Below are 144,179 nucleotides of genomic sequence, written 5' to 3' on the forward strand. Positions count from 1 at the left end.
TGAGCACCTTATCAAAGAACATTCAAAAGATGTGCTACCATTTTGGAAAACTAGATTGTGTCAAGGAAGTATAGAACTTTTTCAATTCCAAGATCAATCAATATCAGACTTCCTTAAAAAACTTCTATGTCCTCCAAGACATCATCGACGAAAGAAAGTATTTTTGGAAACTTGCCAGCAATTCGCGTTAATAGATAAATCTCTTGTCACAAATTTCTATCTATTCCTCATTGATTTATTTAGTGATTTATATATGGAAACTTTCCTTTTACAAAAAATTGCTAAAAGCTTGACTCTTACGCATAATGGATTACAGGCCATTAAAACTAAAAAATCATATTCGCAACCTAGCTTGTCATCTTTCCTATTACATGATCACCAATCCATAACAGAAATTCATCCCGATTTTTACAATCCAATAGGTATCCAATTGGATAGAAGATTTCATAAGAAAGAAATTTCAGACAGAATTTCGACTGAAGTTACACTTTATAATTTCACATCCAATGTTCACAATCCAAGAGAAGCTTTGTTCTCAACACTGATGTTTAAAAGGTACATACGTGTAGGAATAAAAATGAAAAGATGGTTCCACTGGAAATATCATTTTACCTAGTTAATTTTTCTGTGTATAATTAGAATAGGAGTAGGAGTAATTTAGCTAGGTTATTAGGTGGATAATTTGGTTTTTAAATATTGGTAGGCAAAATAAGAGAAGAGATTATCCCTATTATGTACATAATCCTAGGGAATTTCAACCTCTCATTTCTTTAAATGTTTTTGTTTCCTAATAAAATTTGCTGTGGTTAACAGCATTTGACATTTACTAAAGACACCATTTCTCTATCAGATTTTGAACTTTTGCTTGTATAAATAGCAATTTTTTTTTTAGAAACTTGATCTTTATTATTAATAGATATAATTAAAAACTTTAAACCAGATATGATACTAGTTTCAACTTGCAAAAAACTTGACGAAAGCAATCTTAGTGAAGAAATTGTTTTATATCAGTACAATGAAAGGTATCAATAACAAAATAAGGATTCCCTGTAGAAAAAACCATTTCCAAAAAACTCTATTATTGTCGTCCAGAACTTTCTTAAGGAAAGCGATGATATCCTCCCTGTTAGAGAAAATCGCAGCATTCAGAGAGACAATCCAAGAAACACTATATCTCAAAGAATAAGAGGTCTCATCACGAGCCGGCTTATCATAATCACATATATTATAAACTTTGCTGACTTTGCCATTACTGTCCACCAAAACAGGGCAATGACTTAAGATTATTGAAATCACAAGACAAGGGGTCTCATCACGAGCCAGCTTGTTCAGCAAAAGTGTAAATCTAGTGAATGACTGTGTCATAATTTGGCTACCAAACCAAGACATTGTTCTTTAAGAATAAAAAAGGAAAAAGTGTCAATCTGGATTTTTCTTTGAAAGTTGTAGATCACCTTAAATAGGATAAAGGATCATTACTGGGTAATAGGTAACCCTGTCGAGGCTATGGACGCCTGCTGGCAGCAGAGGCTCTACCTGCAACAAAGGAGCATATTTAAAAAGCTGCTACACAGGGAAGACTTTATTTTATCTTTACAATACCAAGTAATGGTTGGTGTAAATGCAAGGACAAGCTGAGGAAACAAACAATTAAAAAAGAAAGAAGTTGAAACAAAATATCATTGACAGTTTGGAGTATAATATGCTTTATCTTTTTATAATAAAGTTTAATTTTCTGAATTTTTTTTTTGTTGTTTCGGAAGTTTAAAAAATTCAATAGAAAATGCAGAGATAACTGGTTCTCCCAAGTGAATCACCAATTGTTGTGGCTAGCATCAACCCCCCCCCCCCCCCCCCCCCCCCCCTTTTTCATTTAAGTGTTGTCCAAAATACTAAATGAATGGGGACCCTTAGTTAAAGTTTAGGAAAAGCAAGAGTTTCCTTTCTTCAAAATAAGGTTACCATCGTAAACTTAGGAAGATCTTTTGAATATTTTAAAACCTAAGTCTATGATAAGGGAAAAATCTTTAAAGCCGCGTTGCAAAAAAGGATAGGAAGTGCCTCCATTTTGCTATAATATCGGTATGTACAAGACCCTCATGCTAAGCAATATATCGCATCGCAATAAAATAACACTCGTAACGGAAAAACTTCAAGATTTACCGATCTGCAATAACACCGATCGCAAGATCGCATATCGTAGAAAATGAGCTGACAAGATTTGGCAAGCATAAAACTTCTGTGACCTGCGATGTTGCGATCGCTGCGATGTTATATTCGTGTGTTTGCGCGATCTGCAATGGTGCGATCTGCGATGTTACGTAGGCAAATCGTAAAATCACTTCATTACGAATCCTTCGGGCACGCTATTCAAGGAAAGCCACTTACCATAATCTGACTCAAGATCATGCGCTTTTAATGATAGTAAAGGGATTAGTTGTCAGCTATTAAATGAAATGTAGACGCGTGCTTTTGTAAAGAATTACTTCACGTAAGGTGGCATATTTGATATATCTGCTGCATTTAAAACTCTCCCATCACCTTTCTTGATCAGTCATTTCCATTTCACTTGTGAGCTGCAGGAACGGAGAGCGAAAGACGATAAACAGCCATACGCAGGAAGAAATGGGAAAGAAAAATAGAGCTCAGGGCTTTGAGGCGAAGGAACAGATGAAATGGCGCCTTTGTATATAGACACAGCCTGTAACAAAGACGCAGGGATATCGACGTGGGAAAGCATGTACAGACTGCTTGAAGAGGAGAATCCCAGAATAATGAAGGTTACTGCTGTTGCGGGCTCACAATGCTCTTCTGAAGCATCCTTAGAAGAGCTAGCATGCTCATTTCTTCATCGGATAGCAGCAAGGCCCAAAATTCTACCATATACAGATATGATCAAGTGGATACTTGACAATGCAGACATGAACGACAGACAATTCAAGATTCAAGGACAAGGGCTCATCGGATCATTCACTGCACAAGATTTAAAGCTTATGTATCATCTTCTTGAACCACAGGCGACTTACAATGCACAATTCATTAAGAAATTTGTGGTGGAGAACCCAGACCTATCAGAGACCACCAAATATTGGTCCAGAAAAGAGGAACCGCTCAAGAAAGACAAAAACGGTATGTACAACACTGGTTCCCTCACCTCTCCGTATTGTTTTGCTGCGGCCATGCTTTGTAGATTATTTGGGATGCCAGATATCAATAAGTTTTCGTCTGAATGGTTACCATTAATAGATGCTGCCACAAATGCCGATATTATGGATTGGGCCAAGATCTTTTCTGATAATCTATACACGACTATTATCAATTACCGGTCTAAGAGATCCTTGTCTCAAAGGATCTATCCTCCTTTTTATCTATCCGCATATATTATGGATTCTATTTGTTATGTGTCTAAATTTCCCATTATGGTTTGGAAATGGACTACCCAGGACCCATTACCTATCCATGTTTATCATAAGATACTGTGGGATTCTCAGTTCATCCCACATTTCTACCAGATTTGTCACGGGCTTATCTTACCCTTGTATAGAATGATGTATGATGAAGACCCCCCGAGGTGCTCACCCGAGGCACAGATAGATATCATCCCCATCGCAAGATGGTTCGGGGAAGAATGGTTCACCTATATTAGAGTATTTGGGAGCACCGTCTGTCCTCATGTCCTGCCCTTGTATATTCCTGACAAACTGCTGGCTCGAGAAATTGCTTACCAAACCTGTTCAGAAGGCGGCCTAACTAAGGACCTAAAAGACAAAAAGAAGGCCATATGGCCTCAGTTTCCTATAGCTTGTGGGGCCTTTTCATTGTTCGATGTAGGTCATGCATTCACCGAAGTGGAGAATGTGACGTGTCTACAATTATTTAAATTCCCAGCAAGGCCATTTGACCCTAATGAAGTTGCTCAAGATTTCACAACGAATGTCAAAATAAAGGTATTCGTTGGAAAGAAGGATTTATTTGATGATTTATTTCAGAATAAACGCTCACTCCAGGAAATTTTGTTGGAAGCTTAGTCAAAAGTGTCTCCAGATGACCTCCAAAAATTCATGGTATACAGGGAAAGAAGACTGGCCAGTGTTCCTTTAGAAAAGCTGCGACTGCCTGCCAGAGAACCGACTCCAAGCGTTAGCCTCAGTGGGAACTCAAGCACTTCCAGATCTAAATCTAACATTGCGCAAGGAGTACCTGAACATTCTAAAGGGTCTAGAAGCGACCAAGGCAAGAACAAAGAAACAACTAAGGACATGGCTCAGTCAAGTACAATGTCACAACAACATGTTATCGCCTCTTTGCCAAGAGATGTCCCTCCTCTCGTCATTAAAATGCCACCTGTCATGACAGAGTTAGACAAAGAATGGGAAACATTCAACGAGCTGATAAATCTTGAAGGGCAAGCCCCAAGAACGCCTGTGAACAATGCACAGGTAGCACAAGAAGTGGTTTCGACCATAGTCAGCAGTGTCACAGAAACGGAGCACATTCCTATCGATCCACCTTCTGAGCTTCTACTTAATGTAGAAGAAATTCCTCCATTGGACGTATTCTATAGTCCCCAACATAAAGCAGTTGTAAGAAGACAGAGAAAGAAAAGAAAACTAGAAAATACACTGTCACAAGATGCTGAACAATTGGACGTCTTATGGAAAGACCCCAACAATAACCCATCTAAAAATCTCACTAAGTTGTCTCAGATCGCAGGAGCATATGCTTCTACAACTATTGACAAGGCATCGGAAGTTCAGCAACTATTGAAAGAACAAGAAGATCAAATACAGCTACTACAACGACAATTGCAACAAGCCAATGCTAATATTGAAGCTAACAAACAGCTCGAGAAGTTGCAGAAAGACTTTCAGCAGATGCAGATAGGCTATCAAAGAAGTCTAGACGAGAAAGGAAAACAATTACAAATTTTCCAAGAAATGCATAAAGATGAGCCTAAGCTTACAGAATTTATTTCAGAGTCTATTGGCTTAAATTAACAACTACAGCAGCAACAGGAAGAGTTGGGACGTAAGATATCACAGTGGAGTCATTATTGCGAACTGAGCGATAAAATCACCAATCAAGTGGTAGACTTGCGGAGTGACTATGATCAGAGTGACAAACGAGTGACGGAGTACTTGGCTTGGTAGGATGAAGATGAAGGGAAAAGAGCAAGTGCACCCAGAATAAACGAGAATCATAAAAAATTTCTCTTTGATAAATGGGACGATCAAATCAGGCAGGCGGAACAAGCAGCGGAGACAGCGGCCACGCAAGCAAGCATTCTTATCGACCGTGTAAATGAAAATTTGCACAGAGCAAATTTAATCGAAGAGACCACCCTGGGGTATCTACCAAATAAACTATGACTGGAGTAGAATGGAAGCAGAAGGCGTGGGAGAAGGGAAAAGCAATCCAAGCATTAAACAGATTAAATTGGGAGTGTTACTGGGTATACTTGGTCAAGCCGCATAGTCAATGGATGACTCTAAAATGCATCATAAACGCGGCCGAAAAAGTAGTGCCAGCTCTCATAGATTTCGTTTTCGCAGCCCAGCTCAGAGCAGAAATCAGCCAGCCGACTCTCCTCAAGCCCATGATGAACACTTGCAGCTTTAAAGATCAGATTCAGAAATAGCCTTATTTAGAATGTTGTTTTTTCTTTTAGAATTAGATTAGAAAAAGGATGGTCATTTGAAAACCGCATCCTAAATTTTGTAAATAAACTATTATTAGAATTAGGAAGTAGTATTTTAACCCTTCTCATTGCATTTGGAGGAGGGTCCAGAAATTTGTCAAAAACTTGTCCTCAGAACATGCACTTCTGCACCCTCAGAGGAGGTTTTGATGAATGGATGGATCGAGGTTTATTAATGTTTGCATTTGATGTCTGCTACTGATGTTGCACTTTTGTACACTTAGTAGATGTTAGAACAAGTAGAGATAAATCATTTTTTCTTGAAGCTTATGAGTAGGATCAGTCATAAATGGTACTTTTATCTCTTGGCCATTTCTGCTTATATTCTTAAAGTGATATACAGTTTTAGTTGTTTATATGTTATTGCATGAATGTGTGAGTTACCATTTGGCACTTTTGTACGGTGGAGCCATTTATTTATGTCTGATATATGAATAACTTATTATGCGATATGCTATTCACAATTGTTTTGCCTAACTTTTTATGCAAAGTAGTTCATCTTAATTGATTTTTATTCTTATGATAGCTGAATGATCTTTATTACCAATTATTGTTTGAAATCTTTTTAGATCGCATAATAGAAGAAACACACCCCGGGTTAGCATAGATTAGATGTGATGTTTTTCATTAGATTACAATAGCATAGATTTAGTTTAAAAGTTTGAATTAGATTAGCTTTAAGTATTCTTAGATTAGCAACATCCAACTCTGCACACACACACACCCTTAAATTGGGAAACTGGTCCCATTATCCCCAGTCGGACCCGCTATACCAAACGGATAAGGAGCTGCCAACCAAGGTCCGGACCGGGTGGGTATCCCCCTTGTTGTCGACCCGATTTTCGGGGCTTCAACAAGTTCCAACCCCCAGATTCAGATGTCTGGGGGGGTCACCAATATTCACATTCCAGTAGGGAATGTGACAGTTCCCTGTCCGTTCTCAGGTATGCCTGGACAGTTGCTAATTGACATGAGTGTTCCCTCTGTCAATCAAAGCCAAATGGTTAGTTCTGTGTCAGTTGGAAATCCACAAGGGGTTCCCAATCAATCCATGGGGGCACCCTACTCACAGACTTAGATGAGTCAAGGGGGCACCACTTATACTGGGGAAATTTCATACCCCAGTATCAAAATCCTCATGGAAATCCACTCTACAACACCATACTGCAAAGCAACTGCTACACCATGTAACCCATGTACACTATGGGGAACCAAATGATGGGAGGAGCACAGAGCTCCTCAGGTCATCCGTCATCACCATGGTTTGAGTCGGGGGTAGCTAACTCTCTGCCCTTTTTGGCAACATTGGATATTCCTGACTTATACAAGCTGACAAATGACCCCATCTGTCACAACTTACAATGGTCACCGATCCCGCATAAAATACCAATGGAAATTCCCAAGTTCGATGGCAAGCAAGGGGAGGATCCGGGCACCCATATCACCACCTACCATCTTTGGAGTGTTTCTAACTCCATGGTGGATGATAGTTTCTAGTTATGTCTTTTCCCCCACCCTTACTGGAAATGCAGCAAAGTGGTATATTGAGTTACCATGCGCATTAGTAAATACCTTCGATAAATTAGCGATGGAATTCCTGAAGCACTTCCAACTACCTATCCGCTATGAGATTGGGACAGAGCTCCTCACTTCATTTCGTCAGGATACCGCCACCCACATCTCTGATCATATTCATGAATGGAGATGTAGGCGGAGATTAGTCAAAGCTCCCCTCCCAGACTTTTTGTTAACAGACTGGTTCTGTAGGTCGTTACTTCCACAAATCACTAGAGATGTCGTTCTAGGTGGTGCAATCACAGAAGACCAATCCATACGTTGTTCCCAACACTTAGATTTGATATATTCATAGTCTGGCACTCTTTACAACATAATACCCAATGCCCCTGGCAACCCCAATGCTTCCGCTACCACCAAATCGACTGCTCTTGCTACCACTACGATAAACTCTATGCAGTCTACACAGAAATCCGGTGGGAAGAACAAGAAGAAAAAGAAAAAGACCGCTCCTTCTGAAGAGCAGTCAACAAAGCAACCCAACCCAAAATGGAAGGCTACTGCACCTACTGCTGATGAAAAGGATACACCTGTCAGATTTCCTTGCAAAATCTTTGCTGAAGACCACACAACCTGGCATTGTCCATGACTTCAGGAATGCACAAATTACCTTGGCAAAAGGGATACTGGTAAGACCCCTGCTGTCCCTAGGAATCCTTTTCCCACTCAACAACAACAAAATCTTATTGCAAACCAATAGAAACCCACCCAAGGGGGCAAAGATGGTTCGCAACATCCTTCAGTGGGTGAAGGATCTTCTACCATTTTCACATTTGAAATGGTAGAACTCGCCACAAGAGCCAAATCTTATGGAGCTCCTATCGCTCTTGTAGCAGAACCATCCTCAGGTCAAAACCCATCGCCGCCCACTGATTTTCATATCGAAAGGTCGGTTGAGGACTTTGTAATTCAACCCCCAAAAGGGGCACTTCAACGCACAACGCACAATACATCTGCATGTGCCGCCCAACACTACAACATCGTAGAGGATTTGGCATAAGCACCGTCGGCTATGTTAGTGATTGAAGTATTACAAACATGCCCCACCCAACGGAAAGCTTTGCTTTCGGCTCTCGGAGGTATTGACCCTATGGATTCCATGCTTTCTATTTTCGACATGGACAAGTGTAAACCTCCCCTTTCCCACCAGCTTGCATTTCAGGTGCATATAACTTTGAAAGGTAAAGGTATACACAGAACTGTCATTGACGAAGGTGCTTCAACCTGCGTCATGTCGGCTTCATGTTGCCTTGCCCTGGGTTCACCAACCCTATCCCCACCATCGAACTCCCTTAAAGCTTTCGATGGCCACACCTTTATCCCAAAAGGATACCTAGCCAGATTTCCCATCACTTTGGCTGGGAAAATAGTAATGGTGGACGTAGAAGTTGTGGACAAGAAACTCGACTATACTCTCTTGCTGGGTCGCAGTTGGACATATGCCATCACAACCATCGTATCTACTGTCTTCGCATCATCCAATTTCCATTGGATGGAAAGGTTATTATAGTAGATCAGTTGTCTTTCTACACCCCTGATCATTCACCATTACCAAGTGGCCTCATACCCCTAGTAGGATGTGGAACTGACAGTTACGTCAGTGTAGGTACCAGTCTACTGAAGGCTTCTTCCCTCATGGGTTGCTTCCCTCTTCAGCTATCACAGGTTTCACACATGGTCAATATGATTTCATATATTCCTCATAAAAAGACCAATCCATGGATCCTACTGGCTCCTTTAGACATTGACACATACGGAGAGAAAATGCTGCTGTCACTAGCTGAGTTGGCCTACCAAGCCATTCAATTTGCATTTGAATCTCCAGTCACTTTGGTTTCAGCCAATGGTACCACTACCCCTCCCATAACCGATCTTTCTTTAGATCCACTCCATCAAGTCCTACCAATGGATGAAGCTATTAGAGAGATCACGAGGTTAGAAGAGTGACCTTGGGAGGATTCGCACCATCATGTTTCGATATCTGATTCGGACATGATGCCTCTTCAAATCTTGTCACCTGACGCACATGAAATCATTTCCTCACCATATACGACTATCCAACTTTTGGACTCGGAAGGAAACAGGGGCAATATTTCACAAACATTGCTCCCCAATATTTTTGTCATGACAGGCATCGTGGAAAACATACAGAGTGGAGCCAATCACAATCCTGAGGAAATTGTGAGCTTCACCTACCTGTTTAGGGACTTCTGTAATGTTTTTCCTTGGTATTATGAGGAAATGCACGACATATACCCTTCTAATGTCAAGCATGAGATCAAGAAAGATCGAGCATTCTTTTTATGGTATTTTTCTTGCTCGTTAATCCAAAAAATCCTTGAGTCTCCTTCTTCAGGCTCGCTAAACTACCATGAAGAAGATCGAGCGTGGTTTTTATGGTATTTTTCTTGCTCGTTAATTCTAAAAACCTCGAGTCTCCTTCTTTGGGCTCGTTAAACTACTACAATGAAGAAATAGAGCACTTTTAGGGATATTTTATTGCTCTTTAAAAAATATAAACATCTATGAGTTTTCATCGTTGTGCTCATTTAATCTGTACGATGATGGTTAGAGCACTTTTAGAGATATTTTATTTCTCTTTAAAAAATATAAACATCTCTGAGTTTTTATCATTGAGCTCGTTAAATATATGCAATGATAGTTAGAGCACTTTTTGAGATATTTTATTGCTCTTTAAAAAATATAAACGTCTCCGAGTTTTCATCATTACGCTCGTTAAATACATGCAACGATGCTCTGAGCAACTCTTTTTTTATATTTTTCCAGCTCATAAACTGAAAAAGACCAAAGGAGCATTCTTTTTAGGCACTTTTTTCTCTTTCTTTAAACTGAAAAAATCCCAAGCTATGTCTTTCATCTCGTTAAACTCGATAAATATAACCCGAGCATTCTTTTAGGTAGTTTTCTTGCTCGTTAGAACTGTAAAATCCCGAGTTTTTGTTACTAGGCTCGTTAAAAATAGACGGCAACAGCAAGAACACTTTATTTTTTGGGATCGTTCTCGCTCTTAAATTGAAAAATCCCCGACTTTCCCCCTCCTTCGAGCTCATAAAACTATGAAGAAGGGATGAGCCATTCTTTTCCTTCTTTTTCTCGCTCACTAAATTGAAAAAGATACCCTGAGTTTTCTTCATTTGACTCATTAAAAATTTTGATGAAGGTATTGAGTGTCGTCACGTGACTCATTAAAAATTCATGACGAAAAACAAGTTTAGTCCATCGCCTCATACTCGTAACAAAATGAGGTCGACATCTATAGAAAATAGGTTTCTCTTTATCCGGGTTCAATAGATTAAAAGATGGAAAAGTAACTGATCCGGGTATACTATTAACCTTTTGTCGCACCCGATTAAAAACTATGACAAAGGGACCACCATGGGTTCTCTCTTTACGATCTTTTTAGACTCTCTAAATATGAAAAGATGACTGAGTTGTCTAGTCTGGACTCTTTAAATTACACAGAAAAGATATAGAGTCGTTCTTTTTACGATACTTTTCAGACTCTTAAAAAATGAAAAAATCGACGAGTTTTCCTGTCTGGACTTATTAAACTAATCAGATAGGGAAAAGAGTCGTTGTTTTGCGATCCTTTTCAGACTCTTTAAAAATTAAAAGATCGATGAGTTTACCCGTCTGTACTCATTAAAAAATCCGATGGGGAAAGAAGGTAACACAACTGTATTCTGTATTTGAAAGTGTGGTTTGGCAGCAATCGTTCCCCTGAACAGGACACTCCCTCAGATAAACCTTCATTTTGATGGCCTCTCAATATGAACCCTACCAACCTATGAGTTTTAGCCTATATACCTTGATGTAATTGCATCTTCGTATCCTAACACTTTGTAGTGTTCATGAGTTTAGTGCTATTTGGTTAAAACTATTGTTGTGCCTTCTATTATTCAAGGGTTCCCATTTGTTTCCTCTCTCAACCGATCATACATATCCTTTCATCATGCCCTCTTTTGCTTAGACACAAATGCTCAAAATATTCCTCAAAAAACAAAATCATTCTTGTTCGGCTTCGTGTCGATTGATGTAGGACACGTCATTGCCTACCTTTTGAAAGGTTTCTTCCTATCGACTTCAACACTCTATCTAGGAAGATAACCCATAAACACATTCAATGCCTTGGTACTTGCAGACATTAGTGGCAGGTTACCTTGTGTTTGACCACAGGTTTTCATTATTGGCTCCTAGTTAAGCAATTCTATGAGTGTTCGACGACAAAGAAATCTTTCACACTCGCTAGTTTACACTGTGAACCTTGGAGACCATCACCATTATCAGTGGCCTCCTTGCATCTATTAACGGTCTCCATTATTGACTGGTAATCAAATGATTTTCATGCACGTTCGACGTCAACACATCTTATCACATGTACTGATCTATGCTGTTCGGTGAAGCGGAAATCAACACCTTGGGTAGAGGCTTGCATCATTAAGCCTTGTTTCCTCTCCCAAGCTGCAGATATTGTTCTTTGGAGACAACTATTTCAGGATGATCTATTATGACACTGGATCCACTCTCTGCTTATCGGCGGCCAACATTGTTATATCTTAGAAGAGAAAATTACTCTGACATAGCTATTGAGCATGGGAATGCCCGACTCAAGACATGATTTTAGCAATTTATATATATGTATGTTGTTGTATCAAGTTTTCCCTTGCCACCCAAAGCTTCTCTCTCTAAACATTTTGACAGAAAATTATAGTTTTAGTAAAGTATTTTGGCCATCATCTCTGCGTCTGATCTCCCACTTTAAGGGGCATTTGTTATAGGAAAAAATGACCTCCTCATCAACTCAGAGGTGAAAGACAGCATGACTGAAGCAAAGACCACGATTGCAGGCCTTGAATCCACACAAACACTAGTTTTGCATTGCTAACCTGCTTTATAAAGCTTGTTACCAAGCATAGAGGAGCGTTAGTCACCCTGCTAACTCAAGTTGTTAGACCAAGGGGAGTGTTAGTGAAACTAAGAGATGTTTAGTGGGTCAAGTCAATGAATCTGCTCACAAATATCTAGATATTTATCCCTAAATTTTCTCAATAAAATCAGGGAAAGTCTCAAAAATCGAATTATTTGGGGAAATTCCAATCTGAGAATGAAGGCAAATGGGAAAAAGCTTGAAACAGGGCAGGTTCATGGCTTTTTCCCTAATGAACTCTAGGAGGAGCTTGGAAGCCCTAACTTGATTGCTACATAAGCACTGAGAGGGCCATCGTGAAAGGGGTCAGAGCATTTGAAAGGATAGCCCATTAAGCTGTTGTGAACTGTCATACACTTGAAGAAGTGAGCTGAAAGAGAGAGAGAGAGAGAGAGGAAGAAGGGGCAAGGGAAGGCTGATACAATGGATGGTTGTAATCACTCTTCCATTATAAATACAGAACTGCATTTGTGTTCCCTACTCCATAGTGTTGGTAACATTGTTCATTGAGTTGTTCATTTCAATACTTGTCGAGTTGAGTAGTTTAAGTTGTATACAAATATATATTCATTGTGCATTCTTATATTAGTTTTCTAGATTGTATGTTGTGATTGTGTTTGCCTTTCCTTTGTGCAGGAATTGTCTTGGAGCCAGCTTTGGAGGAGTTATTCTTGGTATCATTGAGATCTCCAAACAAATCTAGAAGGAGATTTGAGGTAAACACTCTCTCCATACTTGGTTAACTGATATTTGATAGATGAACATGTGTATAACTTGGTAGCTTCTGCAAATAATCTTACAGTATGTCAAAGGTCCCGGGAAGGCCTTTGAGGGTAGTTTTCATTCTCCATACACTGTGCATTTTACCCCATAGCAGTGAATATTTGGTATTCACAATCTTCAAAGGGAAAGAATTAAATGCAGGTTTAGGATCTTGTCTCAAATACAGTATACTTTGCAATGCCTTCTTGACATTCTCGGGAAAAGAGAAAAAATAATTTATAACAAAGAACATAATGTCTTGGATGAAATTCCAACTTGAATACCTGATCTTTCCATATTTTCCTTTCATGTTTTTGCTAGTTGGGTTCATCCTCCAGTGGAGTCCTTGGATCTGATCTCGAAACTGATTTAGAGTCGCCAGGTGAATGATTTCAGCCTTCCAATGTCTGATCATTGTCCACCATCAACAATCAGATCTAAACTTGATACATTTCACTGAGGAACATAAAACTACATTCCCCAGTATGGTTGGCATTATGTTAGGGCCTAGATCGACCTCAGGCAGAAAGGTGGCAATTCTTGGGTAACTACAAACCATGCTTAACCTAGTACTAGCCCTACCAGGTCAGGAGAGGGCTCTCTCCTTGTCAATCTCAGTTAGGATGGTTGCAATTATGACTTGAGATGATTGAATTGAATGTAGATTTTAGGCTAGGTATAGTAACTCAAAGGATTTTGGGTTGATTTTTAAGGTTTTGTTGCTGGATCGTGGAGCAGGCAGGTTGGGTCCGGGAAATCAAATCAGGGATACATACATGTTTTGTAGGGCGAGGTAGACAAAGGATTTATGTACTTGAAAATGATTGAGATGGTATATTTATACTGCTGAGGGGTTGAGGAGGGCATGAAGACATGAATCCTCTTCAAACTGTTGAAAACATAGAAATCCAAATGCATTCCCTAGACAAAGCACTGTAAATTAGTGTATTTTGTGTATTCACCTTGATTCATTTAGTTTAGAAGAGAGAGAGTGATGTGGATACATATAAAACATCAGATAAACTCATTACAAAGAAGAAACAATACATAAACTCAATATCACAAGAATCCCACAAAAATAGTTGTAAAACCTAGTTTTATTCCTTGCCAATCTGCTGATACAAGTATATAATGAGTGCACCACTTCCAAAAGAGTCCAACCCTTGCAAATGACTGAAAAAATACATCATATAGACCTCAAAACCATCTAAGCTATCCATCAGGGGTCGAATCCATGAGAAAAGGGGTGGTTTCAACCATATCTAAACTAGGAACACAAAAGTAGGCAGTGGAACAACTTGCCTCTAAAACCAAGGAAACCAATTCATTCAACTCAAAACCACCTTTGACTTGATGTATCTACCCTATCAAGTGTTTTACATCCATAATTACATCAATTTACATCATTTACCATGCTAATTTCACCAAGAGTGCAAGAAAAAGTCAATTGTAGAGAAAACTAGGTGAAATTTGGCTTTTCTAGCAAAAACTGGAAAATTCATTTAATGTGCAGTGCCAATTTAGAGGTCATTTTGAAGGTATTCCACTCATCCAAATTAGGCCCAAGATGGCTTGTTGCAAATCCCTTCTTTTCTAGTTTCTGGAACAATTTGAATTTCCTGATTTGGAGGTCATTTTCCCCTCCAAATGTTGATTCTCCCAAGACTACTTCCTGTGGGTCAAAAAAGTGGTAGAGAGGGCATTTTTTGGGCCTTTTTTTCCCGTTTGGTGGCCAATATCTTCACCAAATTTTCTCAAAATTTCTGGGTTTACTTGTTTTTTCATGCTGAATCCAAATGTGTAAGCCATTTCTCAAAATAGTGTCCCCATCAAAAGCGCAACGCCACACCTATTGGGTTTTCCTGTTTTTCTAATTTCAAAATTTCAAAATGACAATTTTTTTTCAAACTTGCCCCAAATTTGGTACAGAGAACCCTCAAGCACTACTAGGATGAGCTAAAAAGGTATCAACAAGAATTTATAATTTGTTCTTCTCCTTGTTCCATTTTTCACCTATGTTTGGGATTCCTGTAGCCTCTGAAATGATGGCAAGTGATAGATTGAAAGTGACACCAGCAAGTTACTTCATTATTGTCCAAGTTTGACACGAATAGCCTTGCTAATTCATGGTGATATTTGACCCTCTCCACCATTTCATAGAACTCATAACAAGACTGATGCTGGAAACATGTGATGGAAAAGGGATAAGCAAGTAATTCTCTGAGGCTGATGGGCTTCCTCCCTGTTTATCTTTCCTCCTTTGTGAGGTCTCCTCTGCTACAAGTTTAGTTCCCTAGAACTGTCACTGAGGGTCTCTTCCCCAATCTCATAATCACTATCCATTGTCTTATTTGACTGTATATGCTTGTGGGGAAAGAAAGATAATGTAGGTGAATGATGAGTATGAGGATATTTTCAAAAGAAAGGGAATGAGTGAGAGGAAATAGGGATATGAGTGAGATTTGATAGAGCATAGGGTTTGAGAGAATAGGGTATGAAGGGGATGACTATGGTTTTGAGAATTGAGGGCATAGGGTTAAGGTAAAGGGTTATGTATGTAAATAGGGTTGTAGGGATGGTATAGGGTTTGGGAAGTTTGTATGAAGGGATGAGATCTAGGGAAATTTATATGAGGGAATGAAGTTTATGGGGAGAGTGAGTGGGGCGTAATAGGATAGAGGGAATAGGGTTTTAGGGGGACAACGAATGGATGAGATATGACAACAATCTATAAATGAGATTTAAAGTTTTATGAGAGGCTTTGGTGAAAATTAGCGTTTGGTTTTGATAAACACAATTACCATAGACTGATGCAAAAAAAACCCTTTTTCAACAAGAATAATTGTGTTACTTATTTTTCAAGAGGAAAATTTGGAGAATTAAGGAAAATTGGAGTGATTTGGATAAGTTTTTGGGAGGGTTCAATAGGTGCGCAGTGCCATCCAACAGGTGTGTAGTGCAGTGCCAGTGTTATTTTGCACTGAGAGGAACCATCCAATGCGCAATGCCAGCTGATAGGTGCATAATTCCTTTTTGCAGATCACTTTTGGAGGCCTTCCCGGAGTCCACATTGGGCGTGAGATAGCGCGTTAGAAAGCTTATTGAGTCTACTTTCCAAAAAATCTTGAATTTTTCAAGTTGGAGTTCATTTACCCTGTCAAAAGTCAAATCTCCCAAGACTGATCAAAATGTGCAAAATAGGTTGCCTAAATGCAGAGTGTTGTTGCCGTCAACTTTTGAAGGTCTCCCTCAACTCCAAATTGAGCTCATGATAGCTCATTGGAAATATCATTGTGTGTAGTTATTATTTTACTCATCAAGCAAGTCATTTTGCCAACCAGGCTAGGAGAAATATTGATTTTACCAGGGTCACTCCAGGGTGCAGCAACCCTCGTGAGGCAAATGTATTTTTGACATTTCTCTAAAACCATGAAGTCTGTGTAAAAAGTGAAGGATGTTTTTCTTCCTTGGCCTATTGTGGATAAAAACCGCTCTCACGTTTTCCAAATTCATTTTGTCTTTCTCAGAAACAAAAACCCTAGGAGAGGGAAATGTGCCTTACCTAAGCACAACTGAAGCACAAACAAGGTGTAAAATGACACATTGGAACCTGAAATGATGATGAAAATTATTTGGATGATGGTACACTCAGCCGAATGGTGACATGAACTAACACTTGGAAAAATTTGAAAGGAGTGAAAACAAATCCTAAACCTTATACCTAATGACCAAATTTTACTTGAAGACTCACTGAAATGACAAAATTTTACTTTGACACCTTAAAATCACTTTGTAAGAGCATGTTTGATCACTGGAGGAAGGCTTCAAAGACTGACACTAACAGATAGTAGGCCTGAATAGTACCTCGATGAACTCACTTGTTTTAGCTCCCTATGCAAGAAACATTTCTATTATTTAACCCTTTATTTATTTATTTAATAATATTGTGATTAGAAACTTATTATTTTCAATAGGAAAAAGAGGGATCTTGACTTACTGAGAGCAGAGGAGCTTGCCCCTTCAGAGAAGTTTATTTATAACATCTGATATTGGTTTTCTCATTTTCGATTTTCCCATTATCCTTCTCTACTAGATTGGATAAGTGTATAACACACTAAGTAGATATGCACCATGTTGAGGAGTTTGGATACTAGAATACATGTAGATATGATAGGTTCCCTCAAGGTTTTCCTTTTGGATGTATTTTATTTTCTGTTCGGACCTAGCTCAACCTATGGCATTTTTTTGAACAAAGAAGGAGAACAAAAATACCCAAGCATTGTTGTTGTCACATTTTCTATTTTTCTCACCACAAAGTTATTTTTAAGACATGAACTTTTCACACAACGTCTTATTTATGTACAATGACCAAAATAGAAAACAACGCAAGACCCAAATTTACAAAACACACATAATCAACACAAATGAAAAATAAAGAAAAATAAAAGAAAAGGTTGTACAAGAAACACAACTTAGAGCTGCTATTGAAAAATTTCAACCATTTGTGGGAAGAGGACAAGTCCTCTTGTGTAAGGATTTCAACTTGAAGGTATTATGATTGAACTTTTCCTCAATGGTGAAAGGGCCAATCCACAGAGGTTTGAACTTCATTTTTTTTTTCATTTCTCTTTGTGGGCTTCATCCCACTTCAATACTAAGTCACCCACATTGAAACTCTTAGTCCCTATAGATTTTTTGTTGAACCAATGCTTGATACAGTTTTGATGGATGGAAAATATCTCTTTGGCTTTGAGCCTTTCTTCCTCAAGTTTAAGCAATGTGATTGCTTTGAACCAGATGGTGAGGTCGATTATCACTCAGAATTTTCTCAAGGTTAAAGAAAGAATTCTCCTAGGTAACCACAATCTAATATTTTAGACTCGGGTTCTAGCCAAGCTAAGTCCAGAGAGGGCCCTCTTTTTATAATTAAACTTTGTTTTTTATGGGATTTTAGGCTAGTTATTAATGTTCAGGGTTATTTGTTTTAATTGGGTGGTGGAATTAAGAAGACAGATGGGCATAGAAAATATTTAGGCCATTGGGCTATGGAGTCAATCAAGAAAGGCTTCATTGGATTTGATTTATCACTGAGGTAAGAATTCACAGGGCAGGCTAACATAGCAAGAATAAATATGCAAGTTTAAATGGATGAGAATCTGTTGAAGCCTCAAAAATCACTACAACAACATCGGGGATAACCACCTGGTCCGGACCTTAGTACAACTCCTTTTCCGTTTGGAATAGTGGCTCCGACTGGGGATAATGGGACCAGTTTCCCAAAAGTTGATAAACGAGATGAATGGATGATTTATAAAACTAAGCTAGCGATGGGTGAATAACTAAATCTATTGACAAGAATAAAAAGAAATATAACCTATCCCGGGAATCTATTGAGCTTTAGAGTGTAGCGTTTGATGGTCTATGTCTAAAGACAGGCATATAGATGACTCCATTTATCAGACATAGATGTTAACTTATTCAAGATTGCTGGGCATAAATAGTTAAACAGAGCGATTAAAGCGATATTATCACACTCATCATTTATATTATTGACATATACATGATTAAAAGGAAAGCATTTCATAAAACATCCAATAGTGGAATGAATACAGATTTGCTGTTACAGCGCATGCATATAATCAACAATAGCAAGGATAATCAAATAACAATTCACATAACAGGAATGAATTTAGACATAGATAGAAATACCATATGAGCTGCTTTGACACTCCTGATATCAATCGCTACTTGTAATTCTTTCTTCAACGCAGAAACATTCACAACAACGACAATAGTGCACAATTGCATAAAAAAGCTTCTTTGCTGAATTAAGAAAGACTGGTCCAGTTTCATAAAAGAATATTGACTGAAGCACAATAGTGCAAACTTCAGTCTTTAAGTCTGGTACAAAACTTTACGACCCTTTCCAAAACAATGAAAGGGTCTATAAATACTAAATTAATCTAAATATCTATTAAACTGAAATGCAACTAAATCGGTATCAATAAATTTTGATCCTATTTTCCTCAGCGATCTGGAAATCGGCGGCATGATTCATCAGGTAGGCTGATTGCCTTTAAATCTGAGCTGACTTATCGCAAGCATTGGCTCTACTTCAGGAGGTTTGTTGAGGCGCGAACTGAGCTGGGCGGCATAGGTGGCATCCTGAATATCGGGAATTATACACCCGATTGCATCTGTTAGGCACTTTAGGGCGGCTCTCTGTGTATGTGGCTTTACCAGGAAGAGCCAATATGCATCCATAGTTAAACTATTAATCCCAACGATTAATCTCCCTTTCTCCTCTAAATCAGGATAGCATGATTGTTCCAATGTATTTGTTGTTGTCATCTTTCCTGGTGTACATTGGGAAATCATATTTTCTAAGTAGAGAGTGTTGTTAACTAGATCAACCAGATTGTTGGAAGTTGATTTACATCTTGAAGCTGCCCTTTCTGCTTTCATCACCTGAGTGTGCCATTCTGTAAAAAGTATGTCTTTATATGTTTCTGAAATCTTGGGAAAATTTGCTTCTCTCCCTTGATCAGAATCTTGCCAGTCAAGATATCCAGTTATGATCTCTTCGGCCTAGTCTAACTCATTCTTGGCCTTCTCTACCTACTGATTTATGGATGTCGTTAGCTCACACAATGGCTCTGCCTAAGCGATTTGTTGACACAGGAGCCTAATTTGGGATATTAAGGCAGTGTTTATTTGCACTGCTTCTGCTCTGAATTCACCCACCTGTTGAGTGCCCTTTATCTTTTCGAGTTGCGATGACAATTGAGCGATTTGCTCATCTTTTGTTTTCATCATTTGCTCGTTTGTTGCCCTTAATTGTGCCACTGCCTCCGATAATTCCTTCTGTTTCTGGATTGCGTTTTGGTCGACCCTTTGCTTTTCTGCCTGCAATTTCTGATTTAATTGACTGTTCAATTGTTGTTGTGTCGACAACTGCTGCTCCGCCTGCTCTGCCTTCTGCTTTGATTTAGCCAACTCTGTCTGTAACGTGAAAATTTCTTGGTCCTTAGTCTTTAGTAAAAGACTTACCTCCGATGCCTTGTCGATTGTTGTTGCCTAATAGGCTCCTGCATACTGTGACAGTTTTGTTAGGTCATCGGAGGGGTCGAATTCCTCTTTCCACACCACGCTGCCCGTAACAGTTTGTTCTGGGAAAAGGGAAGGTTGATCAATCCTCCTTCTTTTCCTTTGTCGTTTTACCACTGCTTTATGTCTTGGGTTGTATAAAACATCCAGGGGAGGAATATCTTATACCTGAAGAATGATTTGGTCAGATGGGTCCTTTGGTATTACTTCAACATCTTTAGAAATGGGTGGGCCGCTGGTTCCGCTTAGAACCTGAGGTGAAGTGATGTCCTGTGTGTTGCTTGGCTTGGAAGTGCCTGTATCCTTGGAACATTCCAACCCATTGATGATGGAATCAAACTGTTTCCATTCCTGGATCAATATAGGGTCAATAGTAGTATCTATATTGACATCAGTGGTGGTTTGTTTTCCTTTTCAGCTTGGGACTCCTTCCGCACTTTTTCCTGCTCTCTTTTCTGCTGTTCCTCTTGTTCTTTCTTTTGCCTTTCCTCTTGCTCTTTCTCCTGTTGCTCTTCTTTCTCTTTCCTCTGTTTCTCTTCGTGTGCTCTCTTCTGCCTTTCTTCTTTTTCTTTTCTCTGTCTTTCCTCCTGTTCCTTTTTATGATCCTTTTTTACAACCGGGGGTTCCTTTGACTGTTGCCGAAAAGGCTCGCTTGATGATGTCGCCGGGGTTGTTGCTAGTAAATCTAGAGGCAGAGTTTGCAACCTCTGTTCTCTAAGCTTATTAAACTCAGTCAGCCCTTCATCATTATATTTCATTCAAACGAGTTCTTTAGCCTGACCTATTGTTTCGGCTACAACGAATAGGTCGTCAAACATATCTTCTTTGTGCTCGAATTTTGTCAATTTGGCCTGTTCTAGTGCATTGTAGGCAACTTTCTTTGGATCATATGGCTTGTTTGGGATAGTCGCCAGAGTTAAGGATTGAATCTTTGTAGCTTCCTTTTCTGCATGTTTGAGATCATGCAGAGTATAGACACCACACCTCAAGGGAAAAGAGGTCCAGCCCCTCTTCTTTTCTTTCTTGAGAGTCTGTGTAACACTCTCAGCCATAATTTGATAAGCGATTTCTCTTGCTAGCAGTTTATCTGGTATATACAAAGGGAGAACATGTGGGTTGGCTTGGCTGCCGAAAACTCTTATGTAGGTAAATCTCTCCTCTCCAAACCAACTTGCTACCACTGTTATATCAAACGAAGCTTGATAGGAAATCTTGGGAATGGGTTTATCAAAAATAGAATAATGAATAGGCACCATAAAGCCATTGCAGATTTGGTACAGATGGTGCTTGTAAGAGGACTTCCATAGTTTCTGATGGTATATGTGGATAGCCGTGGGATCTTGTGGCATCCACCTCCAGCCGAGCATGGGAAATTCAGAATTGAAACATAGTGTATCTAAGATATATGCACTGTAATAGAATGGGGGAATTTTCCTTTCAGTGACGACAGTCTGATGTCTAAAATCACGCACAGCTTGTGTAATTTTTCAGAAAGGATGGTGGCCCAATCCATAATTATACCGTTTACAGCTGCCTCCATTAGAGGAACCATCTCTATGGTAAAATTAGCAGAGTCATGCAATCCCCATAATCTACACATCATTATTCCCGCATAGCAATAAGGAGAAGCAAGAGAATCAACCGAGTACTTACCGGAAGATTCGTGTTTGTGTTTGGCTGGATTTTGTCTCCAATCCCGGATGGGTTTGGATTCAACTTCATTTTCGCTTGCAAACTTCTCTAGGAACGCTTTATTATATATCTTCTCCGGCTTGAGCAAATGATACATTTGCCTTAGATCATCCGGCCTGAACGATCCGAAGATTCTTCCATCTCTAGTGCTGAGAGTTCTATCCAAGATTGGGATTTCTTGAATTGCCCACCGCACTACGTCTGTGTATGGGAGAATTTGTTCCCTAGCCACTATTCTGTGAAGGAAAGAGTCGGCTAAATCTTTGAGAGTACAATCAGACTTGCGAGTAGGATCTGCAGTAGCTTCTGTTACTGTCTTTACTGGTTCTTCGGCTTTAATTAGGTTGTAAGTGCCTTGCCAAGTAACTCTGGTGAGACCCGTGCATGTAGTATCAGATATTAAGCCCTTCTTCTTGTCCACGAGAGCTTGTCCTGCAGCTGGTGTAGTGGAAGCGCCTGCGGTCTTCTTAGATTTCTTCCCCATCTTGTTTGAGCTTCCTTCTATGGATGAATTCTGCACAGCGGCGAGAATAAACGTAACACAGAGATATGCTAATGAAAATCCAATACGGGAAAGATATATCAATCGAAGCGTGCTGAGAGATTAACTCTTAAAAATGGCTGCGGATCCAATCCATGGGAAGATCTTACAGATACATTAAATGGCCGTTTAAGGCCTGCCATCCCTTAAATGCTCATTACACCATTATTCGGTTGAATGACTCGCTTAAGCGTGCTATGGATATTCTGACAGTTGAGTGCAGGTGATGGATCATTTAAGAGATCAAACTTTAAATACGAATGTATCATAATATCCCTCCATTTAACGACTTTTTCGAAATCCGCGCTATATCGCAATCGGGCATCGGAAACACTTTGAATCTTTATGTTGGCAATTTTGAAACGCCAATCACCGATAGCGATATCGCATCGCATCGGGAGAGTAGGTGTTATATAAACATACGGATAGCATACCCCCGACCGCCGATAGCGATATCGCATCGCATCGGGGGTAGAATCTAGGGGCCTTATTATTATACATGGGACATCGCCGATTGCCGATTTGCGAAATTGCATCGGAACGGGGTGAATGACTTAAGGTGCTTATCTTGTATATAAAGTATCGCCGATTGCCAATTGTGCATCGCATCGGGACTAATGGCATGGGGTGCTTTATGATGTGCATGGAGTTTTGCCGATAGCCGATAGCGATATCGCATCAGCGGGATCCCATATGTCACTTATTTGTGTCTTCTATGTCATTGCGATATGCGATCTTGCGATCGCTTTATCGCAATGATAAAAGATTGTTATATTTTATTCAATATGGGTTTTTCAAAAGGTTTTATATAATGCCTTCATTTGGTTTGCGGACCTTTTGCAAATAATGCAATATTGATACCAATTGACTTCTAAAGGGACCCATTTCACATAATAATTTTGTAAATAAAATGTTATGAAATGGGGGGTTGTTGTGGAGCACAACAATTGGTGATTCGCTGGAAGAAACAGTTATCTCTGAAAAGTATAGAAATACTTAAACTTTTTCAAAAATAGAATTCTAATCAAAGGGGAAAATTCTAATATAACTAGGTATATATGCATTCCAAGTGAAATGAATCTATTTTTGCTAATTTCCTCTCTTGTTTAAGAAAATAGATACATTCTAAGTTTTAAATGAGTCTCTATGGGTTTATAATGATAAAACAGAAAACTTCTCCAAATCAGCTTTTAAAGTGAACTCCTTTGTCATAGGTAGAGCCTCTGCTGCCAGCAAACATTTATAGTTTCGACAGGGATACCTTTTAGCCATGTTACTGTCCATTGTTCCATTCAATTAAGAGTGCGATTAACAGAATGAATTCAAAACATGTTTTCACATTTTGTATTTCATTTCCTTTTCTGTTGTTGATAAGATAAAAAGCCATTGTCCTGGTTTGGTGACCAGCTGTTGACAATGCCATTCACTGGTAGTAGTCTAACTGAACAAGCTGGCTCGTGATGAGACCCCTTGTCTTGTAATTTTCAAGCCATTACCCTGTTTTGGTATGCAGTATTGGTAATGTCAGTTAAACTTTTTCCCTATGAACATGGTAAGCAGACTTGCAATAAGACCTCTTATCTTTAATATCAGATATTTTAGAATTACACTCTGAGTAATCATAAACTTTAGTGAATGGGATGAACAATCTTCTCCTTAAGAGCTAATGGATGACAGGGTAAGAGTTTAAGATGCTGAAGTTGGATTGGCTTCTATCTTGATATTGATAACCTTTTGAGACAAATTTGAAAACAGAGAATGATTTACAATACTTTTAAACTTTGAAAGGAGTTCACAAAACTTGAACTGTAGTTTAAGAATACAATGACACCTAATTTCCTAGAAATTATCCCATTTGGTTAAGAGTTCTATTATTTTAAAAGCAAATATCGTTGTACTCCTATAGATCAAATTTTCAAACACAGCAAAGGTCAATAGTAGATACCTTACAACATTATTTTCTACGAATCCTACAAACTATAAAAATCTATCAAACTAGAAGGAGAAGGGGTTACCTCCTCAATTAAAGAATTTCTTTAAGATAAGGCCATGAACAGGGAGAGAATCTCTCAACCCTGATAAGTCTTGCAATATAAAGGTCGAATGGCCTATCTTTTCACAGATCTGAAACAGTCCAAGCCACATCTTCTGAAACTTGGTATGTTTACCTTTATCCTCATGGGCTTTGTCCCATTTTAGAACTAAATCACCGACTTGGAATTGTTTTGAACCGGATGAGACTGAATCAAAAGCTGCCTTAATGACTTGCTGATGTTTGGCATGAATAACCCTGGCTTTTTCTCTTTCCTCTTCTAATTTTAGAATTTGGTCATGTCTAAGCTGAATAAAAGAGGAAGGACTTTCCTCAATGAACTGTACTAGGGCTAAAGAAGGAAGAACAAGATTTGTGGGTAGTACTGCTTCTTTTCCATACACAAGATTGAACGGAGAAGATCCTATAGAAGCTTTCTGTGTTATCCTATCAGCCCATAATGCAAACACTAAAGATTTGTGCCAGTTTTTATGATTCTGTTCGATAGTTCGCTTAATGATTTTGATCAGATTTTTATTAGTAGACTCTGCTAAACCATTACCCTGGGGATAGTAATTAGCAGAATATTTTAATTTAAATCCTCTTTTAATAGCGAAATCAAACATAGCATTGCCTGAAAAGTAAGATGCATTATCAAAGACAAGAGCATTTGGGACACCAAACCTGGTAACGATGAATTGATCTATGAATTCAATGATTGCTTCAGAATTTGCTGTCTTTAAAGGGATTACCTCCACCCACTTAGTAAAATAATCGGTAGCGGTAAGGATATACTTATGCTGTTTGGAAGATGGTGGAGTAATCTCCCCAATGATGTCCAATCCCCATTGCTCAAATGGTTGTTCAATGTTGACTGGTTGCAGAGGGAAAGCTGATTTACGTTGTCTTCCACTAGCAGTTTGACAATTGAGACATTTCCTTACATACTCGTGGGCATCTTTAAACAGAGTAGGCCAATAGTAACCAGCATGAATAATTTTGTGAGCTGTTGTATCAGCTCCAAAATGTCCTCCCGCTGGTCCATCATGTAACTCCTGCAAAACCTTTTGGGCTTCAGGTTTCTCAAGGCATCTTAACAAGATAGAATCATAATTCTGCCTAAAACGCACGTCATCGATAATTGTAAAATTCTTTGCTTTCAACCTAATGGCCCTTTTGTTCTTGTAAGATAAGTTTGGAGGTGCATAACCATTCTTTAAATAAAAGATTAAATCTGCATATTGTGATTCAAATCAGTAACACTTATCTGATTGATTTCTTCAGTTTGCTTTGTATCGCTTGATTCTGGAATGTTGGATGCTCCTGCCAATATCCTACAAAAACCTTGGCCCCTAACAATCTTTGCTGGTCTAATTTCTAAGTCATACTCTTGAAGCGCTGTGACCCAATTTGCCCTTTTTTCACCTAGTTCTTTTTGGATTAATAGTTGCCTAACTGCTGGGAAAGGAACTATAATTTTTGTGTGAGTTTTCAAAAGGAAGGGTCTATAATGCTTGACTGCTTTAAATACAACAAAGGCTTGTTTTTCTACATCGGAGTAATTCAATTCGGCACCCTGAAGATTTGAGCTAAAAAACGAAATGGGTGCTTCCAAATTTTGATCATTTAGTTGCGTGAGTACTGCAGCATAAGACAAGTCGGATGCAATCATATACAATGTAAAATGATTAGAAAAATTTGGAGTATTCAAGGCTGGGGCATTGATTATTGATTGCTTGATTAGATCAAAAGCTTCCTTTTCTGCTGATCCCCACTTAAAGACTGCATTATTCTTAATCATTGTCTGAAGTGGCAAAATAATTTGAGAAAAATCTGGAACAAATCTTTTAACGAAATTGATCTGGCCTAAAAATGAATGCATCGACTTTTTATTGTGTGGGAAAGGGATTTCAGAGATTTCTTTGATCCGATTAGGATCGATATAGATGCCATCTTTGGACACAATAAAACCCAAGAGTTTTCCTTGATCAAGAGCAAAGAAAGACTTTTTAGGGTTAAGAGAAATACCATATCTTTTGCAACGCTGAAAGATTTGATTTAGGTCATGCAAATGATTATACCTCTCCTTAGAGAATACAGTAATATCGTCTAGATAGATGACTACTATTCTATTCATTAACCCTCTAAACGCTATATCCATAGCTCTTTGGAATGTCGCTCCTGCATTTATAAGTCCAAAAGGCATTTTCTGATATGCATACGTTCCCCATTGTGTTCTGAATGTGGTTTTAAGCTGGTCATCAGGATGAACCAGAACTTGGTTATATCCTGAAAAACCATCAAGAAAGGACATCAATTCAGAGCCTGCTACCGATTGGAGAATTTGCTCCATAGTAGGTAATGGGAAATTGTCCTTCAAGCTCGCTTTGTTCAAATTTCTGAAATCAATACAAATTCGAATGTCGCCATTTTTCTTTCTGACTGGCACCATATTAGAGACCCAGTTTGAGTGTCGGACAGGAAAAATAATCTTGGCCTTCAAGAGTTTGTTAAGTTCCGATTTAATCTGGCTCTCCAAATTTGGATGTATTTTTCTTAACTTTTGCTGAATCGGTTTCTGATCGGGAAGCATAGGAATGGTATGCTGGATAATGGATGTATCATAAGTCTTCAAATCATCATATTTCCAAGCAAAAACCTGTTTATTTTTTTTTAACAGTTTGATGAATTCCTCCTTCTCTTCTAAGGAAAGTCCTAATCCTAAATTAATATTTTGAGGGGCATGCTCAGTACCTAGATTTATCAATTCGAACCTAAGGGTAGAACTTTGGAGCTTTGCATTAATTACAGGTTTAAACCTGTCTTTGATATCATAAAGATCTTCCAGCTTTACCACAGGCTTAGGAATTGCATTTTCCTGAGGTGTCTCTCTCATTTGGGAGTCATGCTCATCTTCCTCAATGATTTGATTATCATAGGACTTTTCAGAAGTTAAGAATTGTAAAATATCCTCATCATGGTTGAATACTCTCCAATTAGTGACATTGTCGGGAATTGAAGGCCTAAAAAGCAATTCTACGGAAAATCTATCTAGGCTGTAGTCTTCAGAAGGTAGAAGCTTGGAAGCTACATTGGCTAGGAGATCGGCTGCCGAGTTTTGGGACCTGGGGATGGAGGAAATGTTGAACGTGGAAAAGTGCGAAGTAAGTTCTTGTACTAGCGATTGATAGTGCTTGAGGTGATTTGATAGACAATGAATTGCATTCCTCACCTGTTTAACAATAATTTCAGAATCGCCATATACTTTCAAGTATTGCACTTTAAGACCGATCGCTTTATACAATCCCTGGACTAAGGCTTCATATTCGGCTGTATTGTTAGTGCATTCAAATTCCAGCCTACAGGACAGCATTGTCTTTTCTCCTTGTGGACTAACCAAAATGCAACCTGCTCCTGAGCCCTCGCTGGACTTAGAGCCATCAAAATATAAAGACCAAAATAAAGAGGTATTAACAAAAGTATTTACAGTTTTCTCAGCATCATTGAAACATCTAGAATTATCAGTTTGTGAAAAATTTTCAATCTGAGATGTAAAATGATTGACTGAAAAAGGAGATGGTTGGGCAACAATGTTGCCAAAGAATGACTCTGACGAATAATTCCCCAAAATGTTGTTGTTGAACGCTACAGGTTGGTTTTCTTGCTCAAATTCAGTAACTGTATGGGTCATATGTTTCTCTCGATCGATCCTTATTTGATTTGGCTTACCCTTGTAGGGAAGCCACATATGTGACCAATCAGTGGAAATATACCCATGCAATTTTTCGGACCAATCCCTACTGAGAATTAAACTGTAAAATTCAGGTATATCGGCTATTAGGATGTCAATCCTTTGTACTACTCTAGGATCAGCAGACAACCTGATAGTTACGGAATTAATTTCTCCCACAACCTGCACTTTGGTCCTGTCCAACTGTACAATATGAATAGCAGACTTCTGGGGTTCAATGTTCAGTTTAGAGCAAACTGAAGCTGGCATTATGTTAGATGATGCCCCTGAGTCAATTAAACAGTTGTGCAGGTTTCTGTTATAAATCTCATATGTTAGCAGGAAGGGTGGAGTATGAGAATTTGATCTATCTCCAATTAGGACTGAATCAGTAGCTTCAACCATACCTGGAGGAGGTTGGCCTGAATCGTTAGCGGCTTTTGCACTGGGGAGTGGTGTAGAGGGAACAACATTCAATTCCTTAAGAAGTAATTTCTGCTGATGCTTTAATTTACTAAGCTCAAACATAGTGATGTTTGCTTTAGTTTTCTTCATGTCATCAACAATATTATACTCCATTGAATCGGATACGACTAATGTTTTGGATGTTGAAGGAGTATTAGAAGTTGAAGGCTGGTTTTGGGAAACTGCTGCAGGTGATTTCTTTGCAGGTGTTTTTTCTTTGGTTGTAGTGGCACCTGCACTCCTCTTCTTTGATGATACCTGAATAGGTTCAGAAGTATTTTTGCTCCTAGTAGTAACTAGGAACGCCTCTTCTTCATTATCAGTATCGGAGTTGGGGAGTATAAAATCCCACATTCCATGACATTCTACTACTTCTTCTTCATCATTAGTCGGTGCGATTGTTTCCTCTTCCTCTTTTTCTTCTTGTTCTGAGTCTGCGTTAGATATGACATTTGGGGGTTTTGACTCATTTCTCTTAAAAGTTCTAAAGGGTCTTTTGGTTGAGGTTTCGGCCACCTGCTTCTTTATTTCGACCATTTCATTTGATAACGTTTTTAAGACCTTTTGCAAACCTTCCATGTCGTATGGGTCTTTTGGGGTCTTCTTCTTTGAGTCATCTTTGAAAGAGACTTTTTTGGCTTTTTTGTCTTCCAGGGCAGCTTTCTTTTCCAAGGCATTGATGCGTTTTTCCATAGCAAGCGCTTCTTTCATATTTTCGGCTAAGGTAGGTTTCCCTGCTCTATCTACAAAGATGGCTATATTGGCAGGCAAAGCTGTTATATACCATTCGCTCCGAATTTGTTCGCTTGGTTTGGAGGCTGTAGGGATTTTATTTATGAGCTTATTGAAGCGTGCATTAAATTCCTTAATTGGTTCCCTATGTTCTATTCTCAGATTGGAGAGATCGTTTATTAAAGTAGCCAAAGACCTATCATCTCCATATTTGGTAAGAAACTGCTCTTGGCAAGTGTTCCAACTGGTAATGGAACCAGAGGGTAAAGAAAAATACCAGGATCCTGCTGATCCTTGCAAGGTGTAAGGGAAGAGTCTAACAACAACATCTTGTTCTGTTACTCCTTTCAAGTTGATTGCTAACATGAAATTATTGATGTGTTCCTCAGCTTGGGTTCCATCATCTGGATTAAACTTGGGTAGCCATTTTTCAGGATAATCTGGTAATGGATGCAATGGCGCAGGCATGTTGACTGCACCAGGTCTGGTCCATGGATCTGCCATTGTAAAAGCAACAGTGGTTGATACTACTGTTGGAATTCCAGATGTATGAGAAGGAAATAATATTGAGGAGTGGGCAGGTTGAGGTGTTGAAGCTTCTAATCCCTGGTGAACGACAATATGTAATGGGGGAGTGGATGGTTGACTTTGCAGAGGGGAAGATGCAATGGAGGATGTGGATGAAAGCTCTTCACTATCAGATCCTTCAGTATTTTTCTTCGCCTTTTTTCTTTTGGGTAAAGGGAACTCAGTGGGTTCAATACCGAGCTTTTCGCTCTGAAGTCTGGTGAGAGGATGAGGTAAATTGAACTGCGAAGTCGCACTGCTTTGTGATACCTCAGATTTCTGTGGTGAAATCGAGAAGCTCTGAAGTTTGTGGATAAGAGACTGGACTTCAGGTGATTCAAGACTTAATTGGTCTGGAGTATGATGGGTTTGAGCAGTGGTAGTTGATTCTCCTTCTTCTTGTTTGGATACCGGTGAACCAGTATGCAAATGGGAAGATCGAGGGGATTCAGAGGGAGGATTACTCTTAGAATGGCTTATGGGTTTTGGCTTATGTGCCATTCACAGTCATTGGCCCTCCTTCTAGCGCCAAAAATGTCGAAGCCTCGAAAATCGCTGCAACAACATCGGGGATAACCACCCGGTCCGGACCTTAGTACAGCTCCTTTTCTGTTTGGAATAGTGGCTCCGACTGGGGATAATGGGACCAGTTTCCCAAAAGTTGATAAACGGGATGAATGGATGATTTATAAAACTAAGCTAGCGATGGGTGAATAACTAAATCTATTGACAAGAATAAAAAGAACTATAACCTATCCCGGGAATCTATTGAACTTTAGAGTGTAGCGTTTGATGGTCTATGTCTAAAGACAGGCATATAGATGACTCCATTTATCAGACATAGATGTTAACTTATTCAAGATTGCTGTGCATAAATAGTTAAACAGGGCGATTAAAGCGATATTACCACACTCATCATTTATATTATTGACATATACATGATTAAAAGGAAAGCATTTCATAAAACATCCAATAGTGGAATGAATACAGATTTGCTGTTACAGCGCATGCATATAATCAACAATAGCAAGGATAATCAAATAACAATTCACATAACAGGAATGAATTTAGACATAGATAGAAATACCATATGAGCTGCTTTGACACTCCCGATATCAATCGCTACTTGTAATTCTTTCTTCAACGCAGAAACATTCACAACAACGACAATAGTGCACAATTGCATAAAAAAGCTTCTTTGCTGAATTAAGAAAGACTGGTCCAGTTTCATAAAAGAATATTGACTGAAGCACAATAGTGCAAACTTCAGTCTTTAAGTGGTACAAAAATTTACGACCCTTTCCAAAACAATGAAAGGGTCTATAAATACTAAATTAATCTAAATATCTATTAAACTGAAATGCAACTAAATCGGTATCAATAAATTTTGATCCTATTTTCCTCAGCGATCTGGCAATCAGCGGCATGATTCATCAGGTAGGCTGCTTGCCTTTAAATCTGAGCTGACTTATCGCAAGCATTGGCTCTACTTCAGGAGGTTTTTTGAGGCGCGAACTAAGCTGGGTGGCATAGGTGGCATCCTGAATATCGAGAATTATACACCTGATTGCATCTGTTAGGCACTTTAGGGCGGCTCTCTGTGTATGCAGCTTTACCAGGAAGAGCCAATATGCGTCCATAGTTAAACTATTAATCCCAACGATTAATCTCCCTTTCTCCTCTAAATCAGGATAGCATGATTGTTCCAATGTATTTGTTGTTGTCATCTTTCCTGGTGTACATTGGGAAATCATATTTGCTAAGTAGAGAGTGTTGTTAACTAGATCAACCAGATTGCTGGAAGTTGATTTACATCTTGAAGCTACCCTTTCTGCTTTCATCACCTGAGTGTGCCATTCTGTGAAAAGTATGTCTTTATATGTTTCTGAAATCTTGGGCAAATTTGCTTCTCTCCCTTGATCAGAATCTTGCCAGTCAAGATATCCAGTTATGATCTCTTCGGCCTGGTCTAACTCATTCCTGGCCTTCTCTACCTGCTGATTTATAGATGTCGTTAGCTCACACAATGGCTCTGCCTGAGCTATTTGTTGACACAGGAGCCTAATTTGGGATATTAAGGCAGTGTTTATTTGCACTGCTTCTGCTCTGAATTCACCCACCTGTTGAATGCCCTTTATCTTTTTGAGCTGCGATGACAATTGAGCGATTTTCTCATCTTTCGTTTTCATCATTTTCTCGTTTGCTGCCCTTAATTGTGCCACTGCCTCCGATAATTCCTTCTCCTTCTGGATTGCGTTTTGGTCGACCCTTTTCTTTTCTGCCTGCAATTTCTGATTTAATTGACTGTTCAATTGTTGTTGTGTCGACAACTGCTGCTCCGCCTGCTCTGCCTTCTGCTTTGATTCAGCCAACTCTGTCTGTAACGCGAAAATTTCTTGGTCCTTAGTCTTTAGTAAAAGACTTACCTCCGATGCCTTGTCAATTGTTGCTGCCGAATAGGCTCCTGCATACTGTGACAGTTTTGTTAGGTCATCGGAGGGGTCGAATTCCTCTTTCCAAACCACGCTGCCCGTAACAGTTTGTTCTGGGAAAAGGGAAGGTTGACCAATCCTCCTTCTTTTCCTTTGTCGTTTTACCACTGCTCTATGTCTTGGGCTATAGAAAACATCCAGGGGAGGAATATCTTCTACCTGAAGAATGATTTGGTCGGAGGGGTCCTTTGGTATTACTTCAACATCTTTAGAAATGGGTGGGCCGTTGGTTCTGCTTAGAACCTGAGGTGAAGTGATGTCCTGTGTGTCGCTTGGCTTGGAAGTGCCTGTATCCTTGTAACATTCCAACCCACTGATGATGGAATCAAACTGTTTCCATTCCTGGATCAATATAGGGTCAATAGTAGTATCTATATTGACATCAGTGGTGGTTTGTTTTTCCTTTTCAGCTTGGGACTCCTTCCGCACTTTTTCCTGCTCTCTTTTCTGCTGTTCCTCTTGTTCTTTCTTTTGCCTTTCCTCTTGCTCTTTCTCCTGTTGCTCTTCTTTCTCTTTCCTCTGTTTCTCTTCGTGTGCTCTCTTCTGCCTTTCTTCTTTTTCTTTTCTCTGTCATTCCTCTTGTTCCTTTTTATGATCCTTTGTTACAACCGGGGGTTCCTTTGACTGTTGCCGAAAAGGCTCGCTTGATGATGTCGCCGGGGTTGTTGCTAGTAAATCTAGAGGCAGAGTTTGCAACCTCTGTTCTCTAAGCTTATTAAACTCAGTCAGCCCTTCATCATTATATTTCATTCGAGCGAGTTCTTTAGCTTGACCTATTGTTTCAGCTGCAACGAATAGGTCGTCAAACATATCTTCTTTGTGCTCAAATTTTGTCAATTTGGCCTGTTCTAGTGCATTGTAGGCAACTTTCTTTGGATCATATGGCCTGTTTGGGATAGTCGCCAGAGTTAAGGATTGAATCTTTGTAGCTTCCTTTTCTGCATGTTTGAGATCATGCAGAGTATAGACACCACACCTCAAGGGAAAAGAGGGCCAACCCCTCTTCTTTTCTTTCTTGAGAGTCTGTGTAACACTCTCATCCATAATTTGATAAGCGATTTCTCTTGCTAGCAGTTTATCTGGTATATACAAAGGGAGAACATGTGGGTTGGCTTGGCTGCCGAAAACTCTTATGTAGGTAAATCTCTCCTCTCCAAACCAACTTGCTACCACTGTTATATCAAACGAAGCTTGATAGGAAATCTTGGGAATGGGTTTATCAAAAATAGAATAATGAATAGGCACCATAAAGCCATTGCAGATTTGGTACAGATGGTGCTTGTAAGAGGACTTCCATAGTTTCTGATGGTATATATGGATAGCCGTGGGATCTTGTGGCGTCCACCTCCAACTGAGCACGAGAAATTCAGAATTGAAACATAGTGTATCTAAGATATATGCACTGTAATAGAATGGGGGAATTTTCCTTTCAGTGACGACAGTCTGATGTCTAAAATCACGCACAGCTTGTGCTAATTTGTCAGAAAGGATGGTGGCCCAATCCATAATTATACCGTTTACAGCTGCCTCCATTAGAGGAACCATCTCTATGGTAAAATTAGCAGAGTCATGCAATCCCCATAATCTACACATCATTATTCCTGCATAGCAATAAGGAGAAGCAAGAGAATCAACCGAGTACTTACCGGAAGATTCATGTTCGTGTTTGGCTGGATTTTGTCTCCAATCCCAGATGGGTTCAGATTCAACTTCATTTTCGCTTGCAAACTTCTCCAGGAATTCTTTATTATATATCTTCTCTGGCTCGGGCAAATGATACATTTGCCTTAGATCATCCGGCCTGAACGATCCGAAGATTCTTCCATCTCTAGTGCTGAGAGTTCTATCCAAGATTGGGATTTCTTGAATCGCCCACCGCACTACGTCTGTGTATGGGAGAATTTGTTCCCTTGCCGCTATTCTGTGAAGGAAAGAGTCGGCTAAATCTTTGAGAGTACAATCAGACTTGCGAGTAGGATCCGCAGTAGCTTCTGTTACTGTCTTTACTGGTTCTTCAGCTTTAATTAGGTTGTAAGTGCCTTGCCAAGTAACTCTGGTGAGACCCGTGCATGTAGTATCAGATATTAAGCCCTTCTTCTTGTCCACGAGAGCTTGTCTTGCAGCTGGTGTAGTGGAAGCGCCTGTGGTCTTCTTAGATTTCTTCCCCATCTTGTTTGAGCTTCCTTCTATGGATGAATTCTGCACAGCGGCGAGAATAAACGTAACACAGAGATATGCTAATGAAAATCCAATACGGGAAAGATATATCAATCGAAGCGTGCTGAGAGATTAACTCTTAAAAATGGCTGCGGATCCAATCCATGGGAAGATCTTACAGATACATTAAATGGCCTTTTAAGGCCTTCCATCCCTTAAATGCTCATTACACCATTATTCGGCTGAATGACTCACTTAAGCGTGCTATGGATATTGTGACAGTTGAGTGTAGGTGATGGATCATTTAAGAGATCAAACTTTAAATACGAATGTATCATAATATCCCTTCATTTAAAGGCTTTTTCGAAATCCGCGCTATATCGCAATCGGGCATCGGAAACACTTTGAATCTTTATGTTGGCAATTTTGAAACGCCGATCACCGATAGCGATATCGCATCGCATCGGGAGAGTAGGTGTTATATAAACATACGGATAGCATACCCCCGACCGCCGATAGCGAAATCGCATCGCATCGGGGGTAGAATCTAGGGGCCTTATTATTATACATGGGACATCGCCGATTGCCGATTTGCGAAATTGCATCGGAACGGGGTGAATGACTTAAGGTGCTTATCTTGTATATAAAGTATCGCCGATTGCCGATTGCGCATCGCGTCGGGACTAATGGCATGGGGTGCTTTATGATGTGCATGGAGTTTTGCCGATAGCCGATAGCGATATCGCATCGGTGGGATCCCATATGTCACTTATTTGTGTCTTCTATGTCATTGCGATATGCGATCTTGCGATCGCTTTATCGCAATGATAAAAGATTGTTATATTTGATTCAATATGGGTTTTTCAAAAGGTTTTATATAATTCCTTCATTTGGTTTGCGGACCTTTTGCAAATAATGCAATATTGATACCAATTGACTTCTAAAGGGACCCATTTCACATAATAATTTTGTAAATAAAATGTTATGAAATGGGGGGTTGTTGTGGAGCACAACAGAATCCTAACCAGGGCTAAGGGAAATTAAGGATCCCTAATAGGGATTAATATGAGGAAGGAAAGGATGACCAGTAGCAAAGAGGCAATGAAGAATCCTATACCATGGGCCAAAGGGGGGTAAACGACGGAAGTAAGGAGGCAATTAAGAATCTCCAAACCAAGGCAATTTAGAAGAAAACATGAATAAAGCAAACAGTTAACATAGAGAGAACTTAAGCTAATTCTGATGATATCATTCCTCGCTTGCTTTTAAGATTTTATAAGAAACAGACATGAATATTTCATAGCATAAAGAGAATACAATATTCAAACATGAGAAAATGATACTTATTTGTTCCAGAAGTGAACAAGAATCGAGTGAAATGTCCTTAGCTTTATTTCATAATCTAGTAAACCAGTCCAGTCTTGAGTACAATAGCTCCTTAGCTTACAACAAAATGTATCCAAAAATGATTTTTAATCCACCCAAAAAACTTCAAATGAAGAAGTATCTATACAAATTCTAAATTGAAATATCTTGAAAAAATATCAAGATTGGTTTTACAAATATCTCAAACTATTTTACACTAATAGAACTTAAATAAAGGACATTCAAAACTAATGAATATACTTGGAACTATTTTTATGGATTTATGGTGACAAAGAAGAGAAAGTCGAATTTGATAGCAACTCTTAATTGATGATGAGGCATCCCAGTCACCAACTGCATCCTTTCTTTGTGCATTCTGCTCCGGAAATTCTGCAAACTTAGGGTCCAATGTTACGCTTTTATATCTCAATCCGACATAGATATGTAAACATTGAAAGAGGTTATTGTATATAAGAATTTTTTTGAGATAAACCTCTCTCATTTTCCTTAATTTCAGCTCGAGATGTTCACAATATTGTATGCAAAAAGATGTGAAAAATAGGACTTTGCACAAACTGAAAAATAGGTTGTGAAGACATGCAATTATCTCACTTTTGGTAATACCTGTGTAAAACATGAGATAGGTATTTGTAGATATATATTTTAGGAACAAAAACCTCCTCCCGTTTCTTAAAATAATTCTTGGATTGGCCACAATATTTTCTGCAAAACTATGACTTGAACAAGAAATTTTTGAAGAAGGTACTATTTCTACTCTGATTTCATCTTTTAAACTTAAACTTCTTTAACTCTTTTTCACTTTTACTTCGGATAAACTTCATTGTTGCTGGTGAAAGTGTTTTCATCTCTATTTAACCCTTCTACATCCAAGTTTACTTTTACTGTTTTACTTTTACCATTTTGTTTTTTCATCTGTCTTCACTTTGGCATGAATCTATATGCTATGCTTTGTAACTGTCTTCGCTACTGTTTATCTTCATGATAGCTGATTTACTTGACTTGGTCTTCAATCTGATACTCTTTAACCCTGATACACTTTGACTGTTCTTTACTGTGTCCTTTTACCTTCATTGTATATTTTAGGTTTTTATTTTCTATTTCAATAGTAGATCCTTTTGTTCTTGTGTATATCTGCATTAGGTAGTGGATATAGGTTAAGTCCATGCTTATTGTATTCATCTGCCTTGTAACTATATTCTCTATCTGGTTGCTCTGTTCTGACTGTCAATGCTCTGTGTAGTTGTCTTCTTTTCTGTTTCCTTGTACAATTGTGTTCATCCTCTGAGCACAAGTTCTGAATGAGGTTTTCTGTTGATTCTTGGAATAAACCAGTTCTGTGACTAGTATCAGAACTGCTTATCCAAGCTCTGATCTTAGTTTGATAACCTGAAAAATTCTATATTATTCAAGAGAATACAGGTTTTCATGAAGGGCGCTTGATGTCTCTCTGGCACAGGGATGACTGGGAAAGGGATCGCAATAGAGTTTTGGATGGAAAACAGATGGTGAAATTGTGCTGCAAAGGTTCAGGGAGGTGCTGGAGGGTTTCATAGGTTTACACAGTCAAACGGGCGAAAGCCATGAAAACACAAGTTTTCACGTTATAAGGTTTAACGGGCAGAATTTCGAAATATGGCGTGAAAATCAATTAAATGAATAGACAGGAGGTTTATCGAAATGGCGGGGAAGCAGTATTGAAGGGCCATCACACTGCTTATGAGGCATGGGCGGTCTTGAGGGAAGGTCACCTGATTCCATTCATCGGGTGCCACGAAGCAGTTGGGTGTAAAGCGAAACCACCCATATTGGGCCGGTAAAGGTCGGCCTTCGGAGACTGCCCAATATGATTGTTAACCGTCAGATCAAATGGGACTTGATCGTACGGTGGTCGGGGTGGATTTCAAAATGAGGTTTAATGGAGGGGCCTGATGGAGTTTAAACAACGACAAGATTAAGTTAATCAAAGATTATGGTGTGGTTAGGGCGTCGGGGGAAATTTCATTGGCAAAGGTTAACTTCTAATTAATCGCAGATCGATTAATTAAAGTCGATTGTGGGTGGTTTTATTTATAAAGTTTATATTACAAACTTTGGGGATGGGATATTATCATTAAAGGGATTTAATAAATACATAGGAGAAGGGGGTTTATTTTTGGGAATTAAATAAATATAATTAAAATTAGAAGTTAATATGAAAATGAAAGTGTAAAAATGGAGTTTGCGCTAAGTATAATGTATTTGATATATATATATATCTACACATCATAGCTTAGGGTAAATCTTTTTTTGTGGGTTTCTTTGGAAAAGGGGTTTGCTTGGGGGGTGATCACTTTTCTAAGGTTTTCTCCTTAGGAAAAGGGGTTTATTAGGGAAATGAGTGAATTATGGAGGGGGTGAATGCTTATGAGGTGAATTTTAGTACTTAAGACCTATAAGTTACTGGGCCGAGGGTTTGGTTCCTCCAGAAGTCAGAGAAATTCTCTAAGCCCCTTTAACTTAATATTTTAGATGCTTTAAGACTTTCCTTGGAAATTAGTTAAGTGAAAAATGTAATGATTGAGGAAGGTTAATCAATTGACTTTGTGAACTTTGATAAATGCTCAATTGTCATCCATACTTAGAAATTTGATGATGAAGGTGAATAATATGATCTTATATAATCAATCATCACAATTCTGCAACCATTCAACTACTTACCCACCTACTCATCCTACCATTTTTAGTTCTCTTTATTAGGGTGCACTTAAACTGGCAAACCCTTATCAACACCTTTTCTTTTCTTTTACAATGGTATTCTAACTAAGTCTAACCTTATTACATCCAAGGGATCAGATTAAATAGTTGAGCTCCTTTCATTCACTCTACCTAATCTAATTATTTTCCAAGGTTAAACAATTTGGTCAAATTTTTATTCTCTATCTATAAACATGAAATTCAAAATATGGAATAACCAAGATTAAACTGTTCGATTACCATGGATTGTGGCATGATCAAAAAGTTGCACACAATCATTATTATGCATAAAAGTAAATGGTAGTGGCATTTGGGCTTGCACACTTTCATGGTATTTTCTTTTTGGGGTTCATTTTCATCTTTTTTGACCTTTTTCCTTCTTTTTTCCCTTTGATTTTTCTTTTAGGGCATACCCTCTTTACTTTTTAATTTTTTTTTTGAATTTTTGAATATAGAAAACATTTGCAGAAAGAAAAGGTATGTACATATTACATAGATAAACTAAGTCAATCATAAATTATGACACCTATTAGTATAGGAACCTAACAGCGGCTTCACTTGGGGATGGCATTTCCTTGTGAAATGTCAAGAACACCGTCGACTAGTAGCTTGATCCATTGGGCCAATCCCACACATGTGTATGCTCTATTGTATAATCTTTGTGACTAAAAATTTTGAACTGAAAATACACCCTTTTCTGCAAATTGAAATCTGATCTAACATAAACTTGTTGTTGAAAACTGAATTTATTCAAACTGAAATTCTACCTACTTACTCTAATTAGCTTTCTGACTGTTGGTTAGGTAAAATGAAACAACCAATGCAACCACTCAAGCATCATATACATTGGTGACTTTTTTTTCTTGTGCTTATTGGTGGTTAAAATTGAGATCCCAAAATCAAATATAACTTTGTTAACCTTTGAGAAGATAAGGAAATTCCTGATTTCCTTTGTTGAATCTAGAAACTGTACAAAAGGATCTTGTAAAATATATACACTTTTCTTGAACTGATTCAAACAAATGTACATCTATTGTGTATGGCCTGCATGCCATGAAACTGAAATAATACCTTCATCTTTATTACCCTGCATGTTTTAAGATGAGCCTTATGATGATGTTTCTTCTGAAAATGGCAAGAAAACTAGTTGCCTAGACAAGTCTGTATCAATACCTTTTTCAAAGTCATAGTTAGCTAATGGAGAAGGACTTCGACTACACATGCCATCCAACACATCAGCCATTGGATCATGAAATACTTGAAGAGACTGTTTCCATCTATTTTCTATTGTTTCCAATGAAACTGCATGATTTTTTAAAAACTTCTCATCCTTTTTTACAAATAGATTATGCAAATTTCCTTTAAAAAACTAAACTGCTTCAGAACAGAATGTTAGGGAATTATCTTGGATCATTTGATCATATGTTCTAGCTTCCAAGTCTTCTTCTGTAACCTGACATTCAACGACATTTTGGGGATGCAAATCTAAATATGAGAATTCTTGAACAAGGATTTTATTTCCCTCTAGATGGTTAATATCAAAACTTGTTGACATTTGATTTCTAATTGCATGAAAGTTATCTCTGATAAACTAAAATGAAGAAAAACACAATGGTAAAGTTCCTTCACTGATTTCAAAATTTTTTGCACTTTCCTCCTCATTCTCATAGCTGAAATGAACAAGATGATCACTATTTTCAAGCTGCTGAACCTGAACTTCCTTATTCCCCAAACTAACTTCTGATTCCTCTGCAAGGTTAATTTGGATTTGAGGAACATAATCATTATTATAGTGATCAAGCTTAGGCACATCATCATAAGAAGTAATGTCACCAACTGTACATATTAGATCAACAAATTTCCTCTCCACATATGGTTCTATAACTCTATCTTCAGATTTATGGTAGTTGGAATTAACAGGAATTTGTTCATGGTTTTCATCCTCTTCTTTTTGTGAAACATATGTGTCATGGTGGTTTTGAACAAAATGTTCATCTTTCATGGTGATCTTCTGTATCCTCTCCACTATCTTCTTTACCAAAATGTCGAGTTTTACCTCTGCTTTTTCTTTCAACTTTTCTCTTCTAATTTGCATATTAACTTCTACATCTACTGCCATGTTCTGCATCTATTCCATTGTTGAGGGGTTTCTTTCTCTTAGTTGAAATTTTAGCTCTGGTTCAAATTCCCTTGGGTAATGCAAAAGAGCTGAACTAGCGAGAGGTCTTATATTTGATGGCATTGAATAATAGATTTGATTAAATCTGTCTGAAAATTGTTTTATTATTTCATCTGGATATCTCTTTACCTGATTATATTCTTATATGATTACAAGAATATTGAATTTGATTATCCATCTATCAAGGAAGAGTTTGAGAAACTGTTGGAGATTTGAGATGCTTGCCTCAGGCAGGGTTTTGAACCAACTCTTGACTTTGTCTTGCAAAGAAAGAGCAAAAAGCCTAATACTGACATCCTCTTCATCTACTTCAAATAAGTTAAGATAATCCTCAAAAGCTTGAATATGTTTTTGGGCAGTGATACCATTCTCTCCATCAAACTTAGGGAGATACTTGTGATAATCATTGGTCGTTAACTTGTCTTAGAGCAATGAATTCTATCCACTGAGAAAAATATTTTATTGATGTTAAAATATATCAGTGTTGCTTCGATGATGTAGAAATATTTCTCTGATAACATCTAGTCCCCACTGTTGGAAAGGTTCCTTGACTACTACTGGTAGTAGTGCGGCGGTTGACTTCTAATCTTGATGACAAATCTTTGACAAGATGGGAACTTTCAGACATAAGCATGAGCATCTTTGAATAAAGTTGGCTAATAATAAACAAACCTCATTACATTATGCACATTTGTGTCACCCACATATCAACCACCTAACAGTTCATCGTGTATATATTTTAATACCTTCTCCATGTCTTCTCGGTCAAGGCATCATAATAAGACACCGTTGTGGTGCTTTCTGAAAATCACTCCATGAATAAGTTGATAAGATAGATTTTAAGGTTTGATTTACCTCTTTTTTTTTTCGATAAATGTGTGGGTAAGGTGTCGTGCTCTAAGAATTGTCAGATATCGGAATACCATGACATTGTGGATGTGGTCTAGAGAACATGTTCACCATTGTACATTTCTATTTCCTATTCCCAACCTGAAAGATCTTGCTCTAGAGAATCTCTCACTTCAGCTGCAAGTTGATAGAGGCCATGACCCTTAATGGTAGGAACTGGTTAAACTCCAGATCATATTCTTGCATGCTGGTCATCCAATTTTCCCTCTTTTCACCTAGCTGATGTGGCACAAAAAGTGTTCTAACCGCTGGACGAGGCACAAAAATGCTCGTGTGAGATTTAAGGAGATAGGGCATGAAATATTTTATTGCCTTATACACAACATATGTCTGTTTAGCGATGGAAGGATAGTACAACTTTCACCCATATAATATAACACTTATGAAAGAAATAGGCCATTCATTTCCTTTAGCATCCTTATGAGTCAATACGGTTGCAATAAACGAATCTAAAGCAAAAGTGTAAAGCAAGAAATCTTTGCCATAATCAGGACTAAAAAGTGCAGGTGCATTAATAATAACTTGTTTTATTTGAGTGAAAGCATCTTTTCCCTTTTCCCATTTGTAAGTCACATATTTCTTAATCATCTCAGATAGAGGTTTAACTATCTGAGCATAATTAGATATGAAATTTCACAGAAAATTAATCTTCCTTAATAACGATTGCATAACTTTCTTATTGATCGAGAAATGGATTGTGTAATAGCTTTGACCCTTTTGGGGTCAAATTTTATTCCACTTTTTGGAATGATCTAGCCTAAGAGAGTGCATTTTGACAAAACAAAGATGATTTTCTTGGTATTGAGAGAAATTCCATATTTATGACACCACTCAAATATTTTTTCCAGATGACGTACATGATCTGATCTTCTTTTGGAAAACAGAGTTACATCATCCAAATAAGCAACTACACTTTGACCAATCAGGCCACGAAAAGTGATGTTTATCGCTCTTTGAAATGTAGCACCAACACTGATAAGCCTGAATGGAATTATATTAAAAGTGAATGTTCCCCATTTGGTCTTGAAGGTAGTTTTGAGACTATTCGGTTCTTCCACTAGCATTTTATTATAGCAAGAAAAACCATATAGTAGCAAGAACATCTCAGACCTAGATACTATTTAATGGATTTGTTCCATGGATGACATACAATAATTATCTTTATCTGATGCCTGGTTGAGGTTGTGGAAGCCTACACATAACCTTATCTCATGAGACTTCTTTCTAATTGGGACCAAATTCAAAACAAAAGTTGAATGTCTAACCTTAAAACTGATTTGAGAATCTAGTAGTTTTCTCAATTCTTTTTGAATCAGGGGCTACATCATTGGATAAACTTTCCTTAGTTGTTGCTGAAAAAATTTTACCCCTTATTTTATGGGAATGACATGCTAGATGATATGAGTATCATATGTCTTCAAATTGTTGTATGTCCATGCAAACACATCACAATATCGTTTGAATAGGTGAATAAATTCTTTTTGTTCTTTTGGAGAACAAAATGTACCAAGGTTTACATATTTCAGATATTCTTGAGTTCCCAAATTGACTTGTTCAGATGAAAGCTTCGATCTCTGGGTCTTAGTATTGATTGGTCCTCTAAACTATTTTTGAAAGTAATATAAATTTTCAAGGGACACTATAGTATTTCCTTTCATTGCATTAGATTATCTTGTAAAGCCTTGTATTGCTCATCCTTTTCTATGGAAACATCCTTTAATATGTCTGAATTATCCATAAAATGTAGTATATGTTGGTCATCATTGAAAACATGAAAATTAGTGACATTATCGGTGCAAAAGTTATATATATAATATGTATAGGAAAACTACTTCTCAATGGTGACATTCTAGCGACTGCATTAGCTAATGCATCTACTGCAACATTTCTAAGCCTAGGAACAAAATGATATTGAAAGCATTAAGATAATTAATTAATCGCCATACCTCCTGCTAGAAGTTTTTAAGATTTGGTGAAACACAATGGATAGTGTCCTGTACTTGTCGAGTAACCACTTATGAGTCACCAATTACCTCGAGTTGCTCTACCTTTAGGTCGATGGATTTCTTTAGTCTAAGCATGAGTTCTTCATATTCAACAATATTATTTTTACACTCGAACTCCAAATGACATGATAGGATATACTTCTTGTTGTGTGGGTCTATAAGTATGCAAACAGTTCTAGAGCCATCCTGCGTTCTAGAACCATCAAAGTATATAGTCCATATATTTTTAGCTTCTAAACTGGTTCCTATACTATTGTTAGTATTATGGACATCTATATTACAATATTTATTTGCACCAGTTGAAGAAAAAGGAAGGATATCAAACTATGTTTGGTAAGACGTGTTAGCACTCCATGATTTCCTTTTAGGCTGAAGGAAAATGATTATAGAGGTAACCACATGCCTCTTTTGGTTGATAGTCTGGTCTTCTTCAACTTGAGGGGGCTCCCTCACTTGTAAAATTCAGAGATAAGAAACTTTGAAGCACTAATTCTAGTAGAGACCAAATTTGAAAAGGGAATTTGAAATATTTGGTTGAAGTATGAATGACAGAAGAGGATGGAAATATGTGATCAATTTGACTTTCTACCCACTTTAGTTATGCCAGTAAAAACCAATATCATCCACAAAGGCTTGTCATGCATAAGCTTTGGACAAGATAAATGAGCTGTAGTATAGAGGAGAAAATAAAAAACACAAATTATTTCCTTGCACATAATAATATTGCATATACATAAGAAAGAAATTGAACAAAAGTAACAACATCCACAGGTAGGAAATATCTCATTTGCAACTGAAATACATACACAACTATTTTAGAGCAATTTAAACTGAATTCCAACCCAACTGAAATCAATATACCCATAAAAAAAGAAATATAGAGAATAACTAACTGAATAACTGATAAATAGACAAAAACAACTCCAAAGTGTCATAACATAAGTATCCTTGTAGACAATAATTGGTAAGCCCTCAAGTCATAAGCATTCCATTCATAAAAATTGATCACAATCACATAATCTCTGATAACCAGTTCACAATAAAGATGAACCAACAACAACCTATTTCATATGTATTTACCAGTTTAAATAAACCATAGACAAAACATAATAAGTGTCTAGATTCACTGCATCATTGATCCAAATAGTGGATCGATCCAAAACCAAAAAGAGGAAAGATGTTGTTTGATTCCTTTTCCTCAAAAAGAAAAAAGCATAAAAGTATCCTTGGATTTATATTAATACAAAAACTAAAACATTGTGAAATAAATCCTATCTTTGAAGAATATCTTCATGAAATGAAACAACAAAAATAAGAAAAGCTGACTGCTGACCGTGCAATGGTTATGTAGCAGCTACGCTGCAATTATGATGACACTTTTTGCTTCCAAAGATGGCACATGGTTGACAAATGATGGTATGAGCTGGCTTCCACATTTTCTCCATGTTCACGCCTTTAAACCCTGACAACTTGCTTCTTCCCAATACTCGTACAAGTGTGTAGGCAGGGCCTGTAAAACAACTATGTAGCGCATTTTCCAAAACTGCCACTTAAGTGCCTTCCAGTCTTTAAAAAACACCACCATGCTACTATAAGCCACTATAAAATCATTTCAATGTCCATAAATTCATCAAAAACACCTTATAACTACCAACATGCATCAAACCTTCCAAAAATTCGAATTCACAAATCGAATTTAAAAATATCTCATAATTTTGTTAGCAAGAAATTGTGGAGAATGGGTCTCCAAGCACCACCTTTAATTTCCAAACCATGATACCTGTGCATAGAATGAGATAAGTTTTTTTTATTTGGCCAATTATCGAGACAAAATTCCTTCATTTTTTGAAAAATCACTTCCATATGTTAGAAAAGGATGCCAAAACATAATTTTTGAAACAGGAGGAAAATGCAGAATTTTAGTTTTTGAAAAATATGCCTCCAACAAAGTTGAATATATCTAAAATAGTAACACCTGTATATAAATTGAAGGAGGCTTTTATTATTTATCCCTTCCTTGGAAAGCACCTCTTTCATTTTTTCTAATTTATTTTCCATTCGATTAGAAACTTCTTTTGAAAATGATGGCTAAAACAATAAGTTTTTGTGCGGCAAATTCCCACAATGAGTGTGACTTGGTTTCTTGCCAACTGCAAACTGGAGATTGACCTATGGTTGCCTGTGTGGTGTTGGAAATAATACTGAGAGGGGGGGGGGGGGTGAATCAGTATTAGCAAATCACTACATTTTTCATTTCCATAATCAGATTCATATACGCTATTTCGGTTAAGGGAACCCGCATGTACACACAACTGTGTTTAATGCAACTAGTGTATATCCAGTAAACTTATGATTCAGTTAATCCATTATATGTTGATATTCAATTAGTGCATCGAAACTTCATTAACCATATAAATAGTAAACAGGTGCTGTAAAACAGAACAAATCATCACACATAAGAAACACACATGAACACCATGATATAAGGTGGAAACCCAAAGCGAGACAAAAACCACCTGCTAGTGTCTTCTTTTAATGTAAGAAAAACCTGTTTACAATATTGTACTAGCACAGACTCATACCAGTATGCAGGCACCCACCTGCAGAAGGCTACAACCTTCTCTTGTTCTCCAGCTACTACTGGAAGGGAGCTACAACCCCCTATCTCTTGTACAAGCCGATATGTTTACTAGTACGTAGGCATCAGCCTACTGAAGGCACCAACCTTCACTTGTTTTCCACCTACTACTGGAAAGGAGCTCCAACCGCCTGGCTCTTGTACTAGCTGATATGTTTACCAATACGTAGGTTCCGGCCTACAGAAGGCTACAACCTTCTCTCTTCCTCCAGGGACCACGTTTCATAAATTTTCATACTGGATACTCCTGAAGCACAACACCATAATAAGAAGGCCACGTTTCATCCAATTTTCGTACTAGACCATCAAAAACATTGAGGAACAAAATTAATCACCACTATAATACAACTATTGCATCAGCCAATCATCAATTTCTGAATCATCGAATATTGAATCACTAAAACCCTGTCAACAAAACACAGTCACCAGAACATAGAGCAGATAATAGAACTCTGCAACAACAACCAGATCCAACTGCAACTTCAAATATCATATTTCATACTGTATACGCTACTCTGATGAGCTGAACATACGTGTATATGCGCTTTTACCAAACTGAACCCACGTACAGATATGCAAATATTTACTCATATCTTTGCAGCTATTCTAGACATCAGTCATACCCATATCATAATGTTTATACAATACAACATGCGTCAATAATTTAGTTCTAGTATATCCATGATCAAACTACATAATAATAATACATTCCAAGCCTTATGATCCTGATCCATCATCCATCATCAACCACATAGGTGCATCTTTGGTTCAGATCAAGCAAAGCAACACAAACCCATAACCAACATACTATATCTCACACTTCATCAGATATTCATCACTTTCACACTTGCACTTTGTCCTAATGATATTCTTCTCCTTATATAGGTTTAGGCCTCTCTCAATACCATGGTCCAAAACCACGTAGGATCGATACCTTGGACCGAATACCTGGGGTCAATACCTCAGATCAAATACCATGGACCAATACCAAAATACCATGGTCCAAATACCACGGACCAAAACTTAGTTTTCCAACATGTACACGCCTTTCCTTATGTGAAAGTGTGTGTGTATGTTATACGCACCTTTGTATATATTGCACCTGCGTGTATACTCAACTTGGCATATAGTGAACCTGCGTATACATTTTCATATACATGACTCTGTATACAGTGAACCTGTGTGTATATGCGACTTGGTCAGTTGTGAACCTGCGTATACCTTTATTTCTTCATTCTTGTTGTTTACCTGCTATACTGTGATCTTTCATCTAAGAGAGTTGCCATCAAGGACAACACTTGTGTCATACCTGTATCATAATGCCAACAATCTTCCCCTTTGGTCTTGATGGCAACAACCACACCAAGTCACTCTGTTGGGTCCCTATAATACTAGTGATTACCCCATTACTATTGTATTTATACCCCTTATTTATATTGTTGTGCCCCTATTACCCCCATATTGTTATTTCTGTGCCCCATAGAATCCCTCTATTGTTATTTTTGTGGCTTTATATTATTATTGTTAGGTCGGCTGGATTATATTGTGACTTCTTAGACTCCTATATACAGAAAGGAGGTTTTGTCATTTGTATCATCCAAGAATTGTTCATTCATGTAATGTAAAGGAGGTTTCCCCCTCGAAGAGGCTGAATTATAAGGCGTTGATCTATCTTTTCTATCTTTTCTTGAGCTGGTTTCATAACATTTGGTATCAGAGCTTTGGATTCTAGGGTTTCGCTGCTCCAAACAGGTCATCGTGGCATTTTCGCTATAACTTTTTTTCTGTGACGTTTCAGAAGTCTCAAAAAAACCCATTTGAGAAGAATTGGCGCTGAACCTTGGGTCCGAATTTTAGATATTTTCGCGCTATATTTTAGGAGATATGATCTGAGGAAGTTGTCCTTTTTGTAGACTCCTGAATTACATTCAAAACAGGTGACCTGGGGAAAATCGTCTTAACTCTCTCTCTGAGGATCGGATTGAAATTTCGTAAAAAGGTACAGAAAGAGGATGGAATTTAGTTTCTTGTGTGTGTGTTTCAGATTCAAAGGTTGAAACAGTCACTCGTGGCACGTCGTACAAGTTCGCTCTACTGAACCAGTCTAAAAGCAAGTCACTGTGGGAGATTTCACATAACTCTTCCTTGGAGAATCCAATTTGGCTCAGACTTGTGGCATTAGAAAGAGGACGCAGAAGGCTACTACAAGTAGCAAATTCAGAACTGGATGATCTGAAATTACAGAGATACCTCAGATTCAATATCAGGCTTCTATAAAGTGAAAAAAGGTGTGTAGTTTTTTTTTTAATTTTTGTGTAAGCTTGGTTTAACGGAATTCAAAGGGCATAGTAAAGCATTATTATCGGTAACTGATGCCCCGAGGAAAGAAAATGCAAACACCTAGTAAGGAACCTGAAAGCTCTAGCATGACTCATGAAGAAGAGGAAGAAATGCTACATGATATATCAAAATTAAAAGAACAAGTGCAACAAATGTCACGCTCACAAAAGCTAACAGAAGCTAAGATAAGTGGCGTGGAATCTAAGGTAAATGGCGTGGAATCTAAGATAAAGGGCATGGAAGATAAGATGGATGATTTGAAGATAGATTTGAAGACAGACATGGAAGAATTGAAGAAGTTGCTACAAGAAAGGGTCACTAATGGTGAAAAGGTAGTAAAGGAAACTCATGATGAGAACAAAAGAAATGTTAATCATGATTCCATAGACGCTAATGTGGAATCGAAGAATCACCATATTCCAAAAATTGATATGAGGAAGTTTGATGGCAAGGATCCTGCCACATGGATATTACAGATGGAGCAATTCTTCGATCTCAATAATGTGCAAAACGCACAAAAGGTACGTATGGCAACTGTATATTTAGAACCAAATCAGTTTGTATGGTATCAATGGCTTTTCTCTCGTAAACAATTTATCACTTGGGCAATTTTTACGGAAGAATTGATAGCACATTATGAAGATACAAAAAGCAACACTTTTTTTAGCCAATTGATAAGTCTCAAACAAAAGGGTTCAGTAATGGAGCACATTGAGGAGTTCCAAAAATTGAACATAAGGGTAAAAGATATTCCAGAGGAGCATAGGATTGATGTGTTCATAGGGTATTTAAAGGATAATATCCAACATGATGTTCGCCTTTGGGAACCTGATTCATTAGAGAAGGCATTCAGGTTAGCAAGAAAAATGGAAAGCAAAATTATGGCAACATGGAAGCATACCACTCACAACTATAAAGACGGAAGTGTTGTTGCCCCTAGTCTTCCACAACCTATAAGGTTGACACCACAACAATTGGAAGAAAAAAGAGCAAAAGGGCTTTGTTACAGTTGTGATAGCAAATACACTAAAGGTCATAAGTGTGCTGAGAAGAAATTATTCTACATAGATTGTGAAGAGGAAGAAGAAAAGGAGCAAGAAAGGTCAAAAGAAGAAGATATACTCCAGGAACAAAGCCTAGATGAAGAACAAATAAATCCAACCATATCTTGTAATGCATTGGCGGGAATTACCACTCCTCAAACCATCAAGATAGAAGGACAAATCAAGAAGAAAAAGGTAATAGTGTTGATTGATTCAGGAAGCACCCACAATTTTATTCATTGTAGGGTAGCAAAAGAATTGAATTGCTTCCTATATCCAGCACCAGAGTGTCAAGTGATGATTGCAAATGGAGGAACAATAAATTGCTCTGGAAAGTGCCATAATATCAAGCTATCCATGGGAGAATATGTATTGACTAGCCCAATGCTTTCCATTCCAATGGGAGGTGCTGATGTTGTACTAGGAGTCCAATGGCTACAATCCTTGGGTACAATAGCTTTTAATTTTCAAGAACTTTTCATCAAATTTTCTACGGAAGGAAAGGAAGTTGAATTAAGGGGTATTGCAGGGAAACCAGGAAAGATAATCAGCTCTAATAGCATGACAAAGCTTCTAAAAAAGGAGCAAAGAGGTGTAATTGCACAATTATGTTCGCTAGATGTTTCCACATTGGAATCATCTATTTCTCCAGATCTCCAAAAAGTCCTGGACAATCATTCCAAGGTATTTGAGACTCTAAAAGGTCTCCCACCTATGCGTAGTCATGATCATGCTATTCATCTGATTCCAGGAAGTGTTCCTCCAAACATCAGGCCGTACAGATATCCCTATGTCCAAAAAAGTGAAATTGAACGTATGGTTGCAGAAATGCTAGAGGCTGGTATAATTCAACCAAGTCAAAGTTCTTTCTCAGCTCCAGTAGTATTGGTGCACAAGAAGGATGGATCATGGCGCATGTGTCTGGATTATAGGGAGCTCAACAAGCTCACTATTAAAGATAAGTTCCCCATTCCTGTTATTGATGAATTATTGGATGAATTGCATGGATCAATTTACTTCACCAAGTTGGATCTTCGTTCGGGATATCATCAAATCAGAATGAAGATTGAAGACATTCTGAAAACGACATTTAGAACTCATGAGGGTCATTATGAATTTTTGGTCATGCCTTTTGGCCTTACCAATGCACCTTCAACATTTCAAGGTTTGATGAATTCAATTTTCAAACCATTCCTTAGAAAATTTGTGTTAGTATTTTTTGATGATATACTAATCTACAGCAAGTCTTGGAAGGATCATGTTGAACATGTTGACAGGGTGCTACAACTATTGGAGGAGAAACAATTATATGCAAAAAGATCCAAATGTTTCTTTGGAGTCCAGGAGGTGGAATATTTGGGTCATATTGTATCTCATGAAGGAGTTAAGGTAGACCCTAGCAAAATTAAAGCCATTAAGGAATGGAAAATCCCCACATCCATAAAGCATCTGCGAGGATTTCTTGGGTTGACAGGGTATTATCGCAAGTTTGTTAAGAATTATGGGAGAATAGCAGCACCTCTAACAACATTATTGAAGAAAGATTCATTTTCATGGACTCCGGAAGCAACAAAGGCCTTTGAACATCTTAAAGAGGCAATGTGCCAAGCACTGGTCTTAGCTACACCGGACTTCACAAAAACCTTTATTGTGGAATGTGATGCTTCAGGAAATGGAATTGGTGTTGTTCTAATGCAAGATGAAAGACCCATTGCTTTTGAAAGTCGTCCAATCAAGGGAAAGTTTTTAAGCAAAGCTATTTATGAGAAGGAAATGTTGGCAATACTCCATGCACTTAAGAAATGGCGACCCTACCTAATGGGAAGACACTTCAAGGTAAAAATGGATCATGATAGCCTTAAATACTTTTTAGAACAAAGATTATCCTCTGAAGAGCAAAAAAAGTGGGTCACAAAGATGTTGGGTTATGACTTTGAAATCATCTACAAAAAAGGGAAGCAAAATGTGGTGGCAGATGCACTCTCAAGAAAGGATGAGGATGTGGAAGCATTGTTGTGTGCCATTTCTATTATCCAACCAGATTGGATAAATGAATCAAGGGAGGAATGGAAGAATGACGAAGAAGTGTGGGCACTTATTCGAAAGCTACAACAAGATTCCAGTACTTCTAATACATTTAGCTGGAAAAATGATTCGTTATGGTACAAAGATCGCTTATACCTCTGTAAGAATTCCCAGCTAAAACAAAAGATTCTTATGGAATTGCACACTTCTCCCTTAGGAGGGCACTCAGGATTTTTAAAAACTTACCACAGGGTTAAGAAGGAATTTTTTTGGGATGGCCTTAAATCAGATATTCAAAAGTTTGTGGCGGAATGTTTGGTTTGCCAGCAAAATAAAGTTGAAACAATTAAGACACCAGGTCTATTACAACCTTTATCCATTCCAAGCCAACGTTGGGAGGAGGTTTCAATGGATTTTATCACAGGTTTACCCAAGTCTGAGGGAAAGAGTGTCATCATGGTGGTAGTTGACAGACTTACCAAGTATGCACACTTTTGTGCATTATCACATCCATTTAAAGCCAGTACAGTTTCTACTGCATTTATGGAAACAGTTCAAAAGCTACATGGAAACCCAAAGATTATTGTAAGTGACAGAGATCCCATTTTCACTGGAAATTTTTGGACAAAATTATTTTCTTATCTTGGTACTCAGTTAGCTCATAGCTCATCTTATCATCCTCAATCTGATGGGCAAACTGAGATAGTAAACAAATGTTTGGAAGGATATCTTCGTTGCTTTGTATCTGATAAACAGACACAATGGGTCAAATGGTTGCCTCTGGCTGAATGGTGGTATAACACTTCCTTCCATACAGCAACAAAAATGACCCCATTTATGGCACTTTATGGGTATCAACCACCATCCATCACATCATATTTAAGAGAAAATTCTAAGGTTCAGGCAGTGGAACATCACATCGAACATCAACAACAAGTCCTCCAACTCTTAAAGGATAACCTCGTGTTGGCACAAAATAGAATGAAAGAACAGGCAGATCAACATCGCAGTGAAAGAAGTTTTGATGTAGGTGATTGGGTATTCCTACGGCTACAACCATATAAGAAAATGTCCCTAAAGCAAGCTAAGAAGGACAATAAATTATCACCAAAGTATTATGGTCCGTACAAGGTGTTTCAAAAGATTGGTACTATGGCATACAAATTGTAGCTTCCTGCAGCTTCTCGATTGCACCCAGTTTTCCATGTTTCATGTTTAAAGAAGGTTATAGGTGACAAGCTCCCAATTCAAACAATATTGCCAGAACTTGACGAGGAAGGAAAAATTATATTGGAACCGGAAGCAGTCACAGAAACAAGAACTCGACAGCTACGAAATCGATCAATTTCAGAGTATCTTATCAAGTGGAAGAACTTATCCACTGAAGATTCCACATGGGAGGATGCGAATTTTATGCAGAGGTATCCAGAACTACTCAAGCGTTGAGGACAACACTTTTTTGAAGGAGAGGGGCATGTTGGGTCCCTATAATACTAGTGATTACCACATTACTATTGTAGTTATACCCCTTATTTATATTGTTGTGCCCCTATTACCCCCATATTGTTATTTCTGTGCCCCATAGAATCCCTCTATTGTTATTTTTGTGGCTTTATATTATTATTGTTAGGTCAGCTGGATTATATTGTGACTTCTTAGACTCCTATATACAGAAAGGAGGTTTTGTCATTTGTATCATCCAAGAATTGTTCATTCATGTAATGTAAAGGAGCTTGCCCCCTCGAAGAGGCTGAATTATAAGGCGTTGATCTATCTTTTCTATCTTTTCTTGAGTTGGTTTCATAACACACTCTCCCCCTTTGACATTAAGGGCAAAGGGCAGACCAAGATATTCTCTCCTTTGATATACATTCTATTTTCCATACTCCCCTTGAGTACATGCTGAAATCTCTGATCAAGCTCTCCCTTTGTACATGCCAAGATGTACCAATCTCTCCATGGTCCCCCTGAGCACATTCAGAGTCTGCAAAAATATTTTTCAAAAGAATAACATGACTCTACAACTCAACTAAGTGAGTATGACTTTCCTATGACTCATACATACATCAATCTTCCAACCAAGTGGGGATACACCATTTTGACTCATCCACCCAACCAAGTGGGGATATACCAAATGTTTATACATGACTGAAATAAACATTATTACATCATCCTTCCCATGAAAATTGGGGTTACAAATTAGGTCATTTCATGACCTTTACATCAAATGATATACATGACTTTTATAACAATGACCGGCAATCTAAACAAGACCATGATAGTGATCAACAACTATCATACACCATATATGATCTTCACCATAAGCATCTATCACCAGCATCTAGACTTGTAACCTGGAATACCATTCTCTTGGCCAACCAACAATCATTTAGCCACATAAGAATCATCACCAAATATTTCTAACCATAATGCCAACAATGCATTTATTCAAAGCATATGCTCCCCCTGAACCTATTCCATCTATTCACTATCGGATCTGATCATGCATATATCAACAAGAAGTATCAAGGCATCATCATCATCAAGTTAGGATCAAAAGAACTTCTAAACAACATCTTATGAGTACCAACACATTTCCACACATCATCAGCGGATTGTAACCATTATCAAATAGAGAAAATAATTGACTAAATCATATCAGACACTTTTTCTTGAGTCTGTCCCACTACTTTTCCTCAAACCAACATATACGTGACTGTGCAGCTTCGAACTCGCATATACACATGACTTGTCTTTATGAAAATTGTGTATGATATTTAGAACACTAAGGTTCCACACCTTCAGCTTCCTCTGAGTCTGTCGTGTCTGTATACTTTGCTATGCCACGTCTTTCTAACTGTACTTCCTTTTTCTTCCATATCTTCGACTGTGATGATGTTTTCTCCTTTTGGTATGGTGCCCAAAATCTTCTCCTGCATTCCTTTGCTATATGTCCAAGCTTGTTATATGCATAACATCTTATATGTTTCATATTCCTTCTATAGCAGTCAATGGCTTTGTGACCAAACATATTGAAAGAAAAACAATATCCCTTAAAGTACCTGAAACGTGATGATCTTTCTATGTGATGGTCTTGAACCATTCTACTTCTGCATTTGGCTGCAACATGCCCAAAGTTATGACAAATAAAACATGCAACATTATTCATCAGAGGAAATAATCGTCTATCACTTCCACAATTAGGAGTAAATGATTTTCTTTGAAGACTTTCTTTCTTTGGTTGTTGATGGGGTTGACCTCTCATCTCCTTGTTGAGCATTTTAGATTTTGTATTAGAGTTCCCTGCCTCACCTTATGAGCTAGATTCACCTTCAACAAATTCATAAAAACCAAGACTAGTTTTGATAGCAGGCGACCTTTGACTACTAACAATATCATCTAAATCTTAGTACTGTCTTGAAATCATAATAGTTTATCTTTTTCTTCTAATTTACCTTTCAAGATATTTACCTCAACCTGATGTTGTTCTTCCTTTTCCAGATATTGTTTCTTCAAGATTTCTTCAGACTTTCTTCCTTCTTCCACTTGTTGCCTTAGTTCGAGAATCTCATTTTCTTATTCTTCATTTTGCTCCTACAACATTTGACGCACTATGAAGACACACTCCAGTTGAGCTTTTAAGCTGATAACTTCTTCTTTGAGGGCACTCTCCCTTTTGTTAAATGGATCTTGTTGATCTATGATTTTATCTGATGCTTCATTTGTTGGTTCATCTTCAATCTAAGGTGATTCAGAATATGAATACTTGCTTCCACTTAACGACAGGCTGTCACTATTCCTTTGAGCTGTCTTCTTCTTCTGATGCGCTTTCTTTCCCATTGTTCTATGGATCGCCTTCAAGTGATCAAGCTTCTACCAAAGGACCTGCTCTGATACCAATTGTTGGAAATGATACTTGGGGGGGGGGGTGAAATAGTATTAGAAAATCACTAAATTTTTCATTTCCATAATCAGATTCATATACGCTACTTCAGTAAAGTGAACCCGCGTGTACACGCAACTGTGTTTAATGCAACTAGCGTATATCTAGTAAACTTATGATTCAGTTAATCCATTATATGTTGATCTTTAATTAGTGCATCAAAACTTCACTAACAATATAAACAGTAAACAGGTGTAGTAAAATAGAATAGATCATCACACATAAGAAACACACATGAACACCATGATATAAGGTGGAAACCCAATGTGGGACAAAAACCACCTGTTGTCGTCTTCCTTTAATATAAGAAAAACCTATTTACAATATTGTATTGGCATACAATCATACCAGTACGTAGGCACCCACCTGCAGAAGGATACAACCTTCTCTTGTTTGGAGCTACAACCCCATAGCTCTTGTACTAGCTGATATGTTTACTAGTACGTAAGCACTGGCCTATTGAAGGCTCCAACCTTCACTTGTTTTCTAGTTGCTACTGGAAAGGAGCTCCAACCCCTTGGATCTTGTACTAGCCGATATGTTTACCAGTACGTAGGCGCCGGCCTACAGAAGGTTACGACCTTCTCTCTTCCTCCAGGGACCACGTTTCATAAATTTTCATACTGGATATTCTTGAAGCACAACACCATAATATGAAGGCCACGTTTCATCCAATTTTCATATTGGACCCATCAACAACATTGAGGCACAAAATCAATCACCACTGTAATACAACTATTGGATCAACCAATCATCAATTTCTGAATCACCCAATATTGAATCAGTAAAACCCTGTCAACAAAACACAATCACCAGAACACAGAGCAGACCACAGAACTCTGCAACAACAACCAGATCCAACTGCAACTTCAAATATCATACTTCATACTGTATACTCTACTATGATGAGCCAAACCAGCGTGTATACGTGCTTTTACCAAAGTGAACCAGCGTACATATCTGTAAATATTTACTCATAACTTTGCAGCTATTCCAGACATCAGTCATACCCAGATCATAACATTTATACAATAAAACATGCATCAATAATTCAAATCTAGTCTATCCATGATCAAACCACATAATGATAATACATTCCAAGCCTTATGATCCTGATCCATCATCCATCATCAATTGCATAGGTGCATCCTTGGTTCAGATCAAGCAAAGCATCACAAACCCATAACTAGCATACTAGATCTCACACTTCATCAGATATTCATCACTTGCACACTTGCACTTTGGCCTAATTATCTTCTTCTCCTTATATAGGTTTAGGCCTCTCTCAATACCATGGTCCAAAACCACGTAGGACCGATACCTTGGACCCAATACCTGGGGTCAATACCTTAGATCAAATACCATGGTCCAAATACCACGGACCAAAACTTAGTTTTCCAACATGTACACACCTTTCCTTATGTGAAAGCGCGTGTGTACATTATACGTGCCTTTGTATATATTGAACCTGTGTGTATACGTGACTTGGTATATAGTGAACCTGTGTATACCTTTTCGTATACACGACCTTGTATACAGTGAACCTGCGTGTATACGCGACTTGGTCAATGGTGAACCCGCGTATGCCTTGCTTTCTTCATTCTTGCTATTTACTTACTATACTGTGAGCTTTCATCTGAGATAGTTGCCATCAAGGACAACACTTGTGTCATACCTGTATCATAATGCCAACAATCTCCCCCTTTGGACTTGATGGCAATAACCACACCAATTCACTCTCCCCCTTTGACATTAAGGGCAAAGGACGGACCAAGATATTCTCTCCTTTGATATACATTCTGTTGTCCATACTCCCCCTGAGTACATGCTGAAATCTCTGATCGAGCTCTTCCTTTGTACATGCCAAGATGTACCTACCAGTCCATGCTCCCCTTGAGCACATGCAGAGTCTGCAAAAATATTTTTCAAAATAATAACATGACTCTACAACTCAACTAAGTGAGTATAACCTTCCTATGACTCATACATACATCAATCTTCCAACCAAGTGAGGATACACCATTTTGACTCATCCACCCAACCAAGTGGGGATATACCAAATGTTTATACATGACTGAAATAGACGTTTTTACATAATCCCCATGCAAATTGGGGTTACGAATTAGGTCTTTTCATGACCTTTACATCAAATGATATACATGACTTTTATAAAAATGGCCAGCAATCTAAACAATACCATGATAGTCATCAACAACTATCATACACCATATATGATCTGCACCATAAGCATCTGTCACCAGCATCTAGTCCTGTAACCTGCAATACCATTCTCTTGGCCAACCAACAATCATTTAGCCACATAAGCATCATCACCAAATATTTCTAACCATAATGCCAAGAATGCATTTCTTCAAAGCATATGCTCCCCTTGAACCTATTCCATCTATTCACTGTCAGATCTAATCATGCATATATCAGTAAGATGTATCAAGGCATCATCATCAAGGAGTTAGGATCAAAAGCACTTCTAAACAACATCTTATGAGTACCAACACATTTCCACACATCATCAGCAGATTGTAACCATTATCAAATAGAGAAAATAATTGACTGAATCATATCAGACCCTTTTTCTTGAGTCTGTCCCACTGCTTTTCCTCAAACCAACATATACGCGACTATGCAGTTTTGAACTTGCATATACATGCGAATTTTCTTTATGAAACTTGCATATGATATTTAGAACACTGAGGTTCCACACCTTCAGCTCCCTCTGAGTCTATCATGTATGTATACTTTGCTATGCTACATCTTTCTGACTGTACTTCCTTTTTCTTCCATATCTTCGACTGTGATGATGATTTCTCCTTTTGGTATGGTGCCCAAAATCTTCTCTTGCATTCCTTTGCTATATGTCCAATCTTGTTACATGCATAACATATTATATGTTTCATATTCCTTCTATAGCAGTCAATGGCTTTGTGACCAAACGTATTGCAAGAAAAATAGTATCCCTTAAGGTACCTGAAACGTGATGATCTTTTTGTGTGGTGGTCTTGAACCATTCTACTTCTGCATTTGGCTGCAACATGCCCAAAGTTATGACATATAAAACATGCAACATTATTCATTGGAGGAAATAACCGTCTATCACTTCCAGAGTTAGGAGTCAAGGATTTTCTTTGAAGACTTTCTTTCTTTGGTTATTGATGGGGTTGACCTCTCATCTCCTTGTTGAGCGTTTCAGATTTTGTATTAAAGTTCCTTGCCTCACCTTGTGAGATAGATTCACCTTCAATAGATTCATAAAAACCAAGACCAGTTTGATAGCAGGCGACCTTTGACTACTAAGAATATCATCCAAAATATTAGTACTGTCTTGAAATCATAATAGTTTATCTTTTTCTTAGAATTTACCTTTCAAGATATTTACCTCAACCTGATGTTGTTCTTCCTTTTCTAGATATTGCTTCTTCAATATTTTTTTAGACTTTCTTCCTTCTTCCACTTGTTTCCTTAGTTTGAGAATCTCATTTTCTTGTTCTTCATTATGCTCCTGCAACATTTGACGTACTCTGAAGACACACTCTAGCTGAGCTTTTAAGATGATAACTTCTTCTTTAAGGGCACTCTCCCTTTTGTTAAATAGATATTATTGATCTATGATTTTATCTAATGCTTCATTTGCTTGTTCATGTTCAGTCTGAGGTGATTCAAAATTTGAATACTTGCTTCCAATTAACGGCAGGCTGTCACTGTTCCTTTGAGCTGTCTTCTTCTTCTGACGTGCTTTCTTTCCCATTGTTCTACGGATCTCCTTCAAGCAATCAAGCTTCTACCAAAGGACCTGCTTTGATACCAATTGTTGGAAATAATACTGAGAGGGTGGGGGGGTGAATCAATATTAGCAAATCACTAACTTTTTCATTTCCATAATCAGATTCATATACACTACTTCAGTTAAGGGAACCCGCATGTACACACAACTGTGTTTAATGCAACTAGCGTATATCCAATAAACTTATGATTCAGTTAATCCATTATATGTTGATCTTTAATCAGTGCATCAGAACTTCATTAACCATATAAACAGTAAACAGGTGCAGTAAAATAGAACAGATCATCACACATAAGAAAGACACATGAACACCATGATATAAGGTGGAAAGCCAAAGCGGGACAAAAACCTCATGTTGTCATCTTCCTTTAATATAAGAAAAACCTGTTAACAATATTGTACTGGCGCAGACTCATACCAGTACGCAGGCACCTACTTGCAGAAGCCTACAACCTTCTCTCGTTCTCCAACTACTACTAGAAGGGATCTACAACCCCCTAGCTCTTGTACTAGCCGATATGTTTATTAGTACGTAGGCACCGACCTATTGGAGGCTCCGACCTTCACTCGTTTTCCAGCTACTACTGGAAAGGAGCTCCAACCCCCTGGCTCTTGTACTAGACAATATGTTTACCAGTACGTAGGCACTGGCCTATAGAAGGCTACGACCTTCTCTCTTCCTCCAGGGACCACGTTTCATAAATTTTCATACTGGATATTCCTGAAGCACAACACCATAATCTGAAGGCCACGTTTCATCCAATTTTCATACTGGACCCATCAAGAATATTGAGGCACAAAATCAATCACCATTGTAATACAACTATTGCATCAACCAATCATCAATTTCTGAATCACCCAATACTGAATCACTAAAACCTTGTCAACAAAACACAGTCACCAGAACAAAGAGCAGACCACAGAACTCTACAACAACAACTAGATCCAACTGCAACTTCAAATATCATACTTCATACTGTATACGCTACTATGATGAGCCAAACCAACGTGTATACGTGCTTTTACCAAAGTGAACCAGCGTACATATCTGCAAATATTTACTCATAACTTTGCAGCTATTCCAAACATCAGTCATACCCAGATCATAACATTTATACAATAAAACATGCGTCAATAATTCAAATCTAGTCTATCCATGATCAAACCACATAATGATAATACATTCCAAGCCTTATGATCCCAATCCATCATCCATCATCAATCGCATAGGTGCATCCTTGGTTCAGATCAAGCAAAGCATCACAAACCCATAACTAGCATACTAGATCTCACACTTCATCAAATATTCATCACTTGCACACTTGCACTTTGGCCTAATGATCTTCTTCTCCTTGTATAGGTTTAGGCCTCTCTCAATACCATGGTCCAAAACCATGTAGGACTGATACCTTGGACCTAATACCTGGGGTCAATACCTCAGATCAAATACCATGGACCAATACCAAAATACCATGGTCCAAATACCACAGACCAAAGCTTAATTTTCCAACATGTACGGGCCTTTGCTTCTGTGAAAGTGCGTGTATACATTATACGCGCCTTCGTATATATTGAACCTACGTGTATACGCGACTTGGTATATAGTGAACCTGCGTATACCTTTTCGTATGCGCAACTTTGTATATAGTGAACCTGCGTGTATACGTGACTTGGTCAATGGTGCACCTGTGTATACCTTTCTTTCTTCATTCTTGTTATTTACCTACTATATTGTGATCTTTCATCTAAGAGAGTTTCCATCAAGGACAACACTTGTGTCATACTTGTATCATAATGCCAACATGTGGATGGTATGTCTGGTGATTAATGTAGTGAATGTACAGTGCATAATATTGAGGTGACATATCCATTTGAATTACCCCTTATTCTTTTTCTTGTTGTGTGATGTCATACAACACCTTCTTTGAAAAATATGATGTTTTGTGTGTGATAATCATTAGAAGTCTTGATTGGCATAGGGCTTGAAGTGGTGGGAGGATTATATGGGTAGTGTCATATATGATATGAAATCATAGCTTTTGGGGGGAAATATGGAATGGGAGTTATGATAATTATATGTTTTAGGAGATACGAATGATTAGATGCATAGGGGAATATGATAGGGTATTTAAAACATAGGCAATGGGAAATGAAAAATGTAGAATGTATGTAATAACATTTGGGAAAATGAATAGATGAGGAGGGAAAAAGAAAGGTGGTATTTTCAACAACTATCTTTCTTTGGAATAGTGATATTTTCAATTGTCTCTGACTTATGTAAATCTCATGACAAACCTACCATTGACACCTAACTCATGACTCGGTTATCCCAGACTTTGAAAATTTTTCCTAATAACTCACGACAACTTCATTTTTTTGACCAGACCTCTTGATGACCACATCCATGGCGACATTTTGGATAGTGACACTCGAACTTTTGACAATATCTATGACATTAAGTTCGACTTTATTCAAACTAACCATTAAGTAATTTGGAGACATTTGACAAATGAAAACTTACTGACCTTAAGTTTAGCTCCATTGGGGATGGTAACCTCATAGCGAGGTGCCAAGAATAAAAATGCAGAACATGTGCCTAACCATTAGGCAATGGAGTAAACTGATATACTTAAAATATGACTGAGAATATGATTTACAGACTGAAAAATAATTATTAACTGACTGGCTGAACTTACATATGACAGTAGATCACTGTAATCTCAGGGCCTCCTTGAGATTCAAACTCTAATGATAGTTGCCCACACCTGCTATATTTCTCACTCAACTAATCCATAAACTACCTTATTCAAACAACCAATGCAACAACGCAAATACCTTATCCACTAGTTGAATTCTTTGCATGTGCTTCTCCCAATCAAAAAAGGAAATTAATGAATGACAACTCCCATAAAAAATCACAAACAATTTCAACTACGATGAGATTAAAAAACTTGAGCCCACTAGATGACTTCAAGAACTCTACAAAACGATCCTCATAGGAATGCACACTGAATTCTAGCTCCTCTGGTAGGTTGCATTTCTGTTATGATAAATATTGATCTGCAACATTACTTCCTTGCAACTTCAACTTATATTTGTCCTCATCGGGCTGCAAATTTTTCTGTGACCTTTGTAATGAAATTGATGGAACCGCTGCATCATGTATAATGGAAGTATTAAGAGTTAACCCTTCATGTATATAAAAAAATATGATCTTGGTCCTCAAAATATTATGTGTTTGTTACTTCAAGAGGAATATTTTCCTAAATAAATTCTTCATTAAAACATGCTCTAGATCAACCTTTTCTTTTTCACTGCTCTCCTCTTCTTGATAATTCACAGTTTGTAGAATATGTTGACCAAGCTCAAGAGGATAAACTGACTGCATTTCTTCATTGGCCTTAAGAAAATGAACATGAACATTTACATCAAATTCCTGATTAGTTTCATCTTCAGCTAAGGAAAAAATTATTGCCTGTTGGGAATCCACTTGAATATCATGGCAACTGTCCTCATAATTTACCATGTCCTTCTGCTGTTTAAAAGAATTCTCATACTTTTGATCATAAAAAGACTAACAAGATTGCTGCAAATTTTCATCAAACTCGGAAGCTGAATCATAATTGTCTGCATCAGAAAGTTGATCTACTTCATTTTCAAGCAAGAGAGAAGTTACCATATCTTCTTGGTGATGAAAAGGGTTCTCATGCAAAGCTTCAAGGATTTATTCATCCATGAACTCTTCATCGCCATAAAAAATTTCCAGATTTTGAATGAAATTCTCAACAAGGTCGCAATAATTCTCAAGCAACGACAAAAAAGGATGGTATTCTTTGTATTTCTTAAAAAATACTCAATGAAAATCCTTAAGTGAATACAAGCTACCAGATGGAAAACCTTCATACCAAGCCCATGATTTTCCTTCCAAAGTAGCCATGAACATATTCATGAGACAATATTCATGAAATTGAACCTTCAACTTGTGTGCATGCATATGAAATTTAACCAGATGCAGAGCAACATCATCACCCTTCTCATCTTTGAATCTTGGTATATAAGTGTACCAATCTACACAAGGCATGCAATTTGGAAATCCTAGAATGTGATCTTGATTCATGGGAGCATACCTTGTAGCTGAATTCATTTTGAAAATGTGGAGACACCAGTGGAACTTGAAAATTTGAGTTTTTCTTGATTGGAGTCTCCAGGTGAATGGTTCAACCTTCCTAAGTCTGACTGTTATTCACCATCAACAACCAAATCTGAAACTTTGAAATTTTTTCCTGGGGAGGATGAAACTGTTCGGTCCCCGACAATGACACCACTATGTTAGCACTCTATAAATCCCTTAAGGCTGAGGAAATGGATCCTAGAGGTAACCACAAACCACTCTGGGCTGGAAATTGGTCCTTTCCAACTGGAGGGGGTTCCCCCACTACTAAACTCTGATGATAAACACCCTAAATCTCACAGAGACCATATATGTAAAGATGATATAAATATTAATGAAATGGTTGAGAGTTTCGGGAAAATACTACTGAGGTATGAAGCGAGTAACATAATATTAATATCAGGGCATGCATGAGTCCTTAGAAAAATAGAGGTAGGGTAGGCATACGTTCCAAGTTGACAGGTGTTGAAGTACAATGGGGGATGGAAAGAGACACACTTATATTTGATCACAAATAACATAGCATACTACAATTAACTATGCAACATAAATTAATGACCAAACACTAGAAGAGCCATGACAAAGAATGAAGAATTCCATCATTCATGATTCCACAATTACCCTGAGCATCTCAAAATGAATTCAAGATAAAAGCTTCAAAAATGGACATTTAGATAACAAAAAGGAAAACAAACTTGAAAGAAATATACCACAAGAATATTTGAGAACAAAGACACCAACTTGCAACAACACATATGCATAATTCTTTTTTTCCAAAAAGCGAACCCATTCTTAATATTTATTTTAGATTAAATAAAATTTTTAGAATATGATCATCATGACTAGATACAACACATCCTTATCCATCAAGCTTAGAAACATCAATCTTTGAAAGAAAAAAACTAAGATAAAGCTAAAAATAAAACTGAAACATCTTTTCTGATAAAATTAGCTTTATCTTATCTATTTCTCTGATCCCTATCTATTCCTTTCTATCCATATCACCATCATTCTGGATATCTATACATTTCCACATTTTCAAACTGAAATCCAAAAATTCCATCATTTTTTCAACAAAAACTACGACAATAGGGCCACCAAGTGACACATGTAACTCCAAAACGGTAGCATCTGTGTAATATCGGAGATAGGTTTTTGTAGATGAGATTGTTTTGAAGAAAAAACTCTCTCCTTTTCTTCAAATTATTCCCCATGTCCTCAAAAACCACTCTGCAAAACCATGAATAAAATAGGGGAATACACAGTCCAAACAATAGGCCTTAAATATGCATTATAAACTCTCAATATATGACACATGTGAAAAAACTATAAGAGGTTATTGTTATTTAGCCCATCCTTTGAAAAAAATCTTTCATTTTTTTCTAAATTATTTTCCATTAGGTCAGAAACCTCTTTTGAAAATGATGGCTAAAACAATCGTTTTTGTGCAACAAATTCCCGCAGTGAGTGTGACCTAGTCTGTTCCAACTGCTAACTGGAGATCGACCTATGGTTTCCTGTGTGGATGGTATTGTTAGCTCTGCTATATAATTTAACATTTGAGGGTCAAAAACAGCTTGGCCATGTTGTTTTTTGCTTGAAGAAAGCTCGCATCAGTCCACTCCTCGCTTCCCCTTCATTCTCCTTACTCTCCCTTAACCCTATCATATCTGCTTTTCCTCCCAAAACTCAACATGAGCCCCATTTCATTAAGCCCCAAAGAAATAAGCTTGAAGCTCCATAGCCCTATCACCATATGACCCTGTGCTTTCATAGCCATAGCCACCTTTTGATTGCAACCGTTGATTGCCGCATCTTGATCTAACGGTCCCCGCCGCATTCAACGAACCACTCACACGTTTATTTCCTCCACCGTCGATCACATCCACCATGAGATCCAACGGTGATCGCTCGTCCTACGCCCATAACTTAACCACATGATAACTCACGATCAAGGCGGTTTTCCTCCTATCCCATTCGCCGTGTGTCATCACCTGAATGGGATCACGCGGGTTTGTACGAATACCACCCAACCCCGTAAGCAGTGCGAGGAATATCGTTTACCGCCCACTTGTACCTTCCCCGCTCGCTATCTCCCATGCAGTTTATCCACTCAATCACCGTCGGATCTGTCTGCCTGAGATTCGATAGCTCACGACTATCCGCCTCCCATTTCTGCTCGATTCCTCCCACCAGGAGATCTCTGCCATCCATGCACTGGATCCAACGGCTCATGATCGTCTTCTGCCTCACCTTCCTGATAGCCCCTTGTCATGGCGGAAAAAGTCGTTTGTGCGGACACAACTGACCTCCCTAGGAGTCTAAACTCTCTAGCAACAAACAAGACAAAATGGAGTGATCTTTCTCTAAATATACCTTTTAAAACATGAAAACTACAAGTGTTTAGGCTTACCTTATTCCAAAACGCTGTTGTTATAGTCCGTCCTTGCCGATCCGGATGAGCTCCTCCTTCACATCAATTCCTGCAACCACAAACAATCAAACAATTACCAAGCACTTGCATTTCATATAATAAAACATATATTCAACATGCAGACCAAGGAACACATGAAATAACTCATTAACACAAGCTATTGAGAAAAATAAACCAGTTTGTATTAATAACGAAACAAAGAAGCTCTTACAACCTGGCCTTGGTGTTGTGCAAGTTCCTCCCAGGGTCCATCAAGGGTTTTCCTCTACTTTGACAAAGCTCACCCACTTCCAAGTAGAATCAAGCAAAGACAATCTCTCCTCACAAGGTTCTAAATGGGAGTCCTAATTCCTGCAGCATTTACCCAAAGAAATGTATAGCTTCAACCTCCTCTCCTTCTGGCCCAATGCCTGTATTTATAGCGCTCAAGAAGAGGTTAATCAGGTCCACCATCAATGGGATAATCCCCTCTTTGGGTGGGATAGCTCCCTTATTGATGGGATAAGTTCCTCTTTGATAGGAGTGCATGAACCATCTGGAGGCGCCCAATACACGTCGAACAACCTTCTAGAATGCTCTAGAAATGACCACAAGTAACTTTTTAAAGATGAAACTTGCGCATTCTAACCTTTACAGGGGGACGCACCTATCTCTTTACATACAGAGCGTCTTTGGACGCAGCTTTTGTGAACGTTGGGAGCGTCCCCGCAGGTAAGGTTGAGAGAACCTGCGTCCCCAGAGATAAATACATTTATACAAGACTTTCTCTCTTTTTGGAGTTTGACATGGAGAGCAGAGGCATAAGACTTGCCTAAGAGGGTAGCATGACTGTTGATTGAGCCATACTAACTGTAAATAGTCATGGTGACATTTTTTAGTGTAACAGATTGCCCCCTAAAGTGCGAAGCCTGGAATAGATTAGGGTTTGTAATATCTAGGAAGGGTGAAGCGCTTTATCATTTCAAGGATTGTCTTGTGGATGACCTGGTTGGAACCTGCAATTTTCAACACAAAATACATGTATAAGATTATATCATCACTGAGGTAGGCATTCCCATACTCAGATTCAAAACTTTAACTAATGGACTAACTACTCTGATACAGGAATGATCTTGCAGTACATCATTTTTATAGACTTTTGTAGACACAGTATGGACACAGCCATCTGTTTATGATTAGTCTACATAGATAATGAATACAAAACTCCTCGCAGCCTGGATGGTAGAAACTAGATCCAGGGTCTTCACTTCTACTTCCCGAATTGGTACGATTCTAGCCATGTGATTAATGATTTGATGTCGAACATGTTAGAAACCACTTGATTACCAGTCGATGATGTAAACTGTTAACAAGCGTGAGAGAGACCACCAGTAATGTCAATGGTTCTCAAAGTACCAAGCACAACCCGTGAAATGTGAATAGATGTTTTGATGTCGAACACTTCACGGAATCCTTTGATCGAAAGTCAATGATGTAAACTGACGTCAAAGGCGAGAAACCTGCCATTGATGCATGCAGACTTCAAGGTACTGTCAATTCCTAAGTCATCTTTCTAGATAATGTGTCGATGTCGATAGAAAGTGACCCGTTGCAGGCAAGCCCGCAACACGAAATCATTGTTCAAGTTGAAGAAATGTTGCTGTAAGGACTGACTCAGGGATGGTCAAATGGATGACAAGTATTTTGCAGATGAAAGTTTTGCTTGCAGACCTCTTGAACACATAACGACACAACAGATGGCTTGGTGACGAATAACTCAAAGTTAATCCCCGGAACCCGGTTAAAGACTTTCAAAGTGGTTTGATCAACTGTGAGGTAAAAGATTTCCCAACCCAGGTGAATGAAAAAGTGTTGTGTTCAAGAGTGGTAATAAAGTTTCTTTTGAGACAAAAGGTAACAAACAGGTTCATTCATCTCTCTTTTCCCCCACCATTTCTGGCAAGTACCTCTTTATTTTTAACAAGCTTGAGGAGGATAACATATGCTTGATTATAAGCTCATCCTTCGGACGAGTCCAACCTAGTTTAAATTCGAACCCTAGGAAGGAGTGGTTCGTTCCTGTTTGTAATTGAACAGGTCCTCTACTGTAAAAGTTTAACGAGCCCAGTATAGGAGAAACTCGGCGTTTTTCAATTTTAGAGAGTCTGAAAAAACTAAAGGAGACTCCACGTTGAACTTTTCGTACATTTGTGTCCCTCAAGCCCGAAAAAGTATAAAATAATACCTGGGGGAACCGCTTGATCTTGCGACCAAGGAGTACTTTCATAATAGTGTCGTTGACCTGAAAAGTAAAAAGCGATCAAGGACACGTCGTTTTATTTCCTTATCGAGTTTGAAACGACAAAAACCCGGCAATCTTTTCCTGATTTTGCGGTCAGAAAAGAGCTAAAAGGGGACCGTCTTTTAATTCCATTTTAACGAGTGTAAAAGAAACGCTCGGCGATCTTTTCATGTTTTAGGAGTCAGAAAAGGGCTTAAAAGATGACTCTGAGGTTTCACTTTTTCGTAAGTTTTAACGAGTTCGAAAAAGGGATAAAAATGTACTCATGGCCGACTTTCAATTTCATTTACGAGCAGGAAAGGACGGAAAGAACTCGGCGTTTTCATTTGTTTTACGAGAATGAAAGATAGCAAAATAATCTCGGGATTTTCATGAGTTTAACGAGTCTTGAAAATAACTAAAATTGACTCGAGATAGGTTTCATTTTTACAAAAGCTTGAAACTTAGAAAAACTATGCTTCAAAGTAGTTTCATTTTTACACAAGCTTGAAACAGAGAGAAAACTGTGCTTGATGCCCCCTAAGCATAACTGTTAGAGCGCATGCCCCCCCAGCTTCATTTCATTCAACCAGCTGGATGAAATGAAGGTTCATGAACAAGATCATTTGAAAGACTCGACCTAAAACTGTAAGAAAATTATGCAAAACTAAAATAACTAACCTAAAAATACAACCTAACATCTATGAGGTCTAGTCAATCTCTCGACTCAAGTAGAGGAGGATTTGTTTCATTTTTTAACGAGCTTGACACAGGAAAAGAACTATGCTCGTATTCGGTTTCATGTTTACACAAGCTTGAAATGAAAAACTATGCTTGTTACAAGTTCACATGCCCCCGGCATAATGATGCAAATCAAGGTACATGCCCCCCAAGCTTCATTGCATTCAATGAGGTGGATGGAATGAAGCTTTACTTTCAAAATCTTGGAAAGACTCGTGGGAGTTGTTTCATTTTTTAATGAGCTTGACACAAGACAAGGAACTATGCTCATAACTACTTTCTATAATCTACCTAACAAAAACTCTACTCTAAAAACCTTGATTCATTTTTGAACGAGCTTGACACAAGACAAGGAACTGTGCTCATAAAATCCTTGATTCATTTTTTAATGAGCTTGACACAAGACAAGGAACTATGCTCATCCTTGATTCATTTTTTAATGAGCTTGACACAAGACAAGGAACTATGCTCAGAACTACACTCTATAATCTACCTACTTAACCTACCCTTGTTTCATTTTTTAACGAGCTTGACACAAGACAAGGAACTATGCTCAAAAAGTTCGCATGCCCCCAGCATAATGATGCGAAATGAGGTACATGCCCCCCAGGCTTCATTGCATTCAACCGGCTGGATGAAATGAAGGTTTAATTTCAATATTTAACTTGAAAAGGGAGTTGTTTCATTTTTAAAGAGGTTGACACAAGAAAAGAACTATCCTCATACCTGATTCATTTTTTAACGAGGTTGACTCAGTAACAGGAACTATCCTCAAACCCTACTTTCTACAATCTACCTACATATCCTAAAATCTAGCTGATTCATTTTTTAATGAGGTTGACTCAGTAAAAGAACTGTCCTCATGCACTGATTCATTTTTTAATGAGGTTGACACAGTAAAAGGAACTTTCCTCGTACACACTGATTCATTTTTTTAACGAGGTTGACACAGTAAAAGGAACTTTCCTCATTACATCCTAATTTCTAACTATCTATATGACCTAAAAACTAGCTGATTCATTTTTTAATGAGGTTGACTCAGTAAAAGAACTGTCCTCATAACATCCAATTTCATTTTTTAACGAGGTTGAGAGAGGAACAAACTATCCTCGTACACACTGATTCATTTTTTAACGAGGTTGACACAGTAAAAGGAACTTTCCTCGGCTAGCCTGTTTCATTTTTTAACGAGGTTGATACAGGAAAAAACTATCCTCGTATCCAATTTCATTTTTTAACGAGGTTGAGAGAGGAATAAACTATCCTCGCACACACTGATTCATTTTTTAACGAGGTTGACACAGTAAAAGGAACTTTCCTCGGACACACTGATCATGGCCTCCAACTGGAAGAAAGACATGTCAATGGACACACCTTGATCATGGCTTCCAAGAGGTCTTCATCAGAAGGAAGAATAGTTCTCTGGAAGGAACACATGTCAAGGGACTCAAAAGGGATAAGAACATCGTGTTCAAGTAATCCCATAGAGTTTTCCATGTCAATTACCGGAGCTAAATCAAAGGAAGATGAGCAAACAGTGAGAGGCTCACTTACATCGGTAACTGAAATCATGGGACCGGTTGCCACATAATTAACCCGTGGCAGGGTAGATACCACTTTAGAATCAGGAACATTTAGGGGTGTCATATTATTGGTAGTTGAAAAAAGACTAGGGAACGAAAGCTGGTCTACAGTCACAATACTGCCATTGTGAGGGAAAGACATCACGCGAAAGAGTGTCGATACGACAGCTTTCATTGCATAAACATAGTCTCGCCCAAGGAGTAAATTGAAATCCAAGGGACCTCGAACTACCATAAGATCAACACAAACAGTTTTACCTTCCAAGGTAATAGAAAACTTAGGAAGGATCCCTAAAGGTTCACTAATTGTTCTGTTAAAAGCTTTCAGATTCTGCGTAATAGGCGCAAGCTGAGGGGAACCCAAAGCTTTCCAAACAGCTGAGGATAAAATACTAACAGAAGCACCTTCATCTACCTGAGTACGATGTATGTCCCTACCACCAGCCTTGACAATGATTTGGAAAGGGATGGAGGAAGGAAGACGAGGTTCTGTCAGTCTATTCCAGTCAAAGGAAAAGACCTCAGTACTTGGAGGGGGTTCTGTAGAAACAGGTGAAATGCCCCCTGGCATAGAAGAATCTGATGTAACAAGAAGAACCTGAGCGGTATGAAGTTCACTCTCTAAATGGAAAGTGGGATCGACCGAATGTGAAATTGAATCGACCACTTGATCAACTAATGGATCATCAACCTGAGTGACATGAGTTTCACTCTCCAATGGGAGAGTGTGACCGACTGTATTTGAATTTGAATCAATCACTCCGTCAGTTGACGGTAGGTTGGGAGAAAGTTTACGGTAACCAGTTGGAAATTCTTGCTGTGGAACAGTAAGGTTTTCCAATAATGTTGAGGCTTCATCCATGTGAGGGCAAATGTGAGTTTGATGACTCCCTTTGCATAACTTACAAGGAAACCTAACTTTACCTTTTTTCCCAGGAACCTGACTATCACTGGTTGATGGATCAACGGAAAGTTGATGGGATTTTTCTGACCATACTTCCAAGACCTTTGGAATACCAGGACAATTGACAAGGAAGTGGTCACCCTTACAAAGCCTGCAAGGGTATTTGGGTTTACGATGCATGTCGGAATTTTCCTCAACACAACTAACACTTACAGCCATGGTTGGTTGGTTGACTTCTTTCTTATCTTGCTTCTTCTTCTTCTTCTTCTTCTTCCCTTTCTTCTTCTTCTTAGCCTCCTGGTTACTAACATCAAGGCTTTTACCAGGCGAAGAGGAAGAAATGGAGGAAGAAAAATTAGGCGAAGAAGGTAAAGGGTCAACAGAAGGTTGGTGATGTTGAGATGGTGAACTCTGTTGAGGTGAAGCATCCGGTTGAGATGGAACAATTGGAGTATTTTGGGCCAACGAAGTTGAAAATAACCATATCGGTAAACCTATTGTAAATCCAGGTAATGACAAAGTAGCCATATAAGGAGGACCAACATTTCCAAAGTAAGGAAAAGTACTAGGATTTTCATTAGGAGGGGTTCCTAGGTTGATAAATTCCGGAACATTTGCCATTATATTCAACTTCAGTGAATTTTATTAACAATTTAAAACTAAAATTAACAATTCACAATTCACACTTAACAACTAAAATTCACAATTCACACCTATGTTCTCTAAAAGTAAAAACAAACAAATTAACACGCGCTATCAAATCTAGGAGTCAAACCACACACAAACAGTAAGCTCTCCGGACCGAAAACACTAGTTGGTGATGAAGCCCAACCTCGCAGAATTCAGTACAGAAATGGCGGGTGGAACAGTTACCCCGACAACCTGCTTAATGAATAGACCGGCACAAGTTCCTCCACTTTAACCGTCTCGAAGTGAAGTGAACCCCCCGGAAAATCCAAGTGAGTATAACCGACGTCTGCTCCAGGTACAGTGGGACCTTCCCTCCACCGTCACCTCGGTAGAACCCTAAAGATTATGGTCACTAAGGTCACCAACAGTAACAAATACACCTGGGGGAACAGTTTAAACTTCGATAGCACGCAAGGGCAGAGTAGCAAGCTCAATCCCCTTACCGGCTCCTTGACAACAATCCAAGGTTTATCGATAAGTGACCCCTGGCTCCTCGACAATGGTTAATCCGAGGTTTACCGTTTGTAATACGTACTGTCTGGCGTCGTTCCCAACGAGGGGGGAATGATCCCCTCACTGGTTCGGACACGAGCTCGTGCTTCTCCTTTAAGAGGAGCTTTCCCAGAGTGCAATTGAAACAATTGGATTTATTCTACTCAAGATAAACTATCTGTTTGGTTTTGTAGTCTTGGAGAGTTAAGTACTTACCTACTCCAAGACCCTAGCCTAAGCTATGTTGGTGTTTCAGAGCCCTAGAAATGTAAAAATTACTAGATGAATTTTAATTAAGCGCTGTGTTATTAAGGCTGTTATTACTCAAATGGGTAAATGGAGATGAAACCAATGGTGTTATGACCCGACTCAACTGAATGCAATCGAATATGATAATGCAATCCTTTCAATTCGATGAATCCTAACTAGAGTAAGGAGAGAGTTTCCATTCACTTCCAACAATGCAAAAAATTGATCATTAAGAGAAAATTTAACAAATTCTCTAATGCACTAATTTCATCAAGAAAAACTAATGCAAATCAATTCCAAACCAATTTTTATTTTTATTTTTGTGTAAATTCAAATCAAAGAAAGCTGATCTAAATCTACGATTGATTTTTCAGAATGTAAACTATGCAATTGTAATCTATGCACAATTCACATGAAAAGTATGCAAATGTAATCTATGCACATTTTTCATTCATATTCTGAAACTGAGAACTCTAATTATGCAAATGTGATCTATGCAAGAGAATTCTCAAACACAAGATGATTCTAATGTAATCTAAGAACCAATCAAGTGCAAGTCGAGAAAATTGGGTGAGAGTTCCAAAGATCAAAACATAAAAACACTCAAAGGCGATTAACACTCATACACAATTTAGCCCCCCCCCGGCGAATGAGGGGGAAATTTTTTTGCAAAAACAAAAACAAAAAGATGCAAAATTGTGAAAAGACTGAGAGAAACCTCCAAGTAATGACCAAAGGAAATCAAATTAAGAATTTCTCAAAAAAGAGACTCAAAACACCCAATTGATGAAAGCTAAAAGCAGGAATGCTAATGAAACAAGTTCAGGTGAAAATTTTTGACAGGGTACTAAAGAATCTGGGCAGAAAACACTAAGAAAAAACAAAATCTAAAAGCAATTAAAGCAAAAATGGAGTTTTCCTAAATTTTTACAAGAAGACGCAGGCAACCCGTTAGAACAGGCGCGGGCCCGCTCTGTGCAAACGGCAACAGCGCGTCCAAAGACGCACTGTGCAGTACTCAGAGGGTGCATCCTTCTGGAAAAGTTAAGAAAAACCAAATCTAACTAAATCTAAAGCTAAGCCACCCAAATACTAATTCTCACAGTCAAAAACCAGAAAAATAAACCAATTTTCTCAGAGCAAAGTTCACACAAAGGAAAAGACTTTTCTCATCAATGGAATCCCCAGCGGAGTCGCCAATTTGTCGTGGCGGAAAAAGTCGTTTGTGCGGACACAACTGACCTCCCTAGGAGTCTAAACTCTCTAGCGACAAACAAGACAAAATGGAGTGATCTTTCTCTAAATATACCTTTTAAAACATGAAAACTACAAGTGTTTAGGCTTACCTTATTCCAAAATGCTGTTGTTATAGTCCGTCCTTGCCGATCCGGATGAGCTCCTCCTTCACATCAATTCCTGCAACCACAAACAATCAAACAATTACCAAGCACTTGCATTTCATATAATAAAACATATATTCAACATGCAGACCAAGGAACACATGAAATAACTCATTAACACAAGCTATTGAGAAAAATAAACCAGTTTGTATTAATAACGAAACAAAGAAACTCTTACAACCTGGCCTTGGTGTTGTGCAAGTTCCTCCCAGGGTCCATCAAGGGTTTTCCTCTACTTTGACAAAGCTCACCCACTTCCAAGTAGAATCAAGCAAAGACAATCTCTCCTCACAAGGTTCTAAATGGGAGTCCTAATTCCTGCAGCATTTACCCAAAGAAAATGTATAGCTTCAACCTCCTCTCCTTCTGGCCCAATGCCTGTATTTATAGCGCTCAAGAAGAGGTTAATCAGGTCCACCATCAATGGGATAATCCCCTCTTTGGGTGGGATAGCTCCCTTATTGATGGGATAAGTTCCTCTTTGATAGGAGTGCATGAACCATCTGGAGGCGCCCAATACACGTCGAACAACCTTCTAGAATGCTCTAGAAATGACCACAAGTAACTTTTTAAAGATGAAACTTGCGCATTCTAACCTTTACAGGGGGACGCACCTGTCTCTTTACATACAGAGCGTCTTTGGACGCAGCTTTTGTGAACGTTGGGAGCGTCCCCGTAGGTAAGGTTGAGAGAACCTGCGTCCCCAGAGATAAATACATTTATACAAGACTTTCTCTCCTTTTGGAGTTTGACATGGAGAGCAGAGGCATAAGACTTGCCTAAGAGGGTAGCATGACTGTTGATTGAGCCATACTAACTGTAAATAGTCATGGTGACATTTTTTAGTGTAACACCCCTGTCGTGATGTCTCCTCTGTCGATCTGCGCAATCCGATGGACAGCCTCATTCCTCCATTCACACTTTCCACCCACCATGAAGTCCGCACTCCTTTGACCGTTCTGTGCTCTCGAAGGATAGCGGCGATCAACTACCAGTACCTTGTGCAGTTAATCCACAACAACTACATTTAGCAAGAAAGGATGGCCGAGAAGAAAAGGACCAACCTCGAGCAGTCAAATGCATTTAATGGTTATGGAGTTTCATTCATATTTCATGCCACCTGCTCAGAGAAGGACCGCCGAACAATAGAAAAGGTCAATTTGTTCATTAAAACATGCAGATTGTAGTAGAGGCCCATTTTAGATAGATATTGTGGTTGGTGGTCCATTATGACACCTCCACGCATAGAATAATAGAGCATTTTTGTAAAGAAACTCTATATATATCTAGAACACAAATGTAATGAAGGTTGATGGTTGTAGTTATGATGTAAGGTTCAACTTCTGGAGACTATAACTACTATGATACTTGCAGCATTTGGTCTTCATTTTCAGCTAATACAAGCCTCTTTTGCTGTTAATTGCTCACTTTCCATTTCTACTCTGTTCTAGGCTGTCCCTGTTATGCATTTTTCATGTGCTCTTGATGTTTAGCATTAGAGGGGCTGTCATCCCACCTCTGTGTTAGAATCTAGTATGTATCATTGAATGTGTCATGCAGGTTTCTATTTACTTAGTGCCAGAGAGCTGTCATCCTGTCTGTGCATTAGGAAATAGATTTGCAGACCTCTTTTACTGGTTGCAGCCGGCCATCACATCCTCTCGTGCATCTGATGGTGTGGTCAGTATTCTCCATGTTCATCTAATCCTCAAACTGTGAGTAATTGGTGGTCTAAAGCCTTGTAGTCTGGGGGTGTTCACCCATGTCTAGAGTTAAGCATAGTAGAAGTGGTTATCTAGCTTGAATATGCATCATTCCTTCCATTCATCCATTTCCAACATTTTGTTGAGTTTGTAATGTTCTCGAGCATCTTTGAGATACAACCAGATACAACCTAGGAGAGTTTCTTGGGGTGATAACATTAATTGGCGCCGTTGCCAGGGAGAGGAGATTGAAGCTCAGCTTCCCTGAGAGAACGACATAGTTCCAAATTTTGATGATAGACAAGGTCTGGGCACATTTCTGGTTGTAATCATCTATCTGGTGACTCTACTGGAGGAAGACCAACCTTTGGCGACTCCACATTGCAGTTCTGGCTCAGTTTGTGAGGCATACTCGAAGAAATCCTCAGAAATCACCAGTTGTTCCAGTGCCTTACCCTGAGAATATTGTTAAACCGAAGAAAACATCACAGAAAGGAACATCAGGATCAGGTAAGCATAAGAAATCTTATGCATCTATGAAAGATAAGGTTATAGCTGAAGATATACACTTTGAAGATTTAGAGCCTAGCATTGTTAGTAAAGAGATATCTTCAGAGATTCATACAGCTCCTTGTTTAGTTAGTTCCCCTTTGGATCTTGGTCCAAAGAAAGTTTCCCATACAGCCCATCATATCCCTGTGTCTTTGTCATTTGTCCCATTGTTTCCCGCCATTCAATCTGCTAGTATTCTCCCACATATCCCAGTCATGGCAGGCCAACAAGCTCCCACCAAGATGGAAAGAATCATAGCTGCTAGGTATGGGCCTTTAGTTTTTCCTGTTCCTTCGAATGCCATGCCCACAGGAGAGTATCAAAAATATATGCCTAAATTCACGGGTATAGAGGGAGTAACTACTTAAGAACACCTTGAGTCTTTTTATAGCTATGCAGATAACCTAGATATCAGTGAAGATGATGTATGGATGAGAGTCCTTGTCTAGAGCCTTGATGGTGAGGCTAGGAAGCGGTTTAGAGAATTACCCCATGGGTCCATAACAGGCATTAAAGCAATAGATGATGCACTCCTAACACAATGGGGAGATAGAAAAAACCTGCTCTACTACCATACAGAGTTTGGTAACCTAAAGAGGGAGAATGGGGAATCTCTGCCTGGTTTTAATAAAAGATTTAACCGTATGTATAGTAAGATACCAGCTGAGGTAAAGCCTACCCCCACCTGTGCCAAACTCACTTACGCCAATGCTTTTGACTATGATTTCTACCTATTGTTGATAGAAAGAAGATGTGCCACTCTAGCGAATATGCAAGATGCAGCCCTAGAAGTAGAATCTAATATTATGGCTGGAGAAAAGCTCAAAACACATGTTGATAGAAGGAGGCAGAGAGGTGAGGCTTCTTCTTCCTCTACCTCATCTTCAGAGCCTAAATTAGATAAAATTACTAGAATGATAGAGTCATTAGCTGCAGAAATATCTAAGCTGAAGTTTGAGCAGAATTTAGGAAAGACAAGGTAGCAAAACACATTTTCTCCAAGAAATCCAAATCCATTTAGAAGAGAAAATGAACAGTTACAAATAATTCAGAGGGGAAAGAACCAAATGAAGAACATAAAGTTAAATCTCCTTTCTAGAATGTAGTCATGGAGGAGGAACAATTTGAAGATGAGGATGAAATTCACTGCATGGAAGATAAAGGCAGTGCTGCATTTTTGACATTGGCTGCATATGAAGAATCATTGCTGTAGGAACAAGACAATCAGGAGTGGGACAGAGAGGCAGTTCTATAAACTGAGGAGCAGCAAAAATATAATCTGAGGTCAAATGCAAAAAATGTCAAAGACAATCCTGCCCAAAGAGTTGTTGTCCAAACAGAGTCACAAAATAACAGACAGAGAAGTCTAGTAGCTGACCCAGTCATCCTCAAAGCACCAGTTCAAGAGGTAAGAGGTTCTGATAAGTTACCTTCTTCTTTTAGCTTTGAGTCAGAAGTCCAGAAGTTAAAAATATTTGTGCCTCTGGTAGAGTTGGTAAATATTGAAGTGTTTAGAAAGCCTATCCTTGAAGCTCTTGAGCTGGAAACCACACAAACCTCCACTGACTCTATCAATTTTCAAGATGACAAGCCTGTCGTTGTGCTTAGCCCCATGATTGAACCTGTTGATAATAATTCTCCATCATTTTATGTATCCTTGACCATTCATGACAAAATCCTCCACAACTGCCTGCTAGATATAGGGGCTAGCCACAATCCAATGCCTAAAGCTGTCATGGAAGAGTTAGGCCTTGATATCACTAGACCATATCATGATTTATTCTCTTTTGATTCAAGGAAAGTGAAATGCCTAGGATTGATCAAAGACCTGGCCATTACCCTAACTCAGCTGCCCATGAAGAGTATGATGATGGATATTGTGGTAGCAAATGTCCCTCCTAAGTTTGGCATGCTGCTGTCTAAGGGATGGATTAAGAGATTAGGTGGGACATTATAGAATGATCTATCTTATGCCACTGTCCCAGTCTTTGGAGGAGAAAGCAAGAGATTGTACAGAGAAGCACAGTTGGCATACATCATCAGTGATGAGAAGAATCCTACTAATCATCCCATATATGCTGTGGAAACTGATTTTGGAGCATGTATCCTCTGAATAGAAGAATCCCATAAGGCCTCAATGCAGCTCAAGAAACCATCAAATCAGGCCAAGGAAGAGCAAGGAAGTCAGGTTTGGGAGATGTTCTTTGATGGAGCATGTTCCAAGGAGACTACAGGAACAGGGGTGGTGTTGGTATCTCCAAAACAAGAAAGCACCCATCTGTCTTTCAAGCTAGCTTTCCAAGTCACAAACAATATAGCAGAGGGCATTAATGCAGCAAAAGACAGAAGAATAAGGAATCTAAAGGTGTTTGGAGATGCTGATCTGATCATTCAACAAGTAAACAGAACATTTCAAGCAAAGCACCCAAGGATGAAAGCATACAGAGATGAGGTATGGAGACTCAAAGATTCCTTTGATACTTTCTATATTTCATATATCCCTAGAGCCAAAAATCAGCTTGTTGATTCCCTTGCTGTGTCTGCTAGTATTTTCATCCCTCCCATGCCTCCCAGACTAGTTTATGAAGTCCAAATGAAGTATAGGCCATCCTTGCCTGAGAATGTCCAGCATTGGAAAGTTTTTGAAGATGATGATGAAATAAATAGGTTTCTACAAGTCATTGATGAATTTGCTGAAATGCAAATTGACCAAGAAAATGAAGCCTTGGAAGAAAGCCCTCAAGCCTAGCTTAGAAATAAAATTGGCGAAGATAGCATTGTCCAGCTTCCCAGCGATCATATTCCTAAGGGTCTAATTCCTCTGGAAAGACTGTTTGACCAAAATGATGTGCCTTACAAGTCTGCCCAAAAAGAAGATCAATCTGCAGTCTGTAAGTATGATATAGGGAGTCCAGGTCAGCCAAGATATGTAAATCTGTCCAACCATTTGTCTGCTGACAAAAATGCTGAATGCTGCAATTTAATGAAGCAATTTGCTGATGTGTTTGCCTAGGAATATAGTGATCTGAAAATCTATGAAAAAAAGATTATTTAGCATAAAATGCCTCTTGAGAAAGACACCATACCTTTCAAATAGAAGCTGAGATCAATAAATCCTATGCTCCTTCCTTTGATTGAAAAAGAAATTAAAAAGTTGTTGGCTGCCAAAATCATAGTCCCTCTCAGATATTCAAAATGGGTAGCCAACTTGGTGGTAGTGAGGAAGAAAAGTGGAGAAATCAGACTGTGTGTTGATTTCAGAAACTTAAACAAATGCTCTAATAAAGACAACTATCCTCTACCCAAGATGGAGCATTTGCTGCAAAAAGTCTCAGGAGCCAAAGTAATGTCTTTCTTGGATGGATTTTCAGGGTTTAATCAGATTGTGTGCATCCAGATGACCAAGAGAAGACTGCATTCACCACTCCTTGGGGCACTTTTATGTATTCCAAGATGCCTTTTTGGCTGATGAATGTTGGAGCCACCTTTCAGAGAGCTATGGATATAGCATTTGTGGGAGAGAAGGATAAATTTGTCCTTATCTACCTTGACGATATAACAGTATACTCCAGCAACCATTTTGACCATTTGCAGCTTTTAAAGAAAGTATTCCTGAAGTGCAGAAGGTTTGGGATTTCAGTCAATCCTAAAAAGTCACAGTTTGCTTTAGAAGAGGGCAAGCTGTTAGGGCATGTTGTTTTTGCTGCAAGTATCCGAATTGATCCAGAAAGAGTAAAAGAAATACAGACCCTGTCTGTCCTGAGATCAAAGAAGGATATCTAGTCCTTTTTGGACAAGATTAATTTTGTGAGGAGGTTTATACCAAATTTTGCAGAACTGGTGAAGCATATTACCTCCATGTTGAAGAAAGGGTTAAAAATCAAATGGACTGATTCAGAAAGAAAATCCTTTGAGTCCATTAAGAAGTCTATTATGGAGGCTCCCTCTTTAATAAGTTCAGATTACAGCAAGGAGTTCCATATATTTTCTTTTGCCTCTAATGACACCGTTGCAGCAATGTTATTACAAGCAGATGAAGAAGGCTCAGAGCATTCAGTGGCATTTTTTAGCAAAAACTTAAGGGATGCTGAACTGAGGTATGACATTATTGAAAAACAAGCATATGCTCTTATCAAATCCTTGAAAGCTTTCAGAGTTTACATTTTTCATTCCAAGATAATTGCATATGTACCCTCTGCTGCAATAAAAGATGTCTTAACACAGCCTGATGCTGATGGAAGAAGGGCTAAATGGATTGCAAAGTTGATTGAATTTAATATAGAAGTAAAGCCCACCAAGCTGGTCAGAGGTCAGGGTCTTGCCAAGTTATTGGCTAAAGAAAATTGCAAATTATCGGATATTGATTTTCTGTGCACAATTGTAGAAACCGGTCAGACAGATAAAGAAGAGGAAGTAGCTGAACCAGAGAGAAAGCAGTCAGTGGCCAAGAATCTAGCTTCTTGTGATTGGTATTCTGCGATAGTTAAATTCTTGCTGAAGCTAGAAATCCCTCCAAGCTTTACTCAATGTCAAGCCAGAACTATCAAGCTTAGGGCATCTAAATATTGCATTAATGAAAATTTGCTCTATTGGAGGGATCCATCTGGATTGCTTTTGAGGTGTCTAGACAAAGAACAGTCCATGGAAGTTATGCAGCAGTTTCATTCTAGCATGTGTGGAGGACACCATTATTGGAAAACCATAACCCATAAGATCCTCAGAGCTGGGTATTATTGGCCCACCATGTTTTCTGATGTGTTTTCATTTGTTAAATCTTGTGATAGGTGCCAAAGATTTGAAGGAAAGCATCAATTGAAGCCCCTGCCCATGAAAATACATGCAAAAGGCCCTTTTTAGCAGTGGGGCTTGGATTTCATTGGAGAGATCAATCCACATTCCAGTGGCCAACATAGATGGATATTAGTAGCCACTGATTATTTCACTAAGTGGATTGAAGCTATCCCAATCAGAAAGGCTGATCATAATGTGGTCATGATGTTTTCGACAGAAAATATCTTCACCAGATTTGGTTGTCCACATAAATTAGTTACAGACAATGCAACAGCCTTCAGGGAAAAGGAATTGGTGGATATGTGTGATTCAATGGGCATTAAACTGGTTCATTCCACCTCATATTATCCTCAAGGCAATGGTCTAGCAGAATCCTCTAATAAAATCCTGATAATGATAATTAAGAAGCTACTGGAGGACAACAAAAAGAATTGGGATTCTAAGCTCAAGTATGCACTGTGGGCTGATAGAGTGACCATTAAGAAATCCACAGGGAATTCCCCATTCAAGCTGGTATATGGCACTGAAGCTGTATTCCCAATTCAGTTAACTCTCCCTGTGGCAAAGTTCCTGCAAGATGAACAGAACAAGGAAGAGGACATGGCAAAAAGGATCACTGATTTGGCAGAGGTACATCAAATCTGAGAACAACTGGTTGAAAAGGCTGCAAAACATCAGAAAAAGATCAAGGAAGTTTTTGACAGAAGGACAAAGGCAGATAATTTTCAGGTTGGAGATTTGGTTCTGAAGTGGGATGCGCTGAAAGAGAAGAAAGGCAATCACGGGAAGTTTGATGCTTTCTGGACAGGGCCTTTTATCATTTCTCATATTCAAGGGAACAATACCTTCGTGCTGAAAAGCATGGAAGGAGAGGCAGTTTTTGATGGCCTAGTTAATGAGTGCTTTCTAAAAATTTATGTGATTTAAGGTCTTTTTGCCTTAAAGTTGTAAATATTTTATTTCATCAGTTTTAGTGTAGGATCAGTCAGACTCCATGCCCAATGGAACACTAGGAAGTTTTGCTATTGTTTTTTACAGGGAAGGCATTGATCTACAAGTTCTTGAGACCTCACAGGGAGGATCTCATCCCCAGAAGGAGCCAGTGTTAGCTTTGCTATATAATTCAACATTTGAGGGTCAAAGACAGCTTGGCCGTGTTGTTTTGTGCTTGAAGAAAGCTCACATCAATCCATTCCTCACTTCCCCTTCATTCTCCTTACTCTCCCTTAACCCCGCCATCTCTGCTTTTCCTCCCAAAACTCAACATGAGCCCCGTTTCATTAAGCCCCAAAGAGCTAAGCCTAAAGCTCCATAGCCCCGTCACCATATGAACCTGTGCTTTCATAGCCATAGCCACCTTTTGATTGCAGCCGTTGATTTCTGCATTGCGATCTGACAGTCCTCACCGCATTCAACGAACCACTCACACGTTTATTTCCTCCACTGTTGATCGTATCCACCGTGAGATCCAACAATGATCACTCGTCCTACACCCGTCACTTAATCGCATGATAACTCGCGATCATGGCAGTTTTCCTCCTGTCCCATCTGCTACGTGTCATCACCTGAATGAGATCATGCGGGTTTGTACGAATACCACCCGACCCCCATAAGTGGTGCAGGGAATACCATTTACCGCCCACTCGTACCTTCCTCGCTCGCTATCTCCCATGCAGTTTATCCACCTGATCACCGTCAGATCTGTCTACCCGAGATCTGACAGCTCACGACCGTCCGCCTCCCGTTTTCGCCCGATTCCTCCCACCAAGAGATCTCTGTCGTCCATGCGCTGGATCGAACGGCTCACGATCGTCTTCCGCCTCACCTTCCCGATAGCCCCTATCGTGCTGTCTCTGCCATCGATCTACGCAATTCGATAGACAACCTCATTCCTCCGTTCACACCGTCCACCCGCCATGAAGTCCACACTCCTTTGACTGTTTTGTGCTCCCAAAGGACAGCGGCAATCAACTACCAGTACCTTGTGCAGTTAATCCACAACAACTGCATTTAGCAAGAAAGGATGGCCAAGAAGACAAGGACCAGCCTCGAGCAGTCAAATGCATTCAATGGTTATGGAGTTTCATTCATATTTCATGCCACCTGCTCGGAGAAGGACCGCCAAATAGTAGAAAATTTCAATTTGTTCATTAAAACATGCATATTGTAGCAGAGGCCCATTTTAGATAGATAATGTGGTTGGTGGTTCATTATGACCCCTCCACGCATAGAATAACATATTATTTTTGTAAAGAAACTCTATATATATCCAGAACACAGATGTAATGAAGGTTGATGGTTGTAGTTATGATGTAAGGTTCAACTTCTGGAGACTGTAACTACTATGATACTTGCAGCGTCTAGTCTTCATTTTCAGCTAATACAAGCTTCTTTTGCTGTTAATTGCTCACTTTCCATTTCTACTCTATTCTAGGTTGTGTCTGTTATGCATTTTTCATGTGCTCTTGATGTTTAGCATTACAGGGGCTGTCATCCCACCTCTGTGTTAGAATCTAGTATGTATCATTGAATGTGTCATGCAGGTTTCTGTTTACTTAGTGCCAGAGAGTTGTCATCCTATTTGTGCATTATGAAATAGATTTGAAGACCTCTTTTACTGGTTGCAGCCGGCCATTACACGGTCTTGTGCATCTACTTGTGTGGTCAGTATTCTCCATGTTCATCTAATCCTTAAACTATGAGTAATTGGCGGTCTAAAGCCTTGTAGTCTAGGGGTGTTCACCCATGTTTGGAGTTAAGCGTAGTAGAAGTGGTTATCTAGCTTGAATATGCATCATTCCTTCCATTCATCCATTTCCAACATTTTGTTGAGTTTGTAATGTTCCCAAGCATCTCTGAGATACAACCTAGGAGAGTTTCTTGGGGTGATAACAGGTATGTATGGTGATTAACGTGGTTAATGTATAGTGCATACTATTGAGGTAACATAACCATTTGAATTATCCTCCGTTCTTTGTCATGTTGTGTGATGTCAACAACACCTTCTTTGAAAAATAAGATGTTTTGTGTGTGATAATCATTAGAAGGCTTGATTGGCATAGGGCTTGAAGCAGTGGGAGGATTATATGGGTAGTGTCATATATGATATGAAATCATAACTTTTGGGGGGAAATATGGAATGGGAGTTATGATAATTATATGTTTTAGGAGTGAAGAATGATTAGATGCATAGGGGAATATGATAGGGGATTTAAAACATAGGGAATGGGAAATGCGAAATGTAGAATGTAGGTTATAAAAATTGGGAAAATGAAGAGACTAGGAGGGGAAAAGAAAGGTGGTATTTTCAAAAACTATCTTTCTCTAGAACAATGATATTTGCAACTATCCCTGAATTATGTAAATCTCATGACAAGCCCACTATTGACAGCTAACTATTACAGATCCATTTGGGCATATCACTCCCAACATTCAGATCAATACTATTAGGGTTCATCAAACCCTAATCCAGTTGCTACATTCCCTAGACAAGTCATCACTTTGAATGCCTCCTTCCTTGAAAGTTCCCTGGCCTGAAGTCCTCTAGGAATGCCTCCTTAAGGGACCAGCGTAGCCTTGGTCAGGGGTAAATGTGCTTCAGTGTAGGTAGGCCCATGTAAGGGTGCATTTTATTGCACTTAGGCCCACTTTGACCTTCGCTAGGTGAGATTGAGTGAATTCTTCATAGGGTTCTGGGAATATTCTTATCTTCTAGAGAATTCTAGAATATTCCCACACTTATCATCTATTATGAGCTCAAAATTGGATAGGGAATGAATTAAGTAACCTCCTATCCTCTCATCCCTTTCTCCATGGAAAATATCTCTAAGTTTGGAAGGCCATTCAATACCCTCACTTATGAACAAACCACCTCCATTTTCCTATAAATTGAGCACTCATCTAAGTGATCAAGGGTTGGAATTTGAGAATTTGTAAGGAGATATTGTTGGTGTGAGGTTTGAGGTTGTAAGCAAGTATTTTTATGCTGCCGGAGTGTTGTGCTTTTGATGTGATGTTGGATGGAACTCAAGCTGGAGGAGTTACATTGGATCAAACTTCATGGTTGTAACTCTTCCTTCTACTTAATAAAGTTGTTTACGCCTTTTCCCATATTCTTGTCTTTATGTATGATGATTATATGTGTAAATTCTTTCGATTCCATTTTCTTATAGTCGATAGATCTCTTGCTTTGATTGATTTTTGTCCTCTGTTTACGATTGCAGGTACTTTTCGAGAAGATTAAGTTCGAGAAGGAGCGATGAGAGCCATACAAAGGAGACAAAGGGAAAGTGAAAGATAAAAGTAGGTCCCTTATCTTATTTATCTTCTATAGAAAAAGGTTAAACACTTTAATTCTGTTGTTCTAGGTGTAGCTACCCACCTAGGGAAATTATGTTTATCCGTAGATGCAAAATTCCACATAACAAATTGGTGACTCCGTTGGGGAACAATCATCATTCCAGGTAGTTTACCTTCATCCTAGTATACCCTAGTAGACTTTACTTTCTTCCATTGATCTTTTTTAGCCTTTTTGAAGTGTTTTTTAGTAAAAATTATGCTTGAAAGCCCCTAGAATGGCCTCTCTAGCACCAACACAGGCTTGGTTAGGACACAGAGCGCTGTAGAGCACCCTTGGCTTCAGGACAATGCTCTGAAGCGTAATTTCTCCCATTTAGGGATGTGTTGATCCTCCTTAGGCAAAAAATCCCACCATTGACTTTATTTTTCCCAAAATTCCTTCTATTTTTGCTTGCTGAAAGATCAATGATTATTGTGTTTTTGAAATCAATTTGTGTTTCATTTCCTAGCCCTGCTTTTGCCATGAGTTTTTAGTGTTTCTTAAATGATTTCTTTATCACTATCAATTCATTTTCAAAGTTAGTTTATAGTTGATTAATCTTTGTTCAAAAGAACGTGTCATAAAAGTCTTCATTTCTTTCGAAAAGGAATTGTCGTAAAGTCTTCGTTCTTGCAAAAATATTGATTGATTGGATGTGAATTAGTTTCCTTTTGTTCATTTCAAACATTAAGGGAATTGAAAAGAAAAACTTGCATCTGCATTGAAAAATGTTTGTGTGTGATCATAGGAATAGTTTAGGGAAATTGCATTAGATGTGCTCTTTGTTCTTTGATTAAAAGAATCTGATTGCTCTATCCCTACTAGCTAATATTTTCATTGTTCAAATTGAGTTAAAAGAATTCTTATCATATTAGTTTCATTCTAGGAATTTCAAAGACATCATGTGGTGAACCTTGAAAGGCAAATTCTTAAGAAGATCAACTTAAAAGTTATCTCAATTAACCTAATGGAGCATTGTAACTTAACACATAACATTTAGAGGTCTGGGCTAGAGACGTTTTTCGGCGTTGTTAAACATAGTAGTTGTCCCTAACTTGTCTACGATACATTCTAAGTGTGATACCTCATTCCACATACATAAGTACATCATAGCTCGTCCACGTACCTTCGGGTATATAGGGCAATGTTATAGTACACAAAGTATAAAGGAATTCTCTCACTGTGTGGTTTCGCATTAGACAACACTAACACAGATTGGGCGTCCATGTACTTTCGGGTATATATGGGAGGAATACATTAGGTTGCTATCCATCCTTAGGTAACCGAGTCGGCCACCTTGTACACTGTGATACACCAAACACAACATTCACAGAGATTGCCTGCACGTATGTTAAGTCCCTCGTTTACTGAGGCAGTATATTGCAGTTCACAATTACTTGGTAACTCGTTTGCCTAGATTATCCCTCTTTTCTTTTTTTATGTTATTTTGATTAAAATAAAATAAGTTGGCCTTAGGTTGAGACATATGGAAACAACTATGGAGTCCATTGATCAAGGAATTCGTTTTGATGGTAATCCTAGTCCTTTTCATCCTTTCGGAAATATTGGTGCTCCTTATACGACTACATTGTCCCTTTCAGGATTTACCATTGGCTTTGCAGTAGGGTTGTTTTCAACCTCCTTGGTTCAAAATTTTGTGATTTCTCCACAATCGAGTACTCCTCCAACCAGACAAAATCAACCTCTAGTTGATCCTAAAGTTGACCCTTTGCCTTCTTCCTCGGTTTCTTATTCCTCCCTTTCTTCCTCTTCGCCTGGTGAAAGTATTGACACTAGTAACCAGGAGGCTAAGCAGAAGAAGAAAGGGAAGAAGAAGAAGAAGAAGAAGAAAATTCATCAGTGGGGGAACCTATCAACCATTTCTTTGAATGAAACTTCTGATGAGAATCCATTTGATAAGCCTCACAAAGCTCGATATCCATGCAAACTTTGTACAGGAGACCGTCTTCTTTGAAATTGTCATGATATTCCTCAGATCTTAGAAGAATGGTCTTCTCGTTCACATCGTCCTGTGTCATCAACTTCTAGAGATCATGCTAGTGACATACCATCAACTAGTGGTAGTAAATTTCATGGAAAGAAGGGTAAAGTTAAGTTTCCCTGTAGGTTATGTGAAGGGAATCACCCCATTCACCTTTTTCCCTATTTGGATGAAGCCAAAAAAGTGTTGGATAACCGTCCTACTTCTCCATAGCGAATTCCATCTGGTTACAGGAGAATCTCCCTTAATCCTTCACTAGTTGATAAAGTGACTGACCCAAATCAATCATCGGTCAAACCCACTCTCTTTGAATTTGAATCCCATGAGTCTATACCTCACCAATCATAAGTCGAGGAAATAGTTGACCCGATTTCACCTTTAGTTTTAATCGTACCTTTCCCGAAGAGAGTGAATATGATACCACTTAGGATTTTTTCGTTTCCTCAGATTCCAATGAGTTTGGAGGAAATCCTCCTGTTTCATCAAGACAGGAGGAAAATCCTCCCGCTCTTGTAACTCAAGGGGTTAATTCTCCCATTTCTATGGTACCTCCTCCAAGTAGTCTGGTCACTTCCTTCAATTGGAATCGACTGAAATGATGTCGTTTTCCTTCTTATGTTCCTTTCCAGATCATAGTAGAAGTTTGTAATATGATTGTACCTGACACTATTATAGATGATGATGCATATGTGAGTATCCTTTCCTTCACTACTTGGCAAGCACTCGGTTCGCTGCCACTTGTGCCTGTTATCCAGAATCTGTTGGCTTTTAACAGAGGAACCAGTCAACCAATAGGGATCCTTCCTGAGTTTCCTATTAATTTGGGAGGAAAAATTGTTTATCTCAATTTTATGGTAGTCCCAAGACCTTTAGATTACAATTTACTTCTTGGGCATGACTATTTTTATGACATGGGAGCTATTGTTTCAACACTCTTTCGAGTGATGTGTTTTCCGCATGAAGGCAGAATCGTCATCGTTGATCAGCTTTCATTTCCTAGTCCAAATATGGCTTCTAGTAAACCATATTCCCTAAATGGTCCTTTTGTCCCACTCATATATTCCCCGCCACGGGTTAATTATGTGGCAACCTGTTCCATGCATACATCAACTGATGATCAATTCTGTGATGTTGTGCAGTATGTACTGGGGGCATTGGAACCAGATCTCTCTAATGTTCTCCCATCTGATGAGAACCTCTTAGAAGTCATGACCTCTTATGGGTTGTGAAACAAAAGGTATGAGCATAGTTCTTTGTCTTATGTCAAGCTCGTTAAAAAATGAAACAAGGAATATCAGGATAGTTCCTTGTCTTGTGTTGACCTCGTTAAAAAATGAAACAAAGGGTATAAGCATAGTTCCTTGTCTTGTGTCAAGATAGTTAAAAAATGAAACAAGGAATATTAGGATAGTTCTTTTACCATGTCAACCTCATTAAAAAATGAAACAGGTCCCAGAGCATAGTTCCTTGTCTTGTGTCAAGCTCGTTAAAAAATGAAACAAGGAATCAGAGCATAGTTCCTTGTCTTGTGTCAAGCTCGTTAAAAAATGAAACAAGGAATCTGAGCAGAGTTCCTTGTCTTGTGTCAATCTCATTGAAAAATGAAACAAGATCCCTTGGAGAAAAGTTCCAAGTTGAATCTTTGATTAGATCTTGTAAAATCCCAATCGAGTCTTTCACTTGATCTCGTAAATGAACCTTCATTCCATCCACCTGACAGCCACAAGTAGTATACTTCGGTGAATGCAATGAAGCTTGGGGGGCATGCACCTAGAATTGAGTCATCATGATGGGGGTATGTAAACTGAATCCAAGCATGGTTTTTCATTTCAAACTTGTGTAAACATGAAATTGAATCCAAGCATAGTTTTTCATTTCAAGCTTGTGTAAACATGAAACTGAATCCAAGCATAGTTTTTCGTTTCAAGCTTGTGTAAAAATGAATCCGTCTCCATTTTAACCCTCGTGATTGCCATTATATCAGCCTCTTCTGTCAACTGAGTCTTGGTTTTTCTCCTTCCATCGTCACTATCTGCTTGGCTGATCATATGCTTTCACTTGGTTGTTTTACCCTTTTTGAGGAACAGTTGTAATGAGTGGTATTATTAGCCAACCTCTTCAAATAAATCATGTTCTAAGAAGTTCCAACATCACTAGAACTAGTTGTTATCCTATACACCACTTGTTCCTCTAAGGGGAGTCCTACTTAAGCTCTTTTCAGACTCTTGAAATATGAAAAGATTGCCGAGCGCTTGTCTTTTTCATCTTGTTAACGGATTGGAAATGAAAACTACTCAGTATAAGTTTATCCTTTTTTTAGGACTGAGATAGATTACTTACGAAAAAGGAATACGTTGATCGAACATGGTCAATAGGTTCTGTATTGTATTATTTTACGCTTTTTTAGACTTGAGAGACAAATTTATGAAAAATAACTTGTGGAGTCTTCTTTTTCTCCCTTTTCAAATTCTCTAAACATGAAAAGGACCGAGTTATCATTGTCGTTGAACTCATTAAACATCAAATAGTGACAAACTTGTCCATCATAACAAGACCGAGTTTCACCTTTGCTAGACTCGTTAAAACATCACATAACAATGGATTCACCCAAAGGGTGGAATTATACAACAAGCATATGTTATCCTCCTCAAGCTTGATAAAAAATAAAGAGGTACTGGTCAGCAATGACTCAGAAAAATGGGCAAAGGGGTAAACCACTTTATGGCAACGGTTCGCTCTTGAACATGATACTTTCACTTCATCTTTGTGACTACTTAGTTTGGGTTTTCTTCTTGATGGTCATCATACCTATGGTCTATCATACCATCCATTATTTTGGTTTTGGTTCAATCCTGCCACTTCATTCAGTGTCATGACATGTTCAAGAGAAGTCACTAAGTTAAATTCATCCTTTTCAATACTCATAAAACTTCATTTTCATGACCGCTATTCCTGAACCTTGTATCATCAATCACATTCCGTCTCCAAAAATCATTACACTCGTTTCATGTCGTTGATGTGGGATACATCAAGGCCATCCTGCGACGAGTCGCTTCTTGTCGACATCAACACATTATCCAAGAAGTTGAATTAGAAACACCCTTCAGTACCTTGAGGCTTGCATACATCAATGGAAAGTTTCTCGCTTTTGGTGATAGGTTGACATCACTGGCCTTCGACCGAAAGAATTTGTATGGTGTTTGACATCAAAACATCCATTCACACCATATAGAATGTATTGCAGTACCTTGAGGATCATTATCATTATCAGTGATTTGTCTCGTGTTTGTTAAAAACTTACATCATTGGCTAGTAATCAGACGATGTCTTCCCATGTTCAACTTCAGATCACATATTCACATGGTTAGACTCGTACTTGAGTGAATGATTGAACAAGATAGAAGACCCCTGTCTAGTTTCATCCATCTGGGCTGTGATTTCAGGAAAGTACTAAATCATCTGTACAATGGATTTACATAGATGGTCATCCTATCATGGGTCTATATCTGTAGATGAATATCTATGTACATGTGGTGAAAAGTTTATATGTTGAGCATGAGTATGCCTTCCCTCAAAAATTCATGAAAAACCCAAAATATCATGATATTATGCATTGTAATTGATGCAGGTCACCATCCGCTTCAGAACCTCCTCATCACATCGTAAAGCATATCACTCAACATTATCATTTTTGACTTCATGCTTTAGGGGGAAACTATTACAGATCCATTTGGGCACATCACTCCCAAAATTCAGATCAATAATTTTAGGGTTCATCAAACCCTAATCCAGTTGCTACATTCTCTAGACAAGTCATCACTTTGAATGCCTCCTTCCTTGAAAGTTTCCTCGCCTAAATCCGTCCAAAAAAGCCTCCTTGAGGGACCAGCATAGCTTTGGTTAGGGGTAAAAGCGCTTCAGTGTAGGTAGGCCCATGTAAGGGTGCATTTTAGTGCACTTAGGCCCACTTTGACCTGTGCTCGGTGAGATTGAGCGAATTCTTCATAGGGTTCTGGGAATATTCTTATCTTCTAGAGCATTCTAGAATATTCCCACACTTATCATATCCTATGAGCTCGAAATTGGATAGGGAATGAGTTAATTAACCTCCTATCCTCTCATCCCTTCCTCTATGGAAACTAACTCTAAGTTTGGAAGGCCATTCAATACCCTCATTTATGAACAAACCACCTCCATTTTCCTATAAATTAAGCACTTATCTAAGTGATCAAGTGTTGGACTTTGAGAATTTGTAAGGAGATACTGTTGGTGTGAGGTTTGAGATTGTAAGCAAGTATTGTTATGCTGTCGGAGTGTTGTGCTTTTGATGTGATGTTGGATGGAACTCAAGCTGTAGGAGTGACATTGGATCGAACTTCATGGTTGTAACTCTTCCTTCTACTTAATAAAGTTGTTTACACCTTTTCCCATATTCTTGTCTTTATGTATGATGATTATATGTGTAAATTCTTTCAATTCCATTTGCTTATAGTCGATAGTTCTCTTGCTTTGATTGATTTTTGTCCTCTGTTTACGATTGCAAGTACTTGTCGAGAAGATTAAGTTCGAGAAGGAGCGATGAGAGCCATACAAAGGAGACAAAGGGAAAGAGAAAGATAAAAGTAGGTCCCTTGTCTTATTTATCTTCTATAGAAAAAGGTTAAACACTTTAATTCTATTGTTCTAGGTGCAGCGACCCACCTAGGGAAATTGTGTTTATCCGTAGATGCAAAATTCCACATAACACTAAATCATGACTCAGTTATTCCAGACTTTGATAAATTTTCCGAATAACTCATGAAAACTTCATGTTTTTGACCAGACCTCTTGATGACCACACACATGGCAACATTCTAGATAGTGACACTCGAACTTATGACAACATCTATGACATTAAGTAATTTGGAGACATTTGAAAAATTAAAACTCACTGACCTTAATAGGATGGGTGATGACTGTGCTTGATAACACTCATGATCAGTTTTCAAAAAATAATTTCCAAAGATCAAATCAACAAAGGAAACAGGCTCATTATGACCCTCAAGTGGTGTCACAATAGATTTCATGTATGATTCGCTCTCCACTCAAATTTGGTTGTTTGTACTCTTATATGGAAGCTATAAATGTGACCAATTTGTAGCAAAATACCATTGAAATTTACTAGACTAGTCTCTACTCAGGAGTATGCCATAGGCTTCAGGGATGTCCACAATTATGATTTTTATAAATTAGTGTAATCGATGATCAAATGATAATCGAATAATAACATTCTTGAGTTCATCAATGGCTTGGACAAGAGATCCATCCAATTGAATGATTTGTGCATTGATTTTATCCCATTTAGCGTTAATTTTCTTAGCAATAAATAATGGAATTACATTAACAAATACACTTGAATTGACTAAACAATTATGGACATTGTAATTAAAAATTTCCCAATTAATAAAAACGAGGCACAAAGACTGTTAGCATCTAACATTACAATGTTAACCACATATTCAAGAGAACCAAAAGACTTACCAGACACCTTTTGAGATGTAGAATCTTTGTTACCTCATGAAGGTTGTGAAAAAGCTTGGACAATTAGTTCCCATTGGCTTGCTATATTTGCGAGCTCAAAGATGGAGATGTTGGTGTGGGTTCTCTTCAAATCTTCAACTATGTTATAATCAATTGTTTCACTTTTAGCAGGAAGTGTTGAAGTGTTTAGAGGAGTAGCTTTGTTTGACACTTTTAGAGTGATGGAATTACTTTTTCTATTGGTCGAAGTGTTCTTAGAAGCACTAGCATTCCCAGACTTTCTTGGTGTGTTTTGAGTAGGATTGACTGGTGGTCAGATTATTCTTAATAGTTTCTCCTTTAACTTCTATCTTGTCACCTTTTGTTCAAAAATGGGCCCTTGGCTCCTCAAGTTATATTGACCATTTTGCTTCTGGGGGGGCTCACTTTGAGGTGGTGCTTCAATGGTCTTCTTGTAAAAATTGAGAATAAAATCATAAGCATTAACTACCTGTCCAATACTTGTATTTTCCTCAGCCACTATAGGTTCATTCATTTCTTATGTCTGCTCATGCTACTCATATGCTAGTAGGGTATCAACAATTTGTGCGGCCAGAGAATTCATGTTGTGGTTCCACTGTGGGAATGTCTTCTCTAAATGCCTTTCCTAATGGAAGGAATGATAGTTATCCATGCTTATAATTTCAATATTCAACACAACATTTGAACTCTGGGCAGATTTAGTTGGATGGTTGTTGTTATTATTATTCCTTCTAAAATGGAAAGACTTGGGAGGCTTGCTACTGGTTGAAGTCTCACTTTAACTTCTCGTTAATACCAAGACTTTGTTAGTGAGTGCTTTGAAAGATATGGTAAATCTATAAATATCCACAAAATCCTTTTCTTTAACCTTAATTTAAGAAGGCTAAGACCTCTTACCAGTATCGTTAGAGTATTTAGATTCATAATCATTGGTGATAACTCTAATGGTACGTAAGTATTTCTCCATGACGATTATTTCTGGAAATTTTAGAGCCAATGTCTCCTTTGTAGCTTGTTTAACAAAGAGGAAATGTTTGTGGGAAAGGAAGATGTATAGTAGTCAATTGTAATTGAATCATGCAGATACGTATTTAGGGGAAACTTGTTCAATATTCAGTTAAACCTCTAATTGAAATACTTAACTTTCTCCTTTTCCCTCATTTTACTGTTTCTGGGCTCTTTTAATAACATGGAATGAGTCTTGTCATTGACAAATTTCTCAAAAAATAACTTCTTAAACTCCCTCCATCCATGGATTGAATTGATAGACAAAATATGGTACCATGTTTCTACTCTACCTTCTAATGTGAAAAGAAAAAGCCTACTAGAAACATAATTATATCGTACCTCTAACATCCATAGATGCATGTAAAAATCATTGATATGATTTCCTGCCTTATTATTTTTGTCAGGATCAAACTTTGATAACATATTTTCTGGATGCCTAGGAATTCTATGAAGGTTATCTAGAAGAGCGAGTGGCGCTTAGGACATCCAATCCAAGTTTTGGTCAACCATGTCTTCATCTCTTTCCTCTTCCTCCTTTTCTGAGTCTCACGAGCCTTCTCATTTACCATCTAAACTGTTGTTCAACTCAAAATCAACTCCTAGTTGTTCTTCATCAAAATGAACAATATATTCCTCGTATTCTTTGTGAATGGGTAGAAGTGTCTCTTACTAAAATATTTCCTCTAAATACTGTACTAATTCCTCAAGAGTGGTGAAAACTAAATCTTCCATTGATGTAATCAACACAGCGATGCGAGTCGTTTCTTTCTTCTTAGGATGATGAGGAAGATGATAAGAAATAGGGAGTAAACCGATAGCTTTTACAAATTGACGGGTGATAGGTTGAATCACCCTCCTTCTAGCGCCAGAATGTTGATGGTGTTGGATACTGACAACATACACGGGATATCACTGATATAAGGTCCCAATTAGTCCTCACAACGTTTGGTGTAGGAGTCCCATCTGGAAAATCGACCTAACTGTTGTTTACTTAAAGGTTTTCCTTGGCTTAAGTGGTTAGCATGAGAGATAAGCACACATGTGTTTTTGAATGATAAAGAGAGCGTGCCTTGTGAATGTTCAATTGTAGATGTATCAAGGTTATTTCACTGTAGAGGGGGAAAAGCTGAGCCTCTAAAACAGAAGTAATAATACTAATCTAACAGAGACACACTCACATATGAGAAAGATTCATATAACACCAAACAAGATAGTTCACCTAGATACGACAATCATTACTATCATTACAACACATTTCCAATAAGTTAAGCCCCAAAGTCATTGAAATAGTTCAATTACTTAATTGCATGTGAAAGTGAACATGAATCATAAAAATTCAAAGAGTATTATTAAAGCAACCACAATCCATGCATGAAAATATGCTATCCAAAAGGCTTCAAGTACTAAGCAAAAGTCCCAAGATACATAAGTACAATGAACATCACTAACTCTAATAGTGGAGTGTTAGAGTCATTACTTTCTCCCCAAAAGTACTAACTCTATCTCTCTAATTCCTAGTGGGAGAAGACACGGTTAAAATTCCATTGCATGAGCAATAAGGATCCTTTTATAACTTGAGGAATGAAATTTCATATCCTCATGACTCTTGACTTTCCAAATTCTAATGACCTTTGGACTTATAGAACCTTTGGATTTCCAAATGACTTTTGGAATTGCATATGACTCTTAGTAATACATGTCTTTTGGACTTCTATGGCTCTTTTTTCCATACATGATTCTTGGAATTCCACTTATTTGTCTTTACTATGATTAAATAATTACATCATAACTTCCACATCATTACGTGAACCATTGTGATGACTGGGATTCATAGTGATTGATGACATGGAATTTCTTCAATAGGTGACATGGCTACCACTCGTGTCTTTTCCCTCAGATGTAGCTTACGGCTGTTGATGTCTTCACCCTTCAAAGAGTCTTTGATCTTATGGATTCTTTAGGGTGCTTCTATCATCAAGACTTCAATTTGTTCTTAATTCTTAAATGCCTCCTTTGACTCCCTTCTTTTCATGATCTTCTTCATGCATCCTTTCCATGTTGTTCCTAAAATACCTATAACTACAACCAATCATGGAAAGTAAATATCAGCCTAAAAAATATCCTACTTCGAACATGTTTCATGCATGCATACATACATACATACATACATACATACATACATACATACATACATACATACATACATACATACATACATACATACATATATACATATATATATATATATATATATATATATATATATATATATATATATATATACTTTATGTCTTAAAAGTGCACTTAGGAAGAGAAAGGAGGTATTCTAGGTGCAAGGAAGCACTTCGAAAGCTTTGGGGCTTCAGGATGCGTCCATGTTCTCAAAAGGGGAGAGAGAAACTCAAGCGAGGGTGCAAGGTACATGTCCAAAGGATGAAGGGCGCAAATTTGAAGGCTGAAGGGAAAGGCTTTGAGGCTTTAGGATGCGCTCATGTACTAAGGCAAAGGAGGGTGCAAAATAGTGTCGAAGGATGAAGGATGAGGCAATTTAGCTCATGCACTAGGGCATAGGGCACATTCGAAGGCTGAAGGATGAGTCTTCAAAGCTGCTCATGTGTAGGGCTCTTTTTTCCATACATGATTCTTGGAATTCCACTTATTTGTCTTTACTATGATTAAATAATTACATCATAACTTCCACATCATTACGTGAACCATTGTGATGACTGGGATTCATAGTGATTGATGACATGGAATTTCTTCAATAGGTGACATGGCTACCACTCGTGTCTTTTCCCTCAGATGTAGCTTACGGCTGTTGATGTCTTCACCCTTCAAAGAGTCTTTGATCTTATGGATTCTTTAGGGTGCTTCTATCATCAAGACTTCAATTTGTTCTTAATTCTTAAATGCCTCCTTTGAATGATCTTCTTCATGCATCCTTTCCATGTTGTTCCTAAAATACCTATAACTACAACCAATCATGGAAAGTAAATATCAGCCTAAAAAATATCCTACTTCGAACATGTTTCATGCATGGTCTTAAAAGTGCACTTAGGAAGAGAAAGGAGGTATTCTAGGTGCAAGGAAGCACTTCGAAAGCTTTGGGGCTTCAGGATGCGTCCATGTTCTCAAAAGGGGAGAGAGAAACTCAAGCGAGGGTGCAAGGTACATGTCCAAAGGATGAAGGGCGCAAATTTGAAGGCTGAAGGGAAAGGCTTTGAGGATTTAGGATGCGCTCATGTACTAAGGAAGGCAAAGGAGGGTGCAAAGAATAGTGTCGAAGGATGAAGGATGAGGCTTCAGGTATTTAGGGTGTGCTCATGCACTCAAAAGGGCCAAGGAGGGCATAGGGCACATTGCTGAAGGCTGAAGGTTTTAGGATTTGAGTCTTCAAAGTCTGCTCATGTGCTCAAGGAGGGCACACTTATTCGCTTCAAAGGAATGAGCTCAAAGGAAGACTTGGTTTTGAGGGTGCAGTTCGAAATGAGGAAGGGGAATGATGCTTAGGAGTGCGCTATGCTCTTTTGGAGGTGCGGGTGCACTTTCGAAGAATGAAGGATTCTTGCTCAAGGATTGAGAGCGCACTTTTTCACTCCTAGCCATAATGGGTTCAAATTGCAACCAAAACTTGTCTAAGTATGTATTAGTGTGAAATTTCTTAGAAGGTGTACCAAAAACACTTCACTTAAGTCACTAGGTGACAAGTGACCCTAACAAAAATTTGATGGTTGCTTATGATTTAGATTTGTAATAAAAATGGAAAACCTGTAACAAAAATATAGGTGATCCAAAACAAAAAAACAATAAATATATCCAATGCAATAACCCAAATGGAAAAACTTTAATTGAATAAATTCTTTATTAAAAACATCTGTTGAAGGAGATCTATAAAAGGGTCTGTAATTCCCCCTCCGTGGGATGGGTCCTTTGATGTCCTTGATGCTTCAACAAATGATATTCTCTCTCAATATGTGAAAAACCCAGAAAAAATGTGGAGAACTCATATGGGAGCTCAAAAGAAAAAATTCGATAATGGTGACGATGATTATGATCATGGTGAAGAATGAATGAAAAACCCTCCTATTTATAACAAAGTATTGAGTTAATCTCGAAAATGGAGAATAATAAAATAATATTGACCAAATCAATATCTAACTGCTTGAAATACTTTATTATATTGATTCGAGAGGGAAAAGATATTTAAAATGGTTAAATATCTTTATTTATAAAAAAATTAACAAATAAAATGATTTATTAATTATTTCGCGAGGATTAAGAATGGTGTGAAATTTAAATAATTATTAAATAGTGATTTAACAATTATTCCAATAATAGAAATAAGGAATAATAAATAAATAGTGATTTATTTAATTATTCCTAAGGGATTTAGTGAAATGTGACAAGGAATAATTATTTAAATAGTTATTTAATACTTATTCCTAGATAAAATTAAATAAATAATTATTTATTTAATTTTTCTAATGGGTTTTTAGATTTAAATCTGAAAATAATTTAATCAAAGTGGTTTAATAAATTGTTTTCCACAGTGAAAGTGATTCTACTATGGTAAAATTAATCCTACATGGTGTATTTCGATCCATCTAGTTAGAAATAGCTAGGTGATAATTTTCTGGTGATAACAGTGTGGAAGATAGAACAAGGGGAAGAATTGATGAGCTTAGACATAAAATCATGTGTGACACATACCGACTCTTAAATACAATTTAGAAGGACGTAAACAATGATAAATAGACATCAAAATTCCAGTTTAAAAACACTCCCCAAGTATAATGGACAAAGTGTGTGCGATTGCAACCAAAAGTGTCATTTTTGTAACAAACAAAGGTTTCATGACTATGAAATGCACTAAATATGTTCTAATCAATGTGATGACACTTGAGAATGATAAAGAACACTTGAGACACATAAAATGACTCGATATCATACTTGAAAACCAAGGTGACACTTGATGTGACAGTTGAGTAGGCTCCAAAATTTTAAATTTATTGATATTTTGAAGGGTGTTGTAGCAGCGACAACACCTAGGAAAGCTTACATGGGCCTTAATTTGTATCTAATTTGGAGGCTCATCATACCTAATTATGGAAAATATTTCTCATCCTCTAAGAAGCCTATTCATCTTATTTTTTCTTCTTTTCTTCACCCATTTCCCTGGTGTTTTGTCTGACATCCCATGCTATGCTTGATGTAGATGCCCCTGCGTTGACGATGTTGGAACTTGAAAAAATGCAAGGGGGTCTCCTTGTTGCAAAGTCTCAATTAGTCCTCATGCCATTTGGTATAGGTTCCCTTCCAAAAATATAGCCTGACTGCCATTGTTCTTATATATTTTCCTTGGTTGCAATAGTTAGCACAAGAGAGAAATGTACATGTACCTTTGAATGGACAAGTATGCCTCGTGAAATGTTCAATTGTAAAATGTATCAATGTTTTTTCACCAAAGGGAAATTAAAGTGATTCTTTAAGAGAAAAGGTATATTACTAATCTAATAAATACACATAATCATATATATGAAAGAATCATTAATCATCTAGCAAAATAGTTCACATAGAAGTAACGATCGTTAAAACTAGTACAACCAACATTCAATAAGATGAGCACCAAAGCCACTGAAATAGTTCAATTTATTTAGTAAAAGATAACAACAACATATACCACAATAGTTCAAAGAATAGTATTACAAAATTTATGATATATGCATGAAAAAGTGTTAGCTAAATGAGCTTTAGGTATTAAGTGAAATTTCAAGGATACATTGATACATTAAACACCACTAGCTCCAATAGTGCAGCATTAGAGATACCGCTTTCTCTCTAAAAAAAAGTATCTTCCTCTCTAATACCTAGTAGGAGAAGCCAAGGTGAAAAGTCCTTTTCTTGAGCTATGAGGGTGTATATATAACAAATTAGGTGACTGTCCACCTCCCTTGTGACTCCTGGACTCCCCTCATGACTCTTAAGCTTCCATATGACTTTTCAAAATATCATGAGACCCTTTGAATTTTACATGAATTTTAACATTCTATAGGTGACTCTTGAAATTCCACTTTACTTTACATTTCTCATTTGATTGAAAATTAGATAATTTCATCCACAAATGATGTGGCACATGATTACACATATGACTCTTTGACAAGACATGACTCGACACTAATGACATGGACTTGATGGTGATGTGGTAATGTCAAGCCTCTCTCCTTATTTCTATTGTTGTGTCTTCATAAAAGTTGACACATGATCTTCCTCTTCCTCCTCCATAAGGCTTGAATATAGGGAGTCTTCACTATGATCTTGATCTTCCTGCTTCTGTCACAAACTAGTGTCCCTTCATCTTCTCATTCAACGATAATCTTGTCTTCACAACTTCATAAGTATCTTTTAGCATAGTCTCCTTCTCCTTCTCTCCAAGAATCATCCTATCATGTCAAGATATAGTACCTACAAATCAAATATACATGAAAATATGACATTAGTATGGAAATATCCTAGTCTAGTTTGCTTCTTGAAAACCATGGATTGAGCTGGAACTGGGTACTTGATAGGGAGGAAGGCTTAGGGATTGCATAGTGCGTAGTTCCAGAGGATAGGAGTGAGGGATTGGTGCTTGTGACTACGTAATAAACAACCATTGGAGGTTTGAGAAGCAATAATACACAATTGAGAGTCACAATGAGGTAGTATTTCCCACTGTAAGTACGCAATGCATAGTTTAGGAGGGACACTGTGCCATAATATCACATAGTTGCAAAATTCATGGAGGCAGACTACTGATTGAGATTGCACAATGCATATAAAGTGATTAGCTGGGAAGCAAGATTGTGTAGTTTTGGTGAGCAAGAGGTTGTTCTTGAGCACTATGACTGCACAATGTGCAACCTTTGGAGGTTATTATGTTGGGTGTGGAGCCTGATTATCTTCTATAGTACCGGCATATTGGACCCCAGTTCAAAATGGGGCGGCAACGCCGCCCGTAAAATAATCGCTGCCGGGGGGCAGCGCCCCCGAAGCTAAAAACAGCTGTAAAATTGCCTTGTAAAAGTATAGTAATTTCTAGTCAATCTGGGCCGTTCATTAGGCGGATGATCTGACGGTAGAACTTATGTTTAGTTTAGGGTTTTTTGCCCTAGAAGGCAACCCCTCTCTTTATATGAGGGCATTGTATTTGAGGCTGTGACATAGATGTGTATTCGGTGAGCGAGAAACATAGAGGTGAGACTGTGAGAGAAAACAGAGGATATTACAGCGGTTTTGCTGTAGGTTGTATCTCTTCATTTTGCTGGATAATAGAAAGGAAGGACTAGCTGTTCGGGGTGGACGTAGCCCAAACTGGGTGAACCACGTATATCTGTGTCTCTCTTGTTTTGTGCGTTTTCTGTGCTTATATTTCTGCAATATTTTATGTGTTCCATTGCTCCGTAATATATAATTTTCTAACAACTGGTATCAGAGCCGAAGGTCTATTTGGCTGATAAACTCGCAGGAAAGAAGGGTTCCTGGTTCGAGTGGGAGCAATGGCGGAAGATGGTAAGTTTAGGGTCGAGAAATTTAACGGCCAAAACTTCTCGCTGTGGAAGATGCAGATGGAAGACTATCTGTATCAGAAAGATCTATACCTACCATTGGGCGGAAAAACAAAGATGCCGACGGGTATGAAAGACGAAGAATGGAACCTTCTCGATAGAAAGGCACTCGGAACAATACGGTTGTGCCTTGCTGCGTCAGTCGCCTTCAACATTTCGAAGGAAACCACGACAGAGGGTTTGATGCAGACGTTATCGAAACTATATGAAAAACCCTCGGCCTCAAACAAGGTATTTCTTATGAAACGGTTATTTAATATGAATATGTCGGAAGGTGGATCTGTTGCAAGCCATTTAAATGATTTTAATACAGTTACAAGTCAGTTAAGTTCTGTAGGGGTAAACTTTGATGATGAAGTTAGAGCTCTATTATTCTTGTGCTCATTACCAGAAAGCTGGAATGGTTTGGTAATGGCCATCAGCAACTCTGTTTCTGGGTCTAGTACTTTAAAGTTTGATGATGTTGTCGGTGCTATCCTTAGCGAGGAAATGCGACGGAGAAGCTCCGGTGAGACATCGGGAAATGCTTTGAGTGCAGAGTCTAGAGGAAGAAAAATGGAAAGAGGAAAGAGCTCAGGATATCGCAGTAAATCAAGGAAAGGCAGATCCAAGTCCAGATCGGGGATAGTGTGCTGGAAATGTGGAAAGAAAGGACACCTAAAGAAAGACTGTAGATCTCGGAAGGGAAAGGAAGGAGATGCACAACAAGAAAACAATCATGAAGCGAATGTGACAGGTGAGGTGTTACAAGATGCTTTGATTCTTTCTTTTGAAAATATTACTGATTCCTGGGTGGTAGATTCAGGGGCCTCATTCCATGCCACACCTGAAAAGAAATACTTTTATGACTATGTTCAAGGAGATTTTGGACAAGTTCATCTGGGTGATGACAAACCCTGTAAAATTGTTGGAATGGGTAAGGTTCTTGTAAAACAGCAGAATGGAAACCAATGGCTACTAAAGGAGGTAAGGCATGTTCCAGATCTAAAGAAAAATCTGATTTCAACAGGGCAGTTAGGCAGTGAAGGTTGTGTGACAACTTTCACAGATAAAGCTTGGAAGGTCACAAAAGGAGCCCTGGTAATAGCAAAAGGTGAAAAGGTTGGTACATTGTATTTATGCAATGGTATTTCTAACTCTGTTAATGCTTTGACTTCCAAAGGAGCAGATGCAGCATTATGGCATCATAGGCTCGGACACATGAGTGAAAAAGGGATGAAGATTCTTCACTCAAGGAATTTGTTGCCAGGTTTGAAGAATGTTGATTTGGATTTCTGTGAGAACTGCATTTATGGAAAACAGAAGAGAGTCAGATTTCTCAGAGTTGGGAAAGAAAAGAAGAACGAAAAATTAGAGCTTGTGCATACAGACGTATGGGGACCTGCTCAGGTATCATCTCTCGGTGGCTCTCGTTATTATGTTACCTTTATTGATGATGCAACTAGAAAAACTTGGATTTATTGTATTAAGAATAAATCTGATGTATTCGATACTTTCAAGAAATGGAAAGCTTTGGTTGAGATTGAGACAGGAAAGAAATTAAAGTGTCTTAGATCAGACAATGGAGGTGAATATTGCAGCAAAGAGTTTGATAGGTATTGTTCAGAGCATGGAATTCGCAGAGAGAAGACAGTTCCAAGAACACCACAAGAAAATGGTGTGTCAGAAAGGATGAACAGAACAATCATGGAGCGTGCAAGGTGCATGAGATTGCATGCAGGATTGCCTTTACAGTTTTGGGCAGATGCTGTAGATACTGCTGTTTATTTAATAAACAGAGGACCTTCAAGTTCCTTGGATGGTGGTGTTCCAGAGGAAGAATGGACAGGTAAAAAGGTAAACTACTCTATTTTAAAGCCTTTTGGTTGTGAGGCCTTTGTCCATATTGATAAAGAAAATAGAACAAAGCTTGAGGCAAAGTCAAAGAAATGTACCTTTATTGGATATGGTGTTAATGATTTTGGTTATCGCTTATATGATTACGAAAATCACAAAATCATTAGGAGCAGAGATGTAATATTCAATGAAAAGGTATTGTATAAGAATCAGTTGCAGGAAAAGAAACAGGAAAAGGAAAACAAGGAATACGCAGTCCTTGATGAAATCACTGAAAAGGTAAAGGTGCCTGAAAATAATAATAATCAGCAACCACAACAACAACAACCACCACAACAGCAACAGGCACCCCAAACACCTGAAAGTGGTGTTAGAAGATCTACCAGGATAGGTAGACCTCCTGAACGATACTCTCCTTCATTATATTATTTATTGTTGACTGATTCCGGTGAACCTGAATGTTATGAAGAAGCAATGCAGGTTGAAAACAAGAAGAAGTGGGAGGTAGCCATGGAAGAAGAGATGGACTCCTTAATGCATAACCAGACTTGGGATTTAGTCAGGTTGCCTACAGGAAAAACTACATTGAAGAATAAATGGGTTTACAGGCTGAAGGAAGAAGATGGAGGAAAGCAAAGGTACAAAGCTAGACTTGTGGTGAAGGGGTTTGCACAGAAGAAAGGTATTGATTTTGATGAAATATTTTCTCCTGTTGTTAAAATGACTTCAATCAGAACTATTTTAAGTCTTGTAGCAGCTGAAGATTTGCATCTTGAGCAGTTAGATGTAAAGACAACCTTTCTCCATGGGGATTTGGAGGAAGAGATATATATGCAGCAGCCACAAGGATATGAGGTGAAAGGGAAGGAGAAACTTGTGTGCAGATTGAAGAAGAGCTTGTATGGTTTAAAACAGGCTCCAAGGCAGTGGTATCTAAAATTTGACAAGTTTATGTTTGAACAAGGTTATACTAGATGTCACTCTGATCATTGTGTTTATCTGAAAAAACAAAATGATGGCAGCTATATTATATTGTTATTGTATGTAGATGACATGCTTGTTGCAGGATCTAACATGCAGGAAATAAATGTGCTCAAAAGAAAATTGGCAAATTCATTTGCAATGAAGGATTTGGGTGCTGCAAAACAAATCCTTGGTATGAGAATAACTAGAGACAGGAAAAATAGAAAATTAACATTGTCTCAGAATGAGTACATACAAAAGGTGTTGAAAAGATTTAACATGGAAAATGCAAAACCAGTTAGTACACCTTTTGCTAGCCATTTCAAACTTAGCAAAGAAATGTGCCCAAAGACCCAAGAAGACATGGATTATATGTCTAAAGTTCCATATGCATCAGCAGTTGGAAGTTTAATGTATGCAATGGTCTGCACAAGGCCTAATATTGCACATGCAGTGGGAGTTGTAAGCAGGTACATGAACAATCCAGGAAAGGAACATTGGATGGCAGTGAAATGGATTCTCAGATATTTGAGAGGTACCACAAATCAGGCATTATGCTTTGGTGGTTCAAACATATCCCTACAAGGATATGTTGATGCAGATATGGCAGGTGACAGAGATAACAGGAGGAGTACTACAGGATATGTATTTACTGTTGGAGGAACAGCTGTCAGTTGGGTTTCAAAAATCCAAAGTGTTGTTGCACTTTCAACAACAGAAGCAGAGTATGTTGCTGCTACAGAGGCTAGTAAAGAAATGATTTGGTTACAAAGGTTTATGGGTGAATTGGGTAAGGAGCATGATATGGGCACGTTATACAGTGATAGTCAAAGTGCCATTCATCTTGCAAAGAACTCAGCATTTCATTCCAGGACAAAACACATACAGCTCAAGTACCATTTCATACGATCAGTGTTGGAAGATGGAGAGTTGAAGTTGGAAAAGATACACACTAGCCAGAACCCTGCAGATATGCTAACAAAAGTTGTAACCAGGGAGAAACTGAGAATATGCTCAGTTTCAGTTGGTCTTCAAGGATGACGATGAAGATGAGAAACAACCAGGTCCAAAGAGGAGTCATTGTCCAGCAAATGGAGCAGCGGTGGAGTTGCTACAATCAGTCTCCAAGTGGGAGATTGTTGGGTGTGGAGCCTGATTATCTTCTATAGTACCGGCATATTGGACCCCAGTTCAAAATGGGGCGGCAATGCCGCCCATAAAATAATCGCTGCCGTGGGGGGTCCAGGGGGGGCGACAGCGACTTTATGGAGCCCCCCCCTGGCGGGGGGTTTCGGGGGCAGCGCCCCCGAAGCTAAAAACAGCTGTAAAATTGCCTTGTAAAAGTATAGTAATTTCTAGTCAATCTGGGCCGTTCATTAGGCGGATGATCTGACGGTAGAACTTATGTTTAGTTTAGGGTTTTTTTCCCTAGAAGGCAACCCCTCTCTTTATATGAGGGCATTGTATTTGAGGCTGTGACATAGATGTGTATTCGGTGAGCGAGAAACATAGAGGTGAGACTGTGAGAGAAAACATAGGATATTACAGTGGTTTTGCTGTAGGTTGTATCTCTTCATTTTGCTGGATAATAGAAAGGAAGGACTGGCTGTTCGGGGTGGACGTAGCCCAAACTGGGTGAACCACGTATATCTGTGTCTCTCTTGTTTTGTGCGTTTTCTGTGCTTATATTTCTGCAATATTTTATGTGTTCCATTGCTCCGTAATATATAATTTTCTAACATATTATTGTGCATTGTGTAGTTCCAAGAGGAAGGGATGTAGGCTGAGGCTTGCAGTTGCATGATCCATAGTTCAAAGGGTCAGAATGAGTCTAGGTTTGTCTAGCATGAAATATTTCAGAGTTTCCTTATGTGTGGGATCAGTAAGGTAGATATGAAACCAAGGTAGGACTTGAACATGATCACATACTCATAACAATCGAAGACACAATGTTGAACACTCAACACTCAAAATCAACATGATCCCCTTAATGCGACGAAAAAATAACATTCTCCTCCAAGTGCGACACTTAGGATACACTGCGCGACAACAACAATGAAACTAGTAAGATGATGCATAAAACTTTTGGAATGAATCTAACACATATCTATATGATAAATAGGACCCATCAATACCAAAGTTTCCTCTTACAACAAACCATAACTATGTTTTCACAACATGTGACACTTCCCATGCCAAAAGTTGACGCTTATGTTTTTTAACAAAGGAACTTGAAAATTTAGAGGATATACATGGAATGTCCCTTTCTACTAGAAATGATGGCTCATAGGGTCAAAGTAGGCTCCAAAATCTGGATGTAGGGCAACATTTTGGAGGGTGTTGTAGTAGAGTCAACATTTGGTGACACATTGGTAGAAATCTAGCTTTTCTACCTTGGTATAACTTTATGTGTAGGGTCTAGTTCCTCAGGAAGTATTGATTCATCACATGGATTACTCTAGTTTTCCCTCTTAACCTTGAAATAGATATAGTCCCTCCATCCATTTATTAGTTAAACACATTCATAAATCTAGCTATATCACAATAGTTTTGAACTGGGATAAGGGTAATATAATTGCGAGTTTAAAACAACCAGAGTCTTTAGTATTCATCTCCAACATTGCTCAACTGCCAACGAGCATGTTTAGTACCCCAACAGAGTCAGTATAGGAATGAAAAAACCACTTCGTTTCTAGCATATATATTTAGTACGCCGACGAAGATACTTGCTTCACCTCTCTGTGCAGAAAGCCTTTCTAATATTTTATCTTTATTTTTTTTTCTTTCTTTATGCTCATTGGCATTTTATTGGTGTTTATATCACCATAGGAGAGGGATCCCAAATTATTGAGAGCATAAGAGTGTTTTCATTCAGATATGGTTATATATATACTTATTATGTTAACATAATCGCTATCAATTTTTCGTTGCCCTTCTTGACTCAATTGGATGAACATGTGAATCACCAAGTCATAAATAACTAAACTTAGGAGTGAGTTTCCTAGAATAGATATGGGTACCGTGAACCTATACAAGGATTTCCTCATGGATGGATCATATTTTTTGTTGAAACATCATTTAATGAAGGGTATGAGGCAAGAAACAGAAGAAGGACTGAAAGTTAGCTAAATGTTGTAGTGTCACAAGGTCCTTTTCAAATTTTCCACATGCATTGGAACCAAAAAAAAATCTTTCACAAAAATTTTTATTCACAAAGACAAAAAAAAAACAATGAAATGACTCAAAAAACAAAAAAACTAAATTTATGAAAATAAACATGTACATAGGGTAGGGGCACAACCCTAGACTTCTATTGAAAATATTTCTTGAGTTCATGGCCATTGACAGGAATATAATCCATCTTCCCATCCAAAGATTAGAGATGATAAGTGTGGTGGCCAAGTTTGTCATGAACTACAAATGGTGTGATCAACAAGGACTGGAATTTAGTGTGTTTCCCATTCTCTTCATGGGCCTCATCCCACTTCAATACTATGTCTCACATACTGAACTCCTTATTCCCTATAGAATTCTTATCAAACCATTGCTTGATACAAATCCGATGAATCGAAATTTTTTCTTTTGCTTTCCTCCTTTCTTCTTGTAACTTCAAAAGATTGTCTATCCTACTTTGAACCATAAAATATGGTTTCCCCCAAGACTCTTGAGAAATTTGGAGGGTCGAGAGGTATATGTTCAGAGATAGGATGACTTCTTTTCCATATACGAGAAAATAAGGGGAATTTTTAAGAGAGGGTTTAGGTATAGCACAGTCAACCCATAAAGCATTCACCAAAGCATTATGTTAGTTCTTTTGTTCAAAGTATGTAGGTTTTAACCTTTACATAAATTAATTGCATATGAATTCTAAAAAATAGAAAATAAACAATAGCGAGAGCATAACATAAAACAAATATACACAAAGATTTTCCCCTGGATCCCAAAACCGGGACTACCAGATTTATTTTTCATTATGTTCCTTTCAATGTTACAATACATATATATACATGTTGAAGCATCCAATACCATGGACTGAAAAACCATCGCGTCCAAAACCATGTGCGGAAACCATGCACAAAACCATGGGTCCAATGTTTTTTCCCTGGGGCGCTGCCCCGGACCCCGTACAGGGGGGCTACTGCCCCCCTCAAACCCCCCGTATAGGGGGGGCTTCCGGCCCCCCCTATCCCCCTGGTTTAACTACTGGGGCTAGTCATGGAAAGAATATAACATAATCCAACATTCTCCCACTTGTTGTTTTCTTTCTAGAGGGGGCTACATGAGAGCTTAGTCATTTATCTAGCCCTGCAATGCCCATTGTTTCTCTACACCAAGAGAACTTCTCAGAGCTCACAGATTTTTTCAAGGCATTTGCAGTATTCTTCAAAGTTTCCACCTTTACCAGCAACACCCTTTTGTCTTGTATCATATCCCTCACAAAGTGATACTGAACATCAATGCGCTTTGTCCTTGAATGATAAGCAGGGTTCTTTGCCAAGAAAATTGCACTTTAGCTATCACAATCTATCCTTATAGCTCCCTGTACTAACCCCATACTTGTACACAATCTCTGCAACCAAATTGCTTCATTGCTTGCATGAGTGGCTACCATGTATTCTGCTTCTGTAGTTGATAGTGCCACTACAAATTGTTTCTTACTCATCCAACTGACTGCACCTCCAAATAGGTTAAACATATACCCACTTGTAGAACTTCTCTATTCCAGATCTCCAGCCCAGTCTGCATCAACAAAGCCATGAATATCCAAAATCCTATCCAATCCTGGTCTTCCTTGGTAGCACAAACCATAATCACTAGTGCCATGCAAATACCTGAAAAATTGCTTCATTGTTGTCCAATGCTCCTTCCCTGGTTTTGACATAAACCTACTCAATACTCCCACTACATGTGAAATGTCTGGTCTAGTGCAAACCATCACATACATCAGGCTACCGACTGCACTTGCATATGGAACACGAGACATGTCCTCTTCCTCTTGTTGTGTCTTGGGACACAGTTCAACAGATAAATTTACACCTACAGGAACATGAACTTTCATCGGTTTACCATCCTACATATTAAACCTATGCAGTATTGTCTCGACATACTTCCTCTAGTTTAATTAGAGATTCCTCTTTGCCCTATTGCTTTTAATTTCCATGCCCAAAATATAGTTTTCAGCACCAAGATCTTTCATGTCGAATTTGGAGGACAATTTGGTCTTCAAATCCTGGATAATTGCTTTGTCATTTCCAGCCAACAACATATCATCCACATATAAGACCAAATAAATAACATGGTCACCAATTAATTTAAAATACACACAATGATCTGATTTGCTTTTGGTGAAGCCAAGTCCCCGTATAAATGTATCAAATTTCTAATACCACATCCTTGGTGACTGTTTTAACCCATGCAGAGACTTTTTAAACCTGCATATCAATTCTTTATTACCCTTCACCGAAAAGCCTTCAAGTTGCTTCATGTAGATCTCTTCTTCCAGATCCCCGTGAAAATAATATAACACAACCCAACAGAGTAAACAATTTTCTTGATAATGTGGATCATATTTTTATTGGTTCATTCAACAAGATCGTTACCTTGTGGATAATAGTTAGATGAATGTTTCAAAATAATGCCATTCTCTAATGAAAAATAGTATAGTTAAAGTGATGAAAAATAAGTTTCATTATAAAAAACAAGTGACGTAGGAATGAAAAACCTCTTAATGATGTTCTATCTGATGAAATTGATGAATTCCTGTTCATTCACTTGTTTTAGAGGAACAACCTTTTTCCACCGTGTGAAATAATCTGTAGCATTTAGGATATATTGGTGTTGCTTCAATGAGTGTGGAAACATTTCACCAATGAAATCCAGTACCCATTGCTGGAAAGGCTCTTATATAGCAATAAGCTACAATGGGGCATCTGACTTTCTATCATGACAAGCACATTTATGACAAATTGGACATTTGCAGGAATAAGCATGAGCATCCTTGAAAAGCATGGGCCAATAGTAACCAATTCACATGATTTTGTGTGAAGTAGTATCACCTACATAATCTCCACCAACTAGTTTGTCATGAATGTATCATAATACCCTTTTTGAATCAGGTGCTTCCAGACATCTGAGCAGGACCCCATTATCATGCTTCCAAAAAAGCACTCCATGTACCAATTGATATGATAAATCTTTAAGTCAAATATCTCTCTTTTGTCTCACCGATAAGTGTGAAGGAAAGGTACTGTGGTCAAGATACTATTACATATCTGCATACCAAGAGGTGGGTGTGTCAGTGGGGGTAGCTTGTTCAATATTATACATCTCGATTTCCTACTCCCATCTAGAAGAATCATCTTTTGGTGTATTGAATGCTTTTGTCACTAACTAGCATATAACATAGCCTTTTATCATGTGAAATTTCTTGAATTCAAGATAGTATTCTTGAAATCTTGTACTTCAGTTTTCTCTTCTTTCACCTAGCTATTTTTTAAAAAACAATGGTCTGACCGCTGGGTGAGGCACAAAGATAATAACATGATTTTTCAGGAGATAAGGCCTGAAGTGTTTCACCGCCTTATACATTCCATATGCTTAGTTATCAATGGTGGGATAATTTAATTAATGTTCTTGTAAGACGATTCTCATTAATGATATGGGCCATTCATTACCTTAATCATCATTTTGTGTGAGAAAAACTACAAGAAAAGTGTCAAAAGCGAAAGTATACAACAAGAAATCTTTGCCGAAATATGGACTATATAGTGCTAGAGGTTCGAAAACTGCTTGCTTGATATGGGTGAAGGCATCCTTTTCCCTTTTATCCCATTTATATATTACATCCTTCTTAATCATCTCTTGTAATGGTTTTAATATTTGTACATAGTTTGAGATGAACTTGTGAAGGAAGTTGATTTTCCCTAGGAAAGATTGCATGAATTTCTTGCTCACTGCAAACGGAATCTGAGTAATAGCCTTGACCCGCTCTGGGTCCACTTTAATCCCATTCTTTGTGATAATATGGACCAAGAAATTATCGTCAGACATTGTGAAGATGCTCTTCTTAGGAGTAAGAGATATCTTGCATTTGTGACATAGCTCAAAAATCTTCCTTAGATGATGTAGGTGATAAGATATTTTCTTTGAAAATATTGTCGCATCATCTAAGTAGACCACAACACTTTGTCCAATAAAACCAAAAAATTTGATGTCCATAGCTCATTGTAATGTGGATCCTACATTAATAAGTCCAAAGGACATTCTTTTGAAGGCAAAAGTACCCAACTTAGTCTTGAAAGTGGTTTTGTGTCTGTCGAGTTCCACTACTAGAATTTAGTAGTAGCCAATAAAACCATCCAACAACGAGAACGTATTCAACCATGATATTGTTTGAATAATTCTTTCCATAGAAGACACAAGGTAGCTATCCATGTCCGAGGACTAGTTCAAATTATGAAAATCAACACATAGGTGTATTTCCCCAGACTTATTTCTAACCGAAACTAGATTAGAGACCCATGTCGAATGAAAAACTTTAAATATGATTAAAGCATCCAACAATTTTATTAATTCTTTTTAAATGAGTGGTTCAACCATGTGGTGAAATTTTCTCAATTTATACTAAAAAGGATTAACCCCTTCCTTAATGGAAATCACATGCTGTATTATTCACATATCATAAGTTTTTAGATCATCGTACATCCATGTGAACACATCTCGATATTGTTTAAAAATATGGATAAGAGCTTTCCGCTCTCAAGGTGTGCAACAAGTATCAAGATTTACATTCTTAATATCTTATTTCCTACTGAGATTCTCTTGTTTGCACGAAATTATGGAGCTATGAGTCTTTGCATTAACTGGTTCCTTGAACCAATTTTTTAGGTCATACAAATTTTTTAATGATATGACACCCTTGGGTATGGGGTTTACTTTATTGCTTGAACTGACCCTTGTAATGATTTTTTGTGCTCATCTTAATCAATAATTTCATCCTTGAATACATTAATGTTCGCCATAAAGTTGAGTATCTAATGGTTGTCATTAAAAAAATGAAAGTTAGTAATATTATCAGGCATGAATGGCTTATAAATGATTTCAACTAAAAATCCATCCTTTAAAGGTGACAACCTAGCAACAATATTTGCTAATGTATCAACAACAATATTATGAATTCGAGGAACAAAAATAATGTTAAAAGCTTGTAAATGTGAAATAAGATGCCATACCTCTTGTTGATAATTTCTAAGATTAGGTGATACAAATTGTATTGTATTTCATACTTGGTGTGTAACAATTTACGAGTCACCTATTGTTTTGAGTGCTTCAAGTTTGAGGTCGATGGATTTCTTTAAACCAAGAACGAGTGCTTCATATTCAAAAACATTGTTAGTGCACTCAAATTCCAAGCAACAAGTGATTATATATTTTTTATGTCATAGGTCTATTAAAATGAAACTAGCTCTATAACCCTCCTGCATCTTTGAACCATTGAAATACAATGTCCAAATTCTAGCAATAATAGAGTTATGTCCTACACTAATACTATTTACATCTATTGTACAAGAGTCATTTGCACCAGTTGGATTTTGAGGAAGGACTTCCAATTGTGTATCTGGTGGTATGGGTGAAGGCTATGCTAGATAATATCTGTGATCTACTTCCAGTTTTTTTTTTTCTTCTTCTAAAAATGACATCTAAAAAGCCAACTAGCTCGTTATGTCCCTCAAGTGGTGTCATGGTATATTTCATATAAGGCTTACTCTCTACTTGAATCTAATTATTTCTTCCATTATACGAATCCATAAATGTGTCGAGTTTGTTGATAAATTCCCTTGTAGCTTGCTAGACCAATCTCTACTCAGAAGTACCATAGGCTTTGGGAATGTCCACAATAAAAATGTTTATGCACTGCTGAACTCTATGATTTGATGAAAAAATAATAATGACATTGTTAAGTTTACTAATTTCTTGGACTAATGATTTTTCTAGTTGTATGATTCAAGCATCAATATTTTCCCATTTAGCATTAATTTTCTTAGCAATGGATAATGTCATGACATTCACAGATGCACCGAAATAAACCAAACAATTATGGGCATTATAATTAAATATTTCAAATGTTAAAAGAAATAGGAGGCATAGAGTGTTAGAATTTAAATTGACAACATTAAATACAAACTTGATAATGTCATAAGAGTTACTGGACATAACTTCAGAAGAAGAAACTTCCTTACCTTCTAAAGGGTGCGATTGATCTGGATTTAAACAGGAACGCAATAAAATACAGAGATAACCATAAAGACAGATATGCAGCGGAAATAATACTTCATTTCATTTCTGTAAAATACTGAAATATGTTTACAAACAGAAATGGAAATAAACCAGCTTGGGCGATGGTAGCTTATCTCTGAGAAGAGATGTGGCGGCTACATGCCTTTGAACTGTTCTGAACTGTGTTACAATGAGGCTTGAAGGCCTATTTATCGTTGAGAAACAATGGAAAACCCTTCACATCCTGAAGCCTAACCCTAGAAGATGAAACGCCAAATTGTGGGCCCCGTTTGGGTAAATTGGTACATCAATTTCCCGGGGTCGTAACTTTGGCATACGATCTCCATTTGACGCGTACAATAGCTCGTTAGAAAGATCTATCCGAGTACTACCACTTTGGGAGGAAACATCATTCCATGGACCCATGTTGCCCCAGATTCCCAAAAAAACGTCGTTTAGGGCCTCAAAACGGCTCCGGAAGTTCAGGACCCGAAAAACTGCTAAAAATAGTAAATTGTGCTACAATTTAGGAAACTGAAAAAGCTGAAAGAGACAGTTGTGGGGGTCCAAATGGGATAGGTGGGTGGCCACCAGCATCCACCTGGATCATTCCTCCCCCCTTATGAAGCAATGGTCCCCATTGCGTTGAGTTCCTCCCTGAGATGAGGAAGCTTCTGCTGAGTTGGGTCTCTGGTGAGCTGTTCTGCAATCTCTATTGTGACCAGAAATGGTGGGAAGCATGGTCGGCGATGGTCCACATTGAACACTCGGTGCAAGTGAAGGAATGGAGGAATGTTGTGCTTCGAAGCATTGTTTCCCGTAGCCTTGGTACTGGTGTAAGGACCATGTCGGAGTGGTCGGAGCTTCTAATGGGCTCTTGTAAGGCGTTCTTTCTACAGATGTAACCAAACTTTGTTGCCCACCTGAAACTTATGTGGTACCCCTGTGGGTGAGGAGAAGTTGTTCCTGTGTTCTGTCATGACCATATCCCTTTGCTGCTACTGTTGCGTGGAGGAACCCTTTGCAGGGGTCATGGATGTAGCAACAATCTTCCCCTTACTTTGGGAGTGAACCAGACAGATGAATTTCCTAGTCTAGGAGATGAGCTTGCTGCCTTTCTTAGTAGTGATCAAAGATGTGGCGGTAGGTGGGGCTACCTCTGGTATCCTGTATAATGAATTATTCAAAGAAATAATGACAGCACGAGGCCTAGACTCATACACAGCATGTCACCTCCACAAGTATGGTTGGCCTAATAATACATCACAAACATCCAGAGGTGTAACATCACACAATACCTCGTCTGTGAAGGGTTTGATGTTGTAGGGAAGGCGGCACTGCTGGCGAACTTTCAGATCTCGTCCTTCGTGGAGCCACCCGATACTGTACGGCTGCGGGTGCGGTGTAGTCGGTAGGCCCAAGTGCTTCACGACCTCTGCTAAAATGAGGTTCTTTTGGTTGCCATTATCTAAAATGAATTGCAGCGGCGAACCCTTCACCCACATCTGTGAGTGGAAAAGACGCTCTCCTTCCTCTGGATTTTCAGGCTCATTTTTCTGGATCTTGGCGGTGGCAACAATGGCGCTGGGATCCGCATCAATGATCTGCTTCCCTTTGCCATTCCCCTTGTCAGGTTCTGGCTCAGGGTCAGAACATGCATCTGATTCAGAAGCCTTCAACTAGGCCACCAGCGACTGCTTGGTCCGACACTCACTTGTGTTATGAGTGGAACTCTTGTGGAACTCACACCACTTTCCTGTGTCCTTCTTCGGCTTCATGGTGTTGTTCTTTTCTTGCGGCTTCAATGGGTTGTCTTGAGTCACCCCGCCTTGGCTTTGTCCTTTGGGCTTCGGATTTGCAGATCCAAAGTCTCGCTTCTTCTGTTTGAACTTTTGCTCGATTTTGACAGCATATCGGTATGCTGTGCCGAGTGAGGAGATGTTCAAGAACCCCATCTCTTCCTGGATGTATCTGTGTAGGAAACCGCGGTATTTGAGTACCAGATGCAGCTCAGAATCTTTGATACCCAACTGTGTGTGAAGGGTATGAAAAATGTTTGTGAACTCCGACACATCTTGGTCTCGTCCCTGCCGCAGTGTGGTCCATTTGATGTATTTGTCCTCATAGCTTCCGACAGGGTAGTACTGCTCCTTGATGGCATCCCGGAAGTCATTCCAAGTGGGTGCGGCTGAAAATAGTGAGTCTGTACTTTCATCCTTCTGCTCGCAGTAGGTTTCCCACCAGTCCTTGACGTGGGGGGCTGCTTTGAGAAGAGCGAAAACAATCGTTTCCCGACTTGAAAATTCGTGAACAGAAAAATACCCATCTAGCAGATTTAACCATTTATCTACGGCATCTGCGTCTATTTGACCCTCGAAGATGGGGATTTCAAAATTAACTTGTACCTTAAACAGTGTGGCATTTCCAGAGTCGCTGTTGGAAGTCGATGCGTCGCCTCTAGGTAGCCGCTGAAGGATTTGTGCAAAGCTATCCATCATCGCGTTCCTTTGCCGCTCGAGCGCTTCTTCGAGTAAGATTTTGATAGGATCTCCTGCCCCCTCGTCTTTCTTCTCATCTGCCATGGGAGGCCGTCAGGATTTGTGAGGCTGGTCTTGCAATGGTTCGACCAGTTCAAGCCCTAACTCCTTATATCCCGACCTCGTTGGGGACATGCAAAGAAAAACAGAGAAAAAGCAGACCGCTCTGATACCACTGATCCGGATTTAAACAGGAACGAAATAAAATACAGAGATAACCATAAAGACAGATATGTAGCAGAAATAATACTTCATTTCATTTCTGTAAAATACTGAAATATGTTTATAAACAGAAATGAAAATAAACCAGCTAGGGCGATGGTAGCTTATCTCTGAGAAGAGATGTGGTGGCTACATGCCTCTGAACTATTCTGAACTGTGTTAAAATGAGGCTCAAAGGCCTATTTATCATTGAGAAACAATGGAAAACCCTTCACATCTCGAAACCTAACCCTAGAAGATGAAACGCCAAATTGTGGGCCCCGTTTGGGTAAATTGGTACATCAATTTCCCGGGGTCGTAACTTTGGCATACGATCTACATTTGAGGCATACAATAGCTCGTTAGAAAGATCTATCCGAGTACTACCAACTTAAAATCCATCCTTTAAAGGTGACAACCTAGCAACAATATTTGCTAATGTATCAACAACAATATTATGAATTCGAGGAACAAAAATAATGTTAAAAGCTTGTAAATGTGAAATAAGATGCCATACCTCTTGTTGATAATTTCTAAGATTAGGTGACACAAATTGTATTGTATTTCATACTTGGTGTGTAACAATTTACGAGTCACCTATTGTTTTGAGTGCTTCAAGTTTGAGGTCAATGGATTTCTTTAAACCAAGAACGAGTGCTTCATATTCAAAAACATTGTTAGTGCACTCAAATTCCAAGCAACACGTGATTATATATTTTTTATGTCATAGGTCTATTAAAATGAAACTAGCTCTATAACCCTCCTGCATCTTTGAACCATTGAAATACAATGTCCAAATTCTAGCAATAATAGAGTTATGTCCTACACTAATACTATTTACATCTATTGTACAAGAGTCATTTGCACCAGTTGGATTTTGAGGAAGGACTTCCAATTGTGTATCTGGTGGTATGGGTGAAGGCTATGCTAGATAATATCTGTGATCTACTTCCAGATTTTTTTTTTCTTCTTCTAAAAATGACATCTGAAAAGCCAACTAGCTCGTTATGTCCCTCAAGTGGTGTCATGGTATATTTCATATAAGGCTTACTCTCTACTTGAATCTAATTGTTTCTTCCATTATACGAATCCATAAATGTGTCGAGTTTGTTGATAAATTCCCTTGTAGCTTGCTAGACCAATCTCTACTCAGAAGTACCATAGGCTTTGGGAATGTCCACAATAAAAATGTTTATGCACTGCTGAACTCTATGATTTGATGAAAAAATAATAATGACATTGTTAAGTTTACTAATTTCTTGGACTAATGATTTTTCTAGTTGTATGATTCAAGCATCAATATTTTCCCATTTAGCATTAATTTTCTTAGCAATGGATAATGTCATGACATTCACAGATGCACCGAAATAAACCAAACAATTATGGGCATTATAATTAAATATTTCAAATGTTAAAAGAAATAGGAGGCATAGAGTGTTAGAATTTAAATTGACAACATTAAATACAAACTTGATAATGTCATAAGAGTTACTGGACATAACTTCAGAAGAAGAAACTTCCTTACCTTCTAAAGGGTGCGATTGATCCGGATTTAAACAAGAACGCAATAAAATACAGAGATAACCATAAAGACAGATATGCAGTGGAAATAATACTTCATTTCATTTCTGTAAAATACTGAAATATGTTTACAAACAGAAATGGAAATAAACCAGCTTGGGCGATGGTAGCTTATCTCTGAGAAGAGATGTGGCGGCTACATGCCTTTGAACTGTTCTGAACTGTATTACAATGAGGCTTGAAGGCCTATTTATCGTTGAGAAACAATGGAAAACCCTTCACATCCTGAAGCCTAACCCTAGAAGATGAAACGCCAAATTGTGGGCCCCGTTTGGGTAAATTGGTACATCAATTTCCCGGGGTCGTAACTTTGGCATACGATCTCCATTTGACGCGTACAATAGCTCGTTAGAAAGATCTATCCGAGTACTACCACTTTGGGAGGAAACATCGTTCCATGGACCCCTGTTGCCCCAAATTCCCAAAAAAACCTCGTTTAGGGCCTCAAAACGGCTCCGGAAGTTCAGGACCCGAAAAACTGCTAAAAATAGTAAACTGTGCTACAATTTAGGAAACTGAAAAAGCTGAAAGAGACAGTTGTGGGGGTCCAAATGGGATAGGTGGGTGGCCACCAACATCCACCTGGATCATTCCTCCCCCCTTATGAAGCAATGGTCCCCATTGCGTTGAGTTCCTCCCTGAGATGAGGAAGCTTCTGCTGAGTTGGGTCTCTGGTGAGCTGTTCTGCAATCTCTATTGTGACCAGAAATGGTGGGAAGCATGGTCGGCGATGGTCCACATTGAACACTCGGTGCAAGTGAAGGAATGGAGAAATGTTGTGCTTCTAAGCATTGTTTCCCGTAGCCTTGGTACTGGTGTAAGGACCATGTCGGAGTGGTCGGAGCTTCTAATGGGCTCTTGTAAGGCGTTCTTTCTACAGATGTAACCAAACTTTGTTGCCCACCTGAAACTTATGTGGTACCCCTGTGGGTGAGGAGAAGTTGTTCCTGTGTTCTGTCATGACCATATCCCTTTGCCGCTACTGTTGCGTGGAGGAACCCTTTGCAGGGGTCATGGATGTAGCAACAATCTTCCCCTTACTTTGGGAGTGAACCAGACAGATGAATTTCCTAGTCTGGGAGATGAGCTTGCTGCCTTTCTTAGTAGTGATCAAAGATGTGGCGGTAGGTGGGGCTACCTCTGGTATCCTGTATAATGAATTATTCAAAGAAATAATGACAGCACGAGGCCTAGACTCATACACAGCATGTCACCTCCACAAGTATGGTTGGCCTAATAATACATCACAAACATCCAGAGGTGTAACATCACACAATACCTCGTCTGTGAAGGGTTTGATGTTGTAGGGAAGGCGGCACTGCTGGCGAACTTTCAGATCTCGTCCTTCGTGGAACCACCCGATACTGTACGGCTACGGGTGCGGTGTAGTCGGTAGGCCCAAGTGCTTCATGACCTCTGCTAAAATGAGGTTCTTTTGGTTGCCATGATATACAATGAATTGCAGCGGCGAACCCTTCACCCACATCTGTGAGTGGAAAAGACGGTCTCCTTCCTCTGGATTTTCAGGCTCATTTTTCTGAATCTTGGCGGTGGCAACAATGGTGCTGGGATCCGCATCAATGATCTGCTTCCCTTTGCCATTCCCCTTGTCAGGTTCTGGCTCAGGGTCAAAACATGCATCTGATTCAGAAGCCTTCAACTCGGCCACCAGCGACTGCTTGGTCCGACACTCACTTGTGTTATGAGTGGGACTCTTGTGGAACTCACACCACTTTCCTGTGTCCTTCTTCGGCTTCATGGTGTTGTTCTTTTCTTGCGGCTTCAATGGGTTGTCTTGAGTCACCCCGCCTTGGCTTTGTCCTTTGGGCTTCGGATTTGCAGATCCAAAGTCTCGCTTCTTCTGTTTGAACTTTTGCTCGATTTTGACAGCATATCGGTATGCTGTGCCGAGTGAGGAGATGTTCAAGAACCCCATCTCTTCCTGGATGTATCTGTGTAGGAAACCGCGGTATTTGAGTACCAGATGCAGCTCAGAATCTTTGATACCCAACTGTGTGCGAAGGGTATAAAAAATGTTTGTGAACTCCGACACATCTTGGTCTCGTCCCTGCCGCAGTGTGGTCCATTTGATGTATTTGTCCTCATAGCTTCCGACAGGGTAGTACTGCTCCTTGATGGCATCCCGGAAGTCATTCCAAGTGGGTGCGGCTGAAAATAGTGAGTCTGTACTTTCATCCTTCTGCTCGCAGTAGGTTTCCCACCAGTCCTTGACGTGGGGGGCTGCTTTGAGAAGAGCGAAAACAATCGTTTCCCGACTTGAAAATTCGTGAACAGAAAAATACCCATCTAGCAGATTTAACCATTTATCTACGGCATCTGCGTCTATTTGACCCTCGAAGATGGGGATTTCAAAATTAACTTGTACCTTAAACAGTGTGGCATTTCCAGAGTCGCTGTTGGAAGTCGATGCGTCGCCTCTAGGTAGCCGCTGAAGGATTTGTGCAAAGCTATCCATCATCGCGTTCCTTTGCCGCTCGAGCGCTTCTTCGAGTAAGATTTTGATAGGATCTCCTGCCCCTCGTCTTTCTTCTCATCTGCCATGGGAGGCCGTCAGGATTTGTGAGGCTGGTCTTGCAATGGTTCGACCAGTTCAAGCCCTAACTCCTTATATCCCGACCTCGTTGGGGACATGCAAAGAAAAACAGAGAAAAAGCAGACCGCTCTGATACCACTGATCCGGATTTAAACAGGAACGAAATAAAATACAGAGATAACCATAAAGACAGATATGTAGCAAAAATAATACTTCATTTCATTTCTGTAAAATACTGAAATATGCTTATAAACAGAAATGAAAATAAACCAGCTAGGGCGATGGTAGCTTATCTCTGAGAAGAGATGTGGCGGCTACATGCCTCTGAACTATTCTGAACTGTGTTAAAATGAGGCTCAAAGGCCTATTTATCATTGAGAAACAATGGAAAACCCTTCACATCTCGAAACCTAACCCTAGAAGATGAAACGCCAAATTGTGGGCCCCGTTTGGGTAAATTGGTACATCAATTTCCCGGGGTCGTAACTTTGGCATACGATCTACGTTTGAGGCATACAATAGCTCGTTAGAAAGATCTATCCGAGTACTACCAACTTAAAATCCATCCTTTAAAGGTGACAACCTAGCAACAATATTTGCTAATGTATCAACAACAATATTATGAATTCGAGGAACAAAAATAATGTTAAAAGCTTGTAAATGTGAAATAAGATGCCATACCTCTTGTTGATAATTTCTAAGATTAGGTGACACAAATTGTATTGTATTTCATACTTGGTATGTAACAATTTACGAGTCACCTATTGTTTTGAGTGCTTCAAGTTTGAGGTCGATGGATTTCTTTAAACCAAGAACGAGTGCTTCATATTCAAAAACATTGTTAGTGCACTCAAATTCCAAGCAACACGTGATTATATATTTTTTATGTCATAGGTCTATTAAAATGAAACTAGCTCTATAACCCTCCTGCATCTTTGAACCATTGAAATACAATGTCCAAATTCTAGCAATAATAGAGTTATGTCCTACACTAATACTATTTACATCTATTGTACAAGAGTCATTTGCACCAATTGGATTTTGAGGAAGGACTTCCAATTGTGTATCTGGTGGTATGGGTGAAGGCTATGCTAGATAATATCTGTGATCTACTTCCAGATTTTTTTTTTCTTCTTCTAAAAATGACATCTGAAAAGCCAACTAGCTCGTTATGTCCCTCAAGTGGTGTCATGGTATATTTCATATAAGGCTTACTCTCTACTTGAATCTAATTGTTTCTTCCATTATACGAATCCATAAATGTGTCGAGTTTGTTGATAAATTCCCTTGTAGCTTGCTAGACCAATCTCTACTCAGAAGTACCATAGGCTTTGGGAATGTCCACAATAAAAATGTTTATGCACTGCTGAACTCTATGATTTGATGAAAAAATAATAATGACATTGTTAAGTTTACTAATTTCTTGGACTAATGATTTTTCTAGTTGTATGATTCAAGCATCAATATTTTCCCATTTAGCATTAATTTTCTTAGCAATGGATAATGTCATGACATTCACAGATGCACCGAAATAAACCAAACAATTATGGGCATTATAATTAAATATTTCAAATGTTAAAAGAAATAGGAGGCATAGAGTGTTAGAATTTAAATTGACAACATTAAATACAAACTTGATAATGTCATAAGAGTTACTGGACATAACTTCAGAAGAAGAAACTTCCTTACCTTCTAAAGGGTGCGATTGATCCGGATTTAAACAGGAACGCAATAAAATACAGAGATAACCATAAAGACAGATATGCAGCGGAAATAATACTTCATTTCATTTCTGTAAAATACTGAAATATGTTTACAAACAGAAATGGAAATAAACCAGCTTGGGCGATGGTAGCTTATCTCTGAGAAGAGATGTGGCGGCTACATGCCTTTGAACTGTTCTGAACTGTGTTACAATGAGGCTTGAAGGCCTATTTATCGTTGAGAAACAATGGAAAACCCTTCACATCCTGAAGCCTAACCCTAGAAGATGAAACGCCAAATTGTGGGCCCCGTTTGGGTAAATTGGTACATCAATTTCCCGGGGTTGTAACTTTGGCATACGATCTCCATTTGACGCGTACAATAGCTCGTTAGAAAGATCTATCCGAGTACTACCACTTTGGGAGGAAACATCGTTCCATGGACCCATGTTGCCACAGATTCCCAAAAAAACGTCGTTTAGGGCCTCAAAACGGCTCCGGAAGTTCAGGACCCGAAAAACTGCTAAAAATAGTAAACTGTGCTACAATTTAGGAAACTGAAAAAGCTGAAAGAGACAGTCGTGGGGATCCAAATGGGATAGGTGGGTGGCCACCAGCATCCACCTGGATCATTCCTCCTCCCTTATGAAGCAATGGTCCCCATTGCGTTGAGTTCCTCCCTGAGATGAGGAAGCTTCTGCTGAGCTGGGTCTCTGGTGAGCTATTCTGCAATCTCTGTTGTGACCAGAAATGGTGGGAAGCATGGTCGGCGATGGTCCACATTGAACACTCGGTACAAGTGAAGGAATGGAGGAATTTTGTGCTTCGAAGCATTGTTTCCCGTAGCCTTGGTACTGGTGTAAGGACCATGTCGGAGTGGTCGGAGCTTCTAATGGGCTCTTGTAAGGCGTTCTTTCTACAGATGTAACCAAACTTTGTTGCCCACCTGAAACTTATGTGGTACCCCTGTGGGTGAGGAGAAGTTGTTCCTGTGTTCTGTCATGACCATATCCCTTTGCTGCTACTGTTGCGTGGAGGAACCCTTTGCAGGGGTCATGGATGTAGCAACGATCTTCCCCTTACTTTGGGAGTGAACCAGACAGATGAATTTCCTAGTTTGGGAGATGAGCTTGCTGCCTTTCTTAGTAGTGATCAAAGATGTGGCGGTAGGTGGGGCTACCTCCGGTATCCTATATAATGAATTATTCAAAGAAATAATGATAGCACGAGGCCTAGACTCATACACAGCATGTCACCTCCACAAGTATGGTTGGCCTAATAATACATCACAAACATCCAAAGGTGTAACATCACACAATACCTCGTCTGTGAAGGGTTTGATGTTGTAGGGAAGGCGGCACTGCTGGCGAACTTTCAGATCTCGTCCTTCGTGAAGCCACTCGATACTGTACGGCTGTCGGTGCGGTGTAGTCGGTAGGCCCAAGTGCTTCACGACCTATGCCGAAATGAGGTTCTTTTGGTTGCCATTATCGACAATGAATTGCAGTGGCGAACCCTTCACCCACATCTGTGAGTGGAAAAGACGCTCTCCTTCCTCTCGATTTTCAGGCTCATTTTTCTGGATCTTGGCGGTGGCAACAATGGTGCTGGGATCCACATCAATGATCTGCTTCCCTTTGCCATTCCCCTTGTCAGGTTCTGGCTCAGGGTCAGAACATGCATCTGATTCAGAAGCCTTCAACTCGGCCACCAGCGACTGCTTGGTCCGACACTCACTTGTGTTATGAGTGGGACTCTTGTGGAACTCACACCACTTTCCTGTGTCCTTCTTCGGCTTCATGGTGTTGTTCTTTTCTTGCGGCTTCAATGGGTTGTCTTGAGTCACCCCGCCTTGGCTTTGTCCTTTGGGCTTCGGATTTGTAGATCCAAAGTCTCGCTTCTTCTGTTTGAACTTTTGCTCGATTTTGACAGCATATCGGTATGCTGTGCCGAATGAGGAGATGTTCAAGAACCCCATCTCTTCCTGGATGTATCTGTGTAGGCAACCGCGGTATTTGAGTACCAGATGCAGCTCAGAATCTTTGATACCCAACTGTGTGCGAAGGGTATGAAAAATGTTTGTGAACTCCGACACATCTTGGTCTCGTCCCTGCCGCAGTGTGGTCCATTTGATGTATTTGTCTTGATAGCTTCCGACAGAGTAGTACTGCTCCTTGATGGCATCCCGGAAGTCATTCCAAGTGGGTGTAGCTGAAAATAGTGAGTCTGTACTTTCATCCTTCTGCTCGCAATAGGTTTCCCACCAGTCCTTGACGTGGGGGGCTGCTTTGAGAAGAGCGAAAACAATCTTTTCCCGACTTGAAAATTCGTGAACAGAAAAATACCCATCTAGTAGATTTAACCATTTATCTACGGCATCTGCGTCTATTTGACCCTCGAAGATGGGGATTTCAAAATTAACTTGTACCTTAAACGGTGTGGCATTTCCAGAGTCGCTGTTGGAAGTCGATGCGTCGCCTCTGGGTAGCCGCTGAAGGATTTGTGCAAAGCTATCCATCATCGCGTTCCTTTGCCGCTCGAGCGCTTCTTCGAGTAAGATTTTGATAGGATCTCCTGCCCCCTCGTCTTTCTTCTCATCTGCCATGGGAGGCCGTCAGGATTTGTGAGGCTGGTCTTGCAATGGTTCGACCAGTTCAAGCCCTAACTCCTTATATCCCGACCTCGTTGGGGACATGCAAAGAAAAACAGAGAAAAAGCAGATCGCTCTGATACCACTGATCCGGATTTAAACAGGAACGCAATAAAATACAGAGATAACCATAAAGACAAATATGTAGAAGAAATAATACTTCATTTCATTTATGTAAAATATTGAAATATGTTTATAAACAGAAATGAAAATAAACCAGCTAGGGCGATGGTAGCTTATCTCTGAGAAGAGATGTGGCGGCTACATGCCTCTGAACTATTCTGAACTGTGTTACAATGAGGCTCAAAGGCCTATTTATCATTGAGAAACAATGGAAAACCCTTCACATCTCGAAACCTAACCCTAGAAGATGAAACGCCAAATTGTGGGCCCCGTTTGGGTAAATTGGTACATCAATTTCCCGGGGTCGTAACTTTGGCATACGATCTACGTTTGACGCATACAATAGCTCGTTAGAAAGATCTATCCGAGTACTACCACTTTGGGAGGCAACATCGGTCCATGGACCCATGTTGCGACAGATTCCCAAAAAAACGTCGTTTAGGGCCTCAAAACGACTCCAGAAGTTCAGGACCCGAAAACTGCTAAAAATAGTAAAATGTGCTACAATTTAGGAAACTGAAAAAGCTGAAAGAGACAGTCGTGGGGGTCCAAATGGGATAGGTGGGTGGCCACCAGCATCCACCTGGATCATCGATGTGAGTGCTTGGATAATTAGATCTCGTTGTTCCGTTTTTTTTACAAGCTTAAAGATTTAGATGTTGGAACAAGTTCTTTTCATGTCTTCAACAATGTTGTAATCGATGCTTTCATTCTTAATAGGTTGTGCTGATGTATCAAGTGGTGTAGCATTGTTTGAAGCTTTAGGAGTGGTGGCCTTATTCTTATTGTTGGTGAAAGAGTTCTTAGAAGGTGGAGCACTTCCTAACTTGTTCTGCAAATTCTGAGTTGAATTGGAAGGCGGTAGAATACTTCTCAAAAATTTCTATGGAGGAGCTTCACTAACTGATGGTTCATCACCACTTTGCTTGTTAGTGTTGCATAAAAAACCAAACATATTTACTACGTGTCCAACACCTAAACTTTCCTCGGTCATGATAGATTCATTTTCTTCTTAACTTTGCTCAGGCTTCTCATATGATAGTAAGGTATCTATGAAGTCATTCATCATAGTAGTCATGTTATGATTCCATTGGGGACATATTTTCCTTGAATGATTCTCTAGGTGGAAGGTGCAATAGTTATCCATTCCCAAACTTTCAACATTAAAAAATGACTTAGAGCTTTGAGCAGATTTATCCATTTGAGAGTTGTTGTTCATTTTAAAGAAAGGTGGCTTAAAAGTCTTGCTACTAGTGGTGGATGCCTCACTTGACCTTATTTTTAATTCAAATACTTCATTTGTTAGAAAATTCAAAGACTTCGTCAAGATTTCCATATCAAAATAATCCTTCTCTTTAGATTTAGTGGAAGAGGCTTTAATTTTCTTACCAATTTCTTTATAGTCTTTAGAATCATCAGGATCTTCAATGACTCTAATTAAACACAAGTCATTTTCAACAATAATAGCTTTTTCAAAGTTCAAAGCCAAAGTATCCTTTGTAACTCTTTTGATAAACACAAAAATATTAGTTGGAAAGACAATTGTATAATAATATTTTGTGATAGAAAAATGGGGTTGCACATCTATGGGTAAATCGTTTAATAAATGAGAAAATATCTAATTAAAATATTATTCTTTTTCCTTTCTCCCCATTTTCATACTACAGAGTTATTTTAACAACATGGCAGGAGTTTTATCGTCATAAAATTTCTCCAAAAACAACTTCTCAAACTCCCTCCAACTATGGATTGAATTGGACAAAAGACTATGATACCATACCAATGCTCTACATTCTAGAGTGTATGGAAAAAGTCTACAAGTAAAGTCATCAAAACGTACCTCAATAATTTTTAAATGCATGTAGAAACCATCAATATGGTATTTTACATTTGTCTTCTTATCAAGATCAAACTTTCAAAAAAACATTTCTAGGTGTTTAGGCAAGCAGTGAAGATTACCGATAAGAGCGGGTGGCCCTTGGGCCATACAATCCAAATCTGCATAAACCATGTTTTCACCTTCTTCTTCCTCCTCACGATCTAAATCAGAAGAGTTTTATACTTCACCATTCAAATCTTCGTTATAATCAGGTAGACATTCTTCCCTAGGCTGTTCTTCGTATGAAAAATGAAAATCTCCCTTGTCACCTTCTAAACCTTCTTCAATAGGTGGAAGGTCCTCTTGTTGAAATGCCTATTATGAAGAATCTACTAACTCCTCAAGGGTGGAAAAAATAAAGTCTTCCACTAAGGAAGCCAATACATGAGTACATGTTGCTTCTTTCTTTCTAAGATTATGAAGAAGATTATGGGAAATGGGAAGTAACCCAAGAGCTCTTGCAAATTGATGAGTAATAGGCCCAAGTGCCTAGAGTTGATCGTAAGTAACTGTTGACAGTGTTGGACCTGCGAACATGTTAAGGGGATCTCCTTGGTAAGAAGTACAAAGTAGACCTTAGACTGTTTGGAGTAGTAGTCCCATTAGTGGGTGGTAATGTAGTGCCTTGACCGCGGTAGTGTGTAGAGGTAAGTATGATATATTTGTTTTCGACTTAGTTACCGGAGAATCCACAGTAAGAACCATTTTCTGCCAACGTTTCAAATCCCAACTGGGATCCATCATCAGGACAACTTGAATGCTTGATAGAAGAAGAGCTTAGTTGAGAGATTAAATAGTAATGAGGAGAGAAAAATGAGATGAAAGTCGGCTCTCAATATCTGATTATTGATGAGATGACGACTGTTACTGATTAATTTAATTAATTAATTAATTAATTTAATTTTTAATTTTAATTTTAATTTTTTTTTAAATTAATATCAATTATCATTAAGATTGATCATTATCATAATTAAAAATTAATATTAATATTAATTTAAATTAATTAATAATAATCTTTAATTAGTTACTTTTAATATAATATGATAGTTATTATTAATATTATTTTTATTATTAATTATTATTAATATAATAAATAATAATTATAATTATAATTATAATTTAATAATAATTAGGATTAATGTTATTATAATAATCATAATTAATGTTAAAAATATATTAATCCTAGTATATTGTAGTAATATTTAATTTTTATAATAAATGTTTGATCATTAATATTTATTATTAATATTAATTGTAATTATTATTATTATTATCATTAATTATTATTATTAATATGATAAATAATAATTAGAATTATAATAATTAATAATAATAATTAGTATTAATGATATTATATTAAAAATATTATTAATCCTCGAATATTGTATTAATATTTAATATTAATTATAATATATGTTGGTACAACTTTTTTTTTTTTAATAGGATACAATTTATCTTAATAAAGAAATTATTATTAATTGTAAAAATTATTGTTATTAATAATTATTTGGTTAGAAGAGAGTGTGTGACCTTGTAGTGTTATGAAACTAGCTCACAAAATATAGAAAAGATATATAAACGCCTTAGAATTCAGTCTCTTCGAGGGGGAAACCTCTTTTACATTACACAAACGAACAATTCTTGGATGATACAAATGACACGACCTCCTTTCTATATATAGGAGTCTAAGGGGTCATAATATAATCAGAGTTGACATAACAAGAATAATGTAAGGGCACAATAATAACAATAGTGGGCTTCTATGGGGCACAATAATAACAATATGGGGACTACATGGGCACAACAATATAATAAGGGGGTTGTACTAATAACAATAAGGGGTTACACTAGTAGTATAGGGACCTAACATGCCCCTCTCCTTCAAAAAGTGTTGTCCTCAACACTTGAGTAGTTCTTGATGCTTCTGTATAAAATACTTGTCCTCCCATGTGAAATCTTCAACGGGTAAGTTCTTCCACTTGATGAGATACTTTGAAATTGATTTTTTTTGTAGCTGTCGGGTTCTTGTTTCTGTGACTGCTCCGGGTTCCAATATGATTTTTCCTTCCTCTTCAAGTTCTGGAAATATTGTTTGAACTAGGATCTTCTGCAACTTTTGAATGAGTGGCCACACTTCTTCTTCATTCTTCCATTAAACCCTTGCTTTGTTTATCCAATCTGGTTGGATAATAGAAATAGCACAAAACAATGCTTCCACATCATCATCATTTCTTGAGAGTGCATATGCAACAACATTTTTCTTCCCTTTTTTGTAGATGATTTCAAAGTCATAACCTAACATATTTGTGACCCATTTTTTCTGTTCATCTAAAGTTAATCTTTGTTCTAAAAAGTATTTAAGACTATCATGATCCATTTTTACCTTGAAGTGTCTTCCCATTAGGTATGGTCGCCATTTCTTAAGTGCATATAGTATCGCCAACATTTCCTTCTCATAAATAGCTTGCTTGAGATGTAGTCGTAAAAATACCCAATCACCTACATCAAAACTTATTTCACTGTGATGTTGATATGCCCGTTATTTCATTCGATTCTGCACCAAAGTGGTGTTATCCTTTAAAATTTGGAGAACTTGTTGTTGATGCTCGATGTGATATTTCACTGCTTGAATCTTTTTCTTCTTGATATGTCCTTCTATCTTGAGAGTTTGAGGAGTGGTAATTTCTTCCAATGCATTACATGATATGGTCGGATTCATTTCTTGATGTTGGATGTGATCTTTCACTTCTTGAACATTTTTCTTCTTGATATGTCCTTCTATCTTGATAATTTGAGGAGTAGTAATTCCGGCCAATGCATTACAATATATGGTTAGATTCATTTATTCTTTCTCGATGTGGTCTTTCACTTCTTGAACCTTTTTCTTCTTGATATGTCCTTCTATCTTGAGAGTTTTAGGAGTGGTAATTCTTGCCAATGCTTTACAAGATATGGTCATATTCATTTATTCTTTCTCTGGGGTTGGTTCCTAGTGTATATCCTCTTCTTTTGATGTTTCTTGATCCTTTTCTTCGTCCTCTTCACAATCAATGTAAAATAATTTCTTCTCAGCACACTTATGACCTTTAGTGTATTTGCTATCACAAATGTAACAAAGACCATTTTCACTTTTTTCTTTCAATTGTTTTCATGTAAACCTTGTAGGTCGTGGAAGGCTAGAAGAAAGAACACTTCCATATTTATAATTGTGTGGGGTAGGATTCCTTGTTTCCATAATTTTGTTTTCCACTTTACTTGCCAGCTTTAATTCCATCTCCAATGAATCAGTTTCCCAAAGACGAACCTCATGTTGAATGTTATCCTTTAAAGTCCTTATGGAGACATCAATCCTCTGCTTCTCTGGAATATCATTCTCCCTTATATTCAATTTTTGAAAGTCCTCAATGTGCTCTGCCATTGAAAACTTTTGTTTGAGATTTATCAATTGGCCAAAGAAGGTGTTTCTCTTGGTATCCTCATAATGTGCTATCATTTCCTCTGTGAAAATTGACCACGTGACAAGTGGTTTATGAGAACAAAGTCCTTTATACCATAAAACTTGATTCAGTTCTAAATAATTAGATGTAATACGTACCTTTTGTAATAGTGGTACACCATGTATATCAAAATATTTCTCCATCTGTAGTATCCAATTTACTGGATCCTTGCCATCAAACTTATCTCGTTTTTTCTTGATTTTAGGAGCTCGATCTTGAAACGACTTTAACTCTGTAATTGTGGATTATTAAGTTCTGAAATTTCAATCTATAAAATCCCTCTGAGTCCTCTTTCTAACTCCACAAGTCTGATTGTAATTGGATTTCCGAAGAAAGATTTATTCTCAATCTCCTGCGATGACCTGATTATAGACTAGTTCAGTAGAGTGAACTTATACAACGTGCTACGTGTCACTGTTTCAACCTTAGGTTCTAAAAATTATACCCAAACAAAATACAATCCATCCTATTTCTATAACATCTTAGAAAATTTCAATCTGATGCTGAGAGAGAAAGTTATGACTCTTTTCCCAAGGTCACCTGTTTAGGATGTAATTCGGGAGTCTGCAAAAACCCTAACTTCCTCAGATCATATATCCGAAAAGATAGTGAGCCAAGATCTGAAATTTGGACTTGAGGTTCAGACCGACTTCTTCTCAAACGAGTTTTCTTTTTAAGCTTTTGAAACTTTGTAGTGAATAAGGTATAGTGAAACTTCTACGATGACCAGTTTTAGATGAAATTTTGGAGCTTGCAAAAACCCTAACTTCCTCAGATCATATCTCCGAAACTGTAGCGAGACAATATCTGAAATTTGGACCCGAAGTTCAATGTGATTTCATCTCAAATGGGTTTGTTTTTTATCTTCTGAAACATCGCAGAAAAAATTTATAGCGAAAATTCCACAATGACATGTTTGGAGTAGTGAAACCCTAGAATCCAAAGCTTTGATACCAAATGTTATGAAACCAGCTCAGCTCACAAAAAGATAGAAAAGATAGATAAAAGCCTTATAATTCAGCCTCTTTGAGGGGGCAACCTCTTTTACATTACACAAACGAACAATTCTTGGATGATACAAATGACAAGGCCTCCTTTCTATATATAGGAGTCTAAGGGGTCATAATATAATCAGAAACGACATAACAATAATAATGTAAGGGCACAATAGTAACAATTGTGGGCTTCTATGGGGAACAATAATAACAATATGGGGACTACATGGGCACAACAATATAATAAGGGGGTTGTACTAATAAGAATAAGGGGTTACACTAGTAGTATAGGGACCTAACATGTAGTGAGTCAAGTGAGATGAATGGGGATTCTAAAAATCAAAGGGGAAAAGGAAGTGTGTCCCTTAGAATCCTGTAATAGTACGCAACATGAAAGGAACACACAAGCAGAATGACATCACAAGATGGAAGTGAAATAGTCCACAAACTAAAGTGATGGGTGTTATAGACATATTTTGGCACTGCAACCCCAATCACATATGTCCATAAACCAAGGGCTCCTAAACCCCTAAAAGTGTCGTTTCATACCCTAAAGGAACAAGGTTAGCTGATTACATCATCTCCCAGAAGTTCTCCATGAAAAACTACTCAGAACTGGTCAAAACAGGACCATACAGACTGCTCCACGCATAGGGTGCAATGCATCTCACCTATTACACATGGGGAGTGTGATGTATACTGGAAAGCCCTTCTGTAGGGTGTGATGAGCAAGAGCAGACAAATGGAAGAAGCAGTTTGCTAGGTGGAAACCCAGAGAATCTTCTAGAAACTGCTCATATGACACTTGCCTCTCTAAATTTGCCCAAGGATGAGTAAGAGATCTGAAATCTCCAAGTGGAACCAAGAACTATCAGTGAAATGACACTAATCAAAATCCCAGAAGTTGACTCACTCTCCTGTAAACATCTATATATGGATCCCTCATCCAAGAGATCCAGGGGCTGGAATTTTGTAATTTGCAAGGAAGTGTTGTTGGTTTCTCTTTGAAGGCACTGTTGGGTGATCTTTCTTTGTATGAGGTGAAGAGGGCTTTCATGCTGGGAGGATGATGCTGGATCAGACAGCCTAGTTGTAATCCTGTCTTCTACTACTTCTATCAATAAAGCTATTTAAATTTTCCTCCATATGCTTGTATATCTCTAAATCTTGTATTTGTATATGCATTTGTATGGCTAATGTACATCTGATCCTACATTGTTTATGGTTATAGATCTCTATGATTTGATGGTATTTTGTTGCCTTGACTCTACAGGTGTTCTTTGAAGCAAGACAAGCGAGAAAGGGATGGCAAAAGCTTCATCAAAAGAGAGAGGAAACAAGCAAGGAGATTAGCGAAAGACTGAGGTTGGTGCTCTCTGCTTCTCTCTCATCTATCTCTCATAAAGGAAAACACAAGTAACTTTAATCTATTTGTTTCTAATATAGCTACTTGTCTTAGTGGGACTAACAGCTCTGAATGGAAACTAGTTTTCTCGATAACAAAAAGGCGACTCCACTGGGGATCGAATAGTTTGTTCGTTTTGTTACTTTTGTTTGCTTTATAAACCACAAACGGGGCCTGAAGTCAAGCCAGCTAGCCTTCGAACTGCTTTTTCTATGCAACTGCAAAGTAGATCAACGCTGCTTCAGTCAATCTTCGAGTTGGTTTATGAACTGAACATCTAGCTTGCAAACATCCTAAGTGCCCTAGTGGTAGCTCAAATAACCTCATTAGATCAGCCCCTATACTTTGTGTTTACTGACTATCATTAGCTAAGCTCAAACCCCTGAAATTAGCTGCAAACTGTGAGTGAAAACCAAGCACAGTCTCATCCCTAGTTCATCGCACTGTCTCTTCTTGGAAACCTGGATGCATCGCACCTCATGTGTGTTGCAGGTGAGATGCATCCCTATTTCCCTATGTTACAGGTGCGATGATTGACTAGGACTATTTCTGCCTCCAGATTTTGGTTTTTTCTTCATTGTCTTCAGCTTTATTCAATAGTTTTGCTGTCTATGATCAATATATCTCTGTTGAAACCATCTTCCTTTGCATTATTAAGCCTCCATCAGAAGGAATTGTGAATTTTTTTTGGTGTATTTTTCATCATTTACAATTCTCCTTTGCAAATAGTAGCTTAATTGAACTGTCGTCTTTTGATTTGAAAGTGTAGCAAGTGTCGTTTTCAGTCAAGAAAAAGAGTGTCACAAAGCATTCCTCTTTTAGATATTCGATTACACTTTTTCCATTGTATTTGATTTGGATCACTAGTATTTCAAGTGTCGAAGCAGTTTTAAATTCGAAATCGCAAAGTGTCATCTTGGCTTTACTTTCGCTTTTTGAAAAGAAAAGTGTTAGTACTGTCTCTTTGAAATAAGATTTTTCAGATCTATACTTTGTTTTCTTTTTGTCATTCTCACATTAAGGAAACTAAAAAAAATACATGCATGTGCATTTGCATTAAGACTGCATGCTAAAGTTGATTTAGGAAAAGTGCATCTAGTGTGTGCTCTCTGCTCTATGTTGAAAGAATTTTGTTTCTCTTTCCTTAGTAGCTAGGATTTTCATTGCAAAAAGAAAGTAAACGACTGTTTATCATCTTAGATTGCATATTTAGGAATTATATATCTACATCACATGGTGAACCTTAAAGGAAAACTTCTTAAGAAAGATCAAATGTAAAATAAAATTCAATGAACATAAAAATGCTTTGGAACCTAATGCACATCATTTAGAAGTCTAGGCTAGATACGTATTCCAACGTCGTAAAGTCTTGTAACTATCACTTTCATCGCAGTTTGGGTGATTCCTCCTCAGTACGGACTTGTGCTCCCATGTACCATCGAGTATATATTGGGATACCACAATAGGCTACATCCTTTATCCTTAGGAAGCCGTGTCTACCACCCTATCGATCGCAATGCACTGAACACAGCATTCGGGAAGATTGACTACCTTACCGTAAAAATTATTCTACAGTTTTGTGATTGGTTTGGGAATCCCTCTGTCTATATTTCTAGAGTAGTCACTTTTGTTCCTTTTCAGACTCCTTAAAATAAAAGGTCCATCTGTGCACTTGTCACTTCAGGCTCATTAAAAATCGAAGGTGACTAGAGTCATCTTTAGCTTTTTCTTGACTCTTAAAAATTGAAAAAGTGAGTTGTGTCAAAGCATCATAAAGTTTATTTTAATTGGAATAACGTCATTGTTCCCTCATTGGTCTTTAGGTTGAGAAATGGAGTCTACCAATCAAGGATTTCCCCTTGGAGGAAATCCTAGTCCCTTCTCTTCTTGGGGAGATGTTGGTGCTCCACATATGGCTACATTGTCCCTTCCAGGACTCGCAATTGGCCTGCCAGTTTGGCTTTTCTCGACCTCTGTCGTTCAAAACACTGCAATTCCTCAACAATCCAATCAGTAACTAAATGAAGTTGCTCCCCAATGTTCTACTTCTTTTGTTTCTCCCTCTCCTTCTTCCTCTTCGCTTGGTGAAACTAGCAATGATAAAACCAAGTAACTGAGAAGAAGAAGAAAGGGAAGGAGAAGAAGAAGAAGAATCCAACAGCAAAAGGGGGCAATCATGCATCATCTGGTGAGAATCCACACACTGCACCTTCCAAATCTAAATCTCCATTTGTCATTTGCAAAGGAGACCACTATCATCGAGATTGTCCCTACATCCCACGGATCTTGAGGGGCTGGTCTCCCCGCTTGCACAATCCGGTGTCTTCAACCGCTGATGATCATGTTGAGAGCACACTGTCAACTAGTGAAAATGAAGTTAATGGACAAAAAGGAAGATCCAAATTTTGTTGTAGACTATGTGAAGGCGATCATGCCCTCCACCATTGTCCCTTCCTAGACGGAGCTAAAAGAGTCTTGGATAACCGTCCTGCATCACCGCAGTGACTTCCTCCTAGATACAAGAAACTCTTGCTGAGTCCATCGCTAGTTGGAAATCTGACTGACACATCGTTGTTGTCGGTCGAAGCACCTATCGTTGAAGATAAACCCTTTGAGTTCACATCGAACCAAAGTCAACAGGTCGAGATTGCAGTCAACCCAATCTTGTCTTCAGGGTGTCCACCTTTAGATGATACTGTCACCAAAGAGAATGAGAACGACACCATTCAAATTCTCTTCATAAACACAGACTTCAATGAACATGGGGGAAATCTACCTATTCCTTTACCGCAGGAAGGAAGTTCATCAGAAATTTATCCGGTTGTTTATTCGGTCCCACCTCCAAGCAACCTAGTCATTTCCTTTGATTGGAATCTACTAGGCAGACCCCGCCTACCATCTAATGTACCATTATGAATCATAGTATAGGCTTACAGAATGATTATGGTTGGTACTATTATAGATGAAGGGGCTTTTATGAGCATCCTTTCCTCAACTACTTGGAAAGCGCTTTGTTTTCCATCGCTTCTGCCTGAGATTCGAAATTTGACAGGCTTCAACAAAGGAACCAGTTGACTATTAGGGATCCTTCCAAATTTACCTATAACTTTGAGAAGGAAAACCGTTCATCTAAACGTGATGGTAGTGCAAGGACCTCTAGATTACAATCTATTCCTTGGATGTGACTACATTTGTAGCATGGGAGCTATTGTTTCCTCACTCTTTTGAGTGATGTGTTTTCCACATGAAGGCGGAGTAGTTCAGCTCGTAGACCAGCTTTCATTCCCTGGTTCAAACACAAATATTAGTCAAATGCCATCCCTAACTAGTCTTTTTGCACAAGAAATGTCTCATCAATCTCCAGTCCGTCCACCTGATGAACGCGAGTGATTCGGTGATTGTGACTGAAACCTAGGAGGCATGCGCCCTGGTCTGCTTCAGCAGAAAAACCCCAGATATAAGGTAGGTTTCCGCGTAGGAATATGACTAGCCTGACTATCCTATCCATTTAGGAAAATGGATTAGATTGGAAAAGGATTCCCCTGTCAAAGTTTAGGTGATTGGAACTTGAATCACCTTCATCCATTTTGATGGACAGAGCCGAGGAAGTGTTTTATCTGCAAATGTGGATGAAACAATCTTGCTAATGCAAGAACTTCCATATGGTGACCTGGGAGCTCTATTTCATTATGCATAGGGGAATGCAAACCTTTTTACATGCAAGTGAAAAATGACCATTTATTTTCTTAGTTTGTAGGCTCTTAACCCTTTAAACTCGTAGGTTGGTCGTTCCTAGCTTGCATAACGAAAGGCTTCGGAGAAAAGTTTTAATGGGGCAAGCTTCCTAAAAAATGAACCGTTTAATGAGAGACATCCTTAATTTATGACTGGCACGAGAATTTTTACGCAAAGTTCAAGCTCGTTAAAAAATAAACCTCGCCATGAGCAGTTTTACACGAAGTTCAAGCTCGTTAAAAAATAAACCTAGCAATGAGCAAGTGTTTCCATAGAGTTCAAGCTCATTAAAAAATGAACCCCACCTCTCGTAAATAACCATTTTAATTGCATGACTATCAGCTTTTGAACTTTGGTTGTGTTCTTACCATCACCTCCACTCTTTTTTAGCCCATCATACACCTCCATTTGATTGTTTACCCTTTTGAGGAACAACTGCAACGAGTGATTCTATTAGCCACCTTATTTACACTGTCGTGATTGAAAAGTTCCAAACCTTACCTGGAACCAGTGGCTATCCAAAAAAATCACTTGTTCCTAAAAAAATGAGTCTCCTTTAAGCTCTTTTCATCTGACTGATAAAATATGAAAATATTGCCGAGAAATTGGCCTCTCTAGCTCATTAAAGCGACCGGAAGTGCCATCCCTCCTCTAGATTTTAATCTTTTTGGACCTGAGGGATTATTACACAAAAATATCGAGCGCTTGTCTTGTTAAGCTCGTTAAAACTATCGAAAAGTCATCCCTTTCGTATTATTTTACACTTTTTTGGACTTAAGGGATTACATTACGAAAAAGGACCACTGGAGTTGCCTTTACGTCCCTTTTTATACTCTCTAAAATTGAAAAGGATCGAGTTATCTTTGTCATTAAACTCTTTAAAACAATAGCAACAAACTTGTCCATGCAGACAAGAGAGAGTTTCATTGTCGCTAGGCTCGTTAAAACATAGCGATGGGTTTTCCCGAAGGGAAAATTATAGAACAAGCATATGTTATCCTCCTCAAGCTTGACAAAAATAAAGAGGTACTGGTTAGCAACGACTGGGGAAAAAGGGAATACAACTTGAATAGCTTCATTGGTAGCAGGTCACTCTTGAACATGACACTTTCACTCTATCACCATGATTGAGTTGGGTTGGGTTATTCCGTTCACCGGTCATATCACCATTGGTCCACCGTACCATCCACCTTGGGGTTAACACTACCAACCCATTTCAGTGTTTCCGATACGTTCAAGAGAAGTCACTCAGAGAATTCACCAACCTAGCTAACGTCTCATCCGCTACAATACCTTCACTCTCCATTTTTCGTGACCGCCACCCTAAACCTTATATCATCAAATTGTTTTCACCTCCACAAAATCATTTGCTCCATTCCGTGTCGTAGATGTGGGATTCATTAAGGCCCTCCTACGATGGTTCACTTCTTGTCGACATCAGCTCATTATCCAAGAAGTTCACCTAGGAACAACCCTTTTAGTACTTTGAAGCTTGCATGCCTTAATGGCAAGTTTCTCACTTCCGGCGACATGTTTACGTCAATGGCCTTCGACCAAAAGATTTTATGTGGTGTTCGACATCAACTCATGTATTCAAACCACGTGAATTGTACTATAGTACCTTAAGGGTCATCATCATTATCAGTGATTCCTCTCGCGCTTGTTAACAACTTACATCATTGGATGGTAATCAGGTGATGTCTTTCCATGTTCGACATCAGAACATCTTTTCACATGGATCGACTTGTACTTGGAGTGAATATTGAACGAGTTTGAAGACCCCAGATATAGTTTCATCCATCTGGGCTACGATATATTCAGGAAAATAAAGGCATCAAATTTACATCACAGCTGCACAGATAATCATCCAAACTAAAGGATGATGGCTCTACTAGAATCATCAGTCTGCCACATAGATGATTGTATATCTTATGTACATGAGTGTGAATTTATAAAGCTGAGCATGGGAATGCCCGCCTCAGCTAGATCATGAAAATATTATGAAGATAATTTATTGTATTGTATCTTATTACAGGTCACCTTCCAGTTCGAAAAACCTCAGATCCTCATTATAAAGCATTTCACCCGACATCAAAAGGATTTACGACCTCATGCTTTAGGTGGCAACTGTTATAGAAATATTTGGGCACTGCAAACCCAACCACATATGTCCATAAACCAAGGGCTGCTAAACCCCTAAAAGTGTTGTTTCATACCCTAAAGGAACAAGGTCAGCTGATTACATCATCTCCCAGAAGTTCTCCATGAAAAACTACTCAGAACTGGTCAAAACAGGACCATACAGACTGCTCCATACATAGGGTGCGATGCATCTCACCTATTACACATGGGGGGTGCGATGCATATTGGAAAGCCCTTCTGTAGGGTGCGATGAGCGAGAGTAGACAAATGGAAAAAGAATTTTGCTAGGTGGAAACCCAGAGAATCATCTAGAAACTGCTCATATGACACTTGCCTTTCTGAATTCGCCCAAGGATGAGTAAGAGATCTAAAATCTCCAAGTGGAACCAAGAACTATCAATGAAATGACACTAATCAATATCCCAGAAGCTGACTCACTCTCCTATAAACATTTATATATGGATCCCTCATCCAAGATATCCAGGGGTTAGAATTTTGTAATTTGCAAGGAAGTGTTGTTGGTTTCTCTTTGAAGACATTGTTGGGTGATCTTGCTTTGTATGAGGTGAAGAGGGCTTTCATACTGGGAGGATGATGCTGGATTAGACAGCTTGGTTGTAATCCTCTCTTCTACTACTTCTATCAATAAACTATTTGAGTTTTCCTCCATATGCTTGTATATCTCTAAATCTTGTATTTTTATATGCATTTGTATGGTTAATGTACATTTTATCCTACATTGTTTATGGTTATAGATCTCTATGCTTTGATGGTATTTTGCTGCCTTGACTCTACAGGTGTTCTTTGAAGCGGGAAAAGCGAGAAAGGAGTGGCAAAATCTTCATCAAAGGAGAGAGGAAACAAGCAAGGAGACTAGCGAAAGACTGAGGTTGGTGCTCTCTGCTTCTCTCTCATCTATCTCTCAAAAAGAAAAACACAAGTAACTTTAATATGTTTGTTTCTAAGATAGCTACCTGTCTTAGTGGGACTAGTAGCTCTGAATGGACACTAGTTTTCTCGATAACAATGGGTTAATCCAACAACACGCCTTTAACAATATTCATACAATTGCATACAAAATAGTTCATACAAAAATGCGTAAGTTAAACAACATACATTTCTAAAGCAACCAGATTAGTCCAACTACAATAAAAACATATGCATGAAAATGTGTTGGCTCAGTTACATTATTAATTGAAGTTCGAACCATATATACACCATTGATAGCCACTGTTATGAAACCAGCTCAAGAAAAGATAGAAAAGATAGATCAACGCCTTAGAATTCAGCCTATTCGAGGGGGAAACCTCCTTTACATTACATAGATGAACAATTCTTGGATGATTCAAATGACAAAACCTCCTTTCTATATATAGGAGTCTAAGGAGTCACAATATAATCCAGCCGACCTAACAATAATAATATAAAGGCACAATAATAACAATAGTGGGCTTCTATGGGGCACAATAGTAACAATATGGGCACTACATGGGTACATCAATATAATAAGTGGGTTATACTAATAACAATAAGGGGTTACACTAGTAGTATAGGGGCCTAACATGCCCCTATCCTTCAAAAAGCGTTGTCCTCAATGCTTGAGTAGTTCTTGATGCTTCTATATAAAATTCTTGTCCTCCCATGTGGAATCTTCAGCGAGTAAGTTCTTCCACTTGATGAGATACTCTGAAATTGATCGATTTCATAGCTGTCAGGTTCTTGTTTCTGTGACTACCCCAGGTTCTAATCTGAATTTTCCTTCCTCTTCAATTTTTGGCAATATTGTTTGAATTGGGATCTTTTGCAACTTTTGAATAAGTTGCCATACTTCTTCGTCCTTCTTCCATTCTTCCCTTGCTTTGTTTATCCAATCTGGTTGGATAATATAAATAGCACAAAACAATGCTTCCACATCCTCATACTTGAAGAGTCTTCCCATTCGGTAAGGTCACCATCATGTAGTATTGCCAACATTTCCTTCTCATAAATAGCTTGCTTGAGATGTAGCAGTAAAAATACCCAATCACCTACATCAAAACATTTTTCACTACGATGTTGATCTACCTGTTGTTTCATTTGATTTTGCACCGAAGTGACATTATCCTTTAAAAGTTGGAGAACTTGTTGTTGATGCTTGATGTGATCTTTCACTGCTTGAACCTTTTTCTTCTTCATATGTCCTTCTATCTCTAGAGTTTGAGGAGTGGTAATTTCTTCCAATCCTTTACAAGATATGGTAGGATTCATTTCTTGATGCTCGATGTGATCTTTCACTTCTTGAACATTTTTCTTCTTGATATGTCCTTCTATCTTGATAGTTTGAGGAGTGGTAATTTCGAACAATGAATTACAAGATATGGTTGGATTCATTTCTTCTTTCTCGATATGATCTTTCACTTCTTGCACCTTTTTCTTCTTGATATGTCCTTCTATCTTGAGAGTTTGAGGAATGGTAATTCTTGCCAATGCTTTACAAGATATGGTCTGATTCATTTCTTCTTTCTCTGGGGTGGGGTCCTGGCGTATATCTTCTTCTTTTGATCTTTCTTGATCCTTTTCTTCCTCCTCTTCATATTCTATGTAAAATAATTTCTTCTCAGCACACTTATGACCTTTAGTGCATTTTCTATCACAACTATAACAAAGCCCTTTTTCTCTTTTTTCTTCCAATTGTTGTGGTGTAACCCTTGTAGGTTGTGGAAGGCTAGGAGAAACAACACTTCCATCTTTATAGTTGTCAGGGGTACACTTCCTGGTTTCCATAATTTTGCTTTCCACTATGTCACAAAGCCCTTTTACTCTTTCCAATTGTTGTGGTGTTGCTCTAAAGAAGGTGTTGCTCTTTATATCCTCATAATGTGCTATCATTTCCTTCGTGAAAATTGACCACGTAACAAGTTGTTTACGAGAACAAAGCCCTTCGTACCATAAAAATTGATCTGGTTCTAAATATGAAGATGCAATACATACCTTCTGTAACAGTTGTACACCATGTAGATCAAAATATTGCTCCATCTAAAGTATCCAATTTACCGGATCCTTGCCATCAAACTTCCTCATCTTGCTTTTTCTTGATTTTAGGAGCTCGACATTGAAACGACTGTAATTCTGTACTTTTGGATCTTTAAGTTCTGAAATTGTTAGTTATAGTAGCCCTTTGTGTCCTCTTTCCAATGCCACTAGTCTAATCCAAATTGGATTCTCTAAGAAAATGTTATGCACAATCTCCCAAGATGACCTGATTATAGACCTTTCCAGAAGATCAAACTTGTATGAAGTTCCACGTGTCACTATTTCGACCTTTGGATCTAAAAAATATATAAAACCAAACTACAGTCCGTCCTGTTTCTGTACCTTCTTACGAAATTTCAATCTGATCCCCAGAGAGAAAGTTATAACGATTTTCCCTAGGTCACCTGTTTTAAACGTAATTCAGGAGTCTGCAAAAAGACCAACTTCCTCAGATCATATCTCCGCAAATATCGCGTGAAAAGCTCTAAAATTCAAACCCAAGGTTCAGAGTGATTTCTTCTCAAATGGGTTTTTTTACGACTTCTGAAACATCACAGAAGAAAAAGTTATAGCGAAAATTCCACGATGACCTGTTTGGAGCAGCGAAACCCTCGAATCCAAAGCTCTGATACCAAATGTTATGAAACCAGCTCAAGAAAAGATAGAAAAGATAGATCAACGCCTTATAATTCAGCCTCTTCGAGGGGGCAACCTCCTTTACATTACATAAATGAACAATTCTTGGATGATTCAAATGAAAAAACCTCATTTCTATATATAGGAGTCTAAGGAGTCACAACATAATTCAGCCGACTTAACAATAATAATATAAAGGCACAATAATAACAATAGTGGGCTTCTATGGGGCACAATAGTAACAATATGGGCACTACATGGGTACATCAATATAATAAGTGGGTTATACTAATAACAATAAGGGGTTACACTAGTAGTATAGGGGCCTAACAGCCACTAGCCCAAATAGTGGAACATTACAGTCATTACCGCCTGCTCCTCCAAAGAAATGTACTCGCTCTATGCTATGGAGAAGCCAAGGCTCATCACAATACTCCCAAGCCTTCTCTAAGCCTAAGCCTAGCCAAAAGATTGGATCCCAAAATCCTGTACTATGAGTTATGAGTTTCTATATATAAAAAATGGTGGGGTGACCCTTGAAATTCCCCTTTGACTCTTGGACTACCCTCATGACCCTTACACTCCTTTACAAATAACTCTTTACATTACATAGTGACTGTTCACATTCCACTAATGACACTTTGACTTTCACTTACAATATATTTACAAACTATAATACAATTTCCACATATACCTATGTGGGACAAAATAGGCTTGAGTAATCCCAACAAGACTAACACCATCACTCAGAATCTTGGGGAAGACCAACTCGGCAACATCCTCTTGATGGTCTTCACTGAAGAACTGATACCAAGATTGGTAATGGGTTATGGTGTCTCCATACTATTTGGTGATGTCTTTCTGGAAACACACTCTTGTCTCCATGGATTCTAGGCATATGATTTTGGAACCTTTGTCCAACTCATCTTGAAGCATGCACATCATTGTCCAAAGTGTTGTTGGACCACCGATGTACTTCTGCATGTTTTCTGCGCTCAACTACAAGTCATTGCTCATGGCCTCCTGCATCAACTGATCCATGTGCTTGTCAAACTCTAGCTGGACTTGGTTCTTCTTAATGTCTTGCGTGAGGGAAACGATTGAAGGGATCCTATGTGTCATCACCATGAAATCGAGACTCATGAACAACCACGCATAGGAAGCCTCAATGATAGTGATGAGCAGACAGAGTTTCTCATAGTTTCAGATCAACATCTGGATCCGTGCTTTGTCTAGCTATACCTACGACTTCATTATCTTTTGCAAGAAAAAAGGGGCTCCATTGTACCTCATTTCCCACTCTTGTACATGTGCAATAACAACATGTATGTCCTTGAGAGTTTGCACAATCTTCATGCAACGCTGCTGAAAACCATACAAATGGAAAACTACCTTATGCACGGTGACAATTTTTTCATAAAGTTTCAGCATGGTGGTCTCTAGAGTCGATACTTCAATAAGTATCACTTCTCTCATATTTTCCATAGTAGA

The sequence above is a fragment of the Pinus tabuliformis genome, chromosome 3_1 (assembly GCF_031772625.1).
Source record: "Pinus tabuliformis cultivar Carrire ecotype Pingquan chromosome 3_1, CPIR1, whole genome shotgun sequence".
In the NCBI taxonomy this organism is placed as follows: Eukaryota; Viridiplantae; Streptophyta; class Pinopsida; order Pinales; family Pinaceae; genus Pinus; species Pinus tabuliformis.